General features: G+C 40.7%; 5 protein-coding genes across 6 annotated transcripts; all 5 read left to right on the top strand.

Moving 5' to 3' along the window:
- The first annotated feature begins 42,837 nt into the window (after positions 1-42,837).
- ppp1r26 (protein phosphatase 1, regulatory subunit 26) lies at positions 42,838-51,062 on the top strand. Its single transcript, XM_075456673.1, has 2 exons — positions 42,838-43,085; positions 46,608-51,062. Exon 2 carries the CDS (start codon positions 46,622-46,624, stop codon positions 49,877-49,879), a length of 3,258 nt encoding a protein of 1,085 aa, XP_075312788.1. The 5' UTR covers positions 42,838-43,085; positions 46,608-46,621; the 3' UTR covers positions 49,880-51,062.
- A 1,577-nt stretch (positions 51,063-52,639) lies between these two features.
- On the top strand, positions 52,640-57,831 carry mrps2 (mitochondrial ribosomal protein S2). The gene is made up of 4 exons (XM_075456674.1): positions 52,640-52,734; positions 52,942-53,061; positions 53,147-53,267; positions 56,584-57,831. Exons 1-4 carry the CDS (start codon positions 52,710-52,712, stop codon positions 57,128-57,130), a joined length of 813 nt encoding a protein of 270 aa, XP_075312789.1. The 5' UTR covers positions 52,640-52,709; the 3' UTR covers positions 57,131-57,831.
- A 2,494-nt stretch (positions 57,832-60,325) lies between these two features.
- On the top strand, positions 60,326-62,148 carry LOC142372703 (uncharacterized). The gene is made up of 3 exons (XM_075455654.1): positions 60,326-60,634; positions 60,742-61,008; positions 61,313-62,148. Exons 1-3 carry the CDS (start codon positions 60,418-60,420, stop codon positions 61,915-61,917), a joined length of 1,089 nt encoding a protein of 362 aa, XP_075311769.1. The 5' UTR covers positions 60,326-60,417; the 3' UTR covers positions 61,918-62,148.
- A 9,049-nt stretch (positions 62,149-71,197) lies between these two features.
- Positions 71,198-91,569, top strand: dipk1b (divergent protein kinase domain 1B). The gene is made up of 6 exons (XM_075455962.1): positions 71,198-71,381; positions 71,600-71,740; positions 76,598-76,732; positions 78,119-78,226; positions 89,687-89,863; positions 90,050-91,569. Exons 2-6 carry the CDS (start codon positions 71,672-71,674, stop codon positions 90,860-90,862), a joined length of 1,302 nt encoding a protein of 433 aa, XP_075312077.1. The 5' UTR covers positions 71,198-71,381; positions 71,600-71,671; the 3' UTR covers positions 90,863-91,569.
- A 10,327-nt stretch (positions 91,570-101,896) lies between these two features.
- ttll11 (tubulin tyrosine ligase-like family, member 11) lies at positions 101,897-121,450 on the top strand. 2 transcript variants are annotated; one of them, XM_075455873.1, is made up of 10 exons: positions 101,897-103,048; positions 104,969-105,068; positions 105,343-105,476; positions 107,835-108,125; positions 108,201-108,509; positions 109,841-109,936; positions 110,007-110,119; positions 116,088-116,336; positions 118,455-118,561; positions 119,932-121,450. In XM_075455873.1, exons 1-10 carry the CDS (start codon positions 102,521-102,523, stop codon positions 120,231-120,233), a joined length of 2,229 nt encoding a protein of 742 aa, XP_075311988.1. In that variant the 5' UTR covers positions 101,897-102,520; the 3' UTR covers positions 120,234-121,450. The 2 variants fall into 2 exon arrangements, with proteins under 2 accessions (XP_075311988.1, XP_075311989.1); XM_075455874.1 differs by having other exon boundaries at positions 108,225-108,509.
- The last annotated feature ends 446 nt before the right edge of the window (positions 121,451-121,896 follow it).

Below are 121,896 nucleotides of genomic sequence, written 5' to 3' on the forward strand. Positions count from 1 at the left end.
TTAGGACATGGAAATGAATGTTGATTTAGATTAAACCTGAATGAAAGATGGGGTTTTTTTTCATTTGCTTGGTTGTTTTTTTGTCAGTAATCTGATTGTTTTTGTCTATGTTAACATCCTAGGCCAAAGCCTTGTTCCCCCTTTCCAAGTTCGGAACACCTTTTGTTTCCTCTCATGTTGTAGCAGCTCCAATTTCACCCGCTTGTCTGAAGCTCTCTGTTTTATTTCATATATATTTTGGGAAACCCTTGGAAAAATCCCAATCACTCTGCTCTCGCTGCCCTTCTGGTTCCCAATAACCTAGGGCAAGATGCATTAACTCTGCGTACACACAGAAACCATGTGTAGGCCCTTTCTGCCACACTAACTGGCATTTATTAAGGAAGAATGGGCAGGGGAGATGTGTGCACATGAGGTGGAAATAGAAAAGAAAATCAGATAACTTCTATAACAAAAAAAATGCTTTTTAATGAAGATTGCTCAATTCTGGACATAACTGTTCACCCTATACTCTTATTTACAATAATTGTGCATACTATTAATAACTGCAGTTGTGCATAATGGTAGTGGAAATTTCTTTTTGGCACAAGATGGTCTCAAAGGCTTCCACAGGGCTGTTTTCTTAAATAGCAAAGATAAATGTTCTATCTTTACATCTTTGTCTCCATCTTGATCATCCCAAAGGAAAGTTGTATACTGTACAGGTTTTGTGTTCATCTGTTACAGATGTTGTGATTAAAGTTTGTGATCACAGAACTGAGATCATCAAATAAAACAGATTTCCTCCAACCTCCTATCATCATGTTTTTTAGTTGTGTTGCACACAATGCCCTGATATTCAAATAACTACTTAGAAGAGTGTCCACATCCATTCATGCTTAAAAATAGGAAAGGTAATCAGTTTTGTGCTTTTTGTTTCTCAATGATTGAGATTTATACAGCGTCCATGTCCTTACTAAGATGGCACTCAAACACTTCAGTTGTGGTCCAATCTCCTCTTCCTTTACTTTTCCTTTACCAATTCAGAAACATCTCTTAACATATAAAATCTTAGGTTTCAACAGAAAATATCAAGAGATGTTGCGGAAATAGCTCAATGTATGTAAAGCCTGAGAAAATTGTATGTTGTGTTTTCTTTTTTAACTGAAGCACATAACCTATTCTAGTAGAGTTGTTCAGGGTCGCAGGGGGTTGGAGCCTATCCCATAGGTACCATGGGGCGAGAGCATTATATTGTGATATTTCTTTGTAATTGGCCCTTTAATGATCACATTTTATTGAAAAAAAAGAATCATAAACAAAGGTTTAAGATGAGCTCACTGAGTCATTACTAATACAACAACAAGACAAGAACAACTGTCATGTGTAATGGGTTCACTTGGTTAACTTCTTGCCTTTGATTTATTGATCTCCCCATCAACTCTGTGGCTTTAGGTGTTGCTAGGAATGGAGGGTATAACAAAGGCTCCCAGCTGTTTTGACAGCACGAAGTGCAATATCTTTGTCAAAATATAGTTGCATTCCAGTTTAACTCCCTTTGAATGGTGTATAAACACTGGGAAATTGTGCTCCAAAATGGCTAGTTGGCCTTATGTCCCTCTTGACTGCTGCTCAATGAGTGCAGTGACACAACCATGACACGTGCAACCTGCTAAAGTGTTTGACAGCCTGGCCTTAACCTGAGTACCTTTTTAAGCATTCTGTCATGGAGATACAAATACAAATCAACAGTGCGTGAGTGACAGTATAAATATATATAGTTACTATTGGGTCAAACAATGCTTCAAGGTAACGCTTATGATCTCTGTGAATTTTAAAGCCATCAGAACTGACATACATTAAGTATTATAACAGCAGTCATGCTGACGATCCAGGCTTACAAATGCACATCAATAATTCAGCTGCAGTTTTGTTGAGTTTTGTCACAGTAAGGTACATCTGGCTGCTGCTGCCAGTTGACGGATCCCAGTTCCGTCACACAAAACCCAGAGGCTTTTATGTCAAATGCAACACAAGGACCATAACAACTGCACAATTTGCATAATACAACATCGAAGGAAATAATTCGTACGCAAACATTTTATCAGGGATAGACTGTCCCGTATAGCAAAATACAGGAATCCTCTTTTCGCCCTGACAGATATATGATGTTGTGATTATGGATGCTACTAAAATTGGACGTTTCCATCAAAAACCGTAAGGGAGCTATCTGCAAATTAACCAAAGAAAGTGTGAATTTATACACCTTTCCCATCCTTTGATGCAAATTTTGATATGTTTATGTAAGCCATTGCAAAAAAAGGATAACATATGGGAAAACTCAATTTAAAGAGCACTAAATAAAACTTAAAATTGTGGAAAAAATTATATATGTTGTGAGATATGGTAATTCTGTTTGTTTTTATGTTTATAAAATCCCCTGTTCAAGTCCTTTAATCTGCCCACAGAGACCTAATATTTTCATCTGCAACCCATTTTTACCAAGGCAGATGCTTCAAATAGCTCATAATTTATTAACTTATCTGTCTCCAGTAAGTTTTTACTGATACACTAACTTTCCCACCTACACAAATTTCCTGAAATTGTATCTTTTCCCCAAAATTTCTAACATTATCAAAATTGATGAAATGAAATAAATTAATGAAATTAAGAACTTTATTTATGCCAAAGGGGAAATTATGTTCTTGCAGTTTTTTTTATACAAGCTTCCATTATAAACACTTACTGCTGCTAGCAGGAAGAACCTCGTGTATCTATCTTTTTTGCGTTAGAGCTGAAGAAGCCTCAAACCTATTACAGTGTTGTTTCGACATGATGATATGAAGAGGATGTGTTGTTCTTCATAATAACCAACTTGTGCAACATTATTCTTTTAGCAATCAGCTCCAGGGTCTCCAGAGCAATCCCCAGCACAGAGCCAGCCATCTTAATCAGTTTGTTCGGTTTCTTTGAGTCTCTGGTTCTGATGCTGTTGGTTGCAAAGCAGACTCTCCACAACAGACTTGTAGAAAATATGCAACATTTTGGTGCAGACACTGAAGGACCTATCTTCCTTAATAAGTACAGTCTGTTGTGTTCCTTCTTGTAGATAGCTTCGATGTTGCATTTCCAGGTAAACCCCCAGGTATCTGTATTCCTCAACCACAACCACCTCCTCACCTTGGTTGGAGACATAGTTTGGCTTGCTCTTGGTCATCCTGAAATCCACAGTTGTGTCTTTTCTTTGGTGTTTAAGATAAGGTGATTGTTCCCACACAATGCCACAGAATGATTGACCATCTTGTCACTGGTACACACTGGTGTCACTGGTACACCCAACAACTGCTGAGTCATCAGATTATTTCTGCAGATATGCAATTTATTATTTTATCAAAAAAGTAACAAGTAAAAATGCCTTGCAGATCAATTAAGAGCATCAGCATCATAACAAGCTAGTGAACCCAATGTCTAATTCTTCTATCAAGCTTAATTTATCACTTTAACATTAAAGTTTAAGTATCTATTCCACTTTTGGAGAGGCTGCTGCTTATCACAAAGAAAGACATGCACTGTGATATACTGATTCTAAAAAGCTCTGAATGGTAGTATCTTTCTTACATCTGTCTCATATATTTTCAGTTATGTAACTTCAATTTGCAGCACTCATGTCAGGCTGATTCATGTTGAAAAAAATAAAAATTCCAACACATGCCGCTTGTTGCAATTGGTCTGCTCTCCCTTTTGTGAGAGACTCACTTTTTTCAGTTCTTGAGTTTACTCAGGAGACTCAGTGCACTGCAGCAAACAGACTGCCCTTTTTTATAACAAATAAGTTGTCAGTCACTGATCCACTAAGGGATAAAGTGTGCTTCCTAGAACTATGGCCGCGGACGACCACACAAAAACCTCAGCATATGGCCTAAGTCCAGATTCAGCAGCATCTTGTCAACAGAAATGAGTGGGCCATTAGTTCAGTTCAACTTCCTCACCTCCCATATGCTGCTGCTTCAAAAAAGTCTCTGGCAACAAATCCCAAATCACACAAGGTATGTGGGCCTCTAGGCATGCCAAGAAACTCTAAGCCTCTCTCAGCTGAAGGTCCTGCTGTATCTCAAGTCCCTTAAGTTGAACATCACATCAGAGAATCAGTATGGGTTGCAGAGCTAAAAGAAAAATCTTGTATTCATAGAGAAAATAGAGAAAACAAGATTATTTTCTTTGTTTGTTGACCATCACAGCATGTATCATGCCAAACAGGCCATTTTCATTGTCACATATATAAAAAATTTGAGACAAGATTCTCATTATAATCATAATATTATACAGGCTCAAACACTAGGCGATGCAGACAATGAGCGCGTTTTGGAAAAATCTGTCGTTAATATTCTGTATTTGTCAGCCTCGCTGATAGAAATTCAAAGCAGAAAGCTTGGGATAAAAACAAGTACACAAATCAAATCCTGACAGGCTATAATTTCTCACCAAGGAAAGGTTTTAGTTTGTGGATTTGTTTGATCTCTCTGTCAGATCTCTCTTTTTTCCCCCGGCTCTGGCAATTTTGATAGTCATCGTTGAAAAAGTTCAATTATCCCTTTGTGTCTTTTAGCGGTGATTTTAAAGCCGCATAAAACTATTTTGACTACATGAGAAGATAAAATGGATTCTAGTTCTTATTCAAACACATCCCCATATTCAACAAGAAGCACAAACTGTCACTGTAAAGCCAATATTTCTGGTTTGGTCTCAGAAAGACTCATGTTGTACTTTTTAGGGGTAGACGTTAAACTCTGTACTAAATGACAAACTCTCCAAAATTGCCCTCTGTAGGGAGTGTACAGCGGAGGTGTTGCTAGACATGAGGCTCAACAGGGGCACATGCACAGGCCCAACATTGGCCTACTAAAAAAAAAATAATACTAAAAATATTTCTTCAATGCCTGCTGTGGGTATGAAATAGTAGTGGGATATTCCCCAGCTTATCCCACTACTACTGCCCTACAGCTGTTGCCTTAACTGAAACAGCTATGTGCAAATATAGTGAAATCAAACATTACGAAAATATCTATCTATCCATTTTCTATACGCTCTTTACATGGCTGATACAATATGTTGATATGATAGCACATACATGAATAGTTTGCATTACGATTAGCTCGTTATAAGCACAAATATGACAGTAAACTTTTTCACATATAGGCTGTGCCTAATCTGTGCAAAAAATTGTAATAATGAAAACAAAGATATCTTCATCAACCCACAGCCGTTCCTTTTTGGTTATTCACACATAACCAAACAGAGGAATCTCAGCGCCACATTAATACACACAGAGAGCTAACATTGTCAAATTAACTGAGAAACTTTACAGCGACAACATACGTTGTATCTCCAATGTTAACAATACAAGCTTTTTACTTTCGAGTAAATTACAACGAATGTCATCTCAAGGCACTTAAATAGTATGGTCCAATTCAAGCCAATTTGAGTTCAATTCATTGTAATCTTTATTTATCAAAGTAATTTGAAGTAATTTTCAGCTGAAATTTATCAAAATAATCCAATTCATTCATATAGAGTCAATTCAAAAACAATTTCCAAGTTAAGGAAACTAACTGATTGCACCGAAACTTGTCTTCAGTCCAATCTCCCGTCCTGAGCGTGCCTGAGGCGACTGTGGAAAGGAACAACTCTCTTTTAAATGAAGAAACCTCTGGCAGAACCAGACTGAGGAAGGGTGGCCATCCGCCTCGAGCACCTGGGGTTTGAGAAGACAGAAAAGAGGGGAAAAAAAACATTGTAACACCATTCAAAGGATACCTGTTGGAACAGGGAAACACGAGTTAATGACCAAATAATGTCACATGTACATAATATCATTTGAGAAATTAAACGGGTGAAAAAGAAAGTAAAGTGAGGAAAGGCGTGACAGATGAGGCCCTCCTGCAGTCACCTGAACGATCCCTAACTATAAGCTTTATCAAAAAGGAAAGTTTTAAGCCTGGTCTTAAAAGTGGAAACGGTGTCTGCTTCCCGGACATTTACTGGCAGCTTATTCCACAAGAGAGGGGCCTGATAACTGAAGGCTCTGCCTCCCATTCTACTTTTAGAAACTCTGGGAACCTCAAGTAAACCTGCAGTTTGGGAACGAAGTGCTCTGTTAGGAAAATATCTTATAATGAGATCTTTAAGATGGAGCTCGGTCATTAAGAGCTTCATATGTAAGGAGAAGAATCTTAAATTCTATTCTGAATTTAACAGGGAGCCAATAAAGAGAAGCTAAAACTGGAGAAATATGATCTCTCCTGTTAGTTCTCATCAGAACTCTCTGGCTGCAGCATTTTGGATCAACTGAAGGCTTTTCAGAGAATATGTGGGACAGCCCAATAATAAAGAATTACAGTAGTCCAATCTTGAAGTAACAAATGCATGGACTAGTTTTTCTTCATCACTCTGAGACAGGATGTTCCTGATTTTAACAATAATACGAAGGTGAAAGAAGGCAGTCCTAGAAACCTGTTTTATATGTGTCAAATGAGAAATTCTGGTAAAAAATAACTCCAAGGTTCCACACTGTAGTACGAGAAGCCAAGGAAATACCATCTAGAGTAACTATATAACTAGACAATTTCTCCCTGAAACGCTCAGGTCCAAAGATAACTTCAGTTTTGTCTGAATTTAGAAGCAGACAGTTCTAAATCATCAAAGTCTTTAAGTCTTTAAGACATGCTTGTAGTCTGACCAACCTATTGGGTTCATCTGGTTTTATAGATAAGTACAGCTGAGTATCATCGGCATAGCACTGGAAATTTATGCCATGCTGTCTAATAATGTTACCTAATGGAAGCATGTATAAAATGAAAAGAATCGGTCCAAGCACAGAACCCTGAGGAACTCCATGACTTACTCTGGAGTGTGAGAAAGATTCTTCATTTATAAGAACAAACTGGAATCTATCAGATAAATATGACTTAAACCAGCCTAATGCAGTTCCTTTAATCCCAATAACATGTTCAAGTCTCTTTAATAAGATACTGTGATTGACCGTATCAAATGCAGCACTGAGATCCAACAGGACAAGCACAGACACAAGTCCGCTATGAGAGGCTAAGAGGAGATCATTGGTAACTTTCAGCAGTGCTGTTTCTGTGCTATGATGCACTCTGAATCCTGACTGAAACTCCTCAAATGTATTATTTCTGTGTAAACAATCACAAAGTTGAGCTGCAACTATTTTATCTATAGATAACCTCCTTGAACAGTCTGGTTGGGATTGGGTCTAAAATACAATGGTTGATGGTTTAGAGGAGACTATCACTGTTGTTAGCTCCAAGAGATCAACTGGACAGAAGCCGTCTAAATACAAATCAGGTTTCTAAAGATACTTCTAAAGCTGCTGTACTTGATGATACATCAGTAATAATAGTCGGAAGGATTCCATTAATCTTCTTTCTGATAGAAACAATTTTATTGATAAAGAAGCTCATGAAATCATCACTGCTGAGAGTTAAAGGAATAACTGGCTCAGCAGAGCTCGGACTCTTAGTCAGACTGGCTACAGTGCTGAAATGAAACCTGGGATTGTTCTTATTCTCTTCTATCAATGATGAATAATAATCAGTTCTAGCTTTACGAAGTGCTTTCTTATACATTTTTAAACTATCGTTTCAGACTAATTGAGACTCTTCTAAATTAGAGGAACGTCTCTCCAGCTTTCTTGCAGTCTACTTTAAAGCACGCAGCTGTGAATTATACCAAGGAGCCAACCTCTTCTGACTGATTACCTTCCTTTTCAGAGGGGCAACATTGTCCAGTGCTGTACGCATTGAAACTATAGTGCTCTCAACAAGAGAGTCAAGTTTTACTGGAGTAAAATTGAGGTAGCCGTCGTCTGTCATATCAGCACATGGCAGTGAAGAAAAGGATGATGGAATTAACTCTTTAAATCTGGTTACAGCATCCTCTGATAAACACCTTCTATATGTAAATTTCCTCTCGGAAGCTGTATTGTCAAGTAATGTAAACTCAAAGGTTATCAAAAAATGGTCAGACAAGACAGGGTTATGAGGGAACACTGTTAACTGTTCACTCTCAATGCCATAAGTCAGCACAAGATCAAGAGTGTGATTAAGGCAGTGAGTCGGTCTGTGAACACTTTGAGAAAATCCAATAGAGTCTAATGTAGAATTAAAGTTAATATTTAGGCTGTCATTTTCAACATCTACATGAATATTAAAGTCAACCACTACAATGACTTTATCCGTACTCAGCACTAACTGGGATGAAAACTCTGAGAATTCAGACAGAAACTCAGAATAAGGGCCAGGTGGACGATACACAACAACAAACACAAGAGGTTTCTGGGATTTCCACTTTGCGTGGGAAAAACTGAGAATCAGATATTCAAAAGAGCTCAAACTAATCTTGGGTCTGGGATTGATTAGTAACCCTGATCTGAAGGTAGCTCCCACTCCTCCTCCTCTGCCTGTGGTTCGAGGAACGTGAACATTTAAACAGTCAGAGGGAGTTGCTTCATTCATGCTAACATGATCCTCCTGCTGCAGCCAGTTTTTCTGTAAGACAAAATATATCAATATGATGATCACAAATCAAGTAATTCACTAACAGAGACTTGGAAAGGAGAGATCTGATATTCAGCAAACCACATTTAATAGTTTGATGTTTTTGTTTTTGTTTGAATTCTTTTTGCACAAGAGGATTTGGACACTATGGTGACTCAGGTCTCATGAAGTGATAACAAGTTGTATTACATGGATTGCCCCTAAATGTTCTCATACATATCTAAGCAGCATAGCAAATTGGTGTTTTTAAAATGTAGGCCTGCTTTTACGCATGACCATTAGCAAGTGGAGAAGTGGAAAAAAGTTAAGTACAAAAGTGAAACATCTGTGCAAAGATTGTGCAGATTTGTATTTGATGTAGCAAGCTCACACTCGGCCAAATAGGTTTAATACCACCCAACAACCTCTCCTCCACCCTGACACAACATTTCTGTCCCACTGAAGATTGGCAACTCTTGTTACAAAGGCCTTACTGTTGCTTTATGACAGATGCCTTTGACTTGTCCAGCCACTGTAAAACATGATGGCTGCAAGAGAGAAACGGTGCTCCATGTTTTCTATAGATACGGATATAAGGAGTTCAAACACCTTTGTTGGGTCTAAATGTGGACATGAGCCATTAATTGTACTATGCTCTGTTAACTGTATGAATGGAAAAATGCATATGCAGCTCATGTCAACACCATAGCTAGGATATTTTCTTATTTAGAATTCTTCAAAACAGCATTTATGAATAATAATAGCATTGTGAACAATCTATGTTGCTTTATTTTTTAAGCCCCAGCCAACTAGCTGGACTACCTTCGTCAATGGAAAAACGAGGCTGGAACTCAGCTCACAGGACGCAGCAGGGGGTAAGTCAATGTTCATAAATGATATTGCTAATATGGGATGCCATATAGCTTCATGTCAAAAGAGGCAAACTATCCCTTTAAGGCTGGTATGTTGGATGTTTACTGACCTCAATCAACAGGTACAATAATAATAAGTCATGGTGAGTTCACTATCAGAATAATCAATGACCTGATAGTGTTAATGTTTCCTGAAATCTTTTGTCATTTTCACTCTCCCCGTTCATACCAAACACCTGCAAAATAAGCACACCCATTCCTTAGCTGCGTTTAGTGCGATTGTGAGAATGTTACAGTTTGCTGTCGAGTAATGTTGCCAAATAAATAGTAATTCCATGTTGACGTCAAGTCACCTTTATTACTAGGTCTACATCAGCTTGAAAGACATACCTTGATAATGTGCGTCAGCAGCTAACTATAGATGACCGATAAAAAAAAAAGAAGCAATTATTTAAACATGAAAGTCAGAGTTCAGTCAAATGTATTGCAAATGTAGGACTTTTGATAATTACAAACATGAAGTCTCATTCACAAAGATGGAGGGAGAGACTGTCATTAAGCCCGAGACCTCAGCTTTTACAATATACTTCACCTGTTTGTCATGATGCTTTCCAAAGTTTTCCAACGTGTAAGATTTAGGGGGAAACGATACTGTTAAAGATGCAAAATACTGTACATATATTTGTTTTCTTTAGCATTGAATCACATAGGGAAAAAAATATTGTTTAAGTTATCTTAGAACCAGGCCCTTCTGCGAACCTCATGAGTCAGTTCACCTTTGTTGCACTCGAATGTTTCAATAGTTGCTCAGAGATGGCAAACCAAACACTGAGCCTGCAGAAAGCCTTTTGCCCTTTTTTGCAACAAGTAAAGTTTCTTTTACATTGTGGGGAGGACAGGAGGCCACAGTATTAAGACTGCAATTTTAACATCTCTTTTTATTATGTTTAGCAGCCAAAGCAGAACAACTTGCTTGTATAAAGGACATCTGTATTTCCTACATTTAGTAAAAGACTATACCCACTTTAAGGACTGCAAGTCTTTTTTTTTTTAGTCCATACCAAATGTTTTTGTCTGTCAAATTAAATTTTTATGGATGCGTTGTGGATTACACATACAGTAGCTTAAAACTGAGATGAATCAAGTGTGCATGTTCTGCTCCTTGTTGCTTGGCTTGTCTAAGCCTCAAAAGCTAATACAAACACACACCATGCTTACAGAGCTGATTCACACTGTGTCCTCCTTCCAGGCTACTTTGTCAGTTTACACAGCTGATATTAAATTGCACTTCTAGTGGATTACACTGCATCGCTCTCTTCAAGGCATTGTTTAGTTTATGAGGCTGTATTACCACTAGAAAGAGGATACACTGCGAAAAAAATAGACAATTAGTGTTATATATTTATTGTGTAGGGAAGTTATGCTTGTATTCTGCTCAATGTATATAAAAGTATTTCCATAGAAACAGAAGTATTACTTACAAAAATGCATTGTGGATTACATGTAACGTAAAAGTGGAATGAATCAAGCTTGAAGGATGGCATCAGGGATGTACCTTCAGATTGTATTGTCAAGCAAGGTCTCACATTCCTCAAGAAGCCATGACCAAATGTTGTGTTTCCATGGATCCCATCCTGATTCTGTGCAGTGATGGTGCTGTCCAGACAAATTAAGATATAATCAAGATATAATTATTAATCCTTCGTCTGAACCTTAAATCTACCTTCCAAGCCTTTAAGTCTTGTGGGATCAATCTGATCACCTTAAAAGCACCTATTTTTAGCTACAGCTTCCACTGTCACTTGTCAAATGTTTGGAGAGGTGAGAGTGTCTGCTTTTGCAGACTAATCCCAAAAATTAAGCTTTAAATGCTTGTTTGCGGATTAGTGTGCTATTTTCTTTGAAAATAAAAATGAACCTGTATTGCAGAGAGAGATTAGACCAAGGTCCAATTTAATATGGAGCTAAATCAGTTTCAATATCCACAAATGCGCAGGATAAGATTTACAAATGCGCAGGACAAGATTCACAAATGTATTTCTGATGCACACACAAATATTACTTGATTTACAAACTGCTTCTGGTCTGTGGACTTTGCTGCATTTGTGTGTGGATTTTGAGACTCCCCTGACTTGCGTCAAACCACAAATGTCTTTTATTTTTTTAACACGGAATGATCTGCAACCAATCAGATATATTCCTTTTTTCAGCCAATCATAAGAACGCACCCAACGTGGGAGTCCATTTGCCCATAAGCCAATCACATTAAGCCATTCAAACTGCGCTATATGATGTAGCCGACATGCCTTTCGCTGTGCATTTTTCCTCTGCATTGTGTTGTGAGGGAATGAAAAACAGGGACTCGGAGCCAATTCAACAGTTTTACTGTCAACAGAAATAGAAACAGTGAGCTCCGTGTGTGGGCAGAGAAGAAGGACAACCCAATAAAGAATAACACAAGTGGGGTGTTTTGGTGAAATAGGGCTCGGGCACGTGACGTCACTACGTGAGCGGCGGCCATACTGGAGGCTCAGAACTGTTTTGTTTACATTGTTTTCCACTGCGCTCAGACGTACTCCCGCCTGGTCTCGGAACTTTCTTCGTTGGTTTATCTATTTTACTTATTGTCTTTGCCACTATGGTCGCACGTTGCTGTGTCGTGGGGTGCAATAGCGTAAGCCGTGACAGGAATGGGGGGGGAATCGTAAATGGTTTATCTTTTTACCGGTTTCCTGCTTGGAGGCGCACCCACGGAGACCAAGTGTCCGAGATAACAAAGCGTCGTCGACTAGCATGGATCGCTGCTGTAAGACGACCAAGCATAACTTTCCACTCAATCCCGGTGTCGATGAGAGTGTGTTCTCTGCATTTTCATTCTGGTAAGTTACAGACTTTTGTGTGCTGAGGTAAAGATCCCCGCCTTCACAAGAGGACACTGTCAGTTGGAAGCAAGGGATGTCTCAATGGGTTAAAAGCGGAGGACAAATTTCGTGTGTATGCATGTATACATGACAATAAATCTGATCTTAATCTTAATTTAATGTGGAAAATACAAGGAAAATTGCCCATCTCCAAATTCACATGGAAAGGGCGATTGGAACTGTCAGAAACAATACACCTTTTTGTCAGCAAAAGTACCTATCAACATAGTTCTGCCATGCAAAGGTGAAGACAAAACATTCTTTGACAAGATTGTGTCTGTGTGTTGTACTCTGACCACCATGAGCAGGAGTGTTGTGCACAGTTGAAGTCGTCTGAAATAAATATGCTTTGAGAGACAGCCAAGTGTGTGTGTTTCATTATTTATTTACAAGTAGAGTAACATGACAAAAGTGTAAAGTGTCATTATAATTGAAACTGTTGCAAAGTATAAGCACTGACACCACATACTATATACGCAATTATGTCCGAAAGGGTGAACTTAGGCAGTAAATCTTCGTCGACAATCCATTCCTTGCTCGGTATTTCATAAGGGTCCAGTCCGTTTATAACGCCAATCTTCTGTATGTACCGATCTCTGGCTTCCTTCTGTAATGTATCCCGGTATATCCCACATCCTTTCTTCGATTTTAACATGCTTTTCTCTCACTGTTTGGTCCTTGATCTCCGTCTTGCCTCAGGGTTTGTTTACGAGATTGTGCCTCCAATATGGCGACCATATCCCAGAATGCAACGCGTGTGCCCGAGCCCTATTAATATAACGTTTTTTCTTTTAGTTTTTTTTTTTTAACAAACGCTACATATGCATGTGAATTTCAGTCAGTTCAACATGGCTTCCAGCAACTACAGCGGAGCAGTAAGTGAAACATCTCATTTAACACGTTTGGCTACTTAACTTCCCCTTTTGATAAGAAGTTGTTTAGTTATTAGTTATTAATCTTAATCGCTTTAATTGTGCAACTATCAATACAAGCCAGCCAGCTAAGCGAGTGAGCTACGCTGGCGCTTCTGCATGCCAAGAGGTTCTGGCTAGTATCTTTCCAGAAAGTTGAATTTCTTGAGAATAAAGTGACTGTTTGACAGGGACAAACCCAGCCCTGACTGCTGCATTCTCTCTTGGTGGGCTTGGCCGAGGACAGCTCCCGAGCCAATAACAGCACAAAGGCCCGAGCTGCTTCATCTGCTCGGGGCGACAGACCAAGTCACTTTATTCTCAAGAAATTCAACTTTCTGGAAAGATACTAGCCTGAACCTCTTGGCATGCAGAAGCGCCAGCGTAGCTCACTCGCTTAGCTGGCTGACTTGTATTGATAGTTGATAAGGTTGGTATTTGGGTGCAGGACGGCGTTTGCGGTCGGCGGACTTCTTGACCCGGTCCCCCTGGCGGGTGAGAACCTGACGAGCTGCAGCCCAGATGCGCCGACAACGGCGAACCAGAGCGTGGGCGGAGGGAACTGAGACCTCACGTTCAGCGTCAGGAAACACGGGGGGCTGGTACCCATAGACGCACTTGAAGAGGGAGAAACCTGTGGCGGAGGTGGGCAGAGAATTGTGGGCAAACTCCACCCAGACCAGGTGGGTGCTCCACGAAGTCGGGTTCTGTGACACCAAACATCGGAGGCCGGTTTCCAGCTACTGGTCATTGGCCTCCGGGTGGTACCCTGAGCACCGATGAGCCGGCAAAACTCCCTCCAGAACCGGGAGACAAACTGGGGCCCCCGGTCTGAGACGATGTCTTTAGGGAACCCGTGGATCCTAAAAACATGCTGCATCATTATACTTAGTTTCTTTGGCAGTGGGTAACTTAGGCAAAGCAATGAAGTGCGTCATTTTTGAGAAACAGTCCACCGCGGTCAGAACCTGTTTTTTTAGTAAGTGACTCAAGTGATTCAAGTGATCCGTATAACTCGAATCCCCTCCTCGAAATGATCCAATCAGCCCGGATTGCCCAAAAGATTCGAGTTAAGCATCTCTACTCGTGGGAAAAACAATTTACAGCATGTTTTTTAAAGAGTATAGCGGTGCTACGCCAGGTTGGATAAATGGTGCTATCATTAGCACCATTAATCCAGGCTGTTGAAAACTCCATGTATATGACGTCCAAAAGAGAGAGAGACCAAGACTGGGCGGTCAGAGAATGAGGTGGCTTCCAGCGAGTTGCAATCATTTTCTTGGCTGCTGTCAGTCCAGCAAAGATGACTCATTTTTTGAGTTTAGAAATATTGAGGATTGACAGATCATTTTAGAATCAACACACATATAGTTACAGGCAATGTATCATCTATCAAATCAGACAATTTGGATGCAACATTGCCCCAAAATTGTCTGAGAGGAGGACAGTCCCAAAACATGTGAATAAATGTGCCCTGGGCTTTCAGTGAGCACAGATTACAGCGTGGCTCATTAATAATTTTCATGTGATGGAGTTTAATAGGGGTGAGGTATGTTCTGTGTAAGAAATTAAAGTGAATTTGCTGATGATCTGGATTACGAGATGTTTCATGAATGCTGGACCACATTGCGCCCCAATCAAAATCCTGAGCAAAGTCTGAGCAATCTCTCCTCCAGATCCTCTCCACAGGGAGTGAAACAAGGTCTGTTACCTGCAAAAAATGGTACAGTTTGGATACTAAACCCTTAGCTCTGTTTTGTTTAGTGAATAAATCTCAAAGTGGGTGGGTCGGTAAAGGACATTGCCAGGTCATGCCATATGCTCTAAGTGCTGACCTTAGCTGTAAATAAAAGAAAAAAGTGGAATCTGGTAGATCAAATGCATCATTAATATCAGCAAAAGAGAGTAATCCAAAATCATTATAAATGTCTTTTAAATAGTGAACGCCCCTTTGCTTCCACTGGTGGGCACAGATAGGTCTCCCCCCAATTAGAAGTGTCACTTGCAGGAAAGATGATCCTCAGCTGAACTCCATACCAGCACAAGATGAGAGATAATGGGGCCAAGGCGTAGTTGACACTGTTTTTTAGAAATGTTGCTAAAGAGGACGTCTTTAAGTGTCCATGGCTGAACGATATTGCTCTCTAGTATGCACCAAGAGACAGAAGAATGAGAATCAAATCAGGAGAGCAGGGGCCTGAGCACGAACAATCAAGAATAAAGTTAAAAATTAGGGACAGCCAGGCCACCATCCTCCCGCCTTCTCTGAAGAATAGACAATTTCAGACACGGCCGCTTCCGGTTCCAAATGAATTTGGAGGTTGCAGGTTGGAGCTTGCTCCAGTAATCAGATGGAGGGGGAATAGGAACCATAGAGCTTATGAAATTGACCCGGGGCAGAATATTCATTTTTACAATAGAGATACGGGCTCGAATAGACTTAGGGAGGTCAGTCCACCAGTCCATGTCCCTCAAGATCTTATTCAGTACAGATGAGTAGTTATGCTTAATAATCTGATCTGATAATCTGATTTAAAGAAGAGAATATTTCAATTCCTAAATACTTAAAGTGTTGTACTATGGGAATATTGGTCGGGAAGATAGATGTTTTTTATGTGTCATTTAGATTTGGTCCAGTTAATTTTGAAACCTGACATGTTACCAAACTCCTCACAGATGGTCAAAAGGTGTGGTACCGACTGAACAGGATTTCCCAAAAAAACTAAAACATCATCCGCATATAGCGACAGCTGGTGTTGGGTGTTATAAACAGAGATGGGGGAGATCAAATCGGACTGATGGATTGCTTGAGCTAGTGGCTCCAAGGAGAGCACAAATAATGCAGGGCTTAGCGGGCAGCCCTGGCGTGAGGACCTGGAGACTGAGAAGAGGGAAGAGTACGTTTGACCAGTAATTGCCTGTGCTGAGGGATTGGAGTATAGTGTCTTAATCATACCAATAAAAGTGTTACCGAAACCCATTGCTAGACGCACTTCATTGCTACCATTGCTCAGGAAGGATCCCATCAATGCCTGGTGACTTACCTCTCTGCAAAGCCTTTGCAGCTTCCGACACCTCTTCTAATAAGATCAGCTTATCTAAGTCAGTAGAACCTGTACTTGATAGCTGGGGCAAATGTAATCGACTTAAAAATTATCACATTGATTTTTGTCTAAGGACACCTCTGATTTATATAATTCGAAGTAAAATGTTTGAAATATACCATTTATCTGTTTAGGGTCAGTGCTAATATTGCCACCTGCCGACTTAATAGCAGGGATGTCTACAAAGTGGTCACTGGTCCTAATTCTCATGACCAGGAGATGGCTAGGTCTGGCACCATCAAAGTAATACTTTTGTCCTGTGAATTTGAAATTCTAACTGTTGCTTCAAAATGTTGTTGATTTCCTTCTTAATTAGTGTACGCTGTAGAGCAACTTCCTCTGTAAAATTAATTTGCAAAATAGAATCCTATATGGAAAATTCTGCCTCAAGATTTTGTAACTAAAGTGATCTAGATTTGCGAGCATTAGAGCTAAATAATATTGTGTTAATCCTAATGAAGCCTTTAATAGCTTCCCAAAGCATTCTGGGGTCCTCTACAGAACCAACATTAAAAACAACAAATTCTCTGAATCCTGTTATAAACTGATTAATATATCCTTCATTTTTTAATAACGAGGTGTTAAAACGCCACCTGGCTGCAAGTTTAGATAGACAGCCCAGAGTTGCTGAACAGAAGACGCCTTTATGGTCTGACAAAGCTATCGGGAGTAAAACAGCAGTATTAATATGGTGAAAGAGCTGGGGGGAAGCAAAAAGAAAGTCTATTCTAGAAAAAGATTTATGTCGGCCAGAGAAAAAGGTGTAGTCTCTAATGGAGGTGTTTATTAATCGCCACATATCCACAAGCCCCAAATTCTTGGCCCAAGATTTTAGAGCCTTCGTGGCCATAACCTGCCCCCCCTGAGGAGGTTGTACTCGACTTATCAAGAACTGAATCCCACACTGCATTGAAGTCTGCACCTACAATGAAGGAATATTCTGTTAATTCTAACATTTTTGAGGTAATTAAATTGTAGAAATTGCTGTTGAAATCATTAGGAGCATACGCTGATATAAGAGCCGTTTTCCTTGCATTAAATTCTATTCTAGCAATCACAAGCCTACCCGTGTCATCTGCCCAGGATGTTATAGTTCTCATTGGAAGACTGCGTCTAGCAGCAATGGCCACACCTTTAGTTTTCATGTCAGCAGAGGAGAATGCTACAGTATTAAAGAATCTATTAGCAAGACGACCAGCGTCAGCTGTCAACAAATGCGTCTCTTGCAACAATGCCATGTCAAAGTTCTTTCTCTTCAGCATACCAAGAGTGCTAGCACATTTGTGAGAAGCATTCAAACTGCCACAGTTCCACACTAAAATGTTAAGTTTACCCATAATCTAAAGGAAATGTTCTGAATATGGTCAAAGAGAAAATGTTGCTATAGCCGTATTTCTGGAATAATTCTGACACAAGTGCACTCAAAGGAAAGTCCCTCATTACACAGCACAAACAAGACGTGGACACAACGTATAAAACATGTAACAAAGGAGAAAAAAAGAAAAAGAACATGAACATATAAACATAATGTAAACTGTAAAGTAGGCCTGTGATCATATTGGATATGGGGCAGCCAGGGGGAAGCAGCAGCCCAGCATTATAACAATAGCATTGATTGTAGCTTGGGTAAAATATCTCTGTGAAGCTGAGGCCTCACACATAACATATTGTGATATGGAGGTCTCGTATTTTAACTTTCAAACCATCCATATAGCCTACCGTATAACGTTAGGTACCACCGTTCCCACAAAATACAAATTTAACTGAACATAGTGCAAAAATAGTCCTACTGCCATAACAAAACCAAACAATAACCCATCAGCATAGTTATATCAGGCTCATTGGCAGCTTACCAACTGGAGAGCATCAGGTGGCTAGCAAAGCGGTGACTTAAAGTCAGTCCTCAATGTGCGGTGACAGCAGGATGTCTGTCCTGTGAAGTAGTATGAGAAAAACAAAGCAATAGCCCACACGTACCAAGTCTTAAATTCGGCAGATAGCCGGTCCGCTAGGCATCGCGCAAGGACAGAGTTCTGCTGCAGAAACGGTCGGTGTGAGTCTAAGGTCAAGGCGAGGAAGTGCCGTCCTCCCGTGCCGAAGTCTCCAGGCATGGAGCCGGCACCGCCGCCAGAAAATCCTCCGCCTCCTTGGGTGAGGTGAAGGCTTTGTACTGAGCAACGACCTTAACTTTCAGAGTAGCCGGATAAAGTAAAAAAAAGTCCAGATCCTTAGCTCGAGCTGTATCCATAGCCTGGTGAAAATCTTGGCGTCGTTTGACGGCGTAGTTGTTGAAATCTGGAGAAAAGCGAATCCTCCGATCTCCAATGGAGAGAGGGTCTTTCCTGGCCGCACGCAGAATGGCCTGGTGGGTCGAGTAGCGAAGCACGTTGAAAATCAGGGTGCGGTTAGCTCCTCGGTTGCGGGCGTTGTCGTTGTAAATTCGGTGCGCTCTCATAATCTCAATCTGGATGTCACTGAGAGTGGGGAACCATTTAGGTAGAGAGTGTGAAAGAAATTGAGTAGCATTGGACCCCTCAATCCCCTCTTCAAGGCCAGTGACGGGGATATTACACCTTCTGTTTCTGTCCTCCATGTCGGCTAGTTTGAGCTCCATAGCCTGAAGAGCCTGGTCGTGCCGGTTCAGTGAACTGGAGTTGCTATACGGTTGCTTTCAGTATATTTACGTCGGATCTAATGGTGCCAAGGCCGGCCGCCAGCATGGCAAGCTCTGCCTGGATAGCACTTAGCTTCTCGTCGTTGTCTTTCCCCACCTGTCGAATCTGGGAGAAGTAGTCCCGCTGCTTCTGCAATATGGACTCAGCAATGACGTCAATATCTTGGCGGTTGCTTTTGTTTTTAGTAGACATCGTTGTTATCTATCTTTAGCCAACACAATAGACCAGTACGGAAACCTATAGCTCCGAAAAAAATCAACAATTTGGCGATGCTGGGCTTGGAGCTGAAAGCCTAAGCCGCCATCTTGTCCAGCTGATCACGTGACTCCGAGGGTGGTGTTTTTGTGTGTTACCTCAACGTAAAATCGTTTGCGTGGCGTGGAACTTGAAGCTATAGGTTTTCATTTCATCTGCCACGATGTCCAGTTTCCCCACAGTAGAAACACCGCTCCTCCTTGAAGCGGCGTTGTCGCCTGTGTGAAAAAATTAAAACCCACTTGAACTCACCGCGGTGTGACACCAACTATCTTATCAGAGATATCTTGTTAATAGATGAGTACTGTAAAATCAGCTATAATGTAAGCTATAAGTATGTTGAAAAATGATGGTAAAGTCACACCCAGTGTGATGAAAATTGCCTTGTAAGGCTCTTAACAAAGCATTTGTACAGTTATGTAGAGAAATCAAGGTGAGAATGAGTTGCTAAAATAGCTCCTCTGGGGATCACATATTCCAGCTTTCACTCTCCGTAATGATCACTGATGCTTTGGCAGCCTTCACACCAGTTCACTCCTTGTGTTCTTTGGACCAATTTGGATTGGAGCTTGCCACCTCTTAATCTAATTTAAATTTGGCCATTGTTATAACGGGCATATAGGATCCTCATCCTTGCACACTCTTTGTGCTGCCAACTTTAAATTTTAAGAACAAACTGTTCTTTTGTCTCTCAATATGTTCCACTCCTCAATAGATGCCACTGTAATGAAATAATAAGCCTGATTCAATTCACCATTCAGAATTTTTAATGTTTTGACTGATCAGTGTATTTTGGTCATGGAACTCAAAATGCCCCCTTCTCTAAATGCACCAACTGACTGTGTGGTTTGTATCCACTTCCCTGTTGTTGAACATTAGTTTGGGTGGATACACAGAAAATTGAGATATAATGAAGGAAAAAGCAAAGCACAAAAAGAAAAGTGTCCATTTACTATCAACCCGATAAAGATCTTTACTGCCCCCAACTGGAGGCAAAAAGATAATTTTACAATCTGACAGTGACAGGAAGAAAGAAAACTGTGCAAGACTTTTTAAAATCATGGACATGATTATTCATTTCATTTAAGCACGATGTTGTCTTCTGTTTTTCTAATCAATGACACGAATGTATCACTAAAAGCTGTGATTTTCAGTGATGTAGAACACTCCTTTACTGAAGAATATGCAGGTTACATGACTTGATTGATGGTAACATTTTTTATTTTCATGTATTGACAGGATTACTGTGGCTGAGCAGGGGCTTGTCTCGGATTTTTTTCTTGGGGGGGCCGGGTACGGGCCCAGACTGTTGAGGGTGGCACGTTAAAATTTCATATTTCGTAAATTAGATCATAATGAATGGTAGGCTACTGTATGAATAACATACCTATTTATTTACCCAAAAACACATGGAATAGTGTAGCATATAAGCACTATATAGTGGACACAAATACGAGGCACCCTGAACACAAATAGACATTTGAATAAATCACACCATCAATGAACTGGTCTGCTGCATGTGCCTTTAATGTGACAATTACATTATTACTTTATATAAAACTACAAAGTAGAGTTACAAGCCAGTATATTATTTACAGTAATGTATTTTCATACATTGAGGTACATACTGTTTTGGTGCTGTTGGGCAAAGTGTTCGACAAAGTCACCCAAGGTTAATGACCTTGCCCTTCTACTTTCAATACTGAGTACTCAAATGTTGCCAAGCCTGTCATCATTAGTTGTTGTACACAAATAATTTTTTATCAGCTTAAGTGCTGAGAAGCTGCGCTTGTAACTGGCACTGCTCATCGGCAAAGGCTATAGCTATCCTACACAAATGAAAAAGCTGATGAAAACCCTCTTTGTACAGTGTGAGGAAAGTTGTAAAATCCAGTATACTGGATAGTTCAGTCTTGCACTGTGCCTTTGTCTGTATGACCTTATTGCCTGATAAAGCTCATGTTTCAGGTCCTCAACATCACAGTCAAAAAGACAGCCAAGACGCAAAACTGTTTCCTCTTCTAAAAGCCGCTGAGGCATTCAGTGTTCCTCCACCTTGAATACGTTTCTCACAGTTACACAGAAAAAGTAGGGCTCTGGAACATTACACAATATCTGAAAACCTTAGGCACTACAGTGTTGTCTCCTAGCAACCAACAAAAAGGGTTGGCAGTGCGGAGTGAGGTGACATTATCCCAAACCATCCTCTGATTCCATCTGTATAGTGGAGTTCTTGTCCATGGTTCTGAGCAATTAAAGGGAAGGTTTATATAGTTTTTTATTGATGGACTCAGAAATGGTTCTATATTATAAACTTAATGTGTTAGTGTTGTAACATTTTGAAAAGCTGTGTCAAAAGACTATAGAAAATTCATAATCAACTATATAAAACCAGATAGGACTTGATGTGATAAGTTGGCATCTTCCAGAGATAAAAATCTTAGTTAAATGTTAAACATCACTTTCTATTTTCTCATTTTACCCTGAGGCTGCACCAGAAATTCAACATGTTACCCGACCCAGGATCAGTGGGGAGAAAAAAAAGTTACCTGTTAAAGCAACTGAATAGATCAGACCAGCTACAGTACATTGCTGGCGAGCTGCAGGTAATCTTGGTGATGTATTCACAGTTTCACTGTACTGGCACTGTACTCCCCTCACACTCCTTCCCTGCTTTGTTGAAAGGATGAGTTGGCTTTGTGCTGTAACGCAGTGGGATAAATGTGGAAACAATGCAAGGCAGTGCAGATCAGCAGGAGGTTGGGAGTTTAGTTTTATCTGGGCGTTTGGTTCCAGTGAGCATGCCTCACAAGTTCCAAGAGGATATGCTACATCCTATCATATGTCAGTTTAGTCTAGGTATCAATAAACCACCTTCCTTTGTGTCCGATGCATTAGAAGGAGTGGTTGTTGGTAATGATCCTTTATGGAAGTACTACAGGTTTCCAGATGTCCAAGCACCCCTTTTCTTAAATCATTTAGTCACCATAGAATAGTTACACACAGTGCCATTATCCTCTGTGCATTTGCATTAAACAATTTTTTTTCAAATGATTTTTTTCTCAGTGTTGCACCACCTCATGCATCCTACTGCAGATTAGCTGAGTCTATATGGAGTTCTGTTGAGCAACCTATTGCTGGGCAATGCTTTAGCATAGATTTAGAAGCTGTTAGGAGTTTGTGCTTTTCTGTTCAATTTTACTGTCTCATAGTTGGTATTTTGGGGTTTGACCTGCAGAATTGTTATTAACAGCTGTTCATTGGCAGGACACGTTGAACAGCCTGAAACGACAGGTAACAACACATATGTTCTTTGTTTGAAAAGATAGTGACAAAGGAAGCAACTATCTGGTTCCATAGGGGTGTGGGGTAAAAGTCACTATTTAAGTGTTCACTCAAACTGCTGGGAAATTTAGTTTTGATGCTGAAAACTCGCTCTTCTGTGGCCCCACTCCGAGTTGCTGTTAGGTTAGCTCCAGTCAGAATGTATTTGAGCATTTTAAAGTCATTCAATAGCATTTTCCAAAATACTATTAAGAGTACCCACAAATTGACTTTTTCCATCATTGGGACAGATACTGCAGTGACATATATATATCAAAACAGATCATATACATTAAAATGTGTTTTTTTATTTTTTATTTATTTCAAGATGGCTTTAAGCTTGACTTATATATTTGTGGTTTATCACTATAATGCCATCTGGTATCCGATAGCCAACAGAAGTGAGCTTTGATAAGTCTACACTGGTGTCTCTCTGTCTCACTGCCAATACACTATTTGCTGTTGTGGTTTCGCTGGCACTGCCTTGACTTTCTTTGTTTGTGTGTTTTTTTTTGTGTACTATGTTGGAGAAGGAGCAAATTATGTTGGAGTTACTTTTAGTGAAATTACTAAAACACAAAAAAGGGGCGATATTAGGGCAGATAATGTGTAAAATTACTGAACAGTTCAAATCAAAACACCAAGTAGCAAAGCTATGAAAATTAGTCTACATTTGCAGAACACTGGCAAATATGTCATCCATAAACTAATGCAAAATGTTACATGTCTTTTGTTTTTCTATTTTACTCACATTATCATTCTATTTGTGTTAGTGCAGCATTCTGGTACCAAGCAAACCAATGAAAAGTCAGTGTAGTTATATTTCTGTCAAGGTTCTTGTCAGTAGTAGTTTAGTGTAAATCATGTTTATAAACCCGTCTAGTAGCTATTATCTTTGATAGCAAATATGCAAGCAGACCTCTTGGCACTACTGAAGCAATTAAAACATACAGTATGCTGTATTGCAACAAAAATGTATCTGTGTTTTTCTATAAACAGCAATAGAGTGTTTATACTGAGAAAAGTGTTAGAAAAATAAACCAATTCTAGAGCTTTTAATTCAGCTGAATCTCTCTATCAGCTTTTCAGCTCACTGTTTTTGATTAAAGATCTTTAGGTTCACAGTTCTTGCTCTTTCTTAGCCATCTTGGCAAAGAGCAAACTGGAGATGAACAAAGGTATTCACTGTGGGGCATTTACTCACTAAGGGCTGGAAGTTTTCTCCAGGAATTGATTTTATACCAAAAGGGAGCTAAAGGATGAGCTAAACAAAATGATATTTGATTTCCAGTCATCAGGTCACCAGAAATAAAACTCCAAGTTGATATATTGCTCATGAGACTTTTTAAGGATATAATACTGTATTTCAGTGTAGCGTTTATAACCATCCATCCATCCATTTTCTATACCCGCTGAATCCGTCGGTCGGGTCGCGGGGGGCTTGGAGCCTATCCCAGCAGTCAATGGGCGAGAGGCGGGGTACACCCTGGACAGGCCACCAGTCCATCACAGGGCCGTGTTTATAATCTCTTAGACTAAAAGAAGAAATATAAATGATCAGGTACAAACTTGATTTTTTTTTTAGATCAAAGGTAATTTTTCATTCTGCCATAGTCTCTGTAGGATTATTTTTTCACTCCATCTGCAGAGTATATATTCTCACCACATGAGATGAATTATTGGGTTGTTGCTCATATAGAGGGAGTATAGTTTTTTTCAGCACTGACATTCATATGAAATCATTGTGTAAACATTAGTAAGACATTGGGCCTCATGCAACAACCATTTGCAGATTTGTTCTTAAGTCGTACGTACGAGTTATTTAAGAGAATTTGCGCATTCACCAAACTTTTCGTATTTTACATTTTCTTCGACTCACCTCGACGCATGGCTTGGGCTCCGGAACCAGCCTCCTCGAGAGGGGTTGGACACTCTTCCACTCTGGAGTTGCCCGTGGTGAGAGGCTCAGAGCAGGTGTGGGCATACTTATTGCCCCCCGGCTGTGCGCCTTTACATTGGGGTTTACCCCAGTGGACGAGAGGGTAGCCTCCCTCCGCCTTAGGGTGGGGGGACGTGTCCTGACTGTTGTTTGTGCTTATGCACCGAACAGCAGTTCAGAGTACCCACACTTTTTGGAGTCCCTGGAGGAGGCACTGAAGAGTGCTCCTCCAGGAGACTCCCTCGTCCTGCTGGGGGACTTCAATGCTCACGTGGGCAATGACTGTGAGGAACGCCCCCCCCCGATCTGAATCAGAGTGGTGTTTTGTTATTGGACTTCTGTGCTCGTCACAGACTGTCCATAACGAACACCATGTGAACACCATTACCCCATAATGATGCTGACGTTATTCTGTTTGACTTAAATTATGCACTAATTGAATGTTAATTTGACTCTGTATATAACAAGGTCAATGGGAAGCGATTTAGATTCCCAAGGACTTGCCTGCTGCAAATATGTATCTTGCTAGAACCACAACTCCAGAGAGAAACACGCCGATGGATTTTTGGCCACTGGAAACTTTCAGAGGGAGATTGGAGACAGGTTGGGTGTGTCCCAGTCCTCTGTAAGTCGTACGCTCCCCTTGGTCATCAAAACTCTCATCAGTTTATCACCCATGGTACATCAAATTCCCAAACACCGCTGTCCAACAAGTACAAATTAAGAGGGACTTTCATGCCTTGGCTGGACTGCCAAACATGATCGGAGCACTAGACTACACACATATACGTCTCAAAGCACCCGTGCCGTTGTGGAGCGCTCTATTGGTGAGCTGAAGGCCAGGTTGGTGTGTCTCGATACAGCAGGGGGCAAACTGCACTATAACCCAAAGAAGGCATGCCAGATTTGCACAATATTGCCATGAACGAGGGTCTCCTATTACCTGAACCAGCCCAGGCAGACCAGAAGGTGTGGTGTCAGAAGACCCCCCTCATTAACCGCCCCATCGAAGAGCCATCAGGATGAGGCAACAACTGATTACACGTCTTTAGTTGCAGTCATCGAGCGCCTGGCTATGGTGAGACGTTTTTGTTTTTTTTAAGCCATTTTCATATCAAACTATTTATTTTTTATCTCGGTGACATTACGAACTACAGGTGACACGGAATTAACAGCTCTCGTAATTGCCTCCCATTTCTTCGCTTTAGCAGGTCCCGTAATTCCACTGCTGACACTGCTAAAAATGACAGATTTTTCTTTTTGGATCTCTGAAAGCAGAATTTCAATCTCAGAGCCACTAAAATTGTTCTTTTTCCGCCTTGATGCCATTCTCATGACTCAACACTCAACACTTCCTGGCACAGGAGAGAGGAAGCACAGCCTTATATGGTATCATTTTGGGCGTGGAGTATGCAAATCTACTATCCACGTGCACGTGCACTTAAATACGCAAGGGTGGCATTCATCATTTAGGCAGGTCGTTTACACGTTTATGCCGTCGTTTATGCTGTCGCTGAGGACTGTTGTTGATATGAATTATGTATGACCCTTATGAATTTATGTATTTATGTGTGACGTATGTATGTGTCTGTTTGTATGTATGTCATACTATATGTTCAATGTTATGTTGGAACCTGTACAAAGAGCTGTACTGTAAACAAATTCCACCAGCTTGGCTGTGTGGTCATTAAATTAATTACATTACATTACACACTTTTTCCGAAGTTAATACCGTTTATTGAATTTGACGTGGCATGTTCGTACGAAACCTTCGTACGAAAAAAGTAAGAGAAATTTAGAATAAAAATACAAAAATGTTCTTGCATGAGGCCCATTGTCTCTGGACAGCACTTGAAGTTTCAGTGTGTTACACTAAGGACAAGCCAGTGCCAGAAATGGAATATAATATTCAGAACTATGTTTTTCATTATTGAAGATCCATTTTTTGCTCCTCATTCAGGAACATGTGCAGGAGAAACGGTCTGAGCAGAGACCTCTCCTTCTCTCCCTCCACTTCCTCCTCCTCTTTTGGGTGAATATCGAAGTATTCCTAAGCCAGCCAAGGGATGTAACTTCTCTAATGGGTCCTGGGTCTGCTTCAAGGCATTTTCCCGTGGGAGGTGTCTGGAAATCCTCCTTACAGGAAGCCCAACCATTTCAACTGGCTTCTTTCAATGAAAAGAAGCAGGGACTTTACTTCAAGTTCCTTCAAGATAACTGAGCTCCTCAAATTCTTATGGTCACTTATGCTTATGGTCATAAGAAACCATGGAATATAGACCGACTTAAATTTCCAGCTTCAACTTTTGGCTCAGATCTCTCCGTGCCACGGCAGACTGATATAGCACCCACATCACTGCAGATGCTGCCCCATTCTGCTTGTTAGTGTCCCACTTTGGTCTACCACAATTCAACCTGGAGAGACTCACACGGAGAGATAGGGAGACAATTGCAAGGTTTATTGTCAATATTTCTTTGGCGCTCGGGCCCCGGCAGAGGACATGCAAGCTGAACCGCTGTGAGCTTGCAAGTCCGGCATAGGGAGATAGATGCTGAATATCTTCCCCCCCAGGACCCGAACCTGGTGGCGGAGTCATACGAAGGAAGGAGATGTCGAGGACTTGAGACATCGGGTGGAGATGGGGAGGTGGTGGGATGCAGCTTGTTGACGAACAGGTAGAGCCCAGGAAGGAGCGCCTTATATGTGGATCTGGATGGTTGATAAGCGATTGCCAGCACCTGGTGAGTCTGCCATGTTGAATTTGCGGCTAGCCTTCATTAAGACCCAGAGATCCTCAATGTCAAGCAACCACATAAAAAAAAAAGAATGGTTATGTTTTCATAAAATTAAAGCAAGCCATTTATATCTAGAGATGGTGCAGGTCCTCCTCCTCCTCCGCCACCTCCACATTGTAACACAGTTCAACAAAGATAGCCAAGAAGGGACAAAGCAAAAAGGCAACTTTAAAGTGGGGCAATCAGTGTAATGTTTTCTATACACTTCAAGGTTAGCCTTTCAAAGAAGGATACAAAACACAGAGAACTAGTCAGAAATTCAGGTTTTATTTAGTGTATGTGAGGAATACAACAATCTACCAATTGCCTGCTAATTAGAATTTAGCTTAACTCAGGGGAAAGCAATTGTGGACAAAGGCCCACAGTACCTATGTACCCCCTGGGAGAACCTACAATTATTAGGGATTTTAAGTATCTTATATGTTATTCAAACCAACAGTATCATCTCTAAAACATGATGAGAGAACACTGTGCCATTTAAAATGGGATATGATTAGAAACTATCTCAAAATAATGCAATATGAGAAGCTGTTGTCGATGTCGCTTCGCTGTATGGTGAAATGAGTCTTGCTCCATAGGTGCTGAACTGAAAACATGGAAATGATAAGATCAATACATATTCCCAACATGGCTTATGTAAACTGTACACGCTATGTATTGTTAAAGTGTCACTGATTGAACAGACTCTATTAACTCTGAGGGGACCGCAGTGTCTCTGAGAAAGAAAATGCCAGAAAACCAAAAGCTTTTTCATGAATTTCAACTGCTTTTTCATGAATTATGACAGGAGTGTGTCACAGAGTGATAGCATTAAATATGCATTGCAATGATATGAATTTGATCTTGAAAATTCCAAACAAGCAATTTAGTTTTGTGCACACCAAATGAAAACAAAAGGGTATTATATGTTGTGTTTTCATGTGAATTATGGCTATGTTACATTTTCACGCAGTCAACACTTGAATCTACTCAGACTTTAAGTGCATTTTACACCACACCTCTCCAACTCTCAAGTAATCCCTCAGACACACTGGTAAAAAAAAAAACACACACACACACAGTCAAACACTCACATTTACACCAACACTAGCCCCTAATGTGACATGCATATTTTATAGACAACCTTTCACTCCAATCACAGTCCTGAACCTGAGGGGGCTTTCTGGTTAAAAGTCACATCGACATGACAAACATTTTTCTCCTCAGCTGTCAGGAACTGAACAGGAGCTGTGCTTGCTTCTACTACTTTTAATCTAGCAGTTTTACTGGATTATACAGAATGTAAGAGCATACAACTCTATCAATCACGTTTAAACAAAAACACAATTTTACAGTGATTACAAAACCGTGATGGGGAACTCTGAATCCTGGTATGGATTATATTATGTGGAGTATTAATATTAGTGTGTGTGTGTGTTTGATATGAACATTTTGTGATCATATATTGTGTGATGTTTCTCACTACTTTAGAGAGCTGAAATTTAATTGCATGACCATGATCATTCCTTCAAGTGAATGCAGGGCAACTGGTGATTAATTGATAACCCTTTGCTTTCTTTATATTTTTTTTGTTTCTTGTTATTGCCTAATTATGGAAGATAAATGGCCTTTTTTCCCCATGAAAACAGATGTACTTGTGTGTTTAAACTTTAGCCTGGAGAGCCAGCTTTTCTTGATCAGTGTTCCGGATGCTTAACGAGGCTCAGCCCTGCAACACGCTGGGTCTTCAGGGAGAAAGAAAGGACTGCACATGATGTCATCCGTGCTTATAACGAGGTTAGATGTAGTTGTAAAAGCCCTGGAGGTACGTTGCCAGGAAAAAGATAAAGGGCTCATGGGAATATCGTCCCATTAGGAGACATATGGTTGTATTTTGAAATTCACAAACACCTCAAAGGCTTAAAGTGTCAAGTACTAAAAGCTCAGAAAATTTAAACCTCAATTTTCACTTCAACGATGTCATTTTTAAGTGGGAAGAATAGCTCTCTTTTTAAGAATCCATGGTTTCTCATACCTTATGCACAAAGCAAAATGTACAGTATGTTTGTTCCTTCTGAAGCAAAAACAAGTCCATATCTCATTGTAATGCACCATTTGGAGAATATTTGAGCAGATATCGATCCTGTAGAATTAATAAATCAACTATTAAATTAGAAAACTATAGCTATTTTCATGAACTGCACCTCTGAAACTTTCCATGCACAAGCTTTATGCTAGAGCTAATATGATATCATGGCATTAAGGCACATCTGCATATCAGGTGCATTTTTAGCTTTTTTGTGTGTTTTCTGTTACAGTAAAAAAGTTCAAGATAGTGTGTCATTCCTCAAATACTCAGTGTGAAATGATATGCTCTGAAAAAAAAACGGATGACTCGGTGCACAATTCACAAACTGTTTCATGAGATTCGCTGGTGCGATCACCCTTGTGTTCCTGACTCTTGTTAAAATAATGGCCTAGGTTTTTGTGTTTTTTGGTAGGTCTGTTTAGATTTACCAGAGCTATATTTCTTTGCTTGTCTTAGTATTTATTTTTGATTCCACTGAGAGTAAAGCCCGTTTTTGCTTTTAAGCTAACCAGAGTGTGTGGATTTGAGTCCTGTTTTTTAACTGAACCACAACAATGTGAATATGCTGCACTTCATAAATCTTGTAAGTGGGAAATTGGACCTCAGAATTATGTCATTTTCTAAGAGGGAAGAAATAATGGCTTCTCTGATTTGGCACAATTCTGGAAGCAATTATCTGTTAATGTGTATGTGTTTCTCTTAACAGAAGAAAAATAATTGATTAAAATGTGCACAATCCTGTTGTTTGTTGGCTGGAGAAAAAAATGTGCTGCTATGGTGTGAAATGCTAATGTTAGAGTTAAGAAATCTTACCCAATACCAAAAAAAAAAAGTGGGACATTTCACAGGGCTTCTTTTTAAAAGTTCCCAGTGTCCATTAAATGCAGCAAAACGTCTGAACAATTTACCACATACCAGTGTGTCCTGGGGACGTTTTTTCTGTCATGTGAGATGTGCAAACTGAAAGAATGCAAATAATGCAAAGATGTAAAATCAAAAATGTTATTCTGCAGAGATGTCAACATTCTGGAACTTCAGAGTGTGAGAGCAAATTCAAAGAACCGTATGAGGCTTGGTTTCTTATAACAAAATAACAAACTGTCATGTAACCACAGTCTCATGTGAAAGGGAAACGTTGGACAATATCCACAAGTTATTTTCTGGATCATTTTACCATCTCCACAAACATCTGTGTGTCTGAGTTGAATTGATAAAACTTTACACTAAATTCTTGTAAATATTTAGAAAAGTGCCTTGAAATTTCAATAATGTTCAGGAGGAAAGTCATGACTTTCTGTTGTGTTTGCTGAGGTTTTTTATGGAAGACGACATGTCTACTCACATGCATGAATGCAGCTGACCTACAATTAGTTTTAAATGGCAGAATGCATGAATGGTGGAAAACTGTACTGTGGTTTTCTTAACAAAAAAAAATCAACAAATTAGTATTCCCAGTGGAGAGGAGTTGCTGGAAGCATACATATCCTCACTTGCTCTGTCTGTGTGTATGTCTCCATCTCTGGAATATTCCATTAGAGAAAAAAGGGGTCTGAAGGACAGCTGGGCACAGACAACCTGCTGAGAGAGTAATTAAACGTACTGTCCTCACCAATCAATACCCAACTGTGTGGAGATGATGGAAGGTTGTTGGGGTTAGACATAGAGCGTTTGTCTGTCATGACATTGTCCTCAAAGCTCTGGGGTTCATCTTACATTTGGTATCTGTAAACTTTTGCTAAAAGGGCTACAGAGCTGGTTAAACCGGCTTTTATCTCTTAAGCTCCTGAGCTTTTTGATATATTCATTCCTCAGTTGTTTTTGTTTGTTTTTTCTTTTCATGAGCGAACACATTTATCGATTTGTTCTGGAAGAAACAAGAGTTGACCAAACGCGCTGTATCGGAAAAAAATATGTTCTCACTCACCCTGGGGTGTTCCTTCTATCATTTATCTTTTAATGCAACTCGTTCATCTCTTCTGAATTTGAAATGTCAGGGTATTCTGGACCATTTAGTTGCCATCACTGTAGAAAATACTACAGTAAACAGTAAGAGCCTTCATGTCCTCCCACACATTTTCCACAAAGCTACGTTACAGTTGTATACTTTACATGCTATCAAATGATGACTGGAAGTAAAATACCCTAAAATACCATCCAATTCAAGATGAACATCATAATGCTTGTACTGGAAACAACAACAAAAAAAACTTACATGTTAACTTTAATCCTAACAAATAAGAGCTGTATTTATCAGCTTTATTTGCTTGATTAAATTGGAATTTTTAAACAATTGCAGCTACAGTTGCCATGGAAAGGATCTGAAAATACAAAGTGGGAAGTGTAATTTCTTGATGTGATAATTTGCCTTCTGCGACCATGTTTTGTACACAGTGTGCATGTTTAGGATTGCAGAGATCCCCCAGCTTCATTTTTACTAGATAAATAATAACATAGCGTAATATGTCATTAATTGCTGTTCATCTATGGTTGAATTTTGTTAAGACCTGGTAAGTTTACGCTTTCCTCTTCACATATGTACTTGTGAATTGAACCACTGTGAATCAAATAGTAAATAAAGCTGAATTTCATTGACCTACTGCTTTATTCAGCAACTGGCCACAGACTCTCAGTCTGAATGTTGTTATTGCAGCAGTGACTGAAAATAGGCATTTTTTTGGCCTTTAACAAACTAGATTTTTAAGCATGTAAAAGAAATTCAATGTTTTGTGTAAATTTGCATATTCTCCATGGAGACGTGAACTATGCTCACACTATCTGTTAACTGGAGGAACATATGCGTGATTTTGTTTGACCTGGAATTTGCTCGTCTTTGTTTGCGGACCAGATGCAACAGTTACAATGACACAGGTTTTTTATGGATAATTCTGAACTTCCAGAAAGAGTTTTCATAATATTGGCTGTTTTAACACTATCAGTATGTTGTGAGAAATTCAGTCTGTTCCATAATATGTTGTTTAATCACTAAAACAGTAGTGGTGCACTGTGTTTATGTGTGGGTGGAACTGCATATGTGCATACATGTGCTCTGAGTGGGAGCTGGAGCACAGCTGGGGTCTTGGCTTTCTCTCTCAATTCCATCTTCAAACCTTTTTACATCTCATTGTCAAAGCTCTGCTTACCATCTATAAGCTTATTTTTTCTTTGCAAGGCTCAAGCACTCATATTCCGTGTCTTCTCCTACTATCGTACCATTGTTAGCTGTTGTTAATATCATTAATCATACTGCCTGCAGCTAAAACCCAGAAAAGAAGGAGGGACAAAATGGGGCCTGCAGATTTGGTTCCAGCTTATGCTCATATGTGCAGGTGATCTGGCAGAAACCGTTGCAGGGTCTAATTTTCTCAAGCTACTTGTTCTGAATCCATTCATATGCTAGCAAGGTGTTTGCTTTTGATATATGACAAGCACATTAAGAAAATGAATGGCCCTACCATGTGGCATTTCAGCCTCTGAATCTGTTTCGTTTTTGCTCATAAACATCAGCTGTCAAGCTCCTCTTAGGAGATGTTACAGAGTGAGAGCAGGCATATTAAGACTGAACTCTGTGGTGTAATTGAAGCTGTAACTCATCTGTCTTTCAGTATTTTGAAAATAACAAATGCTCCAAAGAAACAGTAGACAGTAAACACTGAGTCCCTGCTGCTTCCCTGCAGCAGAAACACAACATGGATTATAAACACAAGAACACCACATATCTCCAGTAGGAGATCTATAATGGAGGTTTTACATATCTTCATGTGCACGGTAGCACCTTTCCAGGCAGTCAGACAAATCGAATCTAAAACCGTATGCATCTTATAATTATATTACACATTGTATTCTACAATTCTGTTCTATTTACATCTATTTTAATCTCTTCCATCGATTTTTTTGTGTTATTCGGTATGGCATAAGCACAAACAACAGAGAAATTATGTTGTGTCTGTTTTCACACAAGTTCGCACTGCCATCTAGTGGCACATTACAGGAAAAGTTACTTGAGCACTGCAGCAGTTATAAGGCAAGAATGGATGTTAAACATGAAGAGGTGTTTGAATGAAGCAAGAGATGACATTCTGTAATGTTTCAATTTGAAAGTGCTGTAAATGTATCTATTGAGGTTGACCTTAACCCCTTTGCATGTATATATACATAAGGTTATTACTGTGTTTTTAACAACCACTATCAATGTCTGAGGCATTTAAATCTGGTGGCCATGAGCTGTCCTTCAGAAACCTTCATGTTGTTGTATGTATCTGCACGTAGGTACAGACTGGCTGGACAATCCCATGATTATCTTGATTGTTATATTTGTGGGTTTTTTTTCGTGACCATTGAAACTATTATGAATTTATTATTTTTCCCCAATCTGGATTATGATTAATGAGTAATATCAGTTCAATTTAATAGGAAAACCAGATAGAAGTACAAGAGCTTTCTCCTGCAACCAAAAGCATTAACAACTTATTGTAAGGACAAACAAATGGCACACCGCTCTTGTGTTTGTAGTCTGTCAGTACCGATTGCCTGCAATTACCTCCACTTACCTTGAAAACTGTCATTGCAAGACTGTGGAAAACAAATACTACAGTGGAACACAAAAGTTAGAACATTTGTTGCGGTGAAGAGCCAATCTCCAAAAGTCATTGTTCTAAAGATGACAAGTTCTTTTTTATATTTTGGGCAAAATCAGTGTATTATTTTTGTTCGTACAATTTTAGATTAGAATATTGAAGTTCACAAATAACACACATTTTCAATACCATTTTAGGAACTTATCACAAAGGGATATGCAATTTTCAAAGCTTGATTACAAACTCTGATACCTCAACCCCTGCTATACCACTTAACAGTCTCAAGTTCATCTTAGCAGCTGCCTCCAACTCCAACATTTAAAATGAATGCCCACAAAGCAGGAGAAGACTTTAAGCACTTGGCAAAGCAATTTCAGGAGGCCATTCCCTCATTTTGTGACGTATATAAGGAATGATAGTAAGCGGAAATGGTGGTCAAATTAAGATCTTAAAGACCAGGAACATTTCCCAATAGATCTGTCCTTAAAGTTGTTGGAAATATCACCCAAAATCCCCAGTTTGGGCTTGTGGTGTACTGTTAAACTTTGCACCAACATCAAGTGTCTATTTGACTTTCATGGAAGTCATAAAGAGAAACCCTTTTCTGCATCCTCACCACAAAAAAAGTTGAAACAAGCCTTATGCATCTTGTCAGGAAAGGCATGTGAACTGAGGAAGATGAAGAGGACATTTTTGGCTGAAATAAACAGTATGTTTGGGGGATAAGTGTTAAATTACATGGAAAGAACAACTCTCTGATGCCTAGCATTTGTAAGTGGAACAGAACAGGCCCTACTTGGGATTGTCCACAGGTTCCATATTGACTCACTGTTAACTGCCCATGTTTGTCTTTTGATTTCTTTTTTTTTAATTTCTTGAGATATAAATGAACTGAATAAAGATAAAGATGTGGGTTTGATACAAGATTACAGTGGATGTTAGGCGGGGCCCACATGTGTTTCCTTATGAACATATTAAACCCAAAAGCATAATTTGTTTTGCCCATTTTGAGTCCATAAACACTTTTCAAATTTGTGATCCAGTTAATACCCAAAGGGAGCCCATCAACATTTTCCCATGCGGTTGACCCAAATGGGCCACAGCTAAGAAGCCCATTTTGGTCCTGTGATCATTTTGTTACAATGTTATTAGTACCAAAATATAAAAACTGTGAGATATATAAACTAAGCCAATATAGAATTAATAGACAATCCCTATATAGTCTACTTTTCATCTCATTAACTACCAAAATAGGTGCCTTATAAACGTTCACGTAATTACAAATTCTTGACGCAGACATCATATTGTCTGTATAAAAGCTGATGATGATACTATAATTATTTCTATAAAATTAGATTCTATGTACAGCTCAAAATCCACAACAGATTGCCTCAGGAGCCAAGCTGAAGGTTACATTTCACGTGAACCTCACAGCCCCTGGACTTTCTACAGAGTTCTGTACATACGCCTCAAAACAGCAGTGTATGGAAAAGAGCTCAGAGAACTAGAAGCTTTTTTTTTTTAGAATTTAGCGTGAAAGTAAGGGTTCAACTACTGAGGTTGTATCAAGTGCCCCATCTTTCCCTCCGAAACTGGAGAGAGCTGAGCTGCTGTCCATGGTGCTGATTCTTTTTCTGAGGTAACTTTTGCAGCTGTACAGCTGAACATCCGCAGTGGATGGCAGATTTGGAAAGGAACAGCATTGACAAAGAAAAATAAAGAGACAGAGCAGTGGTTTTGCATTCCCATCATGCATTTTATTTTATTATCAAACTAATAGATCTGGAGGACTTATTGCCTTGTCCTCTGATGTCTATTCTCAGCGCAACATCTGACACAATTATTACCAAGTACCAACAAGAAGCATATCACTTCCTCATTTACATGTAAATAAAACCAACGAATGACCAGGTGATGTGCATTTCAAGGTCAGGAACAGGACACTATGACTATTGCTGCAGCCAGAGTTTTGACGAGAACTAACAGGAGAGATCATATTTCTCCAGTTTTAGCTTCTCTTCATTGGCTCCCTGTTAAATTCAGAATAGAATTTAAGATTCTTCTCCTTACATATAAAGCTCTTAATGACCGAGCTCCATCATATCTTAAAGATCTCATTGTAAGATATTTTCCTAACAGAGCACTTCGTTCCCAAACTGCAGGTTTACTTGAGGTTCCCAGAGTTTCTAAAAGTAGAATGGGAGGCAGAGCCTTCAGTTATCAGGCCCCTCTCTTGTGGAATAAGCTGCCAGTAAATGTCCGGGAAGCAGACACCCTTTCCACTTTTAAGACCAGGCTTAAAACTTTCCTTTTTGATAAAGCTTATAGTTAGGGATGGCTCAGGTGATCCTGAAACATCCCATAGTTAAGCTGCTATAGGCCCAGACTGCTGGGGGAGCTCATCTGTCACACCTTTCCTCACTTTACTCTCTTTATGTATATGTGATATTATTGTGGTCATTAACTCGTGTTTCCCTGTTCCAACAGATATCCTTTGAATGGTGTTACAGTGCCGCCGCCCCCTTCCTGGTTCTGGTTCTGCCAGAGGTTTCTTCCTGTTAAGGGAGTCGTTTCTCTCCACAGTCGCCTCAGGCACGCTCAGGCCGGGAGATTGGACCGAAAAACAAAAAGTTTTCAGTGCAATCTGTTGGTTTTCTTAGCTAGGAAATTGTTTTTGAATTGGCTCTATATGAACGAATTGGATTATTTTATGAATTATGATTATTATTAATTAATTGAATTCCAATTGGCTTGAATTGGACTTACTATCTAAGTGCCTTGAGATGATATTTGTTGTATTTGGCGCTATATAAATAAAAATGAACTGAATTGAATTGAATTATGCCGCTGGCGGTTTTGTACCACCTTAAAAAACTGATCTGTTACTACTGGAGCAACTTAAAATATGTCATTCTCATAGTGAATGCTGCACATAAATTGTTTTCTAACATTAATATCTTATTCTCTCTGAATACAGAGATCCAGACAGTATCTATTTAGAATAGTGTAGTCACAGTATAAGGGTAGAAGGTAAAAGGACAGTCATACTTTTCTTCATTTTTTTCTTCATTGATGCTTAATTGAAATAACATGAACACATCTTCCAGTGAGATGTCTTTGCCATTAATCTGTCTAATAAATGTCCAGGTGCATCTATTATCTGCAGATTTTACAGGAGCCCTGATAGATTTTCAGTTTACGTTTGTATTGATGATGATTTCATATGGCTCAGTGTGAAAGAAGATTTAGCCAGGATTAAACATAATCAAATATAAAGAATGATACAAAAGTAATGACACTGTCACACATCCATCCATTCATTTTCTATATCCACTTAATCCAACTCGGGGTCGCGGGGGGCTGGAGCCTATCCCAGCTGTCATCGGGCGAGGGGCAGGGCAGACCAGTCCATCCAGACAAATGAGACAAACAACCATCCACGCTCACACTCATTCTTAGGGTCAATTTAGAGTCACCAATAAACCTAATATGCATTGTAAAGGACCACACTAGTCCTTGTATGTGTTTGTTTGTCTGAGTAAAACTACCTAAATGTGTTTGTTTACATTCCATATTTTTCTACAAATATAACGCTTAATCAAAATATTTCTATTTTTGTGTGTGCTTTAAAATGACTGGTGTGTGAAGTTATGAGTGAATCTTGAATGGATTTTGGAGATTGAATTTTGTCCTTTGCCTGACACCGTAGCTCCACAAGAGGGAGATCTGTAAAGGTAGCCAAACAGGTGTAGGTAACGAGGGAGCTGCTTTGTTTGAGCCTGAGCCACAAAGTTTGATCTCCAGGCTCCAGCTTAACTTTCTTCATTTGCACACACAAAAAGGGACTTTTGACGCCTGTTTTAAACAACAGAAGAAAAGATTATTAAGCATCCTTGGTGAGCACAGTGAGGTATGTTTGTTTGCTTTCATTGAAACATTGTATCTGTATGTAACTTTGTATCGGTGTATATGTATTTGACTAGGCCTAAATGACTTTTGAGTAAATTAATGCCTTTGATGTTTTAATATTGATGAACAAAGTATGACAATTGTACTGTGAAGATTATATGGTGATTTGATGTTTTGTTTGTATACCCCAACACACAGTTTTCACGGTGCTAAGGTGAACCTGATGATTCTGCTGCAACAAAAATAAAAGACACCTTGAGCATCTGTCAAGACTCTCTTTTGGAATCCAAGGGTTGCTACATGCATGATTTTGGAAGCCGGAGTACCTAGAGAGATGCAAACTCAACACAGTAAGGCCCCAGCTGGGATTCAAACCAGGAACCCTCTTGCTGTGAGGCGACGGTGCTAACCACCACAACACTGTGCAGTCCACAACTAAGATCTGTTTGGGGTAAATACAAAGTTTCTGAATGCAAATAATACTTGATAGCCCAAGCTGGGATTGATCTGTGCGCAGTATGTGGACTTTTCTAATTTTTTGGATGAAAGATTATCTGATTTTAGAAAACACTCATCTTTAATAAACAGGATCAATTTATTTGTTAGAAGAGTTTAATAGTGAGTGGTGGGGAGTAAAATTCAAGGACCTGCAAGCACAACTCAAGACACAGGAAAAGGGTGTAGAGGACAGTATCCTGAGACCAAAGATAATCCACTGAGAGGTGGTGTTCTGATCTTTTAGTTTACACTAATCAAAGCAGCTGTTTCAAGTTTAATAAAGAAGTCACATATGCCCTTCTTCCCTGGTGCCTGAACTTTACAACCAACAATACTTCTGTTTTTCCACACTCTCAGACCATGTTTTATGCTGTTGTACCCACTCTAGCCCAATAGTCTTTTTGCCTGTTATTTTATTTCTAACCAATCGTTCTGACCCCTGTACTTTAAAAATCTCTTCTATTTTGTCATTCTCCCTCCAGACCTAATATAACACAACCCACCCCCTAGCCATCTCCACCTCTTCCTGATGCCCAAGGAAACTAATCAGAAGCACCTGCCACCTCCGAACTCTGATCATCCACCACTATCATACACTTTTTGTCACCACCCCACTGATATGATTGTCTAGAATTTAATCAGTAAATTAAATTGTTTTAAATGAATCCCCGTGTGTAATAACGAATTCTGTTCCATCATTTAAAGTTATTTATCTCTTATGTAAAGAATTTAGTAAAGTTAAATAGATCAAAAGCCACAGGGGTTAGTGTATTTTTTTACATTTAAATGTTTCAGCTAGTGTTTTGCTTTGTATTATATTTACTGATGTTTACCCATTAAACATTATCAACACTTTTTGCAGTGTTAATAAATTATTGTGGAATGCCAAGTGAATTCTATCACCTGAGGTTTAGTGAGGACTCCATCTGTTGTATGTCACCAATAATTACATGAACTGAGCTACACAAGCAAATTCTCAGCTGCAGGCACTGTATATAATTTTAGATCAAGCATGGTGTAGTTTTCTACTTGATTTTAATAAAATGGATAGAAAACAAAATTTTTTTACCAGCAAGTATACCAAGTAGTTGTGTACATATACGATATGGACAAGCAACCACAGGTGATATGACATGATATGATATAGTGAGATGTTTTATGATGGGAACTTTATGATCCTCAAAAATAAGATGATGGTTAGCCGGAACAGTTCTGCTAATGGTGTAACAATTTAATAAGCATCTGTACTGTAGGATGAGCGACGTACTGGTTCAGTGCAGCAAATCTCTGGGTTCAAACCGATATGGGTTTTCTACTGTCGCTTCGTTTCCTCACACATTCTAAAGACATTCATGTTTGGTTAATTGATGATTTTAGATATAGGCTGCCTGTCTCATTGTGTTTGCCCTGTGATGAACCTGTCCAAGATGTACCCTTCTTACACATTGAGAAAGGCTCCTGTGACTCTGCTGAATGAGAGCTTGATGGATGGCTTAAGACCTTAAACCGTTGTAGATTTAGTCAAAAATAGTCCAACTGAGTGTGCATAAGAAAGTTATGGCTTTTAAAACATAGTGAAATATCTGTTTTGTAAATGGAAACCTCATTTTGGTTCTCTGTTATTCTTGTTGCTACTAAGGGCTAATGCTGTATGATAAACAGCAGGCTAAAATACCTTTTAGTAGTAAACACTATTAGACACTCACCAAAAAGGATTTAGTTATACACTTACAAAATCGGGGGAAAAAATATTCATGGTCCAAGGTTTCGTGCTTTTATTACTTCAATGTCAAGCTTCAATTGTTCTGCATGAACAAGGATTAGTCAGGGAAACTAAGTTAAAACAGTCCAGCACACAAATGGGAGGTGTTTAAACAGGGTGTAAGGACATGAAAGGGAAGTTTAGGCATTTGTTTCTAACAAATTTTCCACAAAAGTGCAAAAACCTTTGTTCCTCCACAAGTGTACCATTTCTCTCTACACAGTTTTTTCTTGTCTCACACAACAGCACCACGTGGCCTTAAAGTCAATGGCACAATTTAAATGAGCACTTATAACTTATTTGATGTAATGCAAGGTAGTCTCCTGTTCCCCAAAGGCAGACAACCCATGGTGAAGTCAGTGCAACTGCAACAATAGCTGCATTCGGACAGGGCGTTCTAAAAATGCAGTTCTAAGAACGGTCCACCAAGAACTCCGTTCTATGAACTGCCCTTCTCCAGGGGAACTGTTTCATTTTGCATTTGCACCAGTCGGGACCTTGATAGGGACTGATGCGTCGCAACCGTCTGCGACAGTGACGTGTTACTGTAGCGCCACACTCAACAACAAAACAAAACAAAACCCGCAAAAAGTAAGGAGAGACGAAAAAAACACCACCAAGAAGCTATTGTGTTCATGATCAGCATGACGGTCATATTAAACATGGACGTCTAACATTGAGGCTGGAAGAGCACACAGAGAGAGTCAGTAAACATTTCAGCCATTATTCTACTGTTTGCGTTGAGCAAATTAGGTACACGAAGAAACGGAAATCTGACAAGGGGCCTAGCTACCAACCACCAACGTTATATGTGTTCCTATGGAACCAGTGGCGGCTGCTGACTTTTAAAACAGGGGAAGCCCATATTACGCGTTCAGGGTTGTAGTGGCTCGTGCCATCCTAAAGCAGAAGATAGCAAAGTTAAAAAGAATTAGTTATAACATAGCTGTGTCTAGGATGACAAGTATGCCCAGCAAATACACAGAAAGAAAGTATAGACTTTGAAAATTCACACAGCAAGGCCAAAATCAAGTATGATCGAATCTAAGGCCTGTAAATGGCTGGATCTGTGGCTGGATCAGAATCTGTGGAGCATTTTTCCCTGTCATAATGAATACTTAGAGTTTGATGGTGGTGGTAAGTATTCTTAAAAAAGGTAACATTTGTGAATGGGCAGCATGAATTCTGGAAAGAAACAACTAAAAGTATTACACAGTGCACCTTTAATGGAAATGGAAACGATGGGACGATGAGTGAAACTCCGACAGCACTTTCACAGACAACCAGTCTCTTTGGTATCCGCTTTGGGACTGAAGTTCCAGCGTGCTTCTCCCCGCTCAAAAATTTGGCTGCCACAACATCTCTCATGATGGACAAACACTAACTCCAATCATCACGACACAGCCCCTCATATTGACATGCTCACATCTAATCTACCCCCAGAGAAGCCGGGCAGCCTCGGAAGTGATGAGTTTTTGTCGATTTAGCCAATGACGATCTAGAATTGTAGAAAAAACTTGACTCTCCCGCCCCCTCCTCGAAGCCGGGCAGCCCTCGGCTCGGAAGCCTGGCTGTTAGTGGCGGCTTCATAGCATGATTTCCTCAGTGAATGGCGGCGATTTCAGAACAAATCACTTCATTAAGCTACAGGACAACATGTTGTAGTTATGAAAGTAAATACAGTATTGGGCATATCTTGTGTGTTGTGAATAACAGTTTTATCGTCAATTTAACATTGAAGATGTAGCAATTTCGCCAGAGAATGGGAGAGGCTGTCCGGCTTCCTGTGTTGTCTCTGAATAGCCGCGGAACCCAGAAAAAACCCAGCCTCGGAGAAGGAGCTAAAATGGTTATAGGAACTGAGGGCCGTGGTCCCTAGTTCCTGCATGTCCGAATATGAGAAAAAACTGCCCTATTCGTGAAAAGGTTATAGGAACTGCAAAAGGTTCCTACAGTGGGAATGCGCCTAATCTCTGGCTCCATCTTTAAGAGAAGGTGATTTGTTTTAGAACGGCTTTTCTAGACTCTGCCTAAATTTTCAATTAGGATTAATCCTAGATTTTGGATTCCAATGTCTGAACTGAAAGAATACAAAAACAAAATTCATAATCATTAGTGACAGCTGATCAAGCAGTTTACCCACAGCCACATAGGGTTGCTTAAAACTGTTTGTGTTGTTAATTTCAACAGGTATGAATGCACAGATTAAAATAATAAATGTCTACATGATGTTGATATTGCCCTTGTTGACACATCTGGCTTGAGTTAACGTGAACTTTGGAACATTGAAAGTTTAATATAAATATTATGATGAGAAATTAGGCAGATATCAAGTCGATATTTAATATCTGCCCTTTAATACGTGCACTTAGAACTGCACAGTTCATATCAGTGTTGAGCATAAACTGGGAGTTGTCTCAGGAGATAAAACTTCTAATAAGAAAGTGCCCGATAGTTACAAACATTCTTTAAATGCTCTGCGCAACTGTAGGTACAATTATATTTTCACTCCTTCAGACAAGATGCAACTTATTTATCTTTTGCCATGGTTGAAGGCTGCCCAGGTCTCTGGGTTAAAGGTTGTTAAAGCTACAGTGAGTTCTCCTAGGCTAATCTTTTAAATGTATTAATAAAACATCATTAGATCTACATTGGACATAGCCTACTGCTTCCTCTTGTAAAGCAAAGTCCTGAAATGTACGTTGGTAATGTTCTCCGTGGAAACACGTCGATGCCATATTTGAATGGGTCCACGCTTGGTTGGACTCTGGGTTTGAGGAAGCTCGTCAGCCCGGCAGTCGGAGCGGAGGAGGGGGACTCGACAGTGAGAGCTTTAGGCTGTGTGTGAGCTCGAGACGGACACCGAAATATCTCCAACACGGCTTTAATCAACGCAGCAAAGTGCACACACTTATTGTAGTGGTTGCTTTGTGTCATAACTAGGTGAGTCAAACTTGTGCAGTGTCTGTTTTGTGGATGATTTTTTGTCAAAATAGCCGAGCTAGGAGTGTACGCTGTGGCTCTATACAAAGGCTTTCTTTGCCGGAGAAAATGTTGGGGCTGCAGCAGCCGGGAGGCCCGCCTGTGTCTTTCAAGTCACCGACTCGCCTCGGTTATCCTTTTACTGTTTCACACCATCAAAGTCATCCCTCCTCAAAATTCAACTTGTTTGTTTTACCCCCCAAAAAGCGTTGACAAGAATTATCTACAGTTTGTGGTGTTCTCGACCGAGCACCGTGTTTTGACAACCGTGGCCGGTACGAAGAAACATGGTTGCTCTGCGGAGTCTCCTAGCGATGCAAGCCGGGCATCGGTGCGGTCCGCGCCGCTAGAGGGTCACAGGGACTGCCGGGGTTGCTTTGTCGCGAACAAGGAAGCGTGCGGAAGGGAAATTCACGCAAATACACGTTTGATTATGTAATGAAGAAAAATCCGATTCACAATGTCGGCCCGTCTGGCGAAACTTTCTTTTTAATATACCAGACAAAGTTGTCACAACGGTGTGACGTTTTTAGCTCAGTGGATGTGCTTTTCGCTAATTTTCAGCGGGGCGTCTTTGGTGACCAACTGTTCCATGACGGTATTTGCACTCACTACCAGTTTCAGCTGGTTATAATGGTTACTACGGATGGTTAAGAGTGAGTCGTATTGTCCAACTGTATCAGACAAGCTAGACGGGGTGTCCGTTCCCCCCTGCAGACTGCATACTAAGCTGGAAGGATGGATTTACAGTCCGGACAGGTAGGCTAGCACTGGGCCAGCGATTCATTTAGGTTTACGTTCTTGGGCAATACTGTACTAGTTATTGACACAATTCTGGATTTAGCCCATGCCCTATTAAACATGACTCAGTCCTCAGTCATACTCAAATATGTTGCAAAAAATAAGAGCAGTCTCTTAAAATGGGTATTTTTTTTAAAGAAAAACACTTTACTTTGTGTTTAGCAGGCAAACTGCAGGCGATCTACTTTTTGGCACGCCAATTACCGGTGTACTCAGATTAGTTAACCTATGTAAAAGTATTGTTACTGCAGTGTAGAATAACTTAATCACAATGCAACCCTCTCACTCAGAATCCCACATGTATTTTGTATCATAAACGAATAGTAATAGAAAAAAAACGTTTTGTGACATTTGTTGATACTGATGTATAATTGCAGGCAACTGGTGGAACTAGTTTGAACTACAACGTTGATTTCCAACCTTGGGGTTGAACCTCCTTAACCGGTCACAAGATAAATCTGGGGGCGGAAATTGGTTTCTATTTCTTATAATCTTCTTTATTTTCTGAGAATCCTTTGGACAGTTCTACCACCTTTGGGCACAAAAGAGTTTTCTGGGAAAACTATTTTCTTTTCCACCAAATGGGGATGCATGACTGTATCTGCACATCATTTATGTTGGTCATTAAATTAAACATCACCATTGGCCCAAACCAAACTTTTCTTTCAAAGAGTGCATCGTAAGCTGGTTACAGAAGGATTTTTTTTAAATAGTAAAATACATGTGACGTGTTTTACGTGTGAGGTGAAGTGGTGTTTTTACTATGCTCTGCCTCTTTGTACATTTGAAAAACATTGTAGCTTCTTTTATCTCCACATCAGCCAGTGAGTTACCCCAATAGGAGTAGACATGACAATGTTAATTTATGGAAACTCAATGTCCTCTGCATTTAAATGGAAAAAATATGATATATCGGGTGAAGTGAGTGGGGAGAAAAAATGTATGAGATACTCAGTATCATCCTTACCTCCAAAAATACCTCTCATTCTTGAACTGGTTCCATTCAGGAGACTTAGGACCTTGGTTCTGCCCACAGAACCATCCTGCGTTTCCATCGGTTTTTAAATGTAATCATTGTATTCAAAGCATTCATCATCAGCAGAGGGTGTTCCACTTACTCTTTTTACAACACGTACAAAATAAAGTTGAATTCAGGCTACTTGATTGGCTAGTTGACTGTAACTCCTCCAAAATACCTAGCTGGAGCCTGTTGGCAGGCAGCGGTCACAGGTGAAGATCGACCACTGATTTGCCTCCAATTTTAATGGTAATGCACCACATTTATAGAGAGATTTTTCACCTCCAGCCATATTCATTTCACACGCATTTATACTGCACTTCTTTGTCTATACTTTTTTTACATGGACAAGTTGGCAAAACTGGCCAGTAACTTATAATTTGGGATTAAGAAACTTGAATATAGATATCATGTCCACATACTTTGAAAGCAACTACTAGACAATGAAAAATTAAATGAAAAGACTGTTAATAACAACAAGGGACAATCTTTTAAATCTTTGCAAAAATAATGCCCAGCAGTAAGCTACAAATCTGACTCTACTCCTGATTGATTCAACTCCTCAATGGTAGGACACGTGGAGCTCCCACTGTGGACGCAGTGATACAAAACAACACAGACATTCTTTTGTTGTGGAAAAAAAAAGTGAGAAATGCAAAAGTGACGCAGAGGTATGTGTAGTTTTAAATGGTGAAATTGTGCTCTTCTATGGCCCCCATTCTGGATTTTATTTTTCTTTAGCTTAGCTCCTCATCAGAATTTCTCCCTGCTTCTCCAAACTATGAGCACTCTGATGGCGGCCTGCAACAGATTAAACATTTGCATGAACTGGAATCAGTCATGCATCAGAAGTGACAATGATACTATAATTTAACAAAAATGATATATTTCTACTTGAATATATGAATGCTGTCTCCACTAGTGACTGAATCAAAGTTTTGGGGGATGCAGGGTTGGAGCCTTACCTCTTTGAAAAATTAGGTTCCCATTTTTTTGCTATTAATGCTATTAATATTTTTAATCATGTGAGGCACGTTTTCATTCTAAATTTGCACAGGGGCGGCCAGCTAGGTGGAGCTTTTTAAGGCTGTGGTTTAGACCTGGGACATAATTTCTAACAGCTGTAATAAAATCCAATTTATGTCTGTGTGATAAAATGTTGGTACACCTGAACACATTCCTAATCTATTTTACGGTAAAAGCCTCTCAGCAACACTTCCTCTTTCAACTATTTGATCAGTATTAACATCCACTTAAGTTTTGTATGCTCAGTTTTTATTGTTTAAGCAAAACACAAAAAATAAGGTAATAGTCATATTTAAGTCATATGATTCATATTTAATTTTGTTTCCAGATAGATGGGCAGAAACAATTGTATATGAGTGAGTTGGTAAAATCAAACTGTGAAGTGCTGTGTGACAGATTTGTGTAGAAAGCAAATCTCCCTGAAAGAAAGTGACAATTTAGGTAAATGTCAATTCAATAAAAAATATTGTGTATGTTTGATTTAAATATCAGTATTCCAATATCATTTCACTCGTAACTCTCGAGTTCAACCAAATCATTTTGTTGATAAATTCGATTCAAATTCGTCACATGGGGCACTAAATCACTCTTGTACTTTGACCTATCTGTCATAATTTCTTTGTTTCTATCCTCCTTAGATTGAACAATGTGAATGTCGTGGGAGGCAGCTGCACTCCAATGCGCGGGGAAACCTCCATACTTCACTAGAATGTACTTGATGAATGTACCTCCTGTCGCAGCGACGCAAACCGAATGGAGAAGATGTGGCCCACCTGGAGGCTTTAGCCTTCCAGTTTGCTTCAATGACTCTGACACAGAGTTGTCCACCAGAGGCACGCCTATCTCAGACAAGGTCCAGATGATCATAGAGAGCCTTAGGAGCACCCAGTCCTCACTCGAGATGGGTGACGAGATCGAGGGAAACGTGCTATCAGGACAGGAAGGCCATACCCAAGTGTGCAAGGCTGCAGTGGGTTCTTATGTGGCAGCCAAGTGCAAAACTAAAAGTCCTACTGATAACCCACGGGCCCACGTTTCTTCCACGAACAACCATGACAGCAGTGACTCTGACAGTGACGATTCTGTGGACAGAGGGATCGAGGAAGCAATACTTGAATACCTGAAAGAAAAAGACGATCACAAACGCAAGGCTGAACCTTGCGCCCCTTTTTTCCAATCATCCAAAATTCCAAGAAAAAATCCATCCGTTCTTGAGCTTTCCGAGCAGAACTCCGGAAGCCACACATCCTTTGATTCCAGTGGCCAGTTCCCAAGACATGTCAAAGCTGAGACTCCAACAGCACCAGCTACCATACCTATAAAAAAGTATATAAAAAACAAGGCATCGCTAGATGAAAACTTTGATTTGAATAAAAGTTCAACCAAAACTTTAATCAGTTCAAAAGAGACGACACAAAGCCCCTCTAAAACAACCAGCCTCTCCAATAAAACCACAAAATGCCCAGTCACTGTAAAGGTGGAGGAAGTCTCAAATGATTCGAGTAGTGACGACGGCATTGAGGAAGCCATTCAAAGATACCAGCTAGAAAAACAGGAGCAGCAGAACAAAAGGGAAGTCTTCAATCCACATGCTTTCCAAGTGGAATCCGAGTCCACAAGCGATGATGGGATTGAAGAAGCAATTCGCTCCTATCAGCTAGAGCAACTGAAGGAAAAGAATGTCTTTAAACCATTTCTACAAAAGCAAAAGCCCTTCAGCAAGGCATTAATGCATGCTGTTGGAAGCACAAGCTTGGAAAACATGAAGAAACACAAACTAAAGAAAAAAAAGGGCAGAACAGACAAACAGATTAAATCTCTTCAGCCTCACCCTTCATCTGTTTTAATTCCCAAGACTACACGTTCAGACAGCCCAAAGGGTAAAGGGAATGGACTGGTTTCTTTGAAAGTAGAAACTTTTCAGGTGCAACCAGCTCCCGCCCCTCCCAAGGTCAATACAACTGCAGAACTGATGTGTGCTGAAGCAATACTGGACATTTCCAAAACTGTTATGCCTGGGCCTTTCCATCACAGTGTTGGCATCGACGCTTGTGCCCCCACCAACTCCTCCTTGCACTCCTCTGTTCCTGAAAACTGCCCATTCAAAGACAGCAATGACAGTTCTGTTGACAGTGAGGATGGGATTGAGCAGGAAATCAGGAAATTTCTTGAGCAGAAGGCCCAAATGCACAAGCAGCCGCCTGGCAATATAAATGAACCAGAGAAAGTGAAAGAAGTTGCAATCCAAAAGAAACCACAAAGACTGTCTTTAACACAGAGAAGAAAACACAAGGAGAAAAATGTAACATCAGGAGCAGACGACAAAGGTAAAGAAACAACCCATATGCCTTTAATTGAGCCTACAAAGGAGTCGAACCCTGTGGCGTTTTCACAGAGAAACCAAACATACAACATCACCGCGTTACACAAGACAGACCAAAGTGGAGACAAAAGCAGCTCACTTGACAGTGACGAGGATCTCGACACCGCAATAAAAGACCTGCTCAAAACAAAAAAGAAGTCTAAGAAAAAGATCAGAGACTTGAAGCGGAAATCCAGGAAGGGCATCAAAGATGAAGAGCCACTGTTAGGGAGTGCTGTACTCACCAAAAAGTTCAAACCTGAACCAACTTCTAAGTCTAGTGCTTTGAAAAAAGTACACAAGAGTAAGGATAACATTAAAGAGCAGTCTGGATTGAGTAAAAACAGCATATCACAGCAAAGACAAATTGTTAAAAGTAAGGAGCATAATATTCATGAAGGTGAAACAGGAACTGTGATGGGGGTGGAAGGTGGAGACCACCAATCACTGCACACTGTTGAAGCTCTTCTTCAGATGAAGGATGATAGCAGCTCAGTAGATAGTGATGATAGTATTGAGCAAGAGATCAGAAGGTTTTTGGCTGAAAAGGCCAAAGTCTCTACTGCGGACAAAACCAAAGATGGAGATGTGTCGAGGAACGGTACCGTCATGGTTCAAGATGCAAACATTAAACAGGAACCTCAGCTGGCTGAGATTCCAAGAAAAAGCATCAGTCCTTTCACAGGATCTCTTAGCAGTCCAGTTCAAGACGGAACGCCACAGAGACCACCAGACATCTGTCCCGTCAGTGCACAATCATGTGTGTCCTCGGTCCAGTCCTGCAGCCCCAATCTTTTGGAGCCAGCTGATGGGGCGGGGGCAGCTAGAACCGAGCAATGGAGGCCTAACGTTGGGAGAGATAACGTCAACGATGGGCCCCATCAGATGGCAAGGGATCGACCAGTTTTGAGTGCAAACGTTGCTCATTCTCGCGCAGAGTCAATCAAGTGGCGCCAGAGTTTGGGGCTCCCAATTTCTGACACGAGGACTCTCAGTCGGACTCCATTTCACATCACCTCGTCAGAAATCAAAGAGACTGCACCAGCAACTCTGCCACATCACAAGTCTCTCAAATCACAAAGTCCAGCCACAGCTTGGTTCTCCTCAAGGACCAGCAGAGCACCGTTTTTGTGCTCTACAGAGGCGGCTGTAAATATCACAGTCAGACCCCCTGTTTTGAATTTTTTTTCCTCTGCCAGGCAGCACTCAAAGATGTCCTTTACACAGAGCCTTACGCCGGGTCACAGGCCCCAGTTCTCCATGGAAGAGGAGAGAGCAAGTATGGTGCAAATGCCAAAGGACAAGAGTGTGTTTGTTGAACTGGAATCTAATATGACCAACCATGTCCAGGTTCAAAGCAGGGAAAGGAGAGAGGGAAAAGAGAGAGTGGACTTGCTAAGTGAAAGAAAAAGGGAAGGCGAGAGCATGACGATAGATGATAAAGATGTGCATCAAGACAAGGAGGAGGAAGAATTTATAGATGAGTCAGATTGTGAATCAGGCAGCAGGAGAGATCCAGGAAAGAAGCAGGGCTTTTCTACATTGTAAGTACTTGCTTTGATCAATATTCCTCCAGAATCATAATTTTATTAGTTAATTTCTTGGTTCTGCCCTGCTTATTAATATGTTATTTCTCAAGTTCATTCATGTACAGGCTCTAAGGGAATATTTGTTAATATCATAAAACAAAACGTGCTTTTCATCAAATATGTTAGTACAGTCCTACTGATGTGTAACACAGTGGCGCCAACCTGAAACTTATTTTTCTTCCTTTTTTGTGCTCTTAAGTTAATCTGTGTCATTTATCATTTGAAAAGCAATACAGTGGAGCTTTGGTACAAGAGGTACGAGTGGAAACCACCAACAAAAAAAGTTGTAGTTCTTTGTAATGGAAAATCTCGTGTTATTTTTTCCTTTTCTTTTCTTTTCTGAAGCAAATAAGAAAAGTAACCTCTGTGGCTAAATAAAGATTTGAGTTTTAGCGAAAATGCTCAAATTTGGGATGATTCTTTTTTACTGTGGGTAATGAAAAGTAGCGTGATGTTAATGGGAAAAGTGCTTTTCCTGAAATGAGTTCAAATCAGAAGAAAGTCTTTTATCTTCCATGTGCAAATGCTGAATAAAAGTCATTGTTATAGAGTTCCATCGAAGATTAACAGTATATTACATGATTAGATGTACAGTAAACTCTAACCTTAGGTGTTTGGAGTGAAACGGAGGTGATACTTTTGCATTCACAACATAATCCGACCAAATCAGATTGATTAGTAAACAGAACATTACTTGGACAGTAAATTAATTGTTTCGGTCTTTGAAAAGAAAAAAGCACATTTCTCTTGCTTTTCTTTACATTTCTTTGGGGTTCGGACAAGAGAACACACATTTCAGTTGAATAAATAATGAGTTGATCAATCAGATGACAAACAGATGAAACAATACTGCTGTTAATGTTAGTTTCAGTGGTCTATATGAGTCAAAAGTATAAATGTATTCATTCAAGAAATGCCAATCCAACTTTCAGTACTGTGAAAACAAACATGAGACATAACAATTTCTTAAAACTATACATGTAATTCAACTTGAAGTACATCTAAAGTCTTCCATTCCTCCACTTCACACTGTTTTTGTGTATTGTTTCCATAATCAGATCTAATTTGATATTTTACTCCCTCTCTAATCCCATGAACAAAGTGTTGATCTGTACTATCATAAATAAAGTTGCTTTACTTCAGTCCTCACACTACCTTTTTACACCATCGCCTCGTATTGCTGAAGTTCTAGATCTTTTTCCTCTGATATGTTCGGAAAATGTCCTAAAAGATGCCGCTAAAGCTTTTGAACTTTTCCATACACAACAAATCCAGCCAGTGATCATGTTTAAAGCAGTCATGACTCTCTTCAGGCACATCAGATCAGTCCTAGAACATGTGGGTGCTTGAATGATTGGATATTATTTGCCCGTGTTCTCACTGCATAGTTTTAATTCATAGATGGACATTTACAGCCCAACTGTCTCAGACTTGTAACCTCTTTGACAAAGTGTTGTTAAGATTCCACTGAAAACTCCTAATTACCCTTCACTGTCTTATTGAGTGTTTAGTGTGTTCATTTCTCTGTCGTGTTAAAGGTTTTCTTGAATTTCCTATGTGAAAAAAGGCTATTTATTTTTGTTTATCAAAAGAAAAAACATCACTGAACATGCTGTGCATCGCCAGGGTTTTTGTAAATATTTTATAAGAATTGTTTTGTTTTTTTCTTTTACTCTTTCAATTGAAAAATATAATATTTGCTGTGTCTTTTAAGTGTGTAATAAAGAGTGGAATCCGAGCAGCAGTGGGTCTTCTAATTGCAGATGCATACTGATATTGTAACTGTGCCATAAATCATTTACAGGCTATTTAGCTCAAAGGTGGATTTTGGAATTAGTTACAAGCATGTTAAGCAATTATTGAAGAGTAATCTGATGCCTGTCCTGCCTTGCCTCACCCAGGTCTTTATCCAGAGCCATTGATCCTGGCGTCACCTTCAGTCCCTGCATAGCTCTTACCTCAGAGGAAAGAAGCAGGATGTTCAGCAGGAGGTACCTGGTTGACAAATGCAACAAGGTACAAATAAGTAAAGGCAGGAAAGTGTTGGATGTGATTGCTGTTCTAATCCAGAGAATGAGAAGGATGTATTTTGTGACCATGCTTGCAGGAGAACGCTTCACTTGTTAGTGTTTCTAAGTGCAACAGAGGCACGCAACATGTCAAAAGAAAGCTCCAGTTTGTTCCTGTGAACAGGTATGAGATTGCAACCAGACTGTGAACAACAACAATCAAATAACAAAAATTCTTCAACTTAGTCTTCCTCTTTTGCAGAAAAATGGAGCCACAACAGCCAGCTCAACGTAAAATTCATATTGCTGATGTTTGATATTTGAGTTGGGTTGTTAAAGAATCCCTATTCTCTTTCTTTAGTTTACATTCATATCAGCTATGCTGTTTTAAGGACAAGCAGATAGCAACTGCCCTATTTTTATTCTGGTTTTGAGAATTTTTGGGGGCAAAATTTGAGCATAGAGTTAAAAGTTGACCTGTTCATTTAGACATTAAACTGAACTATTTTTTCACATGTCATATCTTTCAAGTGGCACAAAACAGTAAAGTTAAACACACGTTGTGTAGTCAATCCTGTTTTAAGTTTCTTTGGACCATTTGTAGTTAAATAAAGATTTTTTTAGGTAGCGTTTTGTTGCGTTTCAATAAAGTCGGGAAGTGGAAAAAAAGGTGGTGTGATGGCCTTGTTGTGTTCTGTTGAAAATTATCACAACATAGAGTTTACTTTACGGCATGTCAGGAACGCGCATGCGCACTTTTCTGACCTTCCGTTCTCAAGCATGGCTGCTCGGGCTATTACAAAAGGTACGTACAGAAAATCTAACATAATAAAGATGTTTGTGTAAGAGTATTTTGTTTGGATAAAAGTTTAATATTTTAACTAGTTCCTTCCTGTCGTCATACATCATGCGAAACGGACGTATTAGCTCCGCGACACAGCTAATGCTAGGTCAGTGGCTAGCGGTGCTGCTTCTGTGGCGTTTTTGATCGATTTTAATTTATCATCTTTAGGTCTTTTGGGGTTACGACCCCCACAATTAAGTGTCACAATTAAATACCCCAGCGGGGGACACCATTTTGCCACGGCAGCTTCCATTAAATCAGCTCAACCTCAAACTGACACTGTTACAGGTGAGTTGCAGTTGGTTTGTATTTTTATCCTCTTATATAGTGTGTGTCTGCAGACTCTCAGTGACACTGCTTTATCTTTTTACAGAGAAAATCTTAAACCAGCCTCTTGAAAAGCCGGACTTTTTCCGTGTGTCGGAACTGTTCTCGTTGAAGGACTTGTTCGACGCCAGAGTGCATCTTGGTCACAAAAAAGGCTGCAGGCACAGGTTGGTCTGGTTTCCTACATCTAATTTAAAAAGTTGAATGAGTTTTGAATAAGACATTTATATTAAAGCTACATTTTTCAGTTGTGATCAAACCCCGCCTGATGTGATGTGGATAACATGGCAGCACCACGTCTTAAGTCTTGTGTTTTGATTGCTTTTCTGTCTCCCACTTATACACCCATATAAGAAAAGTGTAACAGTGCGTCCTAAAAATGCACGTTTTTTATAGTATTTATGTTCAAAATGACCAGTTTCTACCGGTTTGGGATTTTCAGCCTCATTTCATCCTTTCTTTGCGAGGGTTTTTCATATTTGGGTCAGCAAACCAACATCACTGCAAAATCTTTTTAGCTTTGTTCTGTGTTCTGGCATTTCCCTGCTAGTTTTTTAGAAAGCCTGGATAAGACAAACTCGCATAAAATGAATAAATACATTTTTACAAGCTGGACTATTGGATGTGGCTCAAAATTCTGTTTCTACAGATGTGTCATGACTGAGCTACTGTCCAGTCAGATTTTGAAGTAATTTACGTGACTTGCAACACAGCATATGTCAGGGTTTCATAGGACTGAGGGATCTAATATGGTGGATAACGATTAGAATTGTAGAGTTGTTGTCATTAAACAGCTAACGGTCCTGTTTTACATGCTCCAGACTGTTAAGCTCACTGAAAACTCCACACGTCTTGAACTTATTATGTTTACAGAATATGGTCCAGCAGACAAAGAATGGCTCCAACAGACCAGGATCCATAAAGTATTGTGAATTCCTCTTGTTGGATACTGTGGAGATAGTTACTGGTTGTGTCAATATTCTGTTTATAACTATAATTGATTCATTATGATTTACAACAGTGTACGTTTTCGACTCCAGATTTAAGCCATTTTTGTATATTGTACAAGAGGTCAGACTATACATTAACTATGGGTTTAAGGTCTCAACCTGTAATAATGGCAGGATGTAAAACATATGGGGAGTTTTGAGACCTTTTTTAAAAAAATAAAATAAAATAAAAAGTAGATCATATGCCACATGAACGCAGGTGTGTGCCTATCTGTTAATGCAAACTTAATTTGTTGCAAAAAACTGCCAGAATGTTCATTTAGACATGAGGCTGAGATGTGCAGTTACTGTCTGATAAATGGAAAGAAAAGCATGTCTGAAAGTTGTGTATCTGAGCTTGATGGTATTGTATGTGCCCATGCTCTGATGAGCAGAGGTTTTTTACAGACTATTCAACCAGTCTTAAAGGATAGAAACAAGACAAGTCACAGCCACAGGGACATGAATATATGTGAGAACATTCAGAGTAAACACAGAGTGACATCTGGGTGCTTTGTATCCAAGCGTATTCCATGGAGTGATCTGAAATTCAGATTGAGACCTCTTGGCCTGCCCCGTGGTTAAAGCCAGAGTGAAATAGGTGCTATTAGGACTATTTACTATACTTCTGTGCAACAAGGCAAAGCAGAAAGGAACCTTACAGTGAAATGCTGCATCACAGAAGTCTAGCAACAAGGACACGGGACAGAAGTCTGTATCCTGCGTCCTTATCATGAAAACTGTGCAGATCAGCTGTCCTGACACAAATTCAATAGGATCACTTGCAAATACCATGCAAACGGTCTGTCCTAAGGATCTGATTTGGGAAACAAAAACACATTTGCCTACAGTCTGATTGTAGATTGGCTGTTTGTTCTTCATCTGTGTCAGTTGTTTAGGAGCAGGGCAACATTTCTCTCCTGCTGTGTTGCATTAACTTAGAGCCAATAAATAAAAAGGATGTGTGAAACACCTTTAAAGTCATTATGACTACCTCTGTGTCTCTGCACTGTTTATGTATTACTTTACATGGCAGTTTTTCTTTTTTCTCTCAGCTTAAAATGTGAGCGCTACAGTTTAACTGCAGTCTGATTCGCAGTTTAATTTGACTTCAGCTATTTAAATGTGTTTTGCAAATCGGAAAGTATGATTACACCTCTAACAAAGCATTGCAGGTGCTGCTTAAAAGCCTGTCATTGTTTCACATATATGGGGTAAGTTGTTAGCCTGGAAAACCAGCGCCAACTGCTGGACGGCAAAATGTTTTGCCTGCGGTTGGGTCTGGCCTCGATCCACTTGTCATTTTGAAAATACTGCCCTGAATCTGGCAGATGGCAACTAAACCAATCACAACGCAGAGATGTGTTTTGAATCAACGCGGGCGGGCCAGAGGGTTCTGGTGCGGGGTTTTGAGGGAGTGACGACAGAGCAGTGCGACGTTGGGCAGTGGAAGCGAACATAGACAAGCGAAAGCACAACAAGAAAGATGGCGGCGGCAATGGAACAGTGCTCGTTTGATTCAGCCTTGGCACACAGCCATTATAACGAACAGCCTTGCCACTCTGTATTAACCCCCATTGTACCGGCTTTTTGGCTGCAGTTCCACCAGAATTCCACTGGGAGCGTCGGTGGAGACCAGAATGAATGGGACCCTATGGAGCTAGATGCTACAAATGGTCAGTTTCACCTAAGTCTCATCAAGAGCGCTCAGATTTGAATGTAGTTTCTGAGAGCTCAACATGGGTTTCAAGTAAAAAATCTACTGAACGAGTACATATATCGCTTTGATTTCTTACTGGTTGGCTTCTTGTTGTCCACAACGCGCTAGCATTGTGCTAATGACGGCTGGTCGACCCGCTATGTATGACGTCATATACACTTCAAATCCTTTTTTTAAGCAAATGAGTGGCTCTAAAAATCTAAAACTCAGCCATGGGTATTTTCTAAACACCCTTTTTCGAAAACAACATTAGAATTACTAGAGAAAAAATTATATCTTGAGATAAGGGCACAAAAGGGCGTATAGCTCCATAGGACTCCATTCATTCTGGTCTCCAAAATTGGGCGCCCCACGTGGAAAGAGGGTGGAACTGCAACCAAAATCGCCTCGTTGGAAACCGGAAATGCACCGTGAGTGGCGTATCTGTCCTATTATAGAATCTGTGCTTGGCATCAGTTTTGGAAGAGTCCCCTCCCACCAAAGCTTTCTGTCGCGCTTACTACGTCACAGTCATTTGCGCTGATTGGTCAGAGCGTTGGCCTATAGGCACAGACGCGGTTTGAAAGACAACGGGTTGTGCTCATCAACAATGTTCCGTTGTATCCATTGATCGGTGCCAGACTAAATTAGACATCCAATCCATTTAGGCTGGTTTATCAGGCTAGTAAGTTGTATCAACACCAGTCACCTTTGAGGGATTTTCACAACTGACAGATTATATATTTTTTCTGTTCGTATGTTTTTGTATAACTTTAATTGTAATTCTCTTTGTAGGCTTATGAACCCTTATCTCTACGGCTGCCGTTTGGACCATGATATAATTGATCTCGACCAGACTGTGGAGCACCTTCAGCAAGCCCTGAACTTCACTGCCCACATCGCATATCGCGGAGGCATCGTACTCTTCGTCAGCCGACGGCGTCAATTTTGCCACCTGGTGGAAAGCACCGCTAAGGATTGTGGGGAGTACGCACATACGCGGTATTGGCAGGGCGGCCTCCTCACCAACGCCAACATCCAGTATGGCGCCGGAGTCCGCTTACCTGACCTCATCATCTTCCTTTCAACTCTCAACAATGTGTTTCAGCAGCACGTGGGGATCAGAGATGCAGCTAAGATGAACATTCCCACTGTGGGTGTGGTGGACTCAAACTGCAACCCCAGCCTGGTGACATACCCCGTGCCAGGGAATGATGACACTCCAGCTGCCATGGAGATGTACTGCCGCTTATTTAAGATGACCATCAACCGCGCCAAAGACAGAAGGAGACAGATGGAGCTCCTTCACGGCCTGTCAGCACCGTCCTCATCAAACTCTTGATGTACTGTATAAGAGACAATTAAAAATTGTCAAAACTGTGTGCTTATCTCATTTTGTATCTTGAAACCAGCTGTTCTTTAATGGGATTTAGTTTCTGGGGCAAAACCCCGAACAGTCATCTTGGACCTCACGTGTCGGCGGATTTGTCCATATATACTGTAAGTGAGCATCTCATGAAAGGGACTCTGTTTACACGGACTGCCATGATCTTGTACTATTTTAATTTTGAATAAGGAAGCAATTAATGCAACATCAGTGTATCAGTAATAACTCAAGTAAGCCCTGCGTACAACACGGCAGTGTCGGAGATTCTTTATCGTTTCACTCATGCTTGAACGTGTCCTGTCTTACTGAAGTGTGGTTAAACCGTCAAGAATGATGTTAAATGAGTTTAAGAAATACTTCTGAGGTCCAAAGATTCGTGGCAGTATTAGAAGCATTAAGCGTCAATTAAGCCCCGTCTATATGGCCACTTTTAAGGGATTTTCTATCTGTCTTTTTTTTTCTATCCTAACTGATTTGAGCCACAAAATATTTATCTGACCTAGTTAAACATCTTCATGTTCATCCTGAACTAAACTATTGTACAGCAGTCCTTGTGAATCTGAGTCATTACTCATGAAAGGTCAGCCAAATGTGTAAGGTAAGCAAGTGATGTACCCGAGAACTTAGCCAACTGAAATTAAAGCAGTTTGTAAGAACTTTGCTTTGTCACGTAATTTGTATATAAATCTAGTAAATGTTTTTTTCCAGCATAAACCAGGGTGAACCTTTTCTGGGGAGGGTATAAAACTGAAGTCCATAGTGTTTCCTGTGTAGCCCATTAGTTTTTTTTTTTTTTTTCATGAAGAGCTTGTGATGCAAACTTGTAGCTCAGCGAGAAGTGATCTGATCTCCAAATCTGTGACACGTCACAAACTGCTGAGCGCGTGCGGCTATGAACAGTCATAGAAAAGTAGTTTCCGTGACAGCGCAATCGACAAAGATGTGTTTTATGACACCGTTGCAATACAAATGTAAAAGGGGATGAATTTCGCGAGTTATTTAAAGTTTGATGTCTCTCGGCTTCCGTAGTTCTAACGTTCGGTCTTCCTGTGTTGACTCTGTGAACGCTGGGGGGGTGTTATTCAAAGAGTAAGGGTGTGTGACGTTATGAATACAACTGTATTAGGGCTGTAATCAACCAAAACTATACAAGAAGGCAATTAAACACAAATGGCAATTCAGGGAAAATTATCTTTATTAAACATCCCAGATCAAGACAAGTGCAAACGAAATAAAGTTGTGCATTACTGAAAAATGGGGAGGGTGGAAGGCGTCTGCAATTATAAAACAAATAAACGATTATTAGACTAGAATATTTAAATATGTTTAATATAATATTAATAGCCTATAATATTGAAATATTACTGTTTTTAGATGAAACGCCATGTTTGTAGTCGAGCTGTGATATGCAACCTGTTTGCAAATCGTTGAATTGACTCTTTTAAATATTTGGGAATATGGCTAGATCAAAAGCTGACATGGAAGCTGCATATACAAAGTATGGTTGATAGGTGCAAAAACGTCCTGAATGTGATGCGGTGCCTACGTGGAACAGAGTGGGGAGCAAGCAGACATGCTAAGAACTATATATACAGGCCTAATAAGGTCAGTCTTTGTTTATGGCTCAGCGGCCAAAACATTGCTGAAGAAACTGGACGTGGTCCAGAGCCAAGCGTTGAGGCTGTGCTGTGGGGCTATGAAAACCACGCCAGTGGCGGCCATTCAAGTCGAAATGGAGGACATGCCCCTTCACCTGAGAAGGGATCGGCTAGCAGCAGTGTTCTGGGCAAATCTGAAAGGCCATAGAGCTGACCACATGTGCCAGAGTGTTTTACAGTCATGCCAAGAAAGGCTGAATGCACAGATTAGAAGCTATGGGTGGACAATTAGTGGCCGAGTACAAGGCATGGATATTCACGACCTGAAAATAAGCCCAACTGTGTTCATTCCCCCTACTCTGCCATGGGTTATGGAAGGGGTGCCTACTGATCTGCTGCTGCTAGAGGAAAAACAGAACAATGAACTGGATAAATACATGGTACAGGGGTACATAAATGAGAAGTATCGTGAAGACGTGAAAATATTTACAGATGCCTCCAAGCAGACTGACAAGAGAGTTGGAGTAGCACATGTCATCCCTGAACTCAGAGTAGGAATGGGAAAGAGAATTACTGATGACCTAGCTGTCTACACAGCTGAGCTAATAGCTGTGTGGCTTGCATTACAGTGGGTGGAGGAGAATAGGCCTGAGAAGGCAGTTATTGCTTCAGACTCCAGCTCAGCGCTGATCAGTATCAAGTCATGGCAATCAAATTCCAGACAAGACGTTGTGTGGAACATAGTGCGAGTCTCTAATGTGCTGCTAAAAGCTGGCACCAAACTGTCATTTGTATGGGTACCTGCTCACAGGTGTAGCAGGCAACGAGCTTGCTGATGGCTGTGCCAAGACGGCAGATGGTAACAGCAGTGTAGATCTGGAGGTAGACTACAGCAAGACTGAAATTAAAAGCATAGTAAAACATAAAATAAGAGAGCAATGGCAATCCCTATGGGACAGTGGAGATACAGGGAGACACCTACATGACATCCAAGGCTAAATAGAACAATGCAGGTCATCAAACAGGAGTAAGGGAGAGGAGGATGTTGTGTCAAGGATGAGATTTGGCCACACTAGGCTTCACATCACCCTGGCAATACTGAAAAAACACACAGATGGGAAATGTGACTTTTGTGACAGCATAGAATCAGTAGAGCATGTGATCTGTCACTGTCCTAGGTATCACTCAGAAAGAGAAACGCTAAAAAGGCAGCTGAGAAAGGCCAAGCTGACACTGAACGTGAAGGATATATGAAAGTTAAGTTCTGGCCACATCTGTTTTAACTGTGTTTAGATTTCTGAGGGATACAGGACTAATCAAACAGGGTCTAGTGACATCTTCTTAATTTTCCTTTTTCCTTTTATTTAAATTTTTAATTTTTATTCTTATATTTATTTTTTCTTTGTTAAGTATCAGGATATCAGCTAGGGCTCTTGCATCCATACCCCAGTTCAGCAGGTGGCGGTAATGCACCTAAACGTTGAGTTGCCAACCGCCAATAAACTCAAAAAGAAGAAGAAGAAATCCTTGAATTTCACTTGACGTCACTTCCGTATTTTCTAAGCGTGCGTACCTAAGTTGTGGACTACTGGAGCTGGAGCCCATTGAAAGCACTGTGTTTTGTCTGCCACTTTTTTGCCCAAAATGCCTCAGGTTTGTTTCGTCTTTGGATGTTGCAATCGGTCTAACCGAGAGAAGGGAAAGGGTTACTATCGAGTACCTAAGGTAATCGCCCATAGAGGTGAGAAATGGAAAAAACTCACACAACAACGCCGCAAAAAATGGATAGCTAACCTACGTTTACAGACTGGAGTAGCTGAATCTGCAAATGCTCGTGTCTGCGGTGACCACTTCGTCAAAGGTATGTGCGAAATCTAACTGTTTTGTAGTAGTGCAGTAAAGTATTATGTTGTTAAATGCCAATCAACAGTAATGTAATACGGGCTACGTTTGGGCTTTGTTTTGAAGGCTGCCCCAGCGCGTTGTTAGCTACTGAGTCAGTGGACTGGGCTCCGACGGTCAAGCTGGGTTACCAAAACACAAAGCGAAAGTCACAGTCATCTGTGAGACGAGACGAGAGAATGAAGCAAAAGGAAGACCTACAAAGCCGGTTGGAATGTGCAGAAGGTATGTTGGACCTCAAACTCGAGGCACCAACTTCAGACTGGGACTACAAAGTCGAATCGGACGAGCAAGATGGCTACCCCGAGTCAGCGGGGACAACAAAGGGTGGAGGTAGACTAAACCTTTGTACTTCCACAATGGCGTGAAATGGTGTAATTGTGATGCAAATGTGGTCGTCAAAATATTCACGTTACGAAGTCCATGTACTGGTATTATGTGTTACACTGTCAGGCTAACTTTGTAGTTTAATGTGCCTTACGTGCTTGCAGTGCTCGTTTTAAGTTGTACACACTGTGTGGGAACCCTGTAGGCCTATATCAGAGAAGAGGACTTGCATGTTGTGTCAAAAACATAACTTGTGACATTCCTAAAATATTGAGTATGATATTTATTGTCACATTCTGCTATATTGTAGGCTATGCAGATGCTGGATGCCAGACGGATCTGACCATGGATGACCTAGAGAAGATGGAGGAGGTGCTCAGAGAAAACCTTGTGGAGTTGGGGGATCTTCGTAGCAAGGCACTGGACAGCAAATTCACCCAGGAGTCCTTTGAAAACAATGAAGAGAAGACTAGGTTCTACACAGGGCTCCCCAATTTCTTGGTGTTGATGCAGATTTTCCGGCTGTGTGAACCTGACATCACCTGCGGCCCCTTGTCTGTCTTGTCCAAATTTGAACAGTTTATACTCGTTTTGCTCAGGCTGAGACTTAACCTCTCATTGAAGGATTTAGCTTTCAGGTTCAACATCTCCTTGCCCACAGCTTCAAGAGTTTGGCACAAACTAATAGACGTTCTTCATGACAATCTAAAATTTCAACTTGAATGCCCTGAGCGACACGGACTTTGTGACACAATGCCAATGGCGTTCAGGGAAGCCCTTGGATCTAAATACCAGATTCTACAAAGCAAGGCTATGGCCACAAAGCCAGGTGAGGCACTGGCATTAATTGACAAGATTGGTGTGATCTGCTGTGTCTTATCAAATCATTCAGAATCTACTGTGTCATTGGAGTGATATTGGTTTGGCGCACCTTGCAAATGGACTTTTTTTTTTTTTTTAAATACACTTGTGTAACAACAGTCAAACTACTTTTTTGGAAAACATCTTTACAATGTGAACAACTGTACATACTGTGATATAAATATCCCCTTGTTTTTTTTGTTGTGAATAGACCACTGTGTATCCAAGTGTATCCCTTTAATGTCCTACTTCTTTCTAAATAAACATCCTTGTATGAAAAGACTACTGAATGCGTTTTTGTATTTCAAATTCTTTAGTGTTACAACTCACTATATATATATATTTACAAGTTACATAAAAATGCAATTACAATAATAATGGCAATGATACAATAATAACAATAATGCATAAGTACAAGAAGTGGCTAGGTTACGCTGGTGACCATGGCCGGATTATCCATAAGGGTGCACCACAACACAAACTTAAAAAGAAGTGTTCAAAATTGGGGGCACCACATTGGCTTAAGACGGTCCTGCTGGTGACTTTGTCAGTTTCTGTCCCAGAATTTCTGGAAGTATTCCTGCTCTGAAGAAATGCTCCACTTTAGGAACCACAGCATCCCAAAATACAATGTCTGGAACAATTCTCTCCACAAACATGTCGTACGGAGTCCGTGCAACGAAATCGCAGTAATCTGCTTCAGATATGTGGAGCTGTGCCTGGACCTGGTAGAAGTATTCATGATTTATTTCGGTCTAGCATGACTTTTCCTCCATCTGTGGTCAGGCAGAAGCCCTTCTGTCCAGCATTTAGTCGCAGGTTGGCCTCATCCCGCTGAGAGTATGGGCACTAAAAAAAAAAAAAAATGACAGAACACATTAACTACAAAATGTTCTGCCTTTTGGCACAGTGAAGTCAAGTTAGTTTTGTATTCGTGAATTATTTAGTCCTGTCTTCATCAGACAAGACAATATTACCTTAATCTCACAGATACCATTTCCATGGCAGTCACAGACGACCATCCCGTCAGGTGAGGACCCCATGTACGGCCACTTTGGGTTCATCCACAGACCGCTGCCCATGCAGGAGAAGCCTTCATGCCCCTGGCCCATCATCTTCTCATATGCTCTCCTGGCTCGCCTTTCGTGCTTGTTTCCATAACTGTGAATAGTACATATGCAAAACATTTAAAGGAAATTCTTTCTTAGAAACATATTAAATGTACTGTATATAACAGTCAAGTGATTTATTCTTCAATTTTTCGCCACTATGGTCACTCATACGCTTATCTGTACTACTGCATAGCCCTTGCCATTACCATTCTGAAACTGCTGATGACCCTGTAAATACCTTGTAGCAGCCGTGGTGAACCTATGTGCCAATACCCACCCCTAGTTTTCTCTGTACCTGTATGACAGATGCTCCAGCTTCATTCGAACCGTCCCGCTTCTGTTTTTTGGACAGTGAAGAGGAAAAGTCTATGCGAGCAACCGGGGCAGGGGGAATCTGAGTAAAAGGACATAAACAATAAAATTAAACCTCCATTTCTGTGGTCCCCAATACACTTGGAGCTTGTAATGCATACATGCAGAATGTAACATTCTAACATAACATAACATAACATAACATAACATAACATAACATAACAATTTTTCATTTTTAGTCTCCTTACTTTTAGACATCCTGTCCCCCACATGCTCGGCAACAGGTTACTTCTAAGTGGGGTTAATGTGATATACTATCAAAGGTTTAATCTCATGCAACAGTTTGTTTTATCAGGATTTATTAGTAGTGAATGTGTGTGTGACCTTTCTAGGACCCAGCTCTGCCAAAACAGCTGCTAAATGTAAGTATGTACGCAAATAGATGTCACAGTTCTGCTAAGAAACAGTAAATTCCAGGCTTTCACATGCTTTGCCCTATAATTTTTTTAAAGTAAATGATTTTGAGTTCTGAAGTACAGAAAAATATTCAGATATTCATAAATAAATAAACGCGTCTGCACTCAAATGTAAATACCGAAACAATGAGTGCAGCACTATGAATTTGTTTTGTGTCTGATGTGCAGCCGCTTTCAAATGTAAAGTGTCCGTATGTCAGTGTTCATGACAGCTGGACTGCATTTATATAGGGTTTTTTCTAGTTTACTTTACCTCTCAGAGAGCTTTTAGACTACAACCCATATTTATTAATTCACAGGCAGCTCATACACACCAGTGCACAGGTGCAATGAGCATTCACGAGGCTGACAGCCTGTGAAATGAAGCACAGGTAGAGGTGTGAGGCTGCTTGGGGTTGTGGGGCTGTCCCTGTTTATGTTTCATGTCCTACTGATGACCCTGATGTGGTATATGGGGAAGGCTTCTGTGGGCTCTGTGTGTCAGGGATTTGCAACATATTATCTCACTTTTGAAGCTTTCGCAGAAAAAATAAGTGTATGTTAAAGTGAGAGGAAACGCATTCAGGCAGTGAAATTGAATGCTTCAGTTGAATAAAAGACGAGAGGTTCTGATCTGGTTTTAACATCAAGTAATTGCATATGGTAGGTTAGATAATCTGACAGCACAGAGACTGGCAAATGAACATGTTAGTGATTAATCATAATCATTGATCATAGCTAAGAGTTTAATGATTAGTTTGTGTAAACCTGCCACTGCATGAGTATAGAAGTGTTTGACCAACAGTCCAAAAGACACCTGGTTTAGCACCATTAAAAAGTCACATTTTAAAGACTGTGACATTTCTTCATATTGGTTCATTGTTAATTTGATAAAACCATAGCTAAAAACACTCATTTTCTTAGTCAGTTAAGAGACTTAACAGTTCAGGCCTACGTGACATGTTCCAGATCACCAGTAAAATGCTCACAAATGGCTCCACTGAAATATTTCCACCAAATTTCATATGAAACTCTTTTCTCATTTCCAGCCATCAGCTCGTGGACACCCGATGTTGATGGAGAAGTGTGCTACGATTTGTGGTATGTAACCCTGTTTTAATGACTGTAATATTTTAAGTAGAACTCTTGAGAACCTGTTGTGTTGCTTTTGTCCTTGCAGGAAAATGTGTGGTGAGAATATGCACAGCTTTAACCCACCCATGAAAGCGAGGGGGGCTGACCTTACATGACTGCATTTCAGAGAACGGTAACTTGTTTCTTTTTAACTTGTGACTGTAAAACTCTGTATGTGGACAATGAGAGTTAACGTTCCCCCTTGAGACGCAGCCTCGGCTCCAATGTCTTTGCTGCGCACCGAGTGGGCACACAGTAACAGGCTCACAATAGGTCAATTTCTACTGTTTCATGGGCTTTGAGTATGGAATTTGACATGTAAGATTCAATTTACGTGACACAAACGCGTAATGATTGTCTAGCCTTTCAGACATGTTGGGGATCAATTGGATGACCGGTTGACCACTTCTCTTTGACTAACATGATTAATGAGGAACTAATGAAGGTCTTCATCACAGTTTGATGAAGTTTGATCATAGATGGACCACACAACCCAGAGGAGTTGCAGCATTGTTGCTTTTGAGGGTAAAAAAAATTAAAACAAAAACTTTAACTGAACAAAAACATCAAACTATTAAATGTGGTTTGCTGAATATCAGATCTCTCCTTTCGAAGTCTCTGTTAGTGAATGAGTTGATTTGTGATCATCATATTGATATATTTTGTCTTACAGAAACCTGGCTGCAGCAGGAGGATCATGTTAGCATTAATGAAGCAACTCCCTCTGACTGTTTAAATGTTCACGTTCCTGGAACCACAGGCAGAGGAGGAGGAGTGGCAGCTATTTTCAGATCAGGGTTACTAATCAATCCTAGACCAAAGATTAGTTTGAGCTCTTTTGAATCTCTGATTCTCAGTTTTTCCCACGCAAAGTGGAAATCCCAGAAACCTCTTGTGTTTGTTGTTGTGTATCGTCCACCTGGCCCTTATTCTGAGTTTCTGTCTGAATTCTCAGAGTTTTTATCCCAGTTAGTGCTGAGTACAGATAAAGTCGTTGTAGTGGGTGACTTTAATATTTGTGTAGATGTTGAAAATGACAGCCTAAATATTAACTTTAATTCTATATTAGACTCGGACGAGGAGACTAGGATTTTCTTAGTTCACAGACCGACTCACTGCCTTAATCACACCAAGCTAGAACTGCTTATTATTCATCATTGATAGAAGAGAATAAGAACAATCCCAGGTTTCTTTTCAGCACTGTAGCCAGTCTGACTAAGAGTCCGAGCTCTGCTGAGCCAGGTATTCCTTTAACTCTCGGCAGTGATGATTTCATGAGCTTCTTTATCAATAAAATTGTTTCTATCAGAGAGAAGATTAATGGAATCCTTCCCACTATTATTACTGATGTATCATCAAGTACAGCAGCTTTAGAAGTATCTTTAGAACCTGATTTGTATTTAGACGGCTTCTGCCCAGTTGATCTCTCTAAACTAACAACAGTAATAGTCTCTTCTAAACCATCAACTTGTGTTTTAGACCCAATCCCAACCAGACTGTTCAAGGAGGTTTTCCCCTTAATTGACACTTCCATATTAGATTTGATCAATCTGTCTTTGTTGACAGGATATGTACCTCAGACTTTTAAGGTTGCTGTAATTAAACCTTTACTTAAAAAAACTACTCTTGATTCAGAAGTGTTAGCTAATTACAGACCTATATCCAATCTCCCTTTTATGTCTAAAGTTCTTGAAAAAATAGTTGCAGCTCAGCTTTGTGATCATTTACATAGAAATAATCTGTTTGAAGAGTTTCAGTCAGGATTCAGAGTGCATCATAGCACAGAAACTGCACTGCTGAAAGTTACCAATGATCTCCTCTTAGCCTCTGATAGCGGACTTGTGTCTGTGCTTGTCCTGTTGGATCTCAGTGCTGCATTTGATATGGTTGATCACAGTATCTTATTAAAGAGACTTGAACATGTTATTGAGATTAAAGGAACTGGCTGGTTTAAGTCATATTTAACTGATAAATTTCAGTTTGTTCTTGTAAATGAAGAATCTTCCTCACACACCAGAGTAAGTCATGGAGTTCCCCAGGGTTCTGTGCTTAGACCAATTCTTTTCACTTTATACATGCTTCCATTAGGTAACATTATTAGAAAGCATGGCATACATTTCCATTGCTATGCTGATGATACTCAGCTGTACTTATCTATAAAACCAGATGAACCCAATAGGTTGGTCAGACTACAAGCATGTCTTAAAGACATAAAGACCTGGATGAGTCAGAACTGTCTGCTTCTAAATTCAGACAAAACTGAAATTTTTATCTTTGGACCTGAGCGCTCTAGGGAGAAATTGTCTAGCTAAATAGTTACTCTAGATGGTATTTTTTTGGCTTCTCGTACTACAGTGAGGAACCTTGGAGTTATTTTTGACCAGAATTTATCATTTGACTCACATATAAAACAAGTTTCTCGGACTGCCTTCTTTCATCTTTGTAATATTGTTAAAATCAGGAACATCTTGTCTCAGAGTGATGCAGAAAAACCAGTACATGCATTTGTTACTTCAAGATTGGACAACTGTAATTCTTTATTATTAGGCTGTCCCACATATTCTCTGAAAAGCCTTCAGTTGATCCAAAATGCTGCAGATTCTTCTCCTTACATATAAAGCTCTTAATGACCGAGCTCCATCATATCTTCAAGATCTCATTGTAAGACATCTTCCTAACAGAGCACTTCGTTCCCAAACTGCAGGTTTACTTGAGGTTCCCAGAGTTTCTAAAAGTAGAATGGGAGGCAGAGCCTTCAGTTATCAGGCCCCTCTATTGTGGAATAAGCTGCCAGTAAATGTCCGGGAAGCAGACACCCTTTCCACTTTTAAGACCAGGCTTAAAACTTTCCTTTTTGATAAAGCTTATAGTTAGGGATGGCTCAGGTGATCCTGAAACATCCCATAGTTAAGCTGCTATAGGCCTAGACTGCTGGGGGAGCTCATCTGTCACACCTTTCCTCACTTTACTCTCTTTTTCCTCCGTTTAATTTCTCAAATGATATTATGTACATCTAACATTATTGTGGTCATTAACTCGTGTTTCCCTGTTCCAACAGGTATCCTTTGAATGGTGTTACAGTGTTTTTTTTCCCCCTCTTTTTTGTCTTCTCAAACCCCAGCTGCTCGAGGCGGATGGCCACCCTTCCTGAGTCTGGTTCTGCCAGAGGTTTCTTCCTGTTCAAAGGGAGTTGTTCCTTTCCACAGTCGCCTCAGGCACGCTCAAGACCGGAGATTGTACTGAAGACAAGTTTCGGTGCAATCTGTTGGTTTCCTTAGCTAGGAAATTGTTTTTGAATTGGCTCCATATGAATGAATTGGATTATTTTGAAAATAATTATGATTACAATGAATTGAATTCCAATTGGCTTGAATTGAACTATGCTATTTAAGTGCCTTGAGATGACTTTTTTTGTATTTGGCACTATATAAATAAAACTGAATTGAATTGAATTGAATTGAATTGACTTAGCTTGATTCACAAACAGACGATAATACTTAAAACTAGAAACTGAGTTTAACCCTTCAACTGAAAGAACTGAACTGTTGACAGGGATTTCTCTCCTCGTGGTGTTTTTCCAGGTGTAATGAAACATCCTGCCTTGGATTTGGAGCAAGTCGTTTGAAGACATCCGGAGCTACATTTGCCTTGACGAGGACCAAAGTGAGTATTTTGCATCTGAAGTCCCAACAAATGCTCGCAAACACAAGCGAATGTTGTTGCACATCAAAAGACAGCAATAACATTTCTGAGAAAAAACTGAAGTCATTCATCTTCAAATGTTACTTCTCACTCTTTTAGTTGTTTCACTTGTCAAATTAAATGAAACACTCAAGCATATATAAATATACACCTACTATAGGTTAACAGAACTTCAGATGGTGTCTGGTCTGTTCCTCATTAGATTTTGTTCAAACACACATAGTGTCTCTATAGTAAAAACACTGACATGCAAAAGTAATCAGAATCACTTTGACTGAGAACAGCTGAGTTAGTGAATGATTACCTGATTTCTAAAAAGTGTACAGAGGAAAGTATTTTGATTGAGAAAAAATAAATTATTTCTATTTTGAACATTTTTTCTTGCCAGTTTCCAAGGTTTCATCTTCACCCGTCCACTACATGCCAGGTCGCACATAAGACCTTCAAACTTTCCATCCTGCAGTCATCAATGGCTACCTGGAAGGTCTCCTTCCTTTTTTGGCCCATGTTGTGGATATCATGAAGCCATTGTTGTCATTTTCAAAGTAAATTTACAACTGCAATTTTGAGCTTCTCCACTTAAGTTGTTTATTCATGTTCTCTCTGGCTTTTTATTTTGTTCCTGCCATCTTACCCTCAGTCTCAAGGACTTTATTTTCTCAGCCTTGTTTTTCTTCTTTTGTATCACATCCAAACATTTTTTTACTAGTGTGTTATACAATCTCAGTTTAGTGTTGTGTCTTTTGCAGTTTGAGTTCCAGATGTCCTTCAGTCCCATGAACTTTCCTCGTGCCCTGGTTACATGCTTGTTGATCTCGTGTGCACATCCTCTGACTACAGACAAAGGCTCCTTGTTACAGTCAAATCTGTCTACTTCCTCCACAGTGATCTTTGTTCCTCACATTCATTCTCATCTTCCATTTGTTCATCTTGAGAATGATCTTTAATAAAACATAAATTGTACAGAACAATCGTAAATCTTGTTTAAAATTTGGATATCAGTTAACTTCAATGTTCCAATACCTCACATAAAATGATATTTATTGTAACTGTTAAGATGGGTCTTTTCTTTCATTAATGGAAGAACACTTGGGTTAAACTTTTTTATTTATTTGTGGCTTCTTCAGTCAATAAAACGCTTTGAATTATTTGTGCTGTTGTCATTTTTGCTTCCCCAGAAATCTAAAATTGTGCCAATGTTTTCCTCCAAGTTTATGGAAACAGTTCAATTCCCAATGGGGAATTTGGCAATGAGAGGCAAGTTTGTCTTATACTGACACCTTACCCTTAGCAAAGAGTAGTATACTTGAAGTTCATTTTATTAAGTATGCTTGTGTATAGCAAGTATACTACGGACCATGTACTTGTAGTGTACAAGAAAGTATACTGATTTAATACTACTTCAGGCTAAATTGGACTAAAATACATTTTTAAGTTTATTTAAGTATATTTTAAGAATACATTATAAGGTCATTTTAAGTTTACAAAAGCACACTTTTAAGTATACAACAAGAACCCTCATCTATATTCTACTAGTGTACTAGGTATATACTTTCAGTCCACATTTTAGTTCATAAAAGTATACTTTAAGTATACTTTTATGAACTTAGAATTACTAAAACTACAGAAAAAAAAACTATTTCGCTATTTTACTAGTTGTTATATATATGTTGTATACTTGTAAGTTAGCTTAGCATATTACTTGTAGCAATACTATTAATGTTTATGTTTATGCATTTGGCAATCGCTTTTATCCAAATCAACTTATACTGCTAGGCAGATAGGGTAGGTGGGATAGGGTAAGGGGGTCTTACCTAAGGACTCCTACTGGAGGCAATCCCTTTCATGCAGGGGATTTGAGCCCAGGTCACCCACATGAAAGGTGGTAATCTCTACACGTGGTGTAGTGGTAAAATGTGTACTAGATTGCAATGACAAAAAAAGCACATGACAGGATATTGAGAACAAGTTTGATGTATTTATGTAACATTTTCAAAGATACCACACGGTGTATTTACGAATATCATTAAAGATGTGCATTTCAAAAACAAAGAGCTTCTATGAAATCAAGTCCTTCTTTGCTGAGTCAACGACTTAACCTTATTCTGTACTTGGATCAAGATAAACTAAGTATTAGTACTTTGTGGCAGAAAGAATTAAAAAGTATACTAAAGTACAAGTATAAACTTTAGTATTAAAGTCTAAGTGTAAGTCTTAGTATTAATGTGCTTATAGTCTTAGACTTTTCTTTACAATTTTCAGTATAAGCCAAGTATATTTCACTATACTATTCTTAAGTATACAAAATATAAAATATGAAAACTAAACTTCAAGTATACTCCCTACGTTTTAGTATAAAATAAGTATTCTCGTAGTACACTTGAATAAAATACTTTTTGCAAAGTGTAACGCTGTCACACTTTGCATGTGCTCAGGTTTTCACTCTATAGTCGCTGGTTACGTTTTATTTGATCTTACTTTGCTTGGTTCTTACTTGTCCTCTCCTGACCTCCTGGATGAGTTGAAGAAGAATGAGCTGATTAAAAAACAGTTTAAGCACACTTTCTGACCTTATAAAAGAACAGGAAGCGGCTTGGCTTTTATGTCGGCGGACATAAAAACAGCTCACAGCTGAGGTCTCCCCCTGTAGGAGCGCAGCATACAAACGGAGGCTGTGTGCGCATCGGTCGACACATTGTATACATCTGCGTATTGTGATGAAGGTGATTGACGATAAAAGAGACGGCGCCTTTACATGAAGCGGATATGCAGGTTGTCGCATCTGGGACTGAAGATATAGGAGGTATTTAATTCTGTTCAGTCCCGATGGTTTTTCTGGCCCGTATGGTGCTGAAATTGCTCAGCTTCAAGGACGCGCTCTTGGTCATGTTTTTTTGTCTGGCGGTTGATTTCTACTAAAAACTGAACTACATCACATACTGTCGTGTTTCAGAGAAGACTTCAAGACATTTTGCGATTTGCTGTGAATAACGTCTGAATGATTTGCGTCTCATGGCGTAGGTTGCTGTGGGGATGTGATCTGACAGGAGGATCTCCGTTTTCTCGCTCCGTTGCCTGCTCACACAGTCGCTCATGATGCCCAGGGCTTTGCGGAAGCTGGTCCATTTGATGCTGTTCTGCCCTATTTCCAAAGGCCTGCAGGTATGTTGGCACAACGATGACAGGCTCTGTTTTAGCCTCTTAACTGGGTCATTAAGGTAAATTCCCAGCATTCATGTTGAGTTCTAAGTTACTGCGTGGATTGTATATGATCACAAAATGCTGCGATCAGTCCCGAAAATGCACTGGAAAAGACAATATCAAGATGTGAGATATCCTGGCATCCAACTAATCAGCTTCTTAATTTATATATATGTATATATACATATAAATTATGATATATATATATATAAATAAACAGTATGGACCTCAGAGTAGATGAGAATGCATTGGTTATAGAAATGTTCACGATGCAAAAAAACCCAGAATATACATTTATTTTTATGTATTCATAAAATATTCCCTAAAAATACCAAGTAGCCTATCGTAAGTGGTCCTAGTCTTCATATTGGGGTAAAATTGTCTGTTTTTTTTATTTAGCCTACATTTTTACATGGAAATCCGAGAGAAGTATGTTTATACAGTTGCTAATATCTTTTACTTATTCCACTACTATTTAGTTACTAACTTACATGGCCAAAAAGGCTGCTTTAGCATTCATTTGTTATGGCAATATATGTTGTGGCAAAGCTTCAGCTACAACTGGCTTTCTGTGCGTAAAAACTGTTAGTGCTGTTGGGCAAAATAAATCCTGTTTGCGAATAATGTTTTGCCCAAACATGGCCTACAACTGCAGTTTTCTTTCGCCAACATTTAGCTGGGGCCGAGTTAACGGTGCGTTCAGACTGGACGCGGTGCAAATTTTTCGTGCGACGTGATTACATACAAAGTCAATGCAAAGACGCAAATAGACGCAATTCGAGCTGGCGGCGCGAATGATGCGAATTCCGCCGCGCGAATGAAAAGAGTTCAGAAAGTCCCACTTTGACGAAATATTCGCGTCACAACAGCCTATCAGCGTTGAGATTCTGGACGACAGTGACGTCATGCGTCCCGGGATCTTTTTAATTGATTTATCTGCCACTCACCGGAGACAGATGGACAGGCGCTCCGCAGCTGAAATGGAGTCGTGTCTGGGTCAGTGACATCATCCGGAGGTGCACTCAGCTCGGAGAATTTCACCGCCTTCTCCAGGAGTTGCGTCTGGATGACGGCCGCTTCCAGCAGTATTTCAGGCTCACCAGGACCCAGTTTGATGACCTGCTTGGGAGGATCGGTGCCGTGAACTCTCCCTCTTTCCCCAAAGTTCTGCCAATCTCTGTCCACAAGTTTTGGGCGTTTACATGGTCCCTGTGCTGTTTCACTGCAGTTTCGTACAGGTGCCTATACAAACGCACCTCCTGACTGAGCTTGGTCTCAAATTGGTCCATCCGGTCTGTCGTTCACGGCGCAGCCAAGTTACAAAAATCAACTGGTGCACGACAACGCGTTGCGCCGTCTTTTCAACGCAAGCGCCACGCCTCAAACGTAATTTTGACATCACGGGTTGGCTGCGCCGTGAGCAATGCATCAACTGTAAATCCAGCTTCAGGGTGAGAGGACATGATGTCTTCTCCGCCTGATTGACAGCAGGTTTTTTTTTATCATTATTGTGTGTGATACACATTCTGCTGTCATTGAACCTCGCTTCAGTCCTGGAAATTGGTTTAACCGTTCGGGGGACATTATACTCCAGCATCCAGGTGCCACTGTGTTACGCTCAATCTCCCTCCTTGGTTCCTATCATACCTGATGGACAGATCCGAATTTATTTCCATTGGTCGTGCCAGGTAACTGAGCCATCCTGTCTCATGTGGTGTGCCCCAAGGATCAGTTCTTGGACCTCTTCTTTTTAATCTGTATATGGTAGTAGTTCCATTATCAGCAGCAATGGGGTCTCTTTTCATTGCTATGCTGATGATACTCAGCTGTACCTTAAAGGATAAGACCGGTTTTTTGACATTGGGCCCTTGATTTCACATTATAGCATGATGTTCTACTCACCCCTGCTTGTTGTTTGTCATTTGGAGCTGTTCCGAAGATATTCGCGAGGCGTCTGGCTGCTCTCTTGAGATATTCGGCCATGAAACGGTTTCCTATGGGCAAGCTCATACAGGCACAAACTATGCTGTTTATAATTTATTAATTACTGTACATTAGCACTGATAACGTGGAGGTGCGTCGCTTACTTAAAAAAATCCGGGTTATTGTAATTTTGATTTTTTTGTCGTAAAGTGGGTGTTACTGACGTCATCGTCGTGCTACTGCCACAGGCAGCCCACAGACCTGCTGCCTATTTATTCATTCGGCTAAAATTCAAAATTAGTAACCCGGATTTTTTTAAGTAAGCGACGCACCTCCACGTTATCAGTGCTAGTGTACAGTAATTAATAAATTATAAACAGCATGGTTTGTGCCTGTATGAGCTTGCCCATAGGAAACCGTTTCGTGGCCGAATATCTCAAGAGAGCAGCCAGACGCCTCGCGAATATCTTCGGAACAGCTCCAAATGAAAAAAAACAACAAGCAGGGGTGAGTAGAACATCATGTTATAATGTGAAATCAAGGGCCCAATGTCAAAAAACCGGTCTTATCCTTTAAGCTAGGTAGTAATGTGTCTGAGACCCCACCCATTCCATCTTCATCATTCCCAGCCCCCTCACCTTACCAATTATCCTCTCTCTCCACACTTACAGCTTGTCTGGAGGAGATAAAGGCATGGATGCAGCAAAGGTTTCTCCATCTTAACAGTTCAAAAACTGAAATGATTCAAATTGGTACTTCACATCAAATTCAACACCAAAAAATTCTCAACATTACCTTCTCTGGCCAGAACATTTCTCTTTCCAAAATGGTCACCAATCTTGGTGTTATTTTTGATCCACAGCTCACCTTTGAAAGCCATATCAATCATATCTGCAAAATTGAGTTCTTCCACCTCCGAAATATTGCAAAACTCCGGCCCTTACTCTCTCTTTTTGGTGCAAAGAGGCTCGTCCATGCCTTTGTCTCTTCCAGACTTGACTATTGCAACGCACTTCTCAGTGGAATTCCTGGCAAGGACATACAGAGATTACAGTATGTTCAGAACTGTGCTGCCTGGATCCTGATGAGAGTGTGTAAACATGAACATATCACCCCTGTTCTCCAATCTCTTCACTGGCTTCCCGTCTCTGCCCAGATCACTTACAAAATCTCTCTGCTCACCTTACACTGCCTGCATGGTTAATGCGCCATCATACTTAAAAGACCTTCTCACCCTTCGCTGTCCTTCACAATCTCTCCGTTCCTCTAACACACACGTTCTTCACACTCCCAGAACTCACTCCCGCACAATGGGACACCGGGCGTTTTCCTGCGCTGCCCCTCGGCTGTGGAACTGCCTCTACATCTGAGGGCTACACAGACGGTGAAACACTTTAAAACAGGCCCGAAAACCTTTCTTTTTTTTAATGATGTTTTTACAAAATTTTTAATGATCTCCCCCCTCTGTCCTGTTTTTATTTCTTTTTGCATTTTATTTGTCACTACTTTTATTTGTGTATCTTATTTGCATTTTACTGTCCCTGCTTTTATCTTATTAGTTGTCTTTTATCCCACTGTAGCATTTTGTTGTAAATGTAAAATGCGTCATAAATAAAATGTATTATTATTATTATTATTATTACAACATTTAGCCTCCAGTGACGGGGCTTCAAGGGTCATAACCGAGTAAACAGTAACCCTGATTAGGTCCATTGTCCAGGAAGGTTCAATGATGTTACTGGATTTTGTATGATTTGATTGTTATTATCTGGATTTTTGACCTGGATCAAGCTGTGAAATGAGGAGTGCGATTTCCCCCCCCCCCCCCCCCCAGCTTCTAAGGGGGGCATTCTGGAAATAGTTTTAGAGTCACAGTTGTGTTTTAGATGTTTTTTTAATTTTATTTCAAATTTACATTCTGAGATGTAAGTAGTTCTGCTCTAAACTTTTCAAATGTTTAGAGGAGTTCTTGGGTTTCATCGAACTAATTTAACACCAAATGGTTATTGTTGTTTTTTGTTTAAAAAGTTTTCTAACAAGCATCTAGTCTAATATATCATGTGACCCCATTTTGAAACCACTAAACTAAATTTAACTGCTAAATGTTTTAGATTAGTGAGCAGCTGCCACAATAGAATGATGCTTTTACTTTGATTCATCAATGTCAACACTTTCTATAAAACACAACACGTTTAGTTTTAGAGCAGCTGAAAGCAGAACTTCTTGTGATTGAATATAGGCACTCACTGTAGGAACCTTTTGCAGTTCCTACGCGTGTTTAATAAGTTAAACTTACACAGCGTCTCCTTTGTCTGCGGCGCTCTGCTCTCCTTCCTTCCTTCATTAAACGAAGACGTATCGCCTGGGCTCGATCCTGACTCTCTCTGTTCACTCCTCCAGCCTTGATGTTAGACGCCCAATGTGATCGTCCATGATTAATATCACCATCATGCAGACCATGAACACGGTGGCCTTCCCGCTTTCCATATTAGCTTCTTGGCTGTGTTTTTTTCTGCTCTCCCTACTTTTCGCGGGTTTTGTTTTATTTTGTTTTGTTGTTGAGTGTGGCGCTAAAGTAATACGTCGCTGTCGCAGACGGTTGCGTCGCATCAGTCCCTATCAAGGTCCTGACTCATGTGCGAATGCAAAATGAAACCGTTCCCCTGGGGAAGGGCAGTTATTAGAACGAAATTCGAGGTGGACCGTTCTTAGAACTGCTCTGTCCAAATGTGGCTTATGTTTGCCTCCATTTGCTTTTAAGTACACAGCTGCCGATCAACTGTTGGTTTTATCCTGAGGTCAGGTGACCAACTTCATTCTCTGCTGTAGTTTGCATGAGCTTAATTTTACAATTAGGTGTCATATTGTCTCCTCCTGCCCATCCACCATTTACAGAGTCGTCTTCCGGCCATCAAGGTGAAGTACCTTCTCGTGGCCTGGCTGGGTATCCTCATCGTCAGCTGGATCGTCTACATGCAGTATGCCTCTTACGCTGAACTCTGCCGTGGGCATGTTTGCCATATGGTCATTGTAAGTACATTTGCATGAGTTTCTGGCTGATCGGCCTCTTCCTTCATGCAGTGCATGGCCTGAGAGCTTTGAGAAACATGCAGATTATAGCTCAGCTGCTCTGCTGTGCACAGCTGTTTCCAAAGGTCTCGGCGACTGAGATAGGAACATGCACTGACATTTAATGACAGTCAGAAGAGCAGAATAGCCATTACCAGAATAATAAATCAGAGTAATTAATGTGCAGTGAAAGTTGAACGATGTTTAGCAATTTAATCCCATTTTGATTGTCAGATTTGTGTGTTCCTGCACCGTGTAGTGTTGAGCTGTATGTGCCTTAGTTTTAGACATTTAAACATTCTGCATCCCAGTATATATATATGTATATATATATGTATATATATATATATATATATATATATATATATATATATATATATATATATATATATATATATATATATATATGTGGCCACTCCACTGAAACGGCTCTGCTGGCTGTGACAGAAACCTTAAAAGAAGCCACAGCAACAGATAAAGGCCTAAGTATGCTTCTCGGTTGCTATCCGTCAATCCGTTTCCATAGTCATGGAGAGGCTCTCTGTCCTTTCGAAGTTCTCCATCGGGCTGTCGGATACGCAAGGCAATTCACCTATTGCACTTTCTCTTTCTGTACTTCCCTCTATGCCTGCACTCTACACCACTGGCTTTCTGCTTGTTGCCTGGTTGCAACCTCACAATGGTGAGGAGCCAGAAAATGGTAAATGGGCTGCATATCGCCTCTCTGCATCAAAATGGTCGAAGCTTGACCTGCCCATCACAATGCAATAATAAAGTAATGCTAATAAAAACCTCTGCTGCCTGCCTTTCTCTTGCCTCTTGCCAGCAGTGACTAACTTACATGCAGCTCAATCTCACAATAAATACCAGAATAACATGAGGTATCTGCAGCAGCAAGTAAAAAAAAGCATTAAACGTTTATAACAATCAGTCACTGAGAAAACAGACCGTCAGATGCTGTGTTTAAACTTTTAAATGTATGAAGTTGCATTGGATTGTTTCTGCAAACTGACACGTTTAAAGTCTTACTGGAATTCTGGGAACTGAAAGTCAAGCAGACACTGTACTACATGTTGCCTCAATGAGTTGTTCAGTTTATACTGTACCAGTAAAATTTGTAGGCCTGTAGTGTGCACATGCATTAATAATGTCAGATTACAGTCTGGACCTAAAGCTATAGCCACGGAAAGGGTGACATATAGTAAGAAATGTGATGAGAGCTATGCGTGAAACAGAGGATACGGCACAGTGAATCTGGAGGTACTGTATAAATATTGAGACATCTCAAGATACGTTGTGTGTTCCTGTTTCCTGTAACTGATGTGTGTTTCTTACTTGTTCCTCCAGTGTGATCACTACAAGAGGGGCATAATATCAGGCTCATCCTGCAAAGCATTGTGTGATCAGAGAACCTTGACCCTGCACCACTGCATGTCTACCTCCTCCACGCATCAGGTAAAACAAGCACACACACAAGCACAGACACTGTACACGTGCATGCAAATTACCCTGTGTACGTTTGTGAATGCTTTTGAAATATATGCTAAGTTATAAAAAGTTCTAAAACCACAGGAGAGATATAAAACAGCTGGAAAGATATACCACAAGTAGAAACATTTTTTCCAAAAATGTTTAATGGGTGTTCAGTTCCACATACCGTGAATATATGTGTCAGGGGTGTTTTGTGAGCAGCATGGGCAAATCTCTGATGGAAAAACCCATTTTGGCCATTCTTTGTCCAGTGTAATGAATTCTATGGAGAGTTTTATATTGAATGGTTTGTAAGTTTACATTTTTAGTTATGAAATAAATATTATTACAGATTTGAGTCCAAAATTCAGTGTCAGGAACAATAATACAATTCAATTCAGTTTATTTATACAGCACCAAATTACAACATATGTCATCTCATAGCACTTAAATAATATAGTCCAATTCAAGCCAATTGGAGTTCAATTCATTGTAATCATAATTAATTTAAAAAATAATCCAATTAATTCATATAGAGCCAATTCAAAAACAATTTCCTCGCCAAGGAAACCAACAGATTGCACCGAAACTTGTCTTCAGTCCATTCAGTCTAGGCCTATAGCAGCTTAACTATGGGATGTTTCAGGATAACCTGAACGATCCCTAACTATAAGCTTTATCAAAAAGGAAAGTTTTAAGCCTAGTCTTAAAAGTGGAATGGGTGTCTGCTTCCCGGACATTTACTGGCAGCTTAGAGGGGCCTTATAACTGAAGGCTATGCCTCCCATTCTACTTTTAGAAACTCTGGGAACCTCAAGTAAACCTTCAGTTTGGGAGTGAAGTGCTCTGTTAGGAGTTCTGTCATCCAGGTCTTAATGTCTTTAATATATGCTTGTAGTCTGACCAACCTATTGGTTTCATCTGGTTTTATAGATAGGTACAGCTGAGTATCATCTGCATAGCAATGGAAATGTATGCCATGCTGTCTATTAATGTTACCTAATGGAAGCATGTATAAAGTGAAAAGAATCGGTCCAAATACAGAACCCTGAGGAACTCCATGACCTACTCTGGTTTGTGAGGAAGATTCTTCATTTACAAGAACAAACTGAAATCTTTCAGATAAATATGACTTAAACCAGCCTAATGCAGTTCCTTTAATCCCAATAGAGATGTCTTTTTCCCATTTTAGAAATGGGAGATAAATTATTTTATCTGAGAGAACTATTATTTTGTATATTTTAGAGAGGAGTTTTTTATGGAAGAAATATTCATAAAATCCATTGCTACAGGAGGGAGAAGCAGGTTGGACATTTTTATAGAAATTTTGCTTGAATCGATGATTTCAGTTGTAAATATTCTAAGAACTGATTGTTTCTGATGCCGTACTCCAGGACCAGATAGGAAAATTAAACCAGACTATTGGATTGAAAGCTGTGTTTGAGATGAGTGACACCCTTTTCAGCCCATGTGTGAAAGTTAATTGGTTTTTGTTGCTTACAAAATCTGGGTTATTCTAGATGGGAGTGAAATTTGAATTAACAAAATTTGAGTGAGTGATTTTACAGAATTTCCACCACACAGTTAGAGTAGAAGCTATTGTTATTGCTTTGAAACATGGATGACATTTAAATCAAATCGAATCAAATCGAATTTATTTATATAGCACATTTCATGTACAAACAATTCAAAGTGCTTTACATAAAATAAAAGCATTGCAGCAGGGAGTGGAAGAAGCATTAAAATACATAAAAGAATAGAAAGAGAAACAAATAAAATAAAATAATTTAAATGAATTTAAAAACAAGCAACAGTCTAGATAAGTTAAAAGATAGCGTGCAGATTTCATGCATAGACACATGAGAACAGAAATGTTTTTAACCTGGATTGAAAAATTTCTACATTTGGTGAAAGTTTAATCTCCACTGGCAGTTTGTTCCACTTGTTTGCAGCATAACAGCTAAATGCTGCTTCTCCATGTTTAGTCTGGACTCTGGACTGGACAAGCTGACCTGAGTCCTTGGATCTAAGATCTCTGCTGGGTTTACATTCTCTGAACATATCACAGATGTATTTTGGGCCTAAACCGTTCTGGGATTTGTAAACCATCAGCAGACTTTTAAAATCTATTCTGTGACTGACTGGAAGCCAGTATAAAGATTTTAAAACTGGTGTGATGTGTTCATATCTCTTAGTCTGGTTAAAACTCTAGCAGCAGTGTTCTGGATGAGCTGCAGATGTTTAATGCTCTTTTTGGGAAGTCCAGTTAAAAGAGCATTACAGTAATTGAGTCTACTGGAGATGAATGCATGGATGAGTTTCTCCTGGTCTTTTTGGGAGGGGAAACCTTTATATGTTGTCCTCACTGCAGTGTATTAACTGAAGCTATCCAACAAGTTAAACTCTGATGCAATAACCAGGAGTCCGTACTGTAGTTAACATTTCACTGTTGTTTACTTGAAGAATCCAGCATCACATGGCAGAGTGAAAACTGCAACAAACAAAGTTTGACTGTTTTTAACATAAAGTTTAGCTTGACATGAAGTCTCATGAAATATCCTTGTAAATACATGTAAATAAAAACGATCTTTTAAACCTATTTATTACCTTCTCTTTCAACTTTCAACTTAAAGCTATGGTAGGTAATCCTAGAGAGCTAGCAAGAGAGCTAGCAAGATTCGAAAGTGTCCCCTCCTCTAAGCTCCACCCCCCCTCCCCATTCCGTCAGTGCTTCATCCAAAGCCGGTAGAACCGCGTGCGCACATGGAGCAGGGAGCCGGCAGAGGGGGGCGTAGGCAGAAAGCAGAGGCATCTGATTGGTTTTTTGTAGGCGACCAATCCGAGACCAGCGGGACGCTGATCTCGGATTGGTCAGCTTTTTCTCAGTCCTGCAGCTGCCACAGAGGTCTGATTATTTTCGTCCCTTTTTCTAAATACATCTTGTATAGATTTCTCTCAGGATAGACGGATCATTTCACCCAGTATTACAAAATGTGTTTCTGAACAGGATTACCAACCATGTCTTTAACTTAATCCATTAATTATTTAACTTAACAATGAAATTTACTTAGGACTTTACTTCTAGCATCGTTCATGGTCAAGAATACTTAAGTAGAAATCGTTTTTAGCAGATCTGAACTTAGTAGGAAGTAACTGATGCCAAGGCAGGAAGTGGTAAGGAGTTACCGGAAACCGTATCAAAATAAAAGGTGTCATTATAAAGGTCTTTATATATATATCGCCCTAATGGCGACACACTCCCCGCCTGACCACTGTGAGGTCACTACACAAGCATGAACATTAAACTCAACTAAGAACTACATCTGTAACATCAGTCCTTGCGCAGGAGCAAAACAGTTTCGGTCACTGGTCTAAGGTAAGTTTTTGATTGTCCTTGGTTTGCTGTCTTTAATTCCACCTTACGGACTCTTCCATCTGTTCCTGGAATAGCCTTTGTGACTACTGCCAAAGGCCAGTCATTGCGGGCAACTTGGTTGTCTTTGAGGAGGACGATGTCATCGTCTTGCAGGCTCTGGTGGGACCTTGTCCATTTCTTGCGGCCTTGTAGGGTTGACAGGTACACTTGTCTCCAACGGTTCCAGAACAAGTTGGATAAGGCTTGTACTTGTCTCCACTGCTTAGTGAGGAGGTCCTTGTCTGTGAAGTCACCTGGAGGTGGTGGGACGCCGACTTTCTGCGTTAACAGCATCGATGGTGTGAGGATGTATGGATTCTCTGGATCACTCGATACTGGAACTAATGGTCTTGCATTCAGAATTGCAGTCACTTCTGCCATTAGTGTGCACAGAACCTCATGAGTTAGGCGAGTGCTGTGATCACGGAGCATTGAATCCAGGATTCTTCGAGCTACTCCAATGAGGCGCTCCCATGAACCCCCCATGTGTGAGGCATGAGGCGGGTTAAACACCCAGGAGCATCCTTGTTGGTGCAGGTACCTCTGCATCGCACTGCCTGGTTGATCTGCACTCAGCCCGAGTTCTCTACAGGCCCCAATAAAATTTGTGCCACAGTCTAACCTCAGTTGTTTGGCTGGCCCTCTTATGGCAAAGAAACGCCTCAATGCGTTTATGCAGCTTGAGGTGTCCATTGAGGTAATCACCTCGACGTGAACTGCTCTGGAGCTCATGCAGCAGAATAGTATGGCCCAGCACTTGCTCTTAGGTTGCGTCCCTCTGGTGCGTCTGGTGTGAACATGCCAAGGTCCGAAGACATCCAGGCCCACATACGTGAAGGGAGGGCAGGTTGTAAGGCGCTCTGTGGTCAAATCTGCCATTTGTTGTTCCTGCATCCGTCCTCTAAGTCTGCGACAGGTGATGCACTTGTGAATAGTTGAGTTAACAAGCCGCTTGCCTCCCAGGATCCAGAGCCCAGCAGCTCGTACAGCACCTTCTGTTAAATGACGGCCCTGATGCTTTACTTGGGCATGGTAGTATCTGGTGAGAAGCAAGGACATGAGGTGTTCTTTTGGGAGAATGACAGGGTTCTTTTGTTCAATGGCCACATCCGCATTCTTCAGTCTGCCCCCAAGGCAAAGGGGGTTGTCCTGTAAGACTGGGTTGTGAGAGCGTAGGCAGCTGTTTAACGGAATTTGCTTTCCTCTCTCCAAAGCTTCAAATTCTTTTACGAAAGTATTCCTCTGAACAGCTCTGAGGATGACTTCTCTTGCTTGTGAAAGCTCATCCACCGAGCGAGGTAAGTCACAGTGATGCCATCCCTTACACTTGCCTGTTGGAGTCTTGAAGGATCTTGCTATGTGAATCAGGAGTGCGGTGGCTCGTTGCAGAGTGTCGAATGTGGAGAACCTTTCAAAGCGCTCTGTGCTGAGAACTTTCCCTTGTAGATCAGTGATGTAGCTCTTCACAACTGGACGGACCTCTGCATCGGACTCTAGTGAGACTAAGCTGAATGGCTGAGCTGGGTCTGGCTGAATGGAGGGCTTGCGCAGGAAGGTTGGTCCGTTGAACCACATCGTCTGTGTGAGGCGTGCTGCTGGAACCGACCGTGATGCCAGGTCAGCTGGATTGTCTTCGGTGTTCACGTAGTGCCATTGTTCAGGGATGGTAGACTGGCGTATACGCTGGACACGATTATGAACGTACACATAGAACCGTCTGGACTGGTTGTAAATGTATCCAAGGACAACTTTGCTATCAGTGTAGAACTTGGTGGCATCCAGCTTTAGATCCAATTCATCCTGAATCAGCTCAGCTATCTCCACTGCCAAGACTGCTGCACACAGTTCAAGCCTGGGAATGGTTGGGTCTGACTGAGGGGAAAGTTTGGCCTTTGCCATGACAAATCCAACGTCCACTGTGTCTCCTTGGATGGCTTTCAAGTAGGCCACGGCACCAATGGCCTTCACAGATGCATCGCTAAAGACGTGGAGTTCTACTCGCTCAGCCTTGGTTGAACAGATGTCTGTGTACATCCTAGGTATGTGAAAGTGCCTTAAGTCTTGAAGCGAATTTCTCCAAGCTTCCCACTTGCCTAACTTATCTTCAGGCAATGGGGTGTCCCACTCCGATGTCTCAGAATTCAACTCTCTGAGAAGTTCCCTGCCTTTGATCGTAACTGGAGCCAGAAACCCTAAAGGGTCAAAGACACTGTTCACCATGGAAAGAACTCCCCGACGGGTGAATGGTTTGGTGTCGGTTGACACAGAGAAGGTGAATGTGTCGCTTGCTATTTCCCACAGGAGCCCCAAGCTGCGTTGGGTGGGTGACTCATCTCCGCTGAGGTCTACATCCTTTTTGGCTTGTATGCAGTCCTCGCTTGGGAAGGCTTCCAGAACAGCCTGACTGTTTGAGGCAAATTTGTGGAGCCTCAAGTTAGACTCGGCAAGCGAGGCTTGAGTCCTATGGAGCAGCCCAATAGCCTCTGCATTAGTTGGGACAGAACAGAGGCCGTCGTCAACATAAAAGTGCCGCTCGATGTCTGCTCCATATTTCTCGGCGCCTTCTCTGATGGCTCTTCTGAGCCCATAGATCGCCACTGCAGGAGATGGGCTATTTCCAAAGACATGCACTTTCATTCTGTAGTCGATGACCTCGTTGGCTACGTTGTTGTCTTTGAACCATAAGAACCGCAGGTAGTTTCTGTGCTTTTCGGCCACAAGGAAGCAATAGAACATTTGTTGAATATCCGCCATCACAGTGACCTTGTCTTTTCGGAACCGCATGAGCACTCCTAGAAGGGTATTGTTCAGGTCTGGTCCAGTCAAGAGCACATTATTCAAGGAGATCCCAGACTGTTGGGAATTTGAATCAAACACTACCCTGATTTGATTGGGTTTCTGTGGGTGATACACTGCAAAGCTTGGTAAATACCAGCACTCTTCTTCTCTTAGCTCTGGTGCCACCTCAGCATGGTTGTTTTTCAGCAGTTTGCCCATGAATTCCACGTATTGCTGTTGCATTTCTGGCTTCCTCCTGAATTGGCGTTGGAGTGATTCAAACCGTTTGAGTGCTTGTTCGCGGTTGTTGGGAAGCTGTTGCCTTGGTTGTCTGAACGGCAATGGAGCAATCAAGCTGTGTGAATCGTCTCTGTAGACTTCTTTGTCCATCATTTTTAGGAAGGTTTCATCTTCAATTGAAGGTGCTAGGTTATTATCCTGTCCGGTGCGGTCAAACACATTTTGACCAAGACCGTCATCTTTAGCTCTGGGTGGTAAGGCACTGTTTCTATGCAGTCTGTAGGGATGTTCCTCTTTAATGTGCAAAAGGCTTGTGCATGGATGAAAGAGTGATGGCCGATGACAGTCGACCATGGTCGTCCGGAAGGAACTGACGTTCGGCTTGTGTGTGTTCCCTAGACAGACTTCTCCGACCAGCACCCAGCCTAAGTCAAGGCGTTGCGCGAAGGGCGCATTGGCAGGGCCATTTATTCGTTCCCGTACTTTGTGTGCTCTGATTGCGTCTCTCCCTAGGGTCCAGCTCTGGGATGTGTTCTGCTATCTTTGACAGGTGAGGTTGATGAAGAGCAGCACTTGGTGTGGGAATTTCTGACCTATTATCAGGTAAGTCATTACACTCAGTGAGTGGTGGTAAGGGAATCGTAACTTTTCCATTGAGGGACTCCACGATAAAATCTAATGCCCTTCTGCCAGAAGTTTCTACTAGCCCAGAACATGTTTTCAGTTGGTAAGGATATGGATCAGCGTGGATGTCAAACTTGTCAAAGAAACTGGACTTGACCAACGATCGGTTGCTTTGGTCGTCTAACACGATGTAGGCCTTGATGGCTTTGTCTGGGTGGTCTTTCTGGTACACTTTTACCAGGCATATCTTGGAGCATGACCGTCCAACTTGTCCTGTGCCACATACTGCTGTGCAGCTTGAGCTAATCTCACTGGTGTCGTTTACCCCTTCTCCCTCCCCGCCATGCTGTGGCGAGGTCAGAGGAGTCGTAGGTGCTGGTCCCGGGTGCATAGCTGAGACATGTCGGGTGCTGTCGCACTCAAAACACTTCACAATTGTAGTGCAGTCCTTTGCTATATGGTTGGTTGAGCTACAGCACTTAAAGCAGATTCTGTTTTCTTTCAGAAATACCTTTCTGTCATCCAGAGTTTCGGCTCTGAAGGCTTTGCATTTCTTCAGTGGGTGGGGTTTTGCATGTATTGGGCAGATCTTACTCGGATCACTGGAGACATTTGTCTCTGTAGGAGCGACATTGATTTTGTGAACTGCAATGGGTTTCTGGATGGTTTTAGGAAAAGCACTTTCAGCTCGGACAGATAATGTTGTTGTGGTATTTAAAAAGGCAAAGCTGGGGTCATTTCTTTTCTTGGCCTCATCACATATGAATTTCGTGAAGTAATCAAACGGTGGGAACCGTCCTCCATTTGCTTCTTTATACTTAGAACCGGCCGAGATCCATTTTTCCTGGAGTCCATAAGGCAGCTTAGTCACTATAGGTTCAATTCCCCTCGTCGTGTCCAGGTAGGACAGGCCTGGTAAGTAACCATCTTCTTTTGCACACTGCACTTCCATAAGCAGGTCAGCTAGCTCTCGTAGCTTCAGATTTTCCTTGGCTGAGACTCTGGGAAATGCATCCAGCCGGGTGAAGAGGGCCTTTTCAATCACCTCTGGGGCTGCATAACACTCTTGAAGACGTTCCCAGGCTTTCACCAGTGCTATTTGTGGGCTTGCTATGTGCACTGCACGGAGACGTTTCACCTGGTTGCTGGATTCTTTTCCAAGCCATCGTGTCATCAAATCCAATTTCTCAGTGGCTGTGAGACCAAGTCCTTGTGTGGTATTTTTGTATGATGACAACCAAGCACGATAATTTTCCGGTTTATCATCAAACTCGTACAAACTTGTATTCACTAGGTCACGCCGAGCTAAATATTGTGCCAGGTGTTCAGTTGCAGACATACTTTGAGTATTTGTCTGCTGGGGGTTGAAGGATGGAGCCCTAATATTCAAGTCGCTGATCTGCAAGGTGAGACTCTTGGGAATGACCCGGGACCCTACTCTGGTAAATGGATTCTGGCTGACTGACTGTTTGTCTGCTGGTGGTGCATAGTCCAAGTCATAGTCTGTAAAATCCACATTGTTTGTGTTGTCATATGAAAACACAGGCGGCTGACGGTGTGAAACAAAGGGGTTGTTCGGGCTGTGACTGAGAGTAGCATAGGTGGTTGGCTGCGTTGGTGGCGGACTAGCCTCCATGGCTGTTTGTTGGACAGGGTTAGTGGAATGGAAGTAAGTTTGGATGTATTCACTTGTTCGTTCAAGTTTGCTTTGTTCTGTTGACTTTGTTTCGTCCAGCACAATATAATGGTTGCTCCCTGTAACTGCTGACTCCCAGACAGCTGCTACGGCTTCAGCTTCTGCTGCTTCACGGCATATGGCAAGTGTTTCAATCTCAGTCTCTTTTTTAACTTTTTCTATCCTAGCTTTGGCTTCTTGCTCAGCATATTCGGCACGCACTTTTGCAGCTGCTGCTTTTGCTCGTGCGCGAAGTAAAGCATTGGTTGATGAGGCAGATGAATGAAAGCTGCTTCCACTTCACTGTTGTTTACTTGAAGAATCCAGCATCACATGGCAGTGAAAACTGCAACGAACAAAGTTTGACTGTTTTTAACATAAAGTTTAGCTTGACATGAAGTCTCATGAAATATCCTTGTAAATACATGTAAATAAAAACGATCTTTTAAACCTATTTATTACCTTCTCTTTCAACTTTCAACTTAACTTAATCCATTAATTATTTCACTTAACAATGAAATTTACTTACGACTTTAATTCTAGCATCGTTCATGGTCAGGAATACTTAAGTAGAAATTGTTTTTAGCAGATCTGAACTTAGTAGGAATTAACTGATGCCAAGGCAGGAAGTGGTAAGGAGTTACCGGAAACCGTATCAAAATAAAAGGTGTCATTATAAAGGTCTTTATATATATATCGCCCTAATGGCGACACACTTTAATTCTGTTGATGTTTCTGAGTTGGTAAAAAGCTGCCTTGGTGACAGCTTTGATGTGGCTGCTGAAAGTCAGATCTGAGTCTATCAACACTCCGAGGTTATGAACTTGGTCAGTGATTGAAAGGTCCCGAGTCTCAAGATATTTACCAACGCTGACCCTCTTCTCTTTGCTACCAAACAGAATGATCTCAGTTTTGTCTTCATTTAATTGTAGAAAATTCTTTCTCATCCAGGTGTTTACTTCCTCTAGACACTGACACAATATGTCTGCTGGGCTGCAGTCGTCCGGTGAGAGAGACACATAAAGTTATGTATCGTCTGCATAACTGTGATAATTGATGTTAAAATTCTGCAATATCTGTCCCTCTGGGGGACTCCACAAGTCATGGCCACTCGCTCAGATTCATAGCTGTCAATTGTAACAAAATAACTCCGGCCTTCTAAGTAGGGCCTGAACCGGTTAAGGACCGCTCCAGAAAATCCAACCCAGTTTTCCAGCCTGTGCAACAGGATTCTGTGATCTACAGTATCAAATGCAGCGCTGAGGTCCAACAGAACCAGGACTGAAACATTACCAGAATCAGTATTCAACCTAATGTCGTTTAACACTTTGACCAGAGCTGTTTCAGTGCTGTGATGACGTCTGAAGCCTGATTGAAAGTTATCAAGACTTCCACTTTCATTCAGAAAGTCGTTGAGCTGGTTAAATACAACTTTCTCGATAATCTTGGATATAAAAGAGAGATTAGAGACAGGTCTGTAGTTGTTCATCATAGAGGCGTCTAGAGTTCTCTTCTTTAGGAGTGGCTTAATGGCAGCTGTCTTTAGTGACTTGGGAAAAATGCCTGATGCCAGTGACCTGTTAACTATTTGTAGGAGATCACTTTCTACTGAGGCAAAAACAGTTTTTAAAAAGTCGGATGGTATTATGTCCAAAGTGCAAGTTGTTGATTTCAGATGACGAACTGTTTCCTCTAGGATTTTTAAATCAAGAATATTAAATTGTGACATAACGTCAGAGTTATTTCTAGGTTTTAGACACAGATTAGTTTTCTTGTTTGTCTGTGTTGCGTGAATGTTTTGTCTAATCGTTTTGATTATTTGGCTAAAAAAGTTGGCAAATTCATTGCATTTCTCTGTGGAGAGGAGGTCTGGGTTTGACTGTTTAGGAGGATTTGTGAGTTTTTCAACCATAGCAAACAGAGTTCGAATTGTTGACATTCTTATTAATCATTTCAGATAAATGCAGCTGTCTGGCCTTGCACCACTCATTGTTATAACTACACAGGCTTTGTTTGTACAGCTCATAGTGAATCTGAAGCTTTGTTTTCCTCTATTTACGTTCAGCTTTCCTGCATTCTCTTTTAATGGATTGACTCAGGAACAGGATATCTGAGATCTGCAGTTCATTACAAAGCGTTTCCTCAATGTGAACTAATATAGTCTAACTAATGCAGTTTCTATACAGGACCTAGTCTAGGGTGATCAGAATACAAAAAAAAGCAGTAAAATGGCCCTGTTCTGCATTTTCACAAATCAGAAAAAAGTTTCACAAATCCCAGACAGGGTATTAATTAATCTAAAGCCTCTTTAGAATAATTCTATTCAGATTTTAGCAGTGTAACTATTGTAATTTCCACACAGCACCCAGCTTAGGGCAATCAAATTGCAAAAAATGCAATGAAATGGCCCTTTATGCCCATCCATTTAATTTGCGAATCGGAAGCTGTGAATCGGAAACCAACTTCAGCCTCATATCATAAATGCCGTCGATGTAGTCCTCCATATGATCCAGGTCGGTAGGATGATCCAGTTTAAAATAAAAAAGAGAGACAAACGTAGGAAGACCAAAACTAGACGAAATAGATTGATTGTCTCTAGCAGCGTCTGGCTGGTATGTTGTTTCACGCACCGTCTCGCGAAATAATTTTCGGTCACAGTGCCATCAGTCCATATATCCTCACTTCTAATTGAGTTATGGTTTTACACTTGCAGGTTTACATTGGACTATGGAAGGAGCTGCCTGTGGTGATAAAATGTGGCATTGAGGATCGAGGGAACCCAGATGGAGCTCCAGACTCCATGCTACAACGGGAGATGAGTTTATTTGACAAACCAACTCGTGGAACCTCTATGGATGAATTCAAAGAGATGCTTCACGATTTCCTAAAGGTATGACATGATAAATGGATCAACTGCCACCATTCAAATCAGAAACTGTTTAACCCCAAACCAAAAATTCAATGTCTGTATTCGTCATTGACATCCTTACAGTTAGAATGAGTTAAATAATGATATCTTTGTCTTCATCACATATTTGTAGAACAATAACCAGAGAAGCTAACCTTCTTCCTGCAGGCTAACCTCGGTGAACAACCATCTTTGAGCACCTTGGTGGACAGGGTCATAAATCTGGCTGACGTTAACCAGGATGGCAAAGTGTCTCTGGCGGAGGCCAAGTCCATCTGGGCTATTCTCCACATCAACGAGTTCCTCCTGATGGTGGCGTTGCAGGAGAAAGAGCACACCCCCAAGCTGCTGGGCTTCTGTGGAGACTTGTATGTGACAGAACGTGTGGGCCACAGCTCCCTCTACACCTTTGAGGTACCTCAATACCTGAAGGCTGTCATCCCAGAGGCCTTGAGCTCCAGCCTGAACCACTGGCTGGCACCAGCGTGGCCCCGCAGGGCTCGCATCACCATCGGCCTGCTGGAGTTTGTGGAAGAGGTTTTCCACGGCACTTACGGGAGCTTCCTAATATGTGATGCCAGCCCTCACCACGTGGGCTACAATGCAAAGTATGATTGCAAGATGGCCAACCTGCGCAGCGTGGCATCAGAGTCTGTCGTGCGGACTTTCTTGAAGGGACGGCGGTGTGAGACCAATGCAGACTGCACTTACGGCCGGGATTGCACGGCCACGTGTGATCGACTGGTAAAGCAGTGCAACACTGAGGTCATGCAGCCTAATCTTGCAAAAGTGTGTGTACTGTTGCAGGATTTCCTGCTTTTCGGAGCACCCTCAGACCTGCGTGGGGATCTAGAGAAGCAGCTACGCACATGTGTAACACTCAGTGGTTTGGCAAGCCAGATGGAGGTTCACCACTCACTAGTTCTTAACAATCTGAAGACATTACTGTGGAAGAAAATTTCTAACACCCAGTACTCCTGAAAAGAGGCTGAAATAACCTAACCTGCTCCTCTACGTTGTGAGTGAATTCTTACATGAAGATGAGCAGTTTTTATTTGAAGAAACTTTGCCAAATGCTCTTGAAGGTTTTGGTTATTTATGTCCTTTTCCATCTACACTTACGACAAATAACAGTATACTGTGAACTATTGAATAAACAATGTGAAACGAGATGAAGCAGGTTTAAAACCTTATATAACCCCAATCATGAAAACTATTTGTCAGATGCGTTACTTTGATAATTACATTTAACCTGTTTGCACACAATATTCTCAGGACACTGTAACGTCATTTGTTAAATTCTGTATGTAAATTAGTTTTTAAAGTAAAGAAACCAGCATATTGGATTATTTGGCATTTCATAGAATATTTTTTGTCTGTGCATAATGATGGGATGTGGGAATTGTTGCACAGTTGTGAGTATTAAAAGGACATTGGGCCTCGTGCAACAACCGTTCGTATGCAGATGTTCTTAAGTCGTGTGTACAAGTGATTTAAGAGAATTTGCGCATTCACCAATCTTTTCGTATTTTACGTTTTCTTTCAGGTACGAACAGAATTTACGAGTGATCCAGACTTGTTGTAGGAGTTTCATAAAATAGGCTGCTGTTATTCGAATCAAGTTTGCTTGACTAATGGATTGTATATTTATTTACTTTAAAGCAAACATAAATAAATATATACATTATACCCCATAATGATGCTGACATTATTCTGTTTGACTTAAATTATGCACTAATTGAAGGTTCATTTGACTCTGTATATAACAAGGTCAATGGGAAGCGTAACCAGCGGCTGACTTACTACTTTTGGATGCCTTAGCGCATGTGTGCTCCGAGACCGTGTAGATACCCATGTGGAGACAGACAAATGGCTGACATCCCGATTTAGATTGTCAAGGACTGTGCTGCTGCAAATATGCAGCTTGCTAGAGCCACAACTCCAGAGAGAAACACACTGATCAAACTCAATTCCACCACACGTCCAGGTCCTCACCACCCTTGGATTTTTGGCCACTGGAACCTTTCAGAGGGAGATTGGAGACAGATTGGGTGTGTCCCAGTCCTCTGTGAGTCGTGCGCTCCCCTTGGTCATCAAAACTCTCATCAGTTTATCACCCATGGTACATCAAATTCCCATACACCGCTGTCCAATAAGTTTAAAATAAGAGTGACTTTCATGCTATGGCTGGACTGCCAAATATAATCGGAACACTAGACTAGACACGTATACGCATCAAAGGACCCATGCCTTTGTGCAGTGCACTGAGCTGAAGGCCAGGTGGGTGCCTCTCGATACAGTGGGGGTAAAACTGCTCTATAGCCCAGAGAAGGCATGCCAGATTTGCACAATATTGCCATGAACAAGGGTCTCCTACTAAATGAACCAGCCCAGGCAGACCAGAAGGTGTGGTCCCAGAAGACCCCCCTCATTAACCGCCCCATCAAAGTGCCATCATGATGAGGCAACAACTGATTGCACAGCTTTAGTTGCAGCCATCGAGCGCCTGGTCATGGCGAGACGTCTTTTTTTTGTTAAGCCATTTTCATATCAAACCATTTCTTTTTTATTTCGATGATACTACGAACTACAGGTGACACGGAATTAACAGCACGCTTAATTGCTTCCCATTTATTCGCTTTAGCAGGTCCCATAATTCCACTGCTGACACTGCTAAAAATTACAGATTTTCCTTTTTGGATCTCTGAAAGCAGAACTTCAATCTCAGAGCCCGTAAAGTTGTTCTTTTTGCACCTTGATGCCATTCTCATGACTCAACACTCAACACTTCCTGATACAGGTTAGAGGAAGCACAGCCTTATATGGTATAATTTTGGGCATGGAGTATGCAAATCTACTATCCTCATGCACGTGCACTTAAATACGCACGGGTGGCATTCATCATTTACGCAGGTCGTTTACACACTTTTTCCGAAGTTAAGAGCGTTTGTTGAAACTGACGTGGTGTGTTCATACGGTACCTTCGTACGAAAAAAGTAAGAGAAATTAAGTATAAAAATACGAAAATGTTCTTGCATGCCCATTGATTTTTCTTTTGCATAAATTAAAGTTAACTCAACAGACTGAAAATGTATACAAACACCAGAGGAGATTAAACATGAATTAAACTAGTTGATTTCAGTTACTCTCAGAGGAGATTGTATTCATCTATAAAAAGAGTTGCAGGAAATGAAAACTAATCCAAGGACTTAAAAAATGCAGAGATGCTACTGAGGATCAGAGGAGATGCTTTCAGCCCAGTCACTGCATCTTATTTAAGGATGTGGAACAGTGGAGATCAGTTCTGCCACTTCTTCCTGACTTCCTGTTGTGGTTGTTGATGCCTGTGAAATGTTAATGACATTCATGGCCAAGGCCAGGATTTTCTGCACAACTAAATTTCTTATGTCAGTGGAGTAACAAGCCTCTTTTAAATGCTGGGTCAAACTTATATAAACTGCTGCAATCTCCACTGGAAGGTGATAGCGTGGGTAGTTTAAGCATTCATTTGTTGTACGGTGCACAGGTGGAAACCAAACTCCAATCTTTTCTAAAGCTGAAAGCAGACAGTCATTTGATTTGTATCTCACTGATTATTTAGAGGGTCAAAAGCAAAATGTTTGGCATACTTTAAGTGATAAAGGCTTGTTATTCGCAAGTAAAAGTACATCTGTGCGTCATGGCAACTGGCATTGAAACAAAATTTGGGCTCAAACACAGTGTCACCAACAGCAACACAAGTCACCACCAGAGGCCAGCATTGCTGAAGAGACAGCACCTGTTAAATTTAGCCGAAATGCTAAATGAATAAAAAAAGACCTTTTCTTATCCTGCTTCTCCGGTCAGGCGAAAAATACAAAATACTATTATACAAACATAAAATAAATCACTGCTGCATCCTTGAGGGTTTTTATTGATATAAAAGGCCACAACACTTTATTTCCAATGAGCACACTCCATTCATTGGAGGTGAACTTAAGGGTGGCAAGATGAAAACAAAAATTAGATTAGGTGGCATATCGACCAGATGACTCAGCTTTGCTCAAGCAGGGACTTAAATTTGGTGATGGGCTCGCAATTGAAGAGTTTTTTGCCATGGTATTAGAGGCAATGCTGGTCACTGCTGCCTTGTGAAGCTCCACATCAGGTTGTGGAGTGATGTAGCGCCTCCTGCCAAATTGTGCATGCATCTCCTTGTATCTGATGATGTGAGCACAATGAGTAATTTGCTCGAACACAGCACCCATCCCTTGCGAGCCTGTCTGCTATACACAGCTGCTCTGCCTCTCTTGGGCAGTAATTCTGGATCCATAATGTGCCCACCTTTGGGTCTGTAAAGTACAGGCAGAACGTGACACTTTGCTTTGCGGTAAGACGTATTGCATCACTTCCTGTTACCTTGCTCGTGCACTGTGGAATTTCTTGCTCCGCTTGGAGTACTGATAATCACTTTATTTCTATCTATAACTTACACAATTTTGCATTTTTAAACTCTATAGCTTACAGTTCTGTTCTAACACACTCCTACAGATCTTCAATCTTTATTCTCACTTTTTAGCGGTGTGTCTGGTTCTCTAGCGTAGCATGGCTACCGGTTCTCTTCCTCCTTCTCCTGCTTTCACCTGCTCCGTGTGTCAGATGTTTAGTTACTCCTCTGCCTCCTTTGGCGATAATGGTACATGTAACAAATGTAGTCTTTTTGTAGTTTTGGAGGCGAGGTTATCTGAATTGGAAGCTCGGCTCTGCACTGTTGAAAATCAACCGATAGCGAGCCAGGTCCCTTTAGCCAGTGTGGAGCCACCTAGCGTAGCTAGCTCAATTAGCCTCCCCCTAGCAGAACCCGAGCAGCCAGGATTACAAGGTGGCTGGGTGACTGTCAGGAAGAGGCATAGCTCTAAAGTCAAACCCGTTGTTCACCATCGACCTGTCCACGCTTCTAACAGATTTTCCCCACTCAGCGACACACCCACTGAGGACAAAACCCTGGTAATTGGCAGCTCTATAGTCAGAAGCGTGGCATTAGAGACACCAGCGGCCATAGTCAAATGCATTCCAGGGGCCAGAGCGGGCGACATAGAATCCTATTTAAAACTGCTGGCTAAGGATAAACGTAAATATGGTAAAATAGTTATTCACGTCGGCGTTAATGACACCCGGTTACGCCAATCGGAGGTCACTAAAATTAATGTTGCATCGGTGTGTAATTTTGCCAAAACAATGTCGGACTCCGTAGTTTTCTCTGGACCCCTGCCAAATCTGACCAGCGATGACATGTATAGCCGCATGTCGTCCTACAATCGCTGGTTGTCTAGATGGTGTCCAGCAAATAACGTGGGCTACATAGATAATTGGCAATCTTTCTGGAGGAAACCTGGTCTGATGAGGAGAGACGGCATCCATCCCACTTTGGAAGGAGCAGCTCTCATTTCTAGAAATATGGAAGAATTTATTTGCCACCCTAAAACATGACAACCCAGGGCTCAGACCAGGATGCAGAGTTGTAGTCTTACACACTTCTCTGCAGCTTCCCACCTGCTGCTATCCACCCAATCAATTAACACAAAAGGAGCAAATCCTCTTGTGCAAAAAGAAATTATTAAAACAAAAACTTTAACTGAACAAAAACATCAAACTATTAAATGTGGTTTGCTGAATATCAGATCTCTCCTTTCCAAGTCTCTGTTAGTGAATGAGTTGATTTGTGATCATCATATTGATATATTTTGTCTTACAGAAACCTGGCTGCAGCAGGAGGATCATGTTAGCATTAATGAAGCAACTCCCTCTGACTGTTTAAATGTTCACGTTCCTCGAACCACAGGCAGAGGAGGAGGAGTGGCAGCTATTTTCAGATCAGGGTTACTCATCAGTCCCAGACCCAAGATTAGTTTGAGCTCTTTTGAATCTCTGATTCTCAGTTTTTCCCACGCAAAGTGGAAATCACAGAAACCTCTTGTGTTTGTTGTTGTGTATCGTCCACCTGGCCCTTATTCTGAGTTTCTGTCTGAATTCTCAGAGTTTTTATCCCAGTTAGTGCTGAGTACAGATAAAGTCATTGTTGTGGGTGACTTTAATATTCATGTAGATGTTGAAAATGACAGCCTTAATATGAACTTTAATTCTATATTAGACTCTATTGGATTTTCTCAGAGTGTTCACAGACCGACTCACTGCCTTAATCACACCCTTGATCTTGTGCTGACTTATGGCATTGAGAGTGAACAGTTAACAGTGTTCCCTCATAACCCTGTCTTATCTGACCATTTTTTGATAACCTTTGAGTTTACATTACTTGACTATACAGTTTCTGAGAAGAAATTTACGTACAGAAGGTGTCTATCAGAGGATGCTGTAACCAGATTTAAAGAATTAATTCCATCATCCTTTTCTTCACTGCCATGTGCAGATATGACAGAGGACGACTACCTAAACTTTACTCCAGCAGCACTTGACTCTCTTGTTGACAGCACTATAGTTTCAATGCGTACAGCACTGGACAATGTTGCCCCTCTGAAAAGGAAGGTAATCAGTCAGAAGAGGTTGGCTCCTTGGTATAATTCACAGCTGCGTGCTTTAAAGCAGACTGCAAGAAAGCTGGAGAGACAGTGGCGTTCCTCTAATTTAGAAGAGTCTCAGTTAGTCTGGAAAGATAGTTTAATAACGTATAAGAAAGCCCTTCGTAAAGCTAGAACTGCTTATTATTCATCATTGATAGAAGAGAATAAGAATAATCCCAGGTTTCTTTTCAGTACTGTAGCCAGTCTGACTAAGAGTCCGAGCTCTGCTGAGCCAGTTATTCCTTTAACTCTCAGCAGTGATGATTTCATGAGCTTCTTTATTAATAAAATTGTTTCTATCAGTGAGAAGATTGATGGAGTCCTTCCCACTATTATCACTGATGTATCATCAAGAACAGCAGCTTTAGAAGTATCTTTAGAACCTGATTTATATTTAGACTGCTTCTGCCCAGTTGATCTCTCTGAACTAACAACAGCAATAGTCTCTTCTAAACCATCAACTTGTGTTTTAGACCCAATCCCAACCAGACTGTTCAAGGAGGTTTTCCCATTAATTGACACTTCCATATTGGATTTGATCAATCTGTCTTTGTTGACAGGATATGTACCTCAGCCTTTTAAGGTTGCTGTAATTAAACCTTTACTTAAAAAACCTACTCTTGATTCAGAAGTGTTGGCTCATTATAGACCTATATCCAATCTCCCTTTTATGTCTAAAGTTCTTGAAAAAAAAAATAGTTGCAGCTCAGCTTTGTGATCACTTACACAGAAATAATCTGTTTGAAGAGTTTCAGTCAGGATTCAGAGTGCATCATAGCACAGAAACTGCACTGCTGAAAGTTACCAATGATCTCCTCTTAGCCTCTGATAGAGGACTTGTGTCTGTGCTTGTCCTGTTGGATCTCAGTGCTGCATTTGATACGGTCGATCACAGTATCTTATTACACAGACTTGAACATGTTATTGGGATTAAAGGAACTGCATTAGGCTGGTTTAAGTCATATTTATCTGATAGATTTCAGTTTGTTCTTGTAAATGAAGAATCTTCCTCACACACCAGAGTAAGTCATGGAGTTCCTCAGGGTTCTGTGCTTGGACCGATTCTTTTCACTTTATACATGCTTCCATTAGGTAACATTATTAGACAGCATGGCATAAATTTCCATTGCGATGCTGATGATACTCAGCTGTACTTATCTATAAAACCAGATGAACCCAATAGGTTAGTGAGACTACAAGCATGTCTTAAAGACATAAAGACCTGGATGACTCAGAACTGTCTGCTGCTAAATTCAGACAAAACTGAAGTCGTTATCTTTGGACCTGAGCGTTTCAGGGAGAAATTGTCTAGCTATATAGTTACTCTAGATGGTATTTCCTTGGCTTCTAGTTCTACAGTGAGGAACCTTGGAGTTATTTTTGACCAGAACTTATCATTTGACTCGCATATAAAACAGGTTTCTAGGTCTGCCTTCTTTCATCTTCGTAATATTGTTAAAATCAGGAACATCTTGTCTCAGAGTGATGCAGAAAAACTAATTCATGCATTTGTTACTTCAAGATTGGACTACTGTAATTCTTTATTATTGGGCTGTCCCACATATTCTCTGAAAAGCCTCCAGCTGATCCAAAATGCTGCAGCCAGAGTTCTGATGAGAACTAACAGGAGAGATCATATTTCTCCAGTTTTAGCTTCTCTTCATTGGCTCCCTGTTAAATTCAGAATAGAATTTAAGATTCTTCTCCTTACATATAAAGCTCTTAATGACCGAGCTCCATCATATCTTAAAGATCTCATTGTAAGATATTTTCCTAACAGAGCACTTCGTTCCCAAACTGCAGGTTTACTTGAGGTTCCCAGAGTTTCTAAAAGTAGAATGGGAGGCAGAGCCTTTCAGTTATCAGGCCCCTCTCTTGTGGAATAAGCTGCCAGTAAATGTCCGGGAAGCAGACACCCTTTCCACTTTTAAGACCAGGCTTGTTGAATCTGATAGTGTGTCTGCTAGTGTGTCTTGTCCTGCCTCCACCTCTGGCACCCTCTATACTTTCATTACCCCCTACCCGAACCAGGGTTTGAATCCCATTCCTGCCTATCTTACCTCTTTTATTTCTACCCCTACCCGAACCAGGGTTTGCATCCCCACCCCGCTGTGACTGGTGTGCAGTTGGTGAGAGTGAGTTGTATGGCTTTGTTTTTGCTGGTATTTTTAGTGATTATAGGACTGTTTAGGTGAGTTTGTCTGCTGAATCTGCTAGTGTGTCTTGTCCTGCCTCCACCTCTGGCACCTTCTATACTTTCATTACCCCCTACCCGAACCAGGGTTTGAATCCCATTCCCGCTTATCTTACCTCTTTTATTTCTCCCCCTACCCGAACCAGGGTTTGCATCCCCACCCCGCTGTGACTGGTGTGCAGTTGGTGAGAGGCTGAGGTAGCTTGTGGCTGTAAAAGATGGTTCTATATATGGATCTATATAGGGAGTATAGGGAATTACTCACTGAGTCTGGTCCTTTATTTATTTATTTATTTTCGTTAGCACAAGTTTCTTGTGTTTACCTTGAATAGGGATGGCTCAGGTGATCCTGAAACATCCCATAGTTAAGCTGCTATAGGCCTAGACTGCTGGGGGGCCTCATCTGTCACACCTTTCCTCACTATACTCTCTTTATGTATATGTGATATTATTGTGGTCATTAACTCGTGTTTCCCTGTTCCAACAGATATCCTTTGAATGGTGTTACAGTGCCACCCTTCCTGAGTCTGGTTCTGCCAGAGGTTTCTTCCTGTTAAAAGGGAGTCGTTTCTCTCCACAGTCGCCTCAGGCACGCCGCTCAGGCCGGGAGATTGGACCGAAAAAACAAAAAGTTTTCAGTGCAATCTGTTGGTTTTCTTAGCTAGGAAATTGTTTTTGAATTGGCTCTATATGAACGAATTGGATTATTTTATGAATTATGATTATTATTAATTAATTGAATTCCAATTGGCTTGAATTGGACTTACTATCTAAGTGCCTTGAGATGACATTTGTTGTATTTGGCGCTATATAAATAAAAATGAATTGAATTGAATTGAATTGAACTGATCTCTGTTCTGTGTTTGACTTTTGAAAACCCGGATCAGTTTTCATTCTCAGCACTATGTTGGACTTGATTGACTCCAGTCCTTCGGCTGCACCCCTGTCGCTCTGTTTATTGTGGTATGGACAGTCAATCAGGAGGCACGTGTACATCTTTGACGACTTTTGTTCTTTTTTTTGGACCTGTAAAGGAGCTTGAATAGGTGGCAGTACTGGCCATGCAGACAGTAGAGATGGTTTTGTCTCAATTTGACAGGGAATTCTGACTGATAACATCCGTTGTGTCTTAACTCTCTGTGCTGCTTCACTTGGTCTTGGCTTACTGGAGGGAGATCCCTCTTCTTCAGCAGTGGGTCTCATGCTCTCTTTTTGGCTGTTAAGCCTGTCTGAAGAGTCACCACCAGTTATCCGTCTCACTTCAATTGGACCTGATACCATAATGGATACAGAGGATGCAGCAGGCATACTGGATGCAGGTGAGTCCTCTGTAGATGGATTTAGGGTTTCTGTCTGTTTGCACTCTTCAAGCAAAAAGGTCTTCTCTGCAAAGATTTTTAAAAAAAAAAGAGAAATCACAACATAAGAAGTGGGACATTAAAAAACATGTAATTTATTCTGAGACTGTGACAATGTTATACCTCTCAGACTTACCCCACTGCTTTTGATACTGAAAGGCAACCTCTTTGGTATCTTTTGATGTACCATCCCTGGACTTTAAGATTTTCCTCACATGCGTTGACAGAAATCCCAGGATATCATCTGGCTGTGCTAGGAGTGTTGCTCTGGACATACATTCCAGCAAACATTTTACCCCATATGGGGTGGAATCACTGGCATGCATCCTTGATGGATCTAAATATGCTCTTCTGGCCCTGCTTCAAGTAGAAGCACTGTTCCCTTCCGCTGTCACAGAGAGAAGATTCAGTTCTGGAATATCCAGGACTCGTCGGCATTCACATGTCACGACATTCTAAATGTTACTCATTCACAGTGCATTATTCACTGGAAGCATTATTGTGTGAGTACAAGCATAGAACTGTAATCTGTTCATCTAAACAAAACACTAAAGAATGAAGCTCATGAATCCACATTGTGGTGACAAGAACAAATAACAATTAAATCTGTCGTTCAGCAGTGCAGAATGATGTGGTTCATCTTAACACCTTTTTTTTTGCTGGAAGCGTGGTTATGTAACAGTTATCCCTGAACTCGCTCTGTTTGGAAATTACTAATACAACCCCCTCATTCCAACATCTGTCTCCAGCTGTTCTGCAGATGCACGAATTGCACTCAATGTTTAGATAACATAATTTCAACATTAAAAGCATTCACAAAAAAGTTAAAAATCTTAGCCACCTATCTATTTTCTATACCTACTTAATCTAATTCAGGGTAGTGGAAGGACAGGAGCCTATTCCAGCTGCTACTGGGCGAGAGCCAGAGTACACCCATGATGGGTGGCCAGTCCATCACAGGGCCAACAACCATGCATATGAACTCCAAGAGTCAATTTTAGAATAAACAATTCACTTAAAATGCATGTTGAAAGCAAATTTTACTTTTACTTTTTTGGCTTTTTTACAGTCAAAGGGCATTATCATTTTGTTAAAGCCACTTTTACAGGGGAAGGGTCCGATTTACGATTTGTGTCTTATTTAGCAGGTCTGTTGGGCCAGCAAAGTTACTTAAAATGCTTCTAATCAATCTGGCTCCAACCACACTGTACAATGTTGAAAATTATTTCATTGTAAACTTTGAAAATATTTTTTTTTCATAACAAATCTAATTAGGTTTTAAAATAAAGAAACCTTGCTAGTATTTGTGCTCATAATTCATCCAAAAGTGCATCGTTGGGCTGTAATCAAGGACACAGATGGTTGAATCTGGAAACAAAAAAATATAAAAAATAAATAATAATATCTATCTATCTATCTATCTATCTATCTATCTATCTATCTATCTATCTATCTATCTATCTATCTATCTATCGCTAAATTAAGGACGCAGAAGAACTGATGCATACCATTCCCGTGTTACCTTCACGTGCCGTTAAAAAAACTACTAATCCTGAGGTGATAGTGGAAAAGTCGGTAATCATTCTTGGCTCAAACTATGAATGCTTAAACCTGCATTTAAAATCTGCAGATACACAAATAGTTATATCTGGGTGTTCTTTTATCATTATTGTTGCGGTTGTTGTTTCCATTTCTGACATGATCGTTTTAAAATATTGCATTACCAGGTTGCAAATGATCAAATGCAAACAACATTATAAATAGAGATTTTCTATTTACATCTAGTACAGTTCACCGGTGCTATTGTAAGTGTTTTGTTTTTAGTCATTAAGAAATAAGCTATAGTTCAAACAGGAACTCTCAAATCAGGGGGTTTACGAGGAACCCAAAATGCAGCATCAGCTGTGTTCAACAAACCAGATGGAGGCTGGGCCGTGGGCTGGTCTGCCTTCTGCTGCTTAACAACGACAGGTCACACGCAAACGGCAGAGCACGCAACTGTCAGCATCATGACAATGCTGCTGGGAAAGGGTCTAACGGAACCGGTAATGTAAAGAGCTCCTCAAGTTTTGAAGGGCTACCTTAGTTTCGCCGACGGCTCAGAACTAGCGCGAGCCTAATGAAGTTTAACAGGCTAACGTCAGGTTTAGCTCTCACTGGGCAGCTAGCAGCGTTGGCTACAAGTGTTGCCTGTGTCCAGCAGCTTGGTTAAGTCAACACCAGCTAGTGGGAGCCACTAAAATATTATAAGCAGCAGGTAAACCACATTAGCTTCCGTTACTTCTTTCGTTGTAGATGTTAAACGGTAGATTGCTGGATAGCGGTTGGGATAGCGGTATTCCCACGTTAAGCCCACTCGCTCCGTTTGGACACCAACATGTCTGCATTAAATGGCTTTCATTTATGAACTTGCTTTTTAAGATAGCAATGCGAACTACGTTATTTCTGATTAGCTCGCCGGTGTCGGATTATTGCACTCCGTGGTACAACCGTGCCCTGCCCAGCAGCGTCACTCATCGTATTTCGCATAATGAGTGATCATTATGGAAATGTCAAGGTTCAGGTAGATCAAATGAAATCATTGGGCGACAATGCAGAGAAGGGGGGTGTGGATACTGAGGAGCGGTTCCCTGTGTCTTCTTCCTCCGTTTCTGCCTCTCCCGACCCACCCAGCTGCGTTACGACAGATGCACCCAGCTCCTCTGACATCTCCAAACAAAGAGGTAAAAGTCGTAGCAGGCCAGGAAAGGATGACAAGCCAGACTCAGATGGCTCACTGCTTGGCTCTGTGGTTCCTGCTCATGCTGTAAAAAACTTGAAAAGCCCAGAATATGCACAAACACTCCTCATCAAGGGGACTGGAAAAATACTGCAAGGCAAGTCAGAACCCAATGGCAACTATTTAACCATCCATGCATCCAAAAAGGTCCAAGAAACGCACCGTGAGGATGGATTGAAGCCTTCAAGAAAGAGAAGGCCTGTGACGGTGGACACATCTAAAGCTAAAACCTCCCTGGAAGCACTGAAGTTAAGCATCAAGCAGCTAAAGTGGAAAGAGGTGCGCTGTTTCAAAGTTTCCGTCATGTTTTAATGCCTTTTTAAACCTTTAAAGATCTTACACTATAGCTAGTAATCGATAATGTGACTAAGGGCTTTAGGTAAACAGCAGTGCAAGGCTTGATCCAGAGATATCAGCTTCTCACCACTTTGGAATTTCTTCTGGATTAGAACAAGCTTTGGGGTTTGTTTCGAATGTGAATGGATGAAACGTGGGTCTTTCTGCTCTCAATCATCTGCTGTTTCTCGTGGTTATTTCCTGCCATCGGCATGAAAATAATCGAGCGTCCTCGGTGATCTAGCTTCTTTGTTTCACTGTTTCATCGGCTGCTGTAGCCATCGAGTTATTAAACAGGGTTGAGAGGATCTCTGCTCTCATTTAGCTGACTAAGTCATTTCTGCTGTGTGGAAGCTGGTGTTCAGCCCATGGAAAGTTTATAGGAAGAGTGATCTGATGGAAATGTTGTCACACGACTGTATTTTCAGGAAAAGAAAGTGTAAAAGTGTCAGATTTCTTGAAGGGATAAAGTTGGTCAAAAGCAAAAAGAGCACATTATTGTAAACCGATTATTTTGTTATACAGAAAAAAGAACATTGCCGATGTGACCCACTCTTTAAGTACAGTTGATTAGTTGGATAATACTCAAATGAATCAGTTAAGCAAATGGTTAGTTGCAGCTGAGTTTCTGATGTATTTGACCACAAACTCAGCCAGAACTTTCACCTTTTCGGGTTGCAGATGTTGGCTGTGTGAGGCTGCAGTGGCTGGTTGTAGATAAACGTTCTAAATAAAAAGCAGCAACATTAAAACATTTATGAGACGTCCATTCACCCAGTTCTGCCCGCTCCAGGCCACAAGGGCCACTTGGTCATTTTGAGTGTGATGCAGAATACCTTTTCTAGGCTATTCTTAACACCCGCTCCATTATGCATGAGAAGTAAAGAATGGCAGTTCACCGATACAGGGGAAGTAAAGACTCTACTTATTACATGTGACCAAGCAGTGACACTTGAACCCTTTGAGCTCCGGTATCAAAAACGGTGGACAGAAGGCCGATACATTACCACACTTTGTCTGCACGACGTTCCCCCAGCAAAGCTGAAGGCGCTGTAGATCTTGTGTCATTTTGAAAGTACTTGTCAACATCTTTGAAGGGGGATGAAACTGCAGTAGCCTTCCTCCTATTTGTTTGTTGTTGTGGGATGAGGATTGACTGGGGAAAATCCTTCTAACGCTAGCTGTAATACACCCAGCAGTTCAGCAGGTTCACAGCACGAGATACCTGATACAAGTCTGGAGACTTTAAGTAGACATTTAGAGAGTGATTAGGGAAATCTTAACTAGCACATCGCTACATCTATAGCAGCCTCTGGCCTCAAAGAGTAAGCTGTTAAATTACTTTCCACACATGGCTTTCTCTTGCACAGTGAGAAATTATTAGCCTTAAGCTCCTCTAATCCAATATACTTTTAGTCCTCTTTCAGCCAGTGATAATGGCAGCCTGAGGGTCTGAATGACAGCTTCAGAAAATGTGACTAATAACTTGGCACTTTTTCAGAGGCTTGGTGTTCTGATACGGATGCTGTGGACTAAGCTGGCATTTAGAATTAATGGATTTTAAAACGCTTGATACTTGCAGGCCTCCCTGGAGCACAGCTGAAAAATGATAAGCCGAGTATCTCAAAGTCGAAATGCTATTTACTGGAGGCAGGATGGATGAGATGCAACTTTTAATATCTGCAAGAGCCTATTTCCTTGTAGTGAATGAGAAGGAGATATGTTTGGTTTAAAAAGAGCCCTGGAAAACTCATTTCAATCCAAGCATAATTTTCTGAGTTGGTTAACCTTATAATGGCCTTTTTTTTGTTGAGTTGGCCATATTATATGCTCCATCTGTACCTGTTTTACTTTTTTCATCAGTTTCCGATGGGAAGACGAGCAGCCTGTGACATCTACTGGCACGGCGTTTCCTTCCATGACAACGAAAATATCGTCTCAGGGCAGGTCAACAAATTCCCAGGTATTTTATCGCATCTGCCTCTCTCTTCTTCTACAACCCTAAATGATTTGTGAAGTCTACGGCCTTTTTTTCTGATTTCTGTAATCACTGTCTAGTCTAGGGAGAGTGACCCCCACCTACCTCTTGTGTTTCATACCAATACAATAGTAGTTGTTTTAGATGTTTATGTAGATGTAAGGAATATCCACTGCTCTAGTCCTGCACCAAATGTTTCAGTTAATCTGAGACTGATTTCTATGTGCTTTCTGTTTAAGTGGACTTGTTTGCCTTCCAGGGATGGTTGAAATGCTGAGGAAGATCAACCTGAGCAGAGCTGTACGGACTCTGCAGGAGCTCTTCCCCGAGGAGTATGATTTCTATCCCCGTTCCTGGATTCTGCCTGAAGAATACCAGCAGTTTTCCACACAGGTATAGTTGTTCATTACAAAGACATTTTGATACCGGACATGAAAACGGTACGGTCCATCGGTGAGATTTGGGGTTACCGTGACAACCATGTTGTCAGTTCAGCACATGGGTACCAAAGCAAAACAATCATTCCCATGAAAGCCGATTTAGAATCCCAGATCAACAAACATTCATGTCTTTTTAACTATTGTGTAACTGAACACTTGTTCACTAGTCAGAAATTGTCACATATTTGAAAGTTGTTGTTTTTTTAGTTTTTGTTACTTTTGTACCAACATCTTTAGTTTTTGCACCTTTGTTTGGCTGTTGTGTAAAGTAGGCTTCAAATAAGACGTCTTATTTGAACCACAACATTTCTAATTTAGGTTTTATTTATTTAATTTGGAAGCACTTTGGATCTCCTTGTTGCTGAAAAGTGCTATATAAATAAATTTCACTTGACTTCACTTCACTTTTAGACAGTGATCTTGAATTAGATCGCCAGGTTGGCGCAGTGGTCAAGTCCTGTTTCTATCATCTTAGGCAGCTGGCAAAGATTAAGCAAATTCTTTTAACAAGATTTTGAAACAGTAATTCATGCCTTCATTACAACTCGGCTCGATTACTGTACCGCTCTTTACTTTGGAGTTAGCCAGTCTTCCCTCAGGCGTCTCCAGTTGGTCCAGAACGCTGCTGCTCGGCTTTTAACCGGAGTCAGGAAGAGGGAGCATATCACCCCTATCCTGGCTTCTCTCCACTGGCTGCTTGTGCATTTTAGGGTTCATTTTAAGATTCTTTTATTTGTTTTTAAAAGTTTACATGGTCTTGCCCCATCTTACTTCTCTGAGCTGCTTCCATATTCTCCCAATCGTTGCCTCAAGTCAGCTGATCAGCTGCTCCTGGAGGTATCGAGGTCTAAACTAAAGCTTAGAGGAGACAGAGCGTTCACTCCCAAATTATGGAACGATTTGACGTTACATTTTAGAAGTTCCCCTTTATTGTCCACTTTTAAAACTCATCTTAAGACACATTTTTATTTAGTTATTCATTTTATGTTGAGACTTTTGCTCTTACTTCTGTTATCGTGTTTTATTGTTTCTGTAATGTAGGCCGTTTAAATAAAGGATTAATATTTTAATGATTGAATACATTAAAGTGTGACAATCAATCAATAAGAACGACAATTAAGAACAATAACAAGTTGAAATGGACACAATGAAAAAAGATGGATTAAACTCTAGTGTTGAATACAGCCTTATTCCCTGTTTAAAATGGACCTTTTCTACGTAGTACAGTTTTATTTGACACATCAACAAAGGCTAAATTTGTCTTTTGTCTACAGGAAGTATTTTTTGGGTAACATTTGGATCTGCTGTCATATCTAACTGCATACAGAATGTTGTAGACTGTAAAAACAGTTTTTTGTTTTTTTTTAATCTGAATTATTTAAAAAAAAATTCAAGTTAGTTATCACTGATGTAATTGATTGAGCACGGTACTTCGGTGAGGAAATTGCAACGGCATACTTTGTCCAGCAGGAGGCAGCACGACATCAGTGTTTTAGTTCCAGTTTTCAGCTGGTAAAACTGTTCCCCTCCAACAAAGGTTTAAAAAAACACTGCATGTTACGTAAAAATCTAACTTAAAGAAATATGTAGAGAATGTGTTTTATTCAATGACGATACAAACATCACTGAAAACAAATGAGATGACTCTTCATGACTCTTTGGCGACTGTGATTAGACTTATTAAACTGAGGGCCTGACCTGTTCATCTTCCCCAGTTGAACCCTTTTCACACATGAGATGCATATTTCTAACATTGATGGCTTCACCGACCTTTTAAAGCATTCAGTCATTTCCACATCGGTCACTTTTCTCTTAATAATCGGCACCCCCCGGTGAACATTACATTACATTACATTACATTAGTCATTTTGCAGACGCTTTTATCCAAAGCGACTTACAATAAGTGTGTTCGACACCGGTAGGCATATATGATTGATAAGATAAAGGTTGTTGACTCTACCAGAAGTGGAGAGAACATGCAATACTTATGATTCACGTGAGATTTGACAATGAATGAAATGTATAAGCTGTGGCTTTAAAGCTGTAATACTGTAGTCTTTCACAGTGCTTTGATAATAACAAGTCTTGTTGCCATACCATTTCAAATTGGTGTGCCACAGTGATTGATTAAAACACAGTGGTGGTCAATGGAAGCATCTGAAAAATGTCCCTTTCTAAAATGTTTAAGCCTATTGAACAGACGGTGTCACACTGTGAGAGTTTAATTGCATTGGACTATCAGCTGGTTGTTATCAGCTGAAAGTAAATGTGATGTTTATTTCACCTGAGGAAACCTGTCGACTTTATGCAGATTCGCATGGTGAAGGAGAACGATGCCACGGTTAACCCCACTTTCATCGTAAAGCCAGATGGCGGCTCTCAGGGGGACGGTATCTACCTCATCCGTGACCCCAGCGATCTTAAGCTCATGGTGGGTTCACATGCCAAACAGGCTGTAGTTCAGGAGTACATCCCAAAGCCGTTACTCATCGACAAGCTCAAGTTTGACATCCGCCTCTACGTTCTGATAAAGTCCATGGAGCCATTGGAGATCTATATTGCCAAAGAAGGCCTGACACGTTTCTGCACCGAACCCTACCAGGTATCAGTGATGGTGCTTAAAATGCTGGAAGCGTTGAATGAATGAAGTTATGCTTATACCATTCAAATGATAAAGGCCATTCTTATTGTCGTTATGCAGGAGCCAAGCCAGAAGAACCTGAGCCACGTCTTCATGCACCTGACAAACTACTCACTCAACGTCCATAGTGGTAACTTTGTGCACTCAGACAGCCAGAGCACAGGCAGCAAGAGGACCCTCTCCAGCGTGCTGTACAGGCTGGCAGCTAAAGGTGTAGACATAAAGAGGGTGTGGTCGGACATCATCGCTCTGGTTATCAAGACTGTCATTGCTGTGGTGCCTGAACTTAGGGTCTACTATCAAGCAGATATACCACCAGGCAAACCAGGACCTACATGCTTCCAGGTGGGTGTACAGTAGTGAGGTAAACAAATAGTTGCACTCCTGACTCCCGAGCTGTCAGCTAAATAACACCTTTAACCCGAATGTGACATCATGTCTTACTCACTGCTACAAACACACTCCATATGATAGTGAAATGGCTCCATATACCCATGTTTACTAATTACACACACACGCAAAACAAAATCTCCTTATTGTGACATGTTGGATCTTTCTTCACAATATTTAGGTTTACAGTTTTTCATCCAGAACAGAACCAGCGTGTTCAATAAAATTCAATTCTCAGAGCAGCTGGACTTTTTTTCATCTAGGCGTGTCAGAGTGTAAAGGAAGTAGCCGTACAACAAGAATTCAAGTATGCTCAAGTTTAGGTTCATATTCAGTACTCAGACATTGAGTTTGCCCGGTTTTAACAGCCATTATCAGTTATCTGAGTTGACCACAGTTGTTCAGCATACCTGTTGATTGTTAATTCTTTTCCATCATTATAGGTTTGACTGCTGCTGTTTTAATTATGTTCTGTTGTGTCCCCTTCTGGCACCACTGGTTGTCTTGAAGCTTGGCCTGTCTCAGTTATCACTAAACTGCCTGATGACGACTATTTTACAAATACTCATCATTTACATACACCACTCTCAAAACAGCTGAGTGGAACTAACCCGAATATATTTCTGTCACTAGTTCAGTTTTTCAACTTTCTCTGCCTTTTGTTTTGGTTCAATGGCACCAGTTGTTTAGGTAATTTATCTGAAACACACCCCAGAATTCCACCGGTTGCAGCTGGTTTGTGGCCATTCGTCTGCTTTCAGAAGCATCCCAGAAGCAGCTTTCCGCTCTTCTGAAAATACATGCCAGATCTATTTTCGTCGGTAGCCATGTCAAGCTGCACAGAGCGAATAAACTGGCAGCAAGTCAGACATGAGAACAGAATCGTCATCTTGTCAATTTCCAAAACTCTCAGCTGTACATTGTATCGCATCATTACATTATTAGGATTTTTACCACTTACAATGACCAAGTGTTATGACACCTCAGATACTTAATGAATGAGGGTAGGAAAATGAATGCAAGAAGTTTAGGTCACAGTCGCATGTAATTTTGACGTGAAGCTACATGGGAAAAAATGGACATAAAAAGACAATCGCATCATTAATTACGATGTCAACTGGAGTTAAATATCTGTGACTCCCCTGATTATTACTTCTGTTGCTCAGAGGTGCAGAAACACCTAGAATTTAGTGACAAATACAGATCGTACCTTTTCGTTCCACTTGTAGTAATGAGATCTGCATTTTTCATAAATGAATGTAATTAATGAGTTGTCTGTGTCTCAGATATTAGGTTTTGACATCCTGCTGATGAAGAACCTGAAGCCAGTATTATTAGAGGTCAACTCCAACCCAAGTATGAGAATAGAACATGAGCAGGAAGTAAGAGAGTGCTGCCATCAGTATTATCCTTCTTATCCCCTTTGTTGTACTAAGTTCGTGTTTGTCTCAGGTGGCACCGGGGGTTTTTGAATATGTTCCCAGTCCAGTGGATGAAGAGGTCAAAGTGGGTGTGATCAGGGACACTCTCCGCCTTATGGATCCATTGAACAAGAAACCAACAATGTGAGCACACATGCACACACATACAGTAAACGCAAAGTTTGCAGTTGGAGTTCTGGCAGCCCCCGCTCTCTGCCTGCGTGTCCACTTTTAAGAACATAATATCTCACTCTGCCCGCCCCTCCTCGGAGATCGTTCCGCACCCCTCAGCAGCTCTTTCTAAGCTTGTTAAATGGAAAAATTAAATTTAGCTGAGGTGTGGTCAAAGCTCACACATTACTGTACGAGTCTGGTGGCTCGATCTCTCTGACTGACTTGCTCGGTGTGGCTCTGGCATTACATCTCCACTTCACTTAGAGTTTATGTATTTCTCTCCTTCAGTCTGTTTTATTTTAATGGAAAGCTGATTTACAGTTTCGCCTTCTTCCCTCATCATTCTCTTTTACTCTTTCTTTGCTCCTCCTTCTCCTCCTCCTCCATCACTTTTTTCTGCCCTCCTCTCCAGATTAGTCTTGTTGTACGATATTTGATCTGCTTTGTCCTGCAACTGAGACGAATATCTTCTGGAGGATAATAACCACGTAACTATGGTATCCGTGACTGGCAGCGTATAGATGTAATCCACCTAAGATGGGGCGGCTGTAGCTCAGGAGGAAGAGCAGTCGCCCACCAATCGGAAGGTCGGTGGTTCGACTTCGGCTTCCTCGGGGTACATGTCGAAGTGTCCTTGGGCAAGACACTGAACCCCACGTTGCCTACCGATAAATCCATCGGTGTATGAATGTGTGTGTGAATGATTAGAAAGCACTATGTGTGTATAGACATAGATGTGTTGTATGAGTGTGTGTGAATGTGGCATGTAGTTAGAAGCGCTTTGAGTGGTCAGCTAGACTAGAAAAGCGCTATACAAGTACAGTCCATTTACCTAAGATATGCTTAACCTTCATTTCTCAGACTTCAGCAGAAGTACATTTTTTATATGCACACCAGTACACACGCATTTAAAAAGCTCTTTCTTTTGAAATTAAGAAAATATTCCTGATCCTTTTCATCTAATGGCTGTCATAATTTTTGTGTTGGCTCGAACTTCTGGCTCTGAGGGGGAGATGCTCAAAATCTCATTATATGTATCTGGAGATTTCCCTTATTTATGTAGAACATTTAGTCAGAAAATTATGCTGTAACCATTTTTAATATAAATGTTTATTTATGGACAAATTTCTAATATTAACCTCTTCCAACAGGTATATCGTTATCATATTTTGCCTATTCTGATGGATCCACACTGTCAACAGATTATCTTAAAATACATATCACAAGTAGAGGAAAACATCTTGATGTGTTATTTTTGATACATGAGAATAAAACCGAATTGAATTGAATTTGAATATGTATGGAGCATTGAGAATTTGTCTGTAAAACTTCTCAGATCTTATCTATCCATTCATTTTCTAAACCCATTTCATTCTGTTCAAGGCTGTTGGGGGGCTGGATACTATCCCAAACTTTCTTTTAATACAATGTGTGTTTAATACGGTGTGTCGGATGTCATTCTGCTTAGTCCCCTCAATTCCTTCAGTCCTGTTGGGTCTAATCTTTCAAATAATATCACCCAGGCTCCTACGAAGTCAAACATGTTGTTCAGTCTTGTTTTTTTACAGCTGAACACAATCTCAAAAATCAGGCAATTACTTTTAACTTTAGACTGTTTCTTGCCTTGACTACTATAATTCGCTGTGCTCGGGTATTAGTCAGGGTTCCTTCAGTCGTTTCCTCTTGATTCAAAAGGCTGAAGCTTGAGTTATTACCAGAACAAAAAGACATGAACACAATCCCTTTGCTTACCTCCGAGCATTGGCTCCCTCTTAGATTTCATGTTTTTTTTTTTTTTTTAAATCTTACAGCTCACCTTCAAAACCTTAAATGACTTTGCCCACAGGTACATCTCAGACATACCGACTTGGAGTGTTCCCTCCCAGCTAGTGAAATCTACAGATACTATTCAGATGACAGTTTGTGACAAAAGGAGACCAAGCCTTTTCCATTAGAGCCCCCATCTTCTGAAACTCTTTGCCCTCTGAAATCAGGCACTCCAAGCCTCTGCCTACTTTAAATCCCTTCTTAAAACGTTCATCTTTGTAAAAACCTTTCAAGCACCTGGAGAAAACCCACGCAGGCAGAGGGAGAACGTACAAACTTCTCACAGAGCTGCCCCTGCTGAAGTTCAGACCTCACGTTTTTTTCATTTCCAGAGTGAACAGCAGCAGCTGGCCTCAACTCATGATTGATTTAGTTAGTCCGTCAGTCAGGTGCTCATCGCGTGTCATGTTTACAGCCTGTTTAAACCCGCTTTAGGTCTGCCTCTATGCAATGGCACATCAATATTTACAAGGTTAACATGAAAAACAACCAAGTCAATGCTCTTTATTTCCTGTTTCTGAAGTGTTCCATGTTCCACTGGTTCAGGAAATGCGACTAGCCAGTGACACAAGTGCAAAATCTGAACTGAATGAACCACTCAGCTTCACATAGTGTGTATGCTATGTTTACTTCTGCACATCCTATATTTGTACAAGTTTGTCTTGTTGAAAACAGGCTAAATGCAAAGTGGAATTTTAAATCCAGTTTACTGTAGCAGTGGCAGAACCTTTCTCTGAGCTCTCTTAAGGCCTACAATTAAAATAGCCACTGTTCTAAAATTGCCCTAGGTCTTAATTAAGAAAAGAAATGACCACAGTGCAAATACTTCAACTTCAGCTATAGCGCAAACTAAACCTTGGCTTTAGTTGGGAATTGGTGCCGTAGAAATAAATTAAATAGAATTTTCTCATAGAACTATAGAGGTAGGGTTTATACAACTCATTGATCTGGTTACTGTCTAATATAAGTCTAATTTCAACTGAAAATTTGATTTCTGATGGAGTGTAGCAAATGCGTGGCTAATTAAGGCAGATAATAATTTTATTATTATTAGTAGTAGTAGTAAGGAATGAATTATGCTTCGTGCATTGGTTTTGTTCCAGTTTTCAATGAGCATATCTTCTAAATGCCGAACGCAGAAGGTGTTATGTTAAGAAATGTGTTTACTGCACAGATGGTAAATGTACCTGTGTTGTGTTTGCTGGCAGCTGGTTTGCAGTGGGATGGATGAGAGAGTTTAGCTTTAACTCACTCCATGTTAGAAATTCACATATTAAGATGAAGTTGCATGAAGGCACGCGCTGACCCAGCGTTCAATGAAAAGTTAGCTGAGGGGAAAAAATGTGCTGCTATTTAGAAGAAACTGTAAATCTGTGATATGCAAAGACAAAATGACAGAACAAAGAAAGGAAAAGTGACAGGAAGAAAGAATGAGAGATAAATGGTGAATTATGAGAGGGACTTTCAGACATATACTGCTCACACCCAGCACAATCCTGTGTATGCTGTCTCTGAGGGTGATTTATGAATCCTCATGAGAGGTGGCAGGCTGTTATTCATAGGCACATGTACCTAAAATATCCTACAAAGGCACTGTCTGTATAAAAAGCAAAAAGGTGGATGAAGTGCAATGTGTTATTTTGAAGTTGAAACCTTGTCCTTGCTTGAATTGTAATGGTTGAAAACCCCATTTGAACTTTTCTGATTCTTGTGGGTGTGTGGCTTGAAACGGATGTCAGAGGTGGTGGAATGATTCCCATGTTTCTGAGGACAGCAGTGTTTTGTTCTTTCAGTAGTCTGATTTGGGCTTTGAAAAAGTTTATTCACATTTCATAAATGAGTATTTAATCACCACAAGAACAGCAACAGTATTTATTCAGGTTAATAAATTGGGTCGAGTACTCCTCGTGTATTAACATTTGACCCCAGGCCTCTGCAAGTCTTTTCATCAACACATTTTTACCCTCCAGCTTCGCCTCCATCATTTTCTTCTCCCTCTCAGCTGCAGTGTTCTGTCTGTCAGCTTCTGTTGAAGATTTTGTCAGCTTATTGCAAAGACTAGCCTCTCTGAAAAGGTGAGGAAGGTGTCCTTCTGGATGCCAAGGGATGATTGATTCTATTAAACATTCAGGAGTGCACTCTCAGTGCCTTTCACACTGCTTACTAATTCATGGAGAAAGAACCTGTCCCGTAAAAGTCAGCAGTGTTGTGCCTCTTTGTTTTGTTTGTTGTTCACTTCTTCTGGCTGATGAGACTTCTGCTGTGATGAGGAGCTTTTTAAAGTTATTTACAAGAATCATAAGGCTATAATTTACACTGGCCTACGAGGTGCCACAAAGCTAAACTATGAGTGCGGGAGATGCCAGTCAGATGCAGTGTGTACACACCCAGTCACCACACAAGCCCACGGACAAAAACGCACAAAACTTTCTGCTTCCATTAACTTTGAGTGTGAAGCAGCCAATCACCTGGGAAAGCAAGCCGACTGTGAGTGACTTCTGAAATTATAACAATCAGAATCTAAAACTGAGTGAAAAAGGTACATTTACTAGCTGTTATCAAAAAGATTTTGTATGCAGAAAGTAACTTTCATTGCAGGAATCCCTTCTTTGAGCTTATTTCGAACACAAAAAGCAAAGCAACAAACTTGATTGTTACATCACAAATGGTTTAATAGCTTTAAAGGTCCCGTCTCGATATGTTGGTTCTCATTTTGCACCACCGCCTGTCTGTTGGTGAGATCAATGCTCGTTAAATAGTCTGCCAAGGCACGAGTGGTGATGTTGTTGGACTAAAATGCCTCTCAGTGCTGGTTTTTAAGCAGTGACCGCTCCCAAACCTGCGCTTGAACGTCTTCATTCTTCAGAGACCCAGTTTCAAACATTTACTAGCCAAAATGACTCGTGAAATTGGATGATTTTGTCTTTTTTTTTGTCCCTTTTTTTTTTTTGTCCCTTTTTTTTTTTTGTCTGACCAACACACCAAAAACCAAGTATGCTCAGCTTATACAAATAATGCAAAAAGGAAAGAAGCAGAGAGTCAGACACATCAGAGAAACACCAGGATACATTTATTTATTTTATTTAGCTAGCTCCAGAAGTGACTGAAGGGGTGCGTGCTGACACTGATGTTGAAGTCACAGCAAATGAAACACTGATGCATTCATTTTGTAATAAAGGAATCGAGTTAAAAAAAAACCTCAAATCTGATAATTGACGTAGGCCTGATTTAATGTTAATAAGTAGAATTATTTTTATTGCATCTAGAGAGAAGTTAATAATAACACTCCAGTCGGAGGCTCCTGCACAGATTATTGGGACATTATGACTCTTTGAATCAAATCAAATCAAATTTATTTGTATAGCACATTTAATGCACAAAACAATTCAAAGTGCTTCGCATGAAATAAAAGCATTGCAGCAGGGAAGTGTAAGAAGCATTAAAAATACATAAAAGAATATAAAGAGAAACAAATAAAATAATTTAAATGAATTTAAAAACAAGCAACAGTTCAGATAAATTAAAAGATATCGTGCAGATTTCATGCATAGACACATGAGAACAGAAATGTTTTTAACCTGGATTTAAAAATGTCTACATTTGGTCAAAGTTTAATCTCCACTGGCAGTTTGTTCCACTTGTTTGCAGCATAACAGCTAAATGCTGCTTCTCCATGTTTAGTCTGGACTAAAGCATGACCATGTTTAGCTTTAATGTTGGAATTAAATCAATAATACTGGACATTGTTTACAAAGTCTCAGGGCACCCTTAAAGCTTTATTGGACCTAATGGCTCAAAATGAGTTTCTTACAAACGGTCTGCAGAGACATAAATAAAATTCATGACTTTTGTTAAGCTGTGGTTTTTGTTATTGTTGAAAGTGGAGCTTTCATTGATGTTTGATGTGAGCAACCTTACAGATGTATCGGAGCCGATCCTCTCTTTACCTTACAGTACCGTCTCCTTTTCACAGTGCTCGAAGGTTAGAATTGGGTCCCGAATGGCACAGGAAGTAAATGTTTAAACTTGTAGTTTTTAAATCTGCTCGATCAGCTTTCTCATTCATGGCTTTGAAGTGTAATTAACTGATAATCTGTTTATTCTGCATCAGAACTTCCCAAGCGAGGAGTGGTGGGTATGAACACATGGAAGACATACCGCTGGATCCAGAATCACAAGGCAGGAGTCCAGATGAGATGGGAAATCTTCCTTCGCTGTGTCTGAAGCAGGTTTACCCAAAGTACACCAAACAGTTCAACTACCTGCGGCTGGTGGAGCGAATTGCAGCTCTCTTCATACGCTTCCTCGGGGTCAAGGGCAACATGCGCCTCGGTCCCACGGCCTTCCGAACCTTCATCAGGTACAACCTTTGTGTGCTCTATTAGATATCCTTAAGATTCTGCCAAAAAAATACAGATTATGATTGGTGATTATGCACTTTAAATTAATCTGAATATGTTTCCCAGAAGTGTGAACAACATTTAGTCTTTTTTTGTTTTCTCCTTATTTTATTTGATATATTTTGGACTGAATTTAATTTCCACACTGAATTTTTATATTTAAAGAGCTTTCTTTTGTTTTTTTGTTGAAATTGCTGTCAATTGTGGCCTAATAACGGATTGCAAAGTTAAATTTGGTGAAGAAGTAACAAGAAGTGGTGCTGTTCTGTCGGATTTCATCATATTGTTCGCATTCCGCCTTTACAACTCCAAAGCCGTACAATGAGCAGCCGGAAGTTTTCACTCTACAGTCTCGCTCTCATATAGCTTTACCAGGACAAATGTTTCATGTCTTGTTCTGCTTCTCAGCTTATGAAACGAGGCTCTAGAGAACGTGCACTGCCAGTGTCGGTTTTTAGGTTCAGTAGGAAAATAGCTGCAGCATATTGAACAAAGATTGTGCACTGAAATAGAGACATTGAGCCTCATGCAACAACCGTTCGTACGCACAGATTTGTTCTTAAATCGTGCGTACGAGTGATTTAAGAGAATTTGCGGATTCACCAATCTTTTCGTATTTTATGTTTTCTTTCCGGTACTCCGAGACCATGTAGACAGACAAATGGCTGACATCGCGATTTAGATTGTCAAGTACTGTGCTGCTGCAAATATGCAGCTTGCTTAGAGCCACAACTCCAGAGAGAAACACGCCCATCAAACCCAATTCCACCACACGTCCAGGTCCTCACCACCCTTGGATTTTTGGCCACTGGAACCTTTCAGAGGGAGACTGGAGGCAGATTGGGTGTGTCCCAGTCCTCTGTGAGTCGTGCGCTCCCCTTGGTCATCAAAGCTCTCATCAGTTTATCACCTGTGGTACATCAAACTCCCATACACCACAAGTACAAAATAAGAGGGACTTTCATGCCTTGGCTGGACTGCCAAACATAATCGGAGCACTGGACTGCACACATATACGCATCAAAGCACCCGTGCCATTGTGCAGCACACTGAGCTGAAGGCCAGGTGGGTGTGTCTCAATACAGCGGCGGGCAAACTGCTCTATAGCCCAGAGAAGGCATGCCAGATTTGCACAATATTGCCATGAACGAGGGTCTCCTACTACCTGAACCAGCCCAGGCAGGTGTGGTGCCAGAAGACCCCCCTCATGGACTGCCCCACCGAAGAGCCACCATGATGAGGCAACAACTGATTGCACGGCTTTAGTTGCATTCATCGAGCGCCTGGCCATGACGAGACGTCTTTTTAAAAAAAATTTTTTTAAAGCCATTTTCATATCAAACCATTTCTTTATTTCAGTGACATTACGAACTACAAGTGACATGGAATTAACAGCACTCGTAATTGCTCTAGCAATTAATCGCTTTAGCAGTTCCTGTAATTCCACTGCTGAAACTGCTAAAAATGACACATTTTCCCTTTTGGATCTCTGAAAGCAGAACTTCAATCTCAGAGCCCGTAAAGTTGTTCTTTTTGCACCTTGATGCCATTCTCATGACTCAACACTCAACAAGTCCTGGCACAGGAGAGAGGAAGTGTAGCCTTATTTGGTATTATTTTGGGCGTGGAGTATGCAAATCTACTATCCTTGTGCACTGCACTTAAATACGTACGTGTGGCATTCATCATTTACGCAGGTCGTTTAACAGACTTTAGTGCGAAAATTTTTTTGAATAAAAATACGAAAATTTTCTTGAATGAGGCCCATTGTGTTTAGATACTAGTGCGGTTCCTTCTCTTTAAGTACTGGTTGCTTACCTTTTCTCAGTCCCTACAGTGTAATGCAGGCTCTCTGACTGCCTGCTGTCAACCACTTACACACACTTAAGTGCTTCTATCCAGCCGAGATGAGAGGCCATTCGTATATTGCTCTAAGGACATTTCCTTTTTGTAACCGAGTCAATAAGTAATATATCTTTAGAGCACATTGTGTTGTTTTTTTTTTTTTTTTTAACTTTAAAAATAAGTGACAGAGACAGATTTCAGTTGGACATTAAACATTTTTCTGTTCTTTCCAGGACTTGTAAACTGAGCAGCAGCAACTTTACCATGGCCTCGGTGGACATTCTATACATAGACATCACACGTCGCTGGTCAGGAGCGGTTCCTGACTCCAGAGAAGCAGGTAAACGCGCACACACACACAAATACACACACACACACACACACACAAACACACTGCATTCCAAGACAAAATCCTCAAATGGTATGTGGAGGACGGAGAGCCGAGCATCCTTGAGACTCTGAGCACATAATGTGCACTCACATAATTGCTTGTCATTCTCTGTCAGATTCGCTCTGACACTGCGCTCCAGTAATTGAAATGAGCTGAGATCACAGTGTGACAGCAAAGAGACTGTCCGACATGAATTATTCAGACATTGCACCTTGCGAGGAGTGTTTGCGATGGAGCGGATGGTTTGAGATCACATGGACCAGGATGGAGGGGCCTGCACTGAGGAGACTGTGGGCTGAATTTAAAATGAGCTCATATGTATGCAGAGAGAGTGACGGGGTCTGTTACTTCTGTGTGTGTGAACTGTAGGATTTGTTGGGAACCAAGAGGAGGCATCTAAGCTGCACAGGAAGTTAGGAATAGAAAGTGCGGAGGCGACCTGTGGGGCATAAATCCACTCAATTAATTGTTTTCTCATTTGATGCTTGATCTCGAGTCTCTGACCTTGGGCCCTCAGGCAAGGTCTGAAAATGATGGAATTAAAATGACATTAGAATCGCATCAGCATCTCTCATTCTTTTTGTGCTTTAAAGCAGACAGATGAATTGTTCAATGAGCCGGCACCGGAGTCTAACCTGGCTCTCTGGAACAAACGTCTCTTGGAGGCAGAAACTTATATAAGTGTTCCTGCAATATATTCTTATCTGAATTTTTCCACTGAACAAACTCTAATATACTTTCAGTGATTACTGATGGATAAAGCTGTCATCGTGAATGTTTTAATCTTCAGTTTTGTGGAAAGTGAGAGATGCTGATTCAAATTTATGATCATTTTGGAGGCTGTGGTGTGTGTGCTGTCCTGCATTACTAACTTTATATTTGATTCAACCCAATAGATTATAAAAAATAAAAGGTAGAAATCACACAGTATGTCACTGAACAGACAACTTCCTTCAGAATTATAAAATGCAATCAAACACCATAGGTGTTTTCACAGCTAACATTCCAAACCAAGGTGTTTTTGTAATACATTTGATCTAGGTGTATTTTCTTCCCATGATAGCAGCACACCGAAGAGCGTTATATTACATGTGTGCATGCTGTTATTCCATCTTGTTATTGCCCCCTGCAGCCTAATGCAATTTGCAATGCAGAGCTAACTAATGTAGACTTTGTCTTGGTCTAACAGAACTCAGATTGACTTTTATTACAAACTGTTGAACCATTCTTTTAATTAGAGATGACGACTGTTTACTAAATGTGTCACTGAGTGATTCTGCAGTTACACTCATTTATTTTGTTGTGGTTCTGCTTTTCAGGAATGGGACTACAAGCATTTGTGGAAGCCTTTTTCTACCTTGCAGGTCGCAGGTTCAAATCTCTGGTGCTGAAGGAGCAGGTAGTGTCGCTGCTGGAGCTCTGTGAGGCTCAGCTGGGGCCTCAGTTGAGTGTCGAGGACAGACGCTCTTTGAGCTGCAGCAGGGCGCTGCCGCGAGTCATCAAAACTCAGTCGGTGTGCCTGACCAACTCTCCAGCTCCTCAGCGAAGAGCAGCCAGCCAGGACTACCGCCTGCATCCAAGACCCAAACCTCGCACACTCAGAGCTAACGTGGAGAACTGAGGGAGGGGGGAGTAGTCATCCAATCCTCAAACGCTGCCCACTGCACTCTCCACCAGAGCAGGGAGATGAGGGGTCCATTCCTCCTCGGCGGCTCCTGACAGGGACTAGCTTGACCCCTGCTGGCTGACTTGTTGGGCAACTATTCTCAGCCGGATTGCTTTTTCTTCCAGGGAACAAGATTTCTGCAGGGGGGGATGGAATGGAAATGGAGAAAGATTTGAGAACGCTGGTGGTCTCCTTCCACCCCTCCTGGTGGGTTCATACAATGAACAGTGTGGTCCTGTCAAGAGGATATGGCTGCTTTTAATGGACTTACTGATTCTAGAGGGCAGCTATTTGCTTCCCTTACATGTGTCCGGCAACAGTAACACCGAAACAAACTCTTTTCAGGGATAACATTAGATCCTCCATGTTCACACACAAACAAATGAGTGTAAGGGTGTATTATCAGTGTATTATATTTTAAAATTTGCACAGCAGCTCTTGAAACTATTACATTTGCACAAAATTGGATGCCTGGGCATCTGTGTGCACATGCTGTGTGAGTATGCATGTATTTATTTGTGTGCAGCTCAGTGGTGAAAGCCTATTGACAGCCAGTGGCTCAGCTGCGCGTGCTCTATGAGCCCATTAGTGATGAGTTAAGTGAATAAGTATTCACTTATCCTCTTTCAGTTCAGCAGCTATTCCTGTCAGGCAGCCTTAGACCTTCCATAAATATGTTTTTAGGATGATGACTTTGTAGCCACATAACTGCCATGGGGAATGGATTATTTCTGAAGTAAATGCATGGCACTGAATTCCACAGTTTAGATAGATTTGTTTCCTAAATGGCATTTTGAAAGCTTTTGTTATAAGTACACAATGTGTGACATGGATGGCAGCTACAAAACAAAACAAAAAAATACATTCTGTGGTGGATACCAAGCAGAGAAGTCTCTGCTGTTTCCAGTAATTTACACTACACGTTTTGCACAAACAATAATGAATATTTTGTCTCATGCAATCAGAATTAACTACCTACAGTGTGGGCAGCTGTGAAAAACATACCGTGGATTTAACTAAATTATTCCCACTATGGTAATCAGTTTAGGGCTAACATATTTTCTGCAGTGTGGTTGTGATAATGTCATGTAGACATGAGGTTATTAGCAGTGACAGATTGGGAATGAAATATAATTAACACTGCAACAAATAAAATTTGGTCTTTCAACTGATGACGTGGTTTGAGTCGAATATTTAACAGTGACTTAAGTTAAGCATGTAGGTTTCATACGCTGCAAGCTCAGTTGTCACCAGAGGTTGCGCTAGACTTTTTCGTTGTCCGTCATTTTGACTGACAGGGTCGTAAAATGCCCGTCATAATCTATTTTTACCATGATTTTTACCCATCCTTTAGTTTTAAAAATGATATAAACTATAAACACTGAAGTTTAAATGGTTTTGTTCCAAGTTGTATTTGTCTTGTGATAATAATGACATATTCAATAGCATTTAGTTTTCATTCATTTTTAATTAATATTCAGTCCGAACAAGCTGAACAGAGAATCCACACCGCGCCATCACACATCAAGCAGATGTATAGCAGACAAAAACACTGACTGACCCCAGTATATGAACAATGAAATTTAACAATTGCACTTAAAATATGAACAGTTCCCCT

This window comes from Odontesthes bonariensis, chromosome 22 (assembly GCF_027942865.1).
Source record: "Odontesthes bonariensis isolate fOdoBon6 chromosome 22, fOdoBon6.hap1, whole genome shotgun sequence".
NCBI classification, from domain to species: Eukaryota; Metazoa; Chordata; class Actinopteri; order Atheriniformes; family Atherinopsidae; genus Odontesthes; species Odontesthes bonariensis.

What these genes read in the sequence shown, in the direction of transcription:
- ppp1r26 (XM_075456673.1), top strand. Translation starts at nt 46,622, where the DNA reads ATGTCGTGGGAGGCAGCTGCACTCCAATGCGCGGGGAAACCTCCATAC.
- mrps2 (XM_075456674.1), top strand. Translation starts at nt 52,710, where the DNA reads ATGGCTGCTCGGGCTATTACAAAAG. An exon ending in TGCTCGGGCTATTACAAAAG is followed by an intron (nt 52,735 to 52,941) that starts GTACGTACAGAA and finishes TATCATCTTTAG; the next exon opens with GTCTTTTGGGGTTACGACCC. An exon ending in AAAAAAGGCTGCAGGCACAG is followed by an intron (nt 53,268 to 56,583) that starts GTTGGTCTGGTT and finishes TTCTCTTTGTAG; the next exon opens with GCTTATGAACCCTTATCTCT.
- LOC142372703 (XM_075455654.1), top strand. Translation starts at nt 60,418, where the DNA reads ATGCCTCAGGTTTGTTTCGTCTTTGGATGTTGCAATCGGTCTAACCGA. An exon ending in CGGTGACCACTTCGTCAAAG is followed by an intron (nt 60,635 to 60,741) that starts GTATGTGCGAAA and finishes TTTGTTTTGAAG; the next exon opens with GCTGCCCCAGCGCGTTGTTA. An exon ending in GGGGACAACAAAGGGTGGAG is followed by an intron (nt 61,009 to 61,312) that starts GTAGACTAAACC and finishes GCTATATTGTAG; the next exon opens with GCTATGCAGATGCTGGATGC.
- dipk1b (XM_075455962.1), top strand. Translation starts at nt 71,672, where the DNA reads ATGATGCCCAGGGCTTTGCGGAAGCTGGTCCATTTGATGCTGTTCTGC. An exon ending in CTATTTCCAAAGGCCTGCAG is followed by an intron (nt 71,741 to 76,597) that starts GTATGTTGGCAC and finishes CACCATTTACAG; the next exon opens with AGTCGTCTTCCGGCCATCAA. An exon ending in TGCTTCACGATTTCCTAAAG is followed by an intron (nt 89,864 to 90,049) that starts GTATGACATGAT and finishes TTCTTCCTGCAG; the next exon opens with GCTAACCTCGGTGAACAACC.
- ttll11 (XM_075455873.1), top strand. Translation starts at nt 102,521, where the DNA reads ATGAGTGATCATTATGGAAATGTCAAGGTTCAGGTAGATCAAATGAAA. An exon ending in GCAGGTCAACAAATTCCCAG is followed by an intron (nt 105,069 to 105,342) that starts GTATTTTATCGC and finishes TTTGCCTTCCAG; the next exon opens with GGATGGTTGAAATGCTGAGG. An exon ending in GAATAGAACATGAGCAGGAA is followed by an intron (nt 109,937 to 110,006) that starts GTAAGAGAGTGC and finishes TGTTTGTCTCAG; the next exon opens with GTGGCACCGGGGGTTTTTGA.